The 144,179-nt window shown below is 40.8% G+C and overlaps 1 protein-coding gene across 1 annotated transcript; it reads right to left on the reverse strand.

Annotated features, from left to right (window-relative positions):
- Positions 1-2,490: 2,490 nt before the first annotated feature.
- GRM3 (glutamate metabotropic receptor 3) lies at positions 2,491-101,844 on the reverse strand. Its single transcript, XM_045865147.1, has 5 exons — positions 101,377-101,844; positions 80,243-81,098; positions 27,641-28,707; positions 15,949-16,123; positions 2,491-2,564 (listed from the first exon to the last, which is right to left on the reverse strand). The coding sequence occupies exons 1-5, from the start codon at positions 101,842-101,844 to the stop codon at positions 2,491-2,493; spliced, it is 2,640 nt and encodes an 879-aa protein (XP_045721103.1).
- Positions 101,845-144,179: the final 42,335 nt, after the last annotated feature.

Below are 144,179 nucleotides of genomic sequence, written 5' to 3' on the forward strand. Positions count from 1 at the left end.
CATCAATGGATTATGTTTATTCTCCCTCCCATCAGCCTTGCCTCAGTCTTTATCTTGAACAGATTCTCATTTGGGTCATACTTACCTAGCACTCCCACCACTGTCCACCACAGCAGGACACTCTTCTACCATCTCAGGTCTTGAATCTATATCCCAGTCCTCTCCACCCACTCCCCCAAATCCAGGTTCTTCTTTGAATATGAGTTCGGGGACTGGTTTGCACTGTTGTGCATTCTGGATGGATTGGTTAGGTTGCTGATCCAAATGCATTCAGAAGGGAGGAGAGAATTTCAAACATCTGACTCCTCACTGTATGTCCTTCAAGCCCAGGCCTGTTGGCTGTGTGTACCTGCTCACAGTTTCTAGATGTTTTAAAAATAGCATTGGGGCGCCTGGGTGGCTCGGTTGGTTGAGCGACTGCCTTCAGCTCAGGTCATGATCCTGGAGTCCCAGGATCGAGTCCCACGTCAGGCTCCCTGCTCAGCGGGGAGTCAGCTTCTCCCTCTGACCCTCTTCCCTCTCATGCTCTCTTTCTCTCATTCTCTCTTTCTCAAATAAATAAACAAAATCTTAAAAAAAAAAATAGCATTGGTACATCCCAATGAACCAGGCCCTGGTTATTGAGCCCATGGGCCCTTCCTATCCTCCAGTCTCCTCCTCCTTCCTCTCACTATTTTCCTCAGTCACACTTCTTCCATTAGAATAATTTCCTGCCTTTATGTTCCTTAAAGCCAGGAACTACATTGAATGATCCCTCTTTCATGGGCTGAAGAGTGCCCCTCCCCGCAAAGGGTATGTCTATATCCTAACCCCTGGAACCTGGGAATGTTACTTTATTTGGAGAAAGGGCCTTTGCAGATGTGATTAATATAAGGCTCTTGCTATGAGATTATCCTGGACTATCCAGGTGGGCCCTAAATCCAATTACAAGTATTGTCATCAGAAATGCACAGAGGGGAAGCTAGACACACAGAAGGTGATGTGAAGATGGAGCCAGAGACTGGAGTGATGGGTCCACAAGCCAAGGAAGCTGACAACCCCAGAAGCTACAAGAGGCATGGGATGGATTCTCCCCTAGAACTTCTGGTGGGGGACAGTGCTGCCAACACTCTGATTTCGGACTTCTGGTCTCCAGAACTGTAAGAGAATAATTTTTCTGTTGCTTTAAGTGATCCTGTTTGTGGTAAGTTGTTAACTCAGCCCCAGGAAATGAATATGTTCTCTAGTCATGGTACCTGGAATACGACCTGGCAGGAAGATGAGTTCTTAGTGAATTTTCCTACACTGATAAACGATTTGTGACCGAAGGGTTTACAAGGGGAAGTAGGAAAGTGTGGGTACAAATAAGCTGGTTTTACTTTATCCACGCTTTGCCTGTTCACTCCTGTATTGAGCTTAGTAAAATATTTAAGTTTAATGACAAACCTGTGTGCCTGAGTATTGTTACTGAGACTTTGGAAATGCACTGGAACATAACATATCCTGCATTTTATTGCCCCATTTAGCTCTCAGTGGTGAGAGTGATTTTCCAATGGATTGACAGGATGCTTTCCCAGCCTCCTTCCTAGTAACTTCCTGGTTAGTTTAGAATAGTTCTATTAGAATAGTTTCCCGTCTTTATGCTTTTGAAAATGAGAGCTATCCAGCCTTCCCCGGCAGGCCACAGTGTCTGCATGCCAAGAACCCTCTACTTACTGCATCAGAGGCCCATTTGGGCAAATTCTGGGCTGCCCTACAGATGTGGCTTAAAGAAACCTGTATGTGTATTGTCACCTGGCCACTGACACAGCCGGATAGTTGTGGCGTCGTCCAATTCTGATCTTTGTAATCTGCGAAGTCCAGATATGCTCAGAACTCTCTAGCAGGGTAACAACTTGTATTCAGAGCGTATGTAGGTGTAAAGAGAAGCACAGTAGACAATTACATCCAACATTAAAAATAGAAATAATCTAAAATCAACATATTCAGATTACTTGGAGTGATTAAAAAAGAATAAGCCATTATCCACCATGCTGGAAAACCTTGAAGGTTTTATTCTCAATATTTTTACATTAATACAGATGCTTTTTATTTTGTGCTGAGAAAAACAATCTGTTACACATAATGTAACTTTAATATACAACATAGAAACTCATCCTAAATTAGTTACAACAAGGACCTACAAAAAACTTCATAGGAAAAAAAGTTACCTAATATTGCCACCATATTTTTGTTTAGACTGACCCTGTCAGACCCTGTCACCAATGCTCAGCTCTTGTAAACAATGGTTATTTCCATGTTCCAGGGAATCGTTAATAATAGGGGCGCTAAAATCAGCCTAAAAAGTTCTAGCACATCACTATATACTGTACAGTCCTCAAAAATAATTTATCGTACTGTTTCTAAAAAAAGGTACTAGGGTTCTTTTGCTCAGTTTCCATATTCTGGAGCTGCACGCGAGCACTTTTGTCTAACAGTCTAAAAACACAAGAACTGAACTGGAATTCACAATCACAGAGATGAGGTGGTGGAGTCGAGAACTTCCCGCCCATTGCACACCGTTGGGACATAGGTGCTTGCAGAAGCTGGAAAACAAAGCAGGTCAGAAAATTCAGTTCAGTCAAATAAGCCACATAGGTAATGGAATGGATAATCCCAGACACTAGGTAAAATTAAGTTCAAAAACCCATTTTTAATTTAGCTTTGGAAAAGGCTAAGTGACTTAAGGCTGTAGTAGGTCAGCTTTCTAAATGTGTTCTGATCAAAATTAGCTTGGTATCCTGGTGCATACTTCCACTAATGTCCCTCTTGGAGAGAGAATTTGTGAGCATCATCATTGTTGAAAGGAGTCGCTCGTGGATTTAAAATTAGCTTTGGTAAACTATAAACTGGTTAAGATAGAATGTGCAAAGTTGAAAGCTCACTGCAATTTTCTTAAAGATTGTTAAATTAATTACGGTTTATAGTACCTCAATTACTTTTGCTCTCTCTGGGCAGGGATGCCTCTTACGTAGTCTCACGAGTCACCTGTGAACTCCACTGCCTTACAGAATGGTTTGATGCATTTTCATTGCTCAAGTGGATAACCTCTGTGAACACTCTAGCAAGGGCTGGGGTGCTGAGAACTCAGTTTCTTAACGATTTTCAGAAGGGGAGACATTCCAAAGGGATGAGGCTCTTGTTAATGACAACAGTGACGACACTGTCAGGGTGTGAGTATAACATGGGTATGTATATTCGTTCTTTTTACGGCATTTAGTTTTCCTCGATGCAATTCATATCTCTTGTTAATTTAAAGGTTTTGTTTTTATGAGAAATCTACATACGGCTTTGTCATTTTACTGAATGAGGACAAAAAAAGCAAGGAGCCCCTGTTTCCATGGGCTGCACAACTATGTAGCCAAGAGAATCAGAGATGGCCTTTCATTTCCTTTTAGAGCTGTTTATGTTGCATCCCTTGGCCTGTCCATGATGATATGCTTTGCCGAGAAGGAACTGATCCTCTTGGCTACCTGGCCAAAGCCCAGATCAAGCTGACGTCAGCTTTCCCATTCTTTAAGTGCATATCTCTTGGTTAATAATCATATAAGCTCATTTTCTGCTGAAGTATTTATGCCTGATAGTGGAAATATTCTTGCCCCATAAAATGGCATTTTCCATAGGGTTTTCTTTAAACACAAAGGAGAAACTAATTATAAACTTTGAGATGATGTGCTCAATCACCATATTTGGGGCACTGAAGTCTTTCAGCAGGCTCACCACTAGGGAACCGACAACTTCTCGATTTTGCATTGATTGCTCAGCTAGGTGTGTAAGAAAAGCCGTAAAGACAAGTCTCTGTGATTGAGGTTAAGCAGAGTCCTGTGACATGCTAACTCTTGGAGATATTTTTCCTTTGATCATTTGCAGGATCAGGTTCAATTTTCTTTACAACCTGATCCCACTAAAAGGCACAACTTTGGGAGAAAACATGGCATAATCTATCTCTCTGTAGTGAAGAACACAGCGGGTGCGAGATAAATACTGGATGGAAAGGGATAATGATAATAATTTCAAATGTGAGGGTTTTACTTTATTCCTTGTAAAGCTTCTTCCTACTTCATGTAACCCTAGCTTCATGAAAGCTAGGTAAGGCAAGAGAAAGAACAAGGTGAGGTGACGTTCGACCACCATTGGGTGGAAACGTAGGAGGCATGCCAGGCTCTTCAGTATGTGTGCTCTGCTGGCATTCTCGAAATCAAGTGGCAAAGGGTAACTCTTGATCCCCTAACCTGTCCCCATTTAGTCTTCCTTTCTTCAGTCAACGGCCTCACTCTCCAGCCAGTGACCCGAGCCAGAAGTCTAAGGGTGACACTTCCTTCCTTCTCTGTCCTTCCTCCCACGTCAGACCAGTTGCGTGGCCCAGTCAACTCACTCTCCGCATCCGCCTACCCATCTGTGCGTCCACCACCTTGGGCCGAGCCACCATCATGTGGCTGTTGGCCACCGGGACAATTGTGCTGCTGGTGTCTGTTTCCACTCTTGCTGCCTTGCCACACATTCTCCGTAGAGCAGTGACAGTATGTTGAAATGTCCGTCACCTCCCTGTGCTCCCCTAATGGCCTCCTTTGTGCTCTTCTTCCTCCGGATTACACATCCCCGGGTGATTGAGACCATGCCTATCTCTCTGTAATCATTTCATTCCATGGTTCTTTCCCCCACTTTTTCTGCATTTGTCCTCAAGTGCAGCACATCCCAGCGATGGCAGGCCTTGGCAGTAGCTGCCATCTCTGCCAGGAATGTTCTTCCCTCTCTCCATCACGTGCCGGCTTTCTTCTTGTCATCTGCATCTGAAATATCACCTCCTGGAAAAGGCTATCATCAGGACACCTAATTTAAATAGCTGGCCAGTAATTCTCTGTCATATTACCTAATTTTAAAACTGATTTTTTTCTTGCCTCTTTGTTGTTGTTGTTGTTAGTGTCTTATGTCTATTAATATTCTTGACTAGAAAATATGCTGGGCTCTGTCTTTTTCATTATTTTATCCCAAATGCTGGTCATGGAATAGAACCTCTATAAATATTCTCTGAATGACTGTATAAATGGTTGCATTTCAAAGAACTGGGAGAACCAATGGAAGTTTCTAGAAGGAAATAATATTTTCACCTGAAGAAATGACCAGGAGAGAGAAGGCATAGGGGCAGTCTTGTCTTGGGACAGGTAGGGCTTTTTGCTTCTCCAGCCACACTGTGACAATGACTTTCCACCACCCCTGCGGAGAGAACTGGCCCAGGCTGTGTACATCCTGTGGCAGGCATGGTGCCTTTGACATTCTGACTAATCTCTTCATCTTTTCCGGATCAAGTTTTATTATTTCTGTGCAGATTTTTCATTTTCAGAGCTTGAAGAGGAATGATAGGTTATGGGGGTAAGTCTAGGAGAACCAGGGACTGGTATGCTCATGCCCCTCTGTGTCCATCTTGGATAAGTCTAATACCCTCTTCCCTTCAGCACTTTTGAAGATTGTATCAGAAACCTACTGTGATAGTCCCCATACTGTTTTGGAGCTCGGTTCTTCAGTGTGATCTTATGATTTTTCTTGCTCACTGCATTCTAAATTTCTAAAAACTCGAGTGGATCTTGACTAGGTGGGTAAGAAGGACGGGGGCTACAAAGGTGGCTGCATGGAAAATCCTAAGTTATAGTTTCAAATCGTGTTCCCCTGGGCCCCTGTGGATACCATTATGGAAATCTGCAGAAGAACTTGGACTCACCTACCTGCATCACAGGGACATTAAAGGTAACGCCCTATGTTAGAGCGTTGAAACTCTTTGAGAGGAAGATACAAATTCACAGCAGTGACAGGCCTTGATAATACACGTCCTACAAATTCAAGGTTTTTCTTAACAGGAATAACAGCAGCAAACTCCCTCCCCACCAGACTCTTTCTGTAGTTATTTCTTCCCTACTTTTAAGTGTATTGAAGCGGGTGGTAACTTGTGTTTTTCTGCTTCTCTTTTAATGTTCGTCTGTAGCTTCTGCCAGCACATTTTATTTTATTATGTAAAAAATATCCTCATTTTTGTCCATGCTGCTGAATATAGTAGAGGAAATTGCTGTTTTATGAGTTTACTATCTCAATTACTTTGCCTTTCATAAATATTTTACATACGCCTCCCGTCTTAGCCCATCTGTTATTCCCCAAGGTAGTGAAATCTGGGGGAGAGCAAAGTACTATCATTTCCATGCGTGTGTTTGTGATGAGCTTTTGCTATTATTCTAATGAAATTCTCCTGAGGTTTTTAATGGTGTAAGTTTAGCCCATTTTCTTAAGTGCAGTTAAGCAGATTTCTATAATCATACTTTCTGTCAGAAATAAGAGGTATGCTGGCTTATTTTTGGCTTTGTTGAGGGGGAGGGTGGGAGGTGAGCAGCAGGTGTTAGTCACTCCAGGCTAAGGTGGTGTGATGCAATGTAAAAACTGAAGATAGTGGAAAAGGACCGAATAAGTTCCACCATTGATCACAAAAGGGCCATTCACACCCATCAAAACGCAGATTTTACTTCACACACTTAGGGGCAGCATTGGAAATCAATGCAGCCAAGAGGCTGCTTTGTCTCACACTGTGAAATCCATTTCTCTTCCACCCGTAATGCACAGGCTGGCCAGGCTGTGGGGAAAATGACCCCATTTTTTTCAGGTACTTGGGCCCTCAATCAATGCTAAACATATTTAATAGATTCTTACGGATGCCAAGTCTCTTAGTCAATTTAGTGGCTGAGACTTGGTTCCTGAGAATCAGTGTGTTACTATAACTGTGTAATATAGCAGACTCGGGGTAAAAAGTAAAACATTTAAACAGAACAGACATTCCAGTTTGTTCCCATCTGTTCTGTTTCCTTGCTCCTGGTAACCCCAAGTAATTTTTCCCAGCATGTCTGCTTGTTTAGATATTTTAATGCTATGGTCATGGAATTCAGTTTCTACCAGCTGTCTGTTGCTTTGTCTTCCTGCTTTGTTATTGAACCTGTTTTCTTACTCATCACCTTGATGTTACTTGGGCCCCGAGGGCGCATTCCAGATGTTCATCTGCTGATTAATACCAGTTGTCCGTGCAGATGATGACACGACTGCCACCATTTTGGTGGCCTTGCTATGTCAGACTTCACAGTGGCAGTTATTAAGGAATGAGGCTAGATTCTTTGAGTCATGGTCTTAAATTTAACAGTAGATTTAAGAAGAAATCATATTCATGATGATGTGGGATAAAAATCTACAGACCCAAGATTTAATTTCCAAATGTGGAGTTAGAGATTATGAATGCAAAGCCTTCTTCATTCAGTGACTTATTTTTTGTGAGACAAGATTCATGGAAAGAGAAAATACGGCATGTACTGTTTTATGACCCAGAATACAGCTTAATTACCTTATCAACAGAAATTCCACTTGGTCTCTGACTAAACACCCCAGTTCACTGTTGCCACGATAAGCTGTCATGCTTGCTTTCCTTTTTTCAAAAAAAAAAAAATATATATATATATATTTATTTATCTATCTATCTATCTATCTATTTATTTATTTTTTTTTAAGTAGGCTCCACACCCAACATGGGGCTTGAACTCATGACCCCAAGATCAAGAGTCAAGTGCTCTACTGACTGAACCAGGCGCCCCATCATGCTTTCTTTCTAATCATGTTCTGTTACTCTCTCCTCCCCCCACCCCGCAAGGCATATGAAAGTGGATGTGCGATAAATAATGTGAAAATGGAAGGATAGTAATTTATTGTGCTATTCTAGTTTGTATCCTTTTTGCTTCCTCTTAGTTGCCCAACGTCTCTGGTTTTTCCTCTTTCTTACCCAAATGTGTTTTCAGGCAAGGATCAGAAGCTCCTTTACCTTGAGGCTCAAACAGCTACTAAGAGCTGTATGTGTTACTTTGTCTAGGGATCAAAATCAGGCCACAAGTGTTAAACTCTAATAAAATAATGTCAAGCATTCGTCCTCTCTTCTCGTGCAGCTCATCTTGTCAGCTTCACCTTCAAATTACATACAGCGTCTGAACGCTTCACTCGCTTCCATCGCTGCCACCCTCTGGCGTGAACCACGGACATCTGGACTCAGCCATAGCTTCCTAAATTATGTCTCTGCCTGCTGTCCATCTCCTGTCCTGCCCACACAGCCAAAGTGATGAAGGCAATGCTTTTAAAGTCAGGTCATTCCACACCCTTGGTGCGTGTTTCCCAGTTCTTTCAGGAAAAAAAGGAAATGTCTTGACAGTGATTTCCACGGTCCTCCTGCTCTGACCCCTCTCTGTCCTCATCTCCTCCTACTTTCATCCTTAGTCATTTTCCTCTCGGCCTTTCTGCTGTTCTTCCAGCTGTGGACCTTTGCATTTCCCCAGATACAGACAGGGCTCCCTTGTTCCCTTTCCTTCATGCTCTTGGTCAAATGGCGCTGTATCAGAGAGGCTTTCCTTGGCCACTGTATAAAAAACAGGAACCCTGTGTCCCCATGCAGCCGTATTTGTCCTTGCCCACATTATTTTCTCCACGTCGCTTATCAACACCTGATTTATTATGTATTCTTGGTTTGGCTGTTTTGTTCATTACCACATCCCCAGTGCCTAGAGCTGAGCCTCAGCCCAAAAGCTTCTTGAATGAAGGAGTAAATTATCCATCAAATTGATCACAATTACCTACTAAGGAGTCCCTATCCCAAAGCCTCTGACATTACTCTCGGTAGGGAAGACATTAAAAAAAAATTTCCATATATAAGCATTTTCCCATTCTAGGGATACAGATATTTCCATGTATGGATGTTCTCCAGTGAATTTCACTTAAACAAAATGAAAAGGAACTTGGAAGGAGAAATAGTACAGAATAAATTGATGTTAGACTCTTTGCTTGCTTTAAGGAATTGACCATCTGAAGTCAAAGTACGGGCAGTATTTGATTATATACATATTTCCTTTTTAAATTAACATATCTGCATAGTTGTGAGCATTGTACCACGTCCCTAAAGGCGTTAATAAATTTGGAGTTACATGGAAATGCATATGACTGTTGGCATCGCTGGTTGAAGGGCTCTCTTTCAGTTACTGAGTTTACATTGTATTCAATGATAGAGGACAAAAGGGAACTGTAAAATGTCATTTAATGCAAGACAGGCTTAAAAAAAACAAACGATGCTTACTTTTAAACTACTATTTAAATGAGAGAAATTTTATCGTGGACATAAACATTTAGCCAGTCACCATTAACAGTATTGTTTTGTCCTCACCAGAGCACGTTTTCTGGGCAGCTTTGTGGGTAGCCCCTCGGGAATAGCACACCTTCCCTGTGTGCAGCCCGGGTGTGGGGTCCCCGGGGTCTCCGATGGACATGGTTTATGCCATTGAACTTCTCAGAATGGGCTTTTGGGAAGAATACACGTTCGCCCCTATGCCCATAGAACAAGATGCTGCCATGTGTGGCACTGAAGAGAAGGCTTCTAATTTAAAAAAGAAATCACTGAATTTGCAGATGCTAAGATTCTCGCTGTCAGAATAATCTCTGACGTGCATTTGGTAATTGAGCTGAGGCAGAAAATCCAGAGAGGCCAGAAGAGGCACATAGCCGCTTTTGAGAGTTTTATCTGTGACTTCACTTATCGAATTCCTTAAAGTGTCTAACAGACAGGGCTCCGGTTTTCCCGTCCCGAAATATGGTTATTAGAATAAATGATCCTTAGCATTCTCTTCCAGCTCGAGTTCCTTTGGTCACTGTTATTAAAGAAGGTAGGCTATGTTTGCTTAGGGGAAAACCTAGTGATGTATTAGAGGTAAAGAGATTTAGGGGTTAAAAAAGGCAGTTGTGAGACAAATACAATGGAAATGTTATATAGAAGAAAGGGGAAGTGTGAACATCCGTTCCCCGATACATGTAGGGTCATCTGTGAGAGCCAGGGCCTCTCTCTTCTCCCACCCTCAAGGAGGAAGGGGTGCAAGAGGATGGAATGAGGTTCTCAGGCATCCTGTGACTTTCCCCTCCAAAGGGAAAATGGATTGACATCTGTCTGATGTGGATGCACTAGGTCTATTCTGCCTGGACGCAGCAGATGGCTTAGCTTGCTGAATACTCTCAGCTCCTCCCGGATTGGCCAGCCAGGATTTATGTTTATAATATACTTATGCCTGTGGCAGAGAAGACCATCAATTCAGTGTGCATTGCCAAATAACGTGCTAATTTGCCTGGCCGGTCTAGTACATAGTGTCATTATGGGACTCCCTCGACTGTCAAGTGCAGGCCTATTATGCTGATTTTCTGGACCTGCACTGTCGAGAAGAAACTTGGGCATTATATGCCTTTTTTTTCTTTTATAAAGTCATACTCGGACTTGAGCAATGGTTTGCCCCCTTTTAACTGGGGTACTTCAAAGCCTTGGCCATCGACAAATGCAAAGTCTGGTCCTCAGATGCTTGCTTTCAGTTGCTGTAGCCCTGTGGAAAATGATAGCATGACTCTGAAAGACTGTTCACTTGATCTTTTTATACCACTGCTCCTTATAACGTGAAAATCCTTTGTGATAAAGGATAATTCTATTAATGAAGCCATTCGCACTTCACCACCTAGACAAGTGACTTTCTGAATAAGGTTTTGGCAGAAGAAATCTATCTCATTATACCTGCAGCTCCTCTGGGACCCAAATCTGAGCATCATTAGTCAGCAGAAGCCTCTTGACTGTTCTTAATGATAATGGCATACGTACATCTGAATGATCACCATGAGCAAGAGAAACACACATCCCCAAAGGACCAGGTCTGGATACATAATGGCTCTGACAATGATTGGGCACACCCCATTTCTCACCTCTCTCTCCCCACTCCGGGCTGATACGAGCTCATAGTAGGGTCAACAACATTCTGACCTGCATGGGGCCCCTAGGGTTTTCTGCTGCATAACCTCACGTGTACATCCAGCTTGTCTCCTTCAAGATTATGCAGCTCTACTTACACTTGCAGCTTATGTTCTTGATTGCCTGTCTTTGGCAAAGTGGGCCACGTGATCCATTTCTGTGCCAGAAATGCCTTCTCTGGAGGGTTCCAGAGAGAGCTGGGGAAATGGCAGCTGCACGGGGTTGTGGCTGTTGGCATCACGAGGCAGAGGATGGGAGTTCAGAACACCTCTCGCCCTCTGATCCCACTGCCTGCTTCCTCCTTGAGGGCCCTCTCAGAGGCTCTCCCTGTCCTGCACTGATCACAGCAGATGAAGCAGGCAGCATGGTTTAGGCCGAGGCTCTCAAAATATTTCCCTTGGGCCGCTTCCATTGAACCAGCTGGAGTATCTGTTACAAACCAGATTGCTTTTGACCCAGACCATATGACTCAGCATATCTCTGGGTGAGGCCTAGGAACTCCATTTCAAAGAGGGGTTTTTTTTTTTGGTTGTCTGTATGGTCCACAAATACTGGAAGCCATTGGCCTATGGGTGTACTTAATAGAGAAAAATTAATGTTCCCTTCATTTGTATTATTTTGACTCCCACTGCGTATAGCTAATCAGATATAACTAAAATTGTTCTCTTTTGCACTTAGCAGGATGTAAACATTTTGCAGAACACGAGTTTTCCGAGATGTCCCTAACCACGTCCTTTCTTCCATGCCTGTTTCTAAGTTTGGTCATGTTTTTCAACTTCTTGGAGCAACGGCTCAGCTTTTAAAATCCAATCCTATTACTTTGTCTGCTCTCAGCCCCCTTAGCTGCCGTCAGGTGGCTCACCCAGGCTCCTAAGTGATGTGGTATTTCTGCTACTGTTGCCTGAGAATTAAGTGGGAATGAATTTGGCTGCACCTCCCAGCCTGGGTAACTTCTTGGCATTACACAAGATTGCGTGTGTCCCGTCTTTGTGATTCCTGATAAAACTGCACTATTGGAGGAAGAATTGGGTGAAAGTGGCATAATAAAAATGGCCACAAATTATTTCAGAGGTGAGGGGGTCTATGGACCTTCCCTCGAATCTCGACAGGCTTTGTCATCCTCTTTACGATTCCGTGGCAAGGCATCCTGCCAAGCTGCCAAGTGTGAGTAGAACCACTGTAGTCTCTGGATCAGCTCGGTCTCAGCTGAAACCACAGGAGGACCCAGTCCAGGCCTCATAAGAGCAGATGAACTGCTCAGCCAAGCCCTGCCTGAATTCCGGGCCCACCGAATCGTGAGATGATAAAAGAGTTACTGTGTTTTGTTTTTAATTTTTTAAAAGGGTTATTGTTTTGAAGGCACAAAATTTGGGGGAAGTTTGCCATGTGGGAATAGCTAACTAGATATATGTGTGTGTTGGGGGGGTAACCCTGTTGCTACACTAACTTATTCTCATCAACACATGGAGTTGTTATTTTTACATCTGGAGGGATTAAATTAGAAAAGCAGCAATATTGGTAACAATAACTCAAAACAATAAAATGCCTGAATAATGCTTACCAGAACATAAATTATGTGCCAACTAAGTAAAACATATGCTTTAGCTAATGAACTCAGAGCAATTTAAGGATATTTCTTGATTTATAAAACCATGTACTTCCTGGTATTTAGGAGGGAAATGAATATAAATTGAGCTGAATATTTAATGGAGGAAACAGGCACTGAGAAATTAAACTGGTTGCTTAAATGGTTACAACAGTAGGTCAATAACTGTTCATCTGTAAACTAGATACCATAGGCCAGTGTCTTTCAAACTTCTTTGGTTGCAATTCACAGTAGTAAACATTTTACTTGGACCTTGTATATATACGTCACCTCTGCAGCAAACTTAATGAAATACTACTTACCCTTATTACATATAATGATTCTAATATATATTTTTTTCTTCTGAAAAATGCTGGCCAAACATACTGCATAAATTTCATGACCTATTAATGGGTTACACATTACAGTGTGGACAAAACTGGTCCAGACACCGAGTTTCATGGGACCAGGGTGTCTGTCCTTTTCACCATTATGTACACAGGTGCTTAGAAATTTCTGTTGTATAGAGGGTACTCAAGCATTTAATGAATGAGTGAAATCAATGACTGTAGTTCTAATTTATTAAAATGGGTAAGATATTAATCACAAGTCAGGAAGCCCAGTGTCGATTCTTGAATCATTGTATATCTTTGAGAAATATGAGCCCACAAGTAAAACTATTTTGAATAAAAGATAAAGAATTACAAATAATGGGTTAATGTATTTAGTTATACACTTTGAAATGCTCAGAGGTATCACATGACTTCTTCACCTTATTATTTTGATACCACTTCATTAATATAGATTAGAGAAAAACTATTTAAAAAATGAAGTCTTTTTTGAAGAAAAAAAATTTACCTAAAATTTCACTGAGTAACAAAATTGTTCTAAAATGTTGGGCTGGGTAGATGCTGACTTTGAATTATTAATTGGGCCACTAGCAGATTAGCATTCTGAGTGAAAGCTTTATGCAGGTCCCTTGTGGTCAAAATACATTATTTTTGTGTAAATGGATATTTTTAAAATTCTGAAGAGAGACTTGGTTGGGTCAAGTGCCCTTGTTATCCCTTGAGGAATTTATTAATTCCTAGCATATATATCAGGAAATGCTGCCATTTCAAAATTACTGAGGTTTGCATGTATCCATGTGTGTGGAAGATTTAGGGCCCTTGTTCAGTTGTTTGAATAACAACCAGGAACTCTGAGCTCTGAGAACAAGATGACTTTTGCTCGGAAGTAAATCTTGCTGCGAGCCTAGGGTAACTTTCCTGTTGTTCTCCCAGTAAAGCCTACCTTGGACCTAACTTCCCCAGCTTGCACGAGTCAAGTGGCTTGTTGGAGTTTGATAAAGTAGTTTGATACACTGCCTTTGAAATCAGAGAAACTGACTCTAAATTCCAGTTGGGCCATTTTCAGCATGTGGGATGCTGGTTTCTGGATGTCTGGGCATTGTGTGCATTAAATAACCTACAACACACGTGCACACGTGTGTGTAACCTTGAGCACCATGCACAGCAGATAGAGAACACTCAGTTAATGATAGTTCCTGCTCTTATTGTTGTTGTTTTGTTTTGTTATTGCCAGTTCTTTCTTGTCTGGACTCGCCAGCTGTTATAGTTGGGCTCTAGAAAAGAGATTTGTTTGCTCAAGAAATAAGCAGTTTTCTCTAAGGTCCAGGGAAAATTATTTTACAAGTTTTACCTTGTCCTGGGACTCAGCCATGGGGACACCCAGCACTTGCGGCTGGAAAGACAGTCACATTCCTATCTCCCTATCTGCACCCTATCCCTGTCTCCACAACCCTAACTCCACGTGGAGTTGTGCCGGGAACACCTGCTTTCAGCCCGAAGCCTTGCCTTTGTTTGCTGGGGGAAGGGCAGCCCTGTTACGTAGCATACTTTTTTGCAGAAACTGGGGCACTAATGTGATTGCTTGGTCTGTGATGCGGAGCTATTTTGAAGCATTCTTTCCCATCGACTCGAGGCCAAATGGTGAAGTAGTCATTTGTCTCTGTCACTCCAGTCTTCCTTCCCCCTCCTGTGGCTTCACCCCTCCTCCCTCACCCCCCCCCCACACCCTTGTCACAGTGAATTTCTCTTGCTTCATACCACAGAGAAGCTGAAAATGGCTTAAAACGCTGTCCCCTTTAGGTACCTTGTGCCTAATAATTAAATGAGTGACTCGCTAAGGGTAGTGTTTCAGATATTTGCAGGCCAGCAGGAGAGACCGCGTGGACTAGAGCATTCCTCTGCTGTCCTGCCCGTGACACTGCTTCTCAGCTGGCTCGCAGCGGAAAAGCATCGTGTCAGGGAAGCCCGAGGAAGATGTACTCCAGCATTTTTCAAGGGTGTTCCATGGGAACACATTAGCTGGTTTAACTGTGGTCGAATACATTTAAGAAACAGTAAATAGAGGTTAAACAGGCTGCCTTGCTGTAGGGTTTCTTAAGACTAACACGCTCACTTCTTAATCGCAGGAAACAAACTGAGTGTTGCTGGAGTGGGGGGTGGGGTGGGAGGGATGGGGGGACTGGGTGATAGACACTGGGGAGGGTATGTGCTCTGGTAAGCGCTGTGAATTGTGCAAGACTGTTGAATCTCAGATCTGTACCTCTGAAACAAATAATGCAATATATCTTAAGAAAAAAAAAAAGAAGAAGAAGAAGGTAGCGGGAGGGGAAGAATGAAGCGGGGGAAATCGGAGGGGTAGACGAACCATGAGAGACAATGGACTCTGAAAAACAAACGGGGTTCTAGAGGGGAGGGGGGTGGGAGGATGGGTTAGCCAGGTGATGGGTATTAAAGAGGGCATGTTCTGCATGGAGCACTGGGTGTTATGCACAAACAATGAATCATGGAACACTCCATCTAAAACTAATGATGTAATGTATGGGGATTAACATAAGAATAAAAAGAAAAAGAAAAAAAAAAAAAAAAGACTAACACGCTCACGTCCAGGGAGGTGCTTTGAACTTCCAAGGGGGTATTTAGGATGTACCATTTTCCATCTTACTCAGTCATCTTCCCTTTTAAATTTTTCATGAAGCGCCTTCATCATCTCTGTGACATAGAACATCCTTTACAGAGCACCAGTCTGGTCCAACCCTCTAGGCTAATGAGTAAAGTAAGGCTGCGAATAGTAGAGTGAGGTGCTCAGGGTTACCCCCTGAACTGATTGCAGAGTCAGGACTAGGGAGTAGGTTCTCTGACTCCACAACGTGGCCAGACATCCTAACTGCTGCTGCGAATTTAATGTTTGTCTTCCCTGCTAGACTGCATGCACTACCAAAACGGGAGCTTTGATTTGTCTACTCACCTCTGTATCCCTCGCATCTAGCACGGTACCTGACACATGTGGTTGAACCAGGACTTACTAAAATCAAATTGAGATTGTTCACGGGGATGGACGTTTGTTATCCTTGCCTGACTATGTCCTTGGCTTCCCCTCTGAGTGTGCTCCCTATTCCGGTGCCGTTCACGGACGGGTCAGCGCCGAGTTCTGTACTTACACTGAGAATACGTGGTCCCAGTTCCGCTGACACTGAACCTATTGAGGTGCAGTCTGTGTGTGACCACATTCTTCTGGGGTTGGAACAGGATGATGTGCACCTTGGGTGCAAACAGACAGCCCAGGACCACAAAGCCACTTAGGCTAACGGAGATGCACATGGTTGTGGTCTGCACCTACAAGAAAAGGTGGCCTAGTTAAATGCCCGGCTGTAAATTCAATCATGTGGCCTACTGAAAAGAACACTGAAAAAAGACCAAAGTAAGAAAAAAAAAAAACAAACAAAACCCAAATCATTCACAGTTCTATTGTTAGTATAACCAAACCAAAATAATAACTAAATGGGATCTTCTGAGCTTGGGATGTTTATGGAAACATCACTGAAGATTTGTAAACAAATTCATTTGTGTCGGGTGCTCCTGAAAGCTTGCCAAGACTTTACATGGATTTTCTTGTTCTGTTTGTTTTCTTCTTTATATTTGTGGAAAGATGTTTCTGCAGAACCACCTAAGTCAGAATCCTAAAGAGTAAAATATCAATATTCAGTGATGAAGTGACCAGATTGCTGATGGTTTCAGTCAATCAACTTGGCTTGTTTAAGGTTTACTATAATCATGAACAAATTGGGACCTTTTACATTTTTCTCCATCTCTCTTTTTTTTTTTTGCTAGGAGTTCTACCTATCAGCCATTGGTTCTCCTACTCAAAATCAGGGAACACTGTCAACTTTCTTCTGGGGTACCCATCTTTAATTATTTCATTGGCACCTCTCTGGAATTTTGATACATCAGGTACTCACTGTTCAGTCATTTTGTTCTCTAGGCTTCCATACACCTGTTCTTGACAGAGGAATTTCACTTGCTTCCTCTTTGCCTCCCCTGAAAGTACACCTCAAAACTAGGTTTTAGCATGTCTTTAATTCATTCATTTGCTTTCACTCTTCATCTTCACTGATCTCATCAACTGTCCTAACTTCAGCTCCCATACATTTTCGGGAAAATCCTAAATTAGCTTCTACATATTTTATTGCTTTCGGTACTGAAAAATGGAAATTAATTATTTCTTCTATCAGTTTCTACTCAGAGTAGCTATGGTAAATCCTAAGGTGATTTTAGATTTCTTTGTCCTTTTTCTCCAGGCAATGCTGTTACCAGATAGCATAATCTCTTATGCCCTAAAGTGCCTGACCTTCTTCTCTAATCAAAGAAACCTGAAGACTGAACAATTAACTGGAGAAGCCACATAACATTAGGAGGCTGCATTCTGTTTTTGACTAAAAAAAAAAAATTCAGGTTATACTTATAGCATAATTCTTCAGACTCTGGGTTTACTTTATATGCTAAAAGCACAATCTGTCCTCTCTATTTTAAACCTCTTTTCCCTTTTAACTGTTCAACTTGGCCCCCGCATTGCAGGCTCCTTTCCCTTCTGCTAACTGCTCAGAAAAGAGTCCACTATCTCATTCCACGATGTAAAAGCCTTGATAAATCATAACTGTGTTATTTATAGCAAGCCCAATTTCTGGTGTAATTTGTTTTTATTTTTACATAGATAATATCAGAACTGTCTTCTTCCTTTAGAACTCTACTTCTCCATCCTCAGCTTTGACTGTGGAGCCAAGAGGAGAGATATCAGATATCACTGTGAGGGTGAGGCAAGTTCAAATGTGCCAGTTTTCAAGGAAACCTTTTCTAAAAACATGTCTATAACGTGGAAGCTGCCCACACTCGAACACACTAAAAGGAGAGGAGAGGCTTTTATGAGGAGGCTATATCGGGAAGAGCCGTGCTATGAGTTGTAGACCCTTCCTCTCTGAAGGAAGGTTGTGCTCATCTCCTCACCTCAGGCCTAGAGAGGAGAGCTTCTCTATGACTATTCACAGAAGGTTTGAGGTTTTCCTGCAGGGGGAAGATGCCCTGGTTTGGAGCCTGATTCCTGTCTTGGAAATCTAGAAGGTGAGAAAAGACTAATTACTTTCTTGGCGGAGCTTGCTACTATACTAAGACTGTCCTTTACTGTAAGAATTTATCAAAACAAAGGATATGTGAGTGTCATGTATGGACAAGCTGGGCCAACTAGACAGAGCCATCAAGGGTAGTCTTGGGCCCATGTGGAGGAGCTTGGAGTCCTTCCTAGAAAGAGGCCAGTGGCAGGGTATACCTGGGTGCCCTGGGACTGAGGATGGAGCCACAAGGGACAACTTAGAATAGGATTTTCCAGCCGACTCACTCAAGGACCAGCAGGAGAAAAGAAAGCAGCTGGAAATTTCTGAAGATTGCATGAAAACAACCCTTAATCACCTTCCAGGTATCCTAAGGATGTGTGTTTAACAAATACTGTGGAGATCATAAAACCATCCAGTTATGTGAGAACTGTCCTGCTTCTTCCTTATTACGTTTTAATCAGGGCTGAGAGGGAAATAGCAACTGGTGGACTGGGGAGTGTGAACAAAGGGAAAAGAAAAGTCAGGCACTGCAGGCTCTCAGCCTGAGGCAGGCCGGACTTTGGGAGAAAATGAGGATTGATGTTAAGTCAAGGTATGGCTTTGAGAATTACCCAGGACTAGACATTTTAATTTCCTAATAGAGACTATTTTTCATTGAAAATGATTGTAGGACCATATTACCTAAGAGCGCACATTCATGGGCCTACAAAGTTTGTGAGCATTTTCATTCATTGCTCTATCCCCAGCACCAGAATGGGGCCTCACATATGGTGAACACTCAGGATTTGAATGTGCCCACTGGGATTTTCATCCAGGGGTGGGGGATTATTATGCTCATAGAATACTAAAGGGGCAAGCGGCGGCAGAACTAAAGATGCATGTTGGTCATAGTTTATGCAGCATATTATTTAATATAATTGTTTTAATTTGACAACTTTTAGTCTTCTTACAAGCCCAAGTAGTAGCCTCATAAATTCAATTGTCCAGTTCCTTTAATAAGTCACACTACTGAGTCTGTATTTATCTGTAATTCTTTGTTCTGCCTCTTTGAAGTCCTTGCTGCTTTGATCTTCCTCAAACTCCTAGCACTATTTGACGTGGTTAATTACTTCCTTCTTTTTGGCTTCCTAGACATCCTTCCTTCCCTCACTGAAAGTTCCTTGTCTTAGTTTTCTTTGTTGGCTTTTTTGCTTCTCCCTGAACTTTAAGTGTTGGCGCGTCCCAGACCTCAGTTTGGATTCTCTTTTCTTCATCACCTCATCAAGTTCCTTGGCTTAAATAGGTCCTATGTTGATGTTGTTCAAGTATTTATTACTAGTTCCAACCTGTCTTCTGGGCTTCCAGACATATATTCAGTTGCTATCTTGGCATATTGTCTTGGATATGTACTAGGCATATTGGGATTAATTTGTGAGCAAAACGGATCCCTTCCCCCAAATGTTTCCACTTGAGTAAGTGACATCAAACCCCACCCGATTGTGCAAGCCCAAAACCTGGGAGTCATCCTTGATTTTGCCTTTTCTCTTACACCCACACATCCAGTCCCATAGCAAGTTCTGTTTGTTCTTTTGGAAGATAATTCTCTATGGTGTCTTGTGCTTCTAAAATGTCTTTCAAGCACAAGCCCTAACTGCCTTTGTTCTGGACTTTCTTTTCAGGCATATGAGTAGAGCAAAGAGACTTAGAAGTCGGAGACAGTGCCTATTTGTGGAGCAAAGAGCCAGCATATCATCCATTATGGAAGGTTCGGGTTCCTGAAGCTCCCGGTCCCTGCCCTGTGCTGCCACCACTGTCTGCGTGGTGGTCACGTGGCCCACTTTGCACAGCTTATGGGGAGTGGAGCCCAAGGGACCAGAGCCAATGCCAACCCTCCAAAAAAGCCAAAAAAGGCTTTTCTGTCAGCCTCAACAAAACCCTGGCAAGCTAACGTGTTACCTTACAAGTAGAGTCAGGTCTCAGATGATGCAGTCTTCGACAGTTTTGGCAATGAGATCGGAATGGCTTTCTCAAAGAGGGCCGTAGGGGCTGAATTAACAAAATTTGAGAGAAGTCCATGGGAATCAGTAGCAAACATGTTGCCCAAATTCTCTGGCCAACCAGGCAGTAATAGTGCTCACATTATTCCCTACTAATGAATGAGGTGGATCTGGGGAGGGGCTAAGGGCTGAGTAACTGGGACTAGGTTCAGATAGAGCTGCTAGATCAGTACTGTAATTGTTGCTAACTCTCCTCTAGGGGGTGGGGTGGATTTCCTCCCTAATCTTTTTTTTTTTTTTTTAAAGATTTTATTTATTTATTTGTCAGAGAGAGAGAGAGCGCACAAGCAGGGGGAGTGGGAGAGGGAGAAGCAGGCTCCCCACCGAGCAAGGAGCCCGATGCGGGGCTCGATCCCAGGGTGCTGGGATCATGACCTGAGCTGAAGGCAGATGCTTAACCAACTGAGCCACCCAGGTATCCTGATTTCCTTCCAATCTGATCCAGGTCCTGAGTGGGCAGAAAGTTTGACTCCCTATCACATCCAACTTGCAGAGACATACACCTATACTGAGCATGAAAGGAGGGACCTTCAGAGAAGGCAGACACCGGGTGAATCACCTGCACTTCGGCTGATTCTCCTGGGAGCTGAGGGCCGGGTGCATAAACCCTTGCTAAAGAAGAATGGCAGCAGCTGGGCCCTGCTAGGGCTCATGCCCCGCTGTGGTCTCTCATACCAAATTTAGATCCATTCCAAGATGACAAAGGTCTCTCCGTTTTTTGCAGCAGAAGCTGGCAGCAAAAAAAGGAACCTTGGCTGTCTCTGCAGGATTTCCCTGAGACAGAAAAATGCTCTGGAAAACCATAGATGAGGCACTGATTAGTATTTGGGCTCTTATTGACTTGGATTGGGTTTAAAATGCTGACAAAGGGGCTGTACTCAAGAATGAAAGAGTGAAAGAGACACAAGGAAATCTAAATTCTTGCAATTGGCAAGCACTGGACAACTTCCCCAGTCCTTATGTTAAAACCAGGCAAGATGCTAAGAGATGTCACAATGAGACAGCAAAGGCCCTGGATTAAGATGGACTTCTTTAAAAAAGTCCCTGCCGTGTGAGTCAAGGCTGAGTTAGCCTAAGTGCACAAACCATGTGCCCCAGGCAGAAAGCTAGCTGGCTCTGGCTTCTGAGTCAGGGAGTTCCCAAAGTTGAAGTGACAGTAATTTTGATCTTACCATGCAGTTTAGGGTTTGGGGGGCTCAGAAACACTGGACCTTTGTTCAGTTGAGCCAAGTAGCTGCTGCATGCTTAAAACTGAAAGCTAATGTGCCTTACTTAATGGCATGGAGTTACTCTCTCCCTCTGTGCTGCCTGATTCCTCCTTTACCCTCCACCCTGATTTTAGCTGCTTTGAGGAGAACGATACTTATGGATAGGACCAAAATCTTCCCATCCCCAAGGGTGACTGAAGTCCCATACACACCAGACCCAATACACTGGGAAATTTCGGGGAGGGAAAACCTCCAATTTTTATGCTCTGCTGGTTATAGACAACCAACTCACCATCCTACACTGACCCGCTAGGGGGAAGGCAGGGCTGGGCCTACGAGGAGGCAAGTGAGGCACTTGCTTGAGATGCAGATTTAAGGGGGCATCAAAAACTCAGTAATTAAGAGAAATAATGTTTTATCGCAGTATGTTTTAAAAATAAAAATGAATGCAAAAAACCTATGATGGGGATGCCTGGGTGACTCAGTCGGTTAAGTATCCGACTGTTGATTTTGGTTCAGGTCATGATCTCAGGGTACTGAGATTGAGCCCTGTGTCGGGCTCCATGCTCCGCGGGGAGTCTGCTTAAGACTCTGTTCCTCTCCCTCTACCCCTCCCCCCTGCTCACATGCACTCTCTCTCTCTCTAAAATAAATAAATAAATCGTTAAAAAAAAAAACCTATGATGAACACACTACCAATATTTTAAATAAGGATAGACTCAGTAACAGTGCTGTGGTAGGACAAAATCAGTCTTAAGGCAGATACTGATCCTGTATTGAGAACTGCTTATGCAAGGGTCAGTTAGCCCACTTTGCACTGCTTAGTGAAAACTGGGGCCTGGGGCACTTCCATAAATGCTGCACTCTGGCTACAGTGGTGGCTGTGGGTAATAAAGTCCTTTGTCTCTGAATCGGGAGTCTCATGTCTTCTGCCAGCATCCCTAAAACCACGGCAGTCTAACCTGTCGGATTGCAAGATGGGTAAAAACCCTTGACAGTTCTTGACAGGTTCCATCTCCATTGTTAATATTCTACCATGTGACTGGAACACCCACCACAGCCACCTAACCAGTCTCCCCACTTCTGCCCTTACCTTTAAGTCTGTGTCTTCAGCAACTTGAGATATATAGATATAGATATATAGATATATATTTTTTTGTCCAGAATGTGAGATCATAAAATGTGAGATTAAACTCCTCCACTTAAAATCTTTCAATAGTTTCTTTTTCCATATAGACTGAGATCTAAACTTTTTGCAATGGCCTATAAAGTCCTACATGATTTAGCTTCCCTGCCCACCTTGCATATAAAATCACTCTTCCATCTACTCATTAAACTACAGCCATATATACCTTTCTTTTCCAAGACTTTTTTTTTTTGCCTTGGGGTGTTCATTGTTGCTGTTTCTTTTGACTAGCACATAGAATTCCCATGGCTAGCGCCTTCCCATCCTTCAACAGAGTGTTATGAAATAGACACTAGCGAGGGTGGCAGACATGTTTTGAAAGAATTTGAGATTTGATATATTTTTTTTAAATCTTCAAAATAGTCAACAGGGGAAAATTGGAATTTCTTTGTAAGTATTTGAACCTTGTCAACATTCCAGTCACCTCCAAAGGCTCTGCCTGCTGTGAGCGAAGTGCTTCATCTGTGCCACACCCTATAAAATCCGTCGGCTTGGTACTCAGAGTACGGTCCTTTGTCTAGCAGCATCTCTACTACCTGAGAGCTTGCCAGAAACCCAGAATCTGGGGCTGCCTCTTTTCTTACTGGACCAGAATCTTTATTTTAGCCAGGCACCCGGGTGAGCTGTCTGCACACTAAAGATTGAGGAGCAGTGTAATAGCATCAGCCCCTTTTCCTTCCATCACAGCCCTTGAACCACTGCATGAATTACCCTGAATTTTCGTCAGTTCATTATTTCCTCTTCACCCCTATCCTCCCCTCGCTCCCCACTAGCCTGTAAGTTATACACATTATAAGAGGTGTGTCTGTGTTGACAGCTGTATCTGCAAGGCCCATAATAAGTGCTCGAATATTTTTGGAAGACACGAATGAACAAAACACTCAGTAATTACTATTAAATCCTTTATGGCTAACTTTCCCTGCAAACATGACCTAGTTTTTATTTGTACCGCTAAAACTATGATTGGATCCCTGATGACTCAGTGTTTGATTCTTACAATATCTTGTGATACAGAAGGAGATGGCCTGGATATTTCTCAAAGATCTTTGAATTTTTGGATTCTTACTCAAGTTCTTGCTTGCTGGGTCTTGGATGCTTGTAATAGCTTCAATTAGTTCTGCTTGTTCTAGGCTCCATTCTTTCAAACCCATCCACCATATTAAGGATAGATAAGCTTGTGGTGTAATATGAAAGGCATGGATTTGCGTCGGAAAAACTTGTCCTACTATTTCTTAACTGTGCCACCTGGGAAGTTAATTATCCCCTGAGTTTGTTTACTCATAGGGATACTAACATTTGCCTTTCAGGGTGCTAATGAGGATAAGTGAACTCCCGTATGCAAAGTATCTAGCATAAGTTTGAGAGTTGATCAGTAAGAGTTAGTTCCTATTTTTCCCTCTTACTTTTCATCATGTCACTTTTTGCCTGTGCCAACAACCAACCAAAAGAAAATAAAAATTTAAAAATAGCAGGACCTCAGAGCTTTTACTCATTATTTAAATTCATTATTTAAATGAATTCCTCTGCCTGTTAAAATCTGACCAAGTGGCCAATTCCCATTAGTTTCTCACTAGACTCCTCCCCCCAGCCCATTTTCTACTTGAGTAAGACCAGTATTCCTGTGTTCTGCTTGGTTCATTCCTGTCTTGCCTCAAGAATATTCCCAGGTGCCTGGGTGGCTCAGATGGTTAAGCGTCTTGCCTTTGGCTCAGGTCACGATCCCAGGGTCCTGGGATCGAATTCCGCGTCAGGCTCCCTGCTCAGCGGGGAGCCTGCTTCTCCCTCTGCTTCTCTCTCTCTCTCTCTGTCTCTCTCTGTCTCTCATGAATAAATAAAATCTTAAAAAAAGAGATTTATAAAAAAAAAAGAATATTCCCTATATGCCTTATATTCTCTAAGCTCTGTAACTGCACTTTCCTACCAAGGTACAGTGTGAACTCCCCCCTCTTGAAGGAGTATTCCTGGAAAGACCATTCTTACTGATCCAACTCTTTTTTTTCAAACCAGTAGGCATTTAAGAGCTTGTATCACCAATTTAATTATAAACTCTTCTGTGTTAATCTTCAATTCTTTCATGCTTGTTAATTTTTTTCCCATCTGGGATATGAGCTTTTTGAAGACAAGAATAGTGCTTTATATTTATTTATAATTCACAATGGGTGGCAAAGTACTGAGTCATATACCTTGTTGACTATTTGATGGCCAAACTCCTACTAGCTGCCTGTAGATGGCTGGGTACTTTTCTAATGCTGCTCATTCTATCTGAACCACCTGCTCTCTCTCTGGGAAATTTTAAATCTCATTCTTGTTCTGGAACTTCTAGAACAGTGGTCCCAAGTTCAAATGCTTATAGGTTCATGCATATGCATAAGTGAAGGGAGCCAATTGTAAGCATTCAGGGATTGGTAGTTGTGTGCTCTGTCTAGAGGCTTAAACACTAAGGTCCAGCTCAGTGGACATGCATGAATTTGAGTCCACATGTTTTACTTTGTTAAGAGAAACCAGGAATCTGGATATTTGTATAAAATTCCTCAATTTTCTAATTTTGACAAATATTTCAAAGAATTTCAAAACAGCACATGCCAAACTAAAACCATCTGTGAGAGAGTAAGCACGTGATTCATTAGAGCAGGGGTTTTTAGTCTTGGCTGCAAATTAGTCACTTGGGGAGCTTTGAAAAATCCAGATGTCCAGGCCACAGCCCAGGCCAATTAAATGAGAATCTTTGGGGCTGTGCTTCAGGGACAGCCCCAAATACATATTTTTCAAAGCTACCCAGTTGATTCACTGAACAGTCGAATTTGAAAACCAATGTGTTGGAGGCTCCATTCTACCTTCTCATTTCTTTTGCAAATTTAGAATTGGCATTATTTGCAAGGAGTGAGGGCTCAGATGATTTCAGTGTGATTGGATGCCTTAATTAGCCTGGATCTGAGATTGCTCTGCCACCTCTGCCCCTTTTGCCTTATGCCGTGTGGTGAGACTTCTGGTATCGTTCGCTAATCCCACTGAGTCAGCTGAGCTCCTATATTGCTATCATGTGAGGGGAAAAAGCATTTTTGGTCTTCTAGAAATAAATGTTAATACACTCAATAAAATTAAATTTTCGTAATGCTATTTGTTTACTCTTAGTATTTTCTGCTCTATTTTCTTGGTAGCTTTTTGGAGAATGAGTAGTTTCAAATCATATATCCAGGGTTAAATAATTAATATTGTAATCAGTTCACAGTCCCCATACCCTAAATCATGTCTGCTGAAGATAGCTTCCTAAGAACTTAAGTCCTTCCAGATCTGTAGGAGTGGATGTGTGCATACAGACAAAGGATGGAGATGGCAGCACTAAAATACATTAGCCCTAGTTGTCCATCTTAATCCCTACACTCTTCGGTTCTAACTCCCTTGTGACTCATATGATATGACCTTTGATTTTGCTGATTCAGTTCCGATGTTTTCTCTACTGACACGTTTTCAAAATTTTTTACAGGTGGTCGTAGCATGCCTGACCATTACCCCGACCCTGAACTTAAGTTCTTTATTTTCCTTGTTCTTCCTTTAGTCTGTAGTTTGAGTCACATGGTTGCAAATCATTTAAAAGTTGAGAAACAGGGGCGCCTGGGTGGCTCAGTTGTTAAGCGTCTGCCTTTGGCTCAGGTCATGATCCCAGGGTCCTGGGATCGAGCCCCGCATCGGGCTCCCTGCTCGGTGGGAAGCCTGCTTCTCCCTCTGCCTCTCTCTTTCTCTGTCTCTCATGAATAAATAAATAAAATCTTTAAAAAAATAAAAAAATAAAATCTATGCCAGGGGCGCCTGGGTGGTTCAGTCGTTAAGCGTCTGTCTTCGGCTCAGGTCATGATCCCAGGGTCCTGGGATCGAGCCCCGCATCGGGCTCCCTGCTCGGCGGGAAGCCTGCTTCTCCCTCTCTCACTCCCCCTGCTTGTGTTCCCTTTCTCGCTCTGTCTCTCTCTGTCAAATAAATAAATAAAATCTTTTAAAAATAAATAAATAAAAGATGAGAAACATTGAGCTTTGCTAGTCTCTTGAGACCACATTTTAAATAGCTTTGCCTTCTTTTTGAGCTGCAATATTAAAGATTTTGGTAATATAGGAATTGCTGTTAAACAAGATATGGGGACTGTTACAGCCTACAGAAGCACTTTACTTTGTGAAATTATGGTGTAACAAGGAAACATTTTGCCTCTGGAAAAGTTTCTGACAACTTAAGAAATATGGAGAATAAAATCAGTTGCCTCAAGAGAAAAAAAATTCTCATCCTCAGTCCATGGAAGACACTAAAATCAGAAATATAAATGCAGAAATAACTGATGGATGGTTTCAACAATTTGAGAAATAATGATAGAATGATGAACTGTTTCTTTCAGAAGAGAAGGTAATTATATTGATGCCCAGAAATTTGAACTATGCATTACTAAAAACCTTATGAATAATGACTTAGATTACTTGGATATATACAGTAATATTTTTAACTAATTCAAGGGTTTATATATATATGTGTGTATATATATATATATATATATATAGCTAGCATGTATCTACAGGAACTAAAATTGTAGAACAAGTATAACAAATTAACATTATGTTTTAATCTATTTTTTTCTAAAGATTTTATTTATTTATTTGAGAGAGAGAGAGACAGAGACAGCAAGAGAGAACACAGGCAGGGAGGAGAGGGAGTAGCAGGCTCTCCGCAGAGCAGAGAGCCCGATGCCGCGACTCGATCCCAGGACCCGGGGATCATGACCCGAGCCGAAGGCAGACACCCAACGACTGAGCCACCCAGGCACCCCTATTTTAATCTATTTTAGAGAAGTAATGATGCTTATTTGAAGCTTGAGTGAAAGTGTTTAGATCTGATATTGGCTTAATGTTGAAAGTTTCTTTTAATTTACAGATTAATCTGTGGCAGCCAGGTCCTCTTTTGTTTTATTTGAAGTATTCTCACCTGGTTCTTAGTGGGTTTAAGTGTTACCCTCTGGGGAATCACTTTCTAAATGTAATTAAAAGTTTTAGGTGGGTGCGTGTGTTACATTTTTCTCCTACTAGATTATAGATTGCTTGAATGACCATGTCATTTACGTTTATTTTACTTTCAGTTCCTAGTACGATGCTTTGTGCATAGTATTCACTAATTAAGTGCTTTTAAAACATTGGATTACTTTCCATATATAATAGGATGTTTCATCATGGCGTTTACAATTAACCTAATAACTGAGATGAAATAAGTCTATTTTAAATCCTACATAACAGAACATTGGCAGGATAAGGGAAGAAGGAAAAGAAGAAACCATTCAAAGACTTACTCTGTAATCACTTGATGTCACATAAAATATAGGGAGGAAGGCCAGCCAGATGATGCATGTGGTATACATGGTAAAACCAATGAACTTGGCTTCGTTGAAATTTTCTGGGCACTTCCGAGTTTTGAAGGCGTATACAGTGCATAAGATCACCAGGACCACATCATAGGTAAGTGAGATCAACATGCTGGAATCTCTGACATTGCATTTTAAGATGACTGTTTCCCGCTTCTCCGGGAGGGTGTACCGCCTGGTGCCTGGAGCCTCCAGGATCAGCCACACAGACACCACCACGATTTGCACCAGTATCAGACCCAGGCAGATGAAAACCTGAGAACTCGGGCTGATGAATTTTGGCCTCTGAGCGCCATTCTTTACCCCATCAAAGATGCGGGCGATGCAGTTTGTCTTGGTCAGCAGGGCTGAGTAACAGACAGCGAAGGAGGTCCCCAGCCCTAGTCGGCGCAGTGCACAGATGACTGGCGATGGCTTTGCAATGAAGAAGAATGTCATGCAGTAGGACAGACTGACCCCAAACAACAAGATGTAACACAGCTCCCGGCCTGATGCTTTGACCAAGGGCGTGTTGTTGTGCTTGATAAAAACAGTCACAACTATGCAGGTACACATAAAACCCAGGCAGGCGATGGTCACTGGCCCAATGGCCCAGGCGTCTTCCCACTTGATGTAGTCCTCGGGAAGATTATAGCAGCCAGACAGGTCTGCAGTAGGCCACTGCCCAAGGCCACAGTCCATACAGGTAAACTCGTCAGCCAGGTATTCGTAGGGCTCACAGGGGATACAGATCCAGCAGCAGACATCCCCCGGTTGCATGTTCTTCATTTCATTGGGGGCACAGGGATCACTGCACTGGGATGTGGGGACTGAGTTCCGGGACCAGTGGATCGAGTCAACATCCAGTGATAAGGTTTCCGACCAGTGACCAACCTTCAAGTAGGAGTACCTGCCACCCACGTACTGGAAATTGAACACGTTGTATCGTCCCATTCCGTCTCCAAAAGTGTCAAACTTGACAATGCTATCCACACCTTTATTTGGGTTGAATGGAGCTGTGACACGTGAAGTGAAAGGGGAAAAAAAAAGAACACTGTTTAGGTATCTTAGGTGAGATCAATTAATTTATGTCCCACTCCTAGCAAAACTGAAAAAACAGCGAACAGGGATTCCAAGGCTGAAATAATTGACTACCATTGAGTTTACACATGAAAAGCTACTAGACTACTCGTGTATTTATGAATTCATTCACTTAACATTTCTGAGTACCTCCTGTGTGCCAAGTGCTAGGGAAAATCATGAGCACACTACAGCGCCTGCCTTCAAAGGAGCTGATTATGTAACAGGGCAACTGGCAAACATAGTCATAGTCTCTGTGGTGTGTGAATATTCATTCCCTCAAAGATTTCACAGTAGGAATCAGGCAAAACTTGTGTCTCATCCTTATTACATATTTATGGTGTATAGACCCCAAAATGTTAAATGTTTTCATGAAAATATAGAATTAATAGGAAGAATTTTTCTCTTTCAAAATGAAGAAAAAGTTTTTCATTACAAATGTACGGTATGCTGCTTTTTTAAACCACTTTTAAACACTGAAGTATAATTGACATTTAATGTTATATTAGTTTCAGGTGTACAGCATGATGCTGCTGCAGTTCTATATATTACTCAGTGCTCACCACGGTAAGTGTAGTTATCATCTGTTACCATACAATGTCATTATAATATTATTGACTGAATTCCCTATGCTATACTTTACATCTCCATGAATTAGTCACTTTACAATGGAAGTTTGTACTTCTTAATCCCATTCTGTACCTTTAATCCCCATCCCCTCACTCACCTCCCCTCTGCAACCACCATTTTGTTCTCTGTATTTAAGAGTCTGATTTTTGCTTTTTAGAGTCCACAGACCAGTGAAATCATACGGTATTTGTCTTTTTCTGACTTATTTCACTTAGCATAATGCCTTTGAGGTCATCCATGTTGTCACAAATGGCAAAATCTCATTTCTTTTTTTTATGGCTGAGTAATATTCCATTGTGGTATACGTGGTAAAACCAATGAACCCCACACCCCACATCTTTCTTATCCATTCATCTATCAATGAGTGCTTGGGTTGCTTCCATATCCTGGCTACTGTAAATAATGCCGCAGTAAACATAGGAGTTCATATATCTTTTCGAATTAGTGTTTTTGTTTTCTCTGGGTAAATACCCAAGTAGTGGAATTAATGGATCATATAGTATTTCTATTTGTAATTTTTTAAGGAAGCTCCATGATGTTTTCTACAGTGGCTGCACATGGTATGCTTTTAAACAGTTCAGATAATTCAGAGGGAAAAGAATGGAAACCCACCCATAATCCTTTAACCCTAATATTTTCATGTTTTGGGATATATTCATGCTCTATGTAGCTTGCTTCTATTCGCATAAACACATGTGGCCTGGATATCTTAAAGACACCAACAGTATATAGGAGCTAGGTGACAGTGCATTAAAGTTGGTTCCTGACTATACAGAGTCAGGAACCCTCTCCCTGTCTCACAGCTTGCTGCAAGGATTCAAGAGGAGCAGATCTCCGAGCATCTAGGTTTCCTGTCTTCCAGCTGTTCATCTTGTTTCTCTTGCCAATGTTTGCTGCCACTCTGATCACCCATTTTTATGCTCCCTGCTTTGGTCTGTGTGCTTAATATCTCACACTGTCCGTCTTTAAGCTTTCATTGGATGTAGAAGAAGAATGTTGCTGATATCTACTGATGCACAGACAGACTCTACTAGTTAGGATAGGCTTGCCTGTGTCAGTAAATAGACCCAAAATTGTTCAATGGCTCAAACACAATGGACGTTTACTTCTCCCTCATGAGGCCATCTGAGGTCTGGTTTGTGGGCGTCTCTCCTCCACATGGTGATTTGGGAACCCGGGTTCCTTCCGCCTTGAGGCTGTGCCAATTTGTAGGGTCTCCTCCCCATCGGTAGCCATCCAGTGGAAGGAGAAAACATGAGGCAGGTGTCCTTACTTCTTAAAAGGGTAAACCTAGAAGTGGCATATATCTCCACTCACATCTCATTCAGAGGAAATGAATTTTCCAGGGGCATACCCAGTGTCAAGAGGGGCCGAGAAATGTAGCTTAGCTAATGTGTGCAGCTACAACCCTACTGGGGAATGAGAAAATGGAATTTGGAGGACACTGCGTTCATACTCCGCAGGGATTTTTGTCTTTGTTGTCTTCTCCCTGAACTCCCTTCCACCTTCTCTGGGGCTCACGTTGTTCCAGCCAGTGGGGAAACATCTTACCCTTCTTGGGTGAGATGCTTTATGAAGGAGAAGGGTCCCTCATTGAGTCACTTGGGTCCTTGGTGAAAGAAAACTTGACAATTTACCAAGTAGCCCTCTCCTGCTTAGGGCTCATAGGTGCCCCTGGAGGCCTGTGTTGGGTGGTTTACCGTAATGTTTCACACCACATATCAAGGCTGTTAGCAAGTGTGGCCCAGTATGCTAAATTTATTCCTCATTTATGATTTTTCTTCTCTTAATGATTTTGTTATCTCACTTGCAATTCAACTGTTTTGTTTTCTCGGTTTTTGGATTTTTATTTTTCCCTTCAGCTTTACTAACTAAGCTTTACCTAGCTTTCTGCCACATTCCACGATCCCATCACATACGTCTGTGTGTGTCTGTATTCTAGCTGTGAAGTGGCTTCGAGCTCATAGTGAGGCAGAGGGATGTGGTAGATGAAGGCACAGTTTGGGATTTAGATGGTTTATATGTGATTTTCATCTCTGTCCCTTAATAGTTAGCCAAATTAACCTTTCTGACTCTGTTCCTTAATCTGTAAATTATAAACAAAAATTATAAATAAAGTAATATAAAAATATAAAATGATCATTTTCCACTTATTTTTAGCACTTGCCAGATATGAAACTGTATGATAATTAACTCTATGTTACTTGTTTTTTCTCTTGATCTCTTTCCACAGTGGTACAGTCTTTTTGCCATTGATACAGCTTTTGACTATGCTTTAATATCTGTTGGGACAAGTAAAAACAGGAGTTGAAACACTTATTACTATATTTTTTAGGAGTAGGAATTAGTATCAGAACTCTTATGTTACATAAAACTAACCTTGTTTGGTCTATGCTTATAAAAATTCACTAAAGTTTTAGGAACTCCTTTTATATGTTACTCCATTCATGTTACAAATCAGTAAAATGTTGAATATTTTAACACATTTTACATCAAGTATAACAACCTCAGATGTGTTACTAATTTGTTTACTCTCAACTATGCAATCAATCTCTACCAATGTTCTATTGATGTTAGATTATTCTGTAAAAGATCTGTAAAAGGAATATGTTTTACAGTCTTAAGTTCTTCATTATTTTCACAAATATTTTTAAGTTTCTTAAAAGTAATATATTTGATGATAAAAATGATTGTTTTGTGTGTTCTGAGCTGGAAAGGTTTACCGAAAGGACTGTTGGCCTGTGAGCCAACAGTATAAACACTAGAGATAGAAAACATTCCTCTTACAAATCTTTTCTGGAAATGATCTAATATCATCAACTGAATATTGGGGGAGACTCTTTGCCTAGTTGAGGTTAACAGAATTAATAACACATCTGAGATTCTTGCATTTGATGTAAAACATGTTAAAATATTCAAGGTTTCACTTATTTGTGATATATGAAAGGAGTCTCTAAAATTTTTAATGATCTGTTAAGCATAGAATAAAGAAACTGAGTTTGATGTTAACATAATTCTGATAGTGATTCCTGTTCCTGAGTCTATAGTAATAACATTTCAATTCCCATGTTTTTTCTTAATTGTTGGAAAATGTTGACCGTTAATACATTTTTAAAGGATCATAAATAAGGACTTTAGCTCCTGCTTTTACAGAATGTTGCCATTATTTTCATGAGGCTATTTTAAAGCAGAGAGACAGAATATATTTAGACTTTCATCAGTTTTTTCTTCCCTGCCTTTATATTTTGAAAAATTTCAAACCTACCGAAATGGTAAAAGAACAGTGGACACCACAGTAATTGGGCTCACCTAGAACTAACTAATTGTTAACATTTTGTCATATTTGTTTTATCTGTCTCTATTTATTTTTTGGTAATACGTTTGCTATTAAAATTATTAAAAAATGAAATACCTATACTGAAGTATTTATACAGCAGGAGTTGGCAAGCTATAGCCCAAGGGCTACATTCTGCCTCTTACCTATTTTGTAAATAAAGTTTTATTAAAACATACCCATGCTCATCTGTTAACATATTATGTGTGGCTGCTTCCCTACTACACCAGTAGAGATGAATAGTTGCACTAGAGATTGTATGGACCCCAAAATTTACTATATGGTACATTTCATTAAAAACACATAAACTTTTATCCCATAAAAACTTGGCACATTCTACATCAAAATACAGAGAGCAAAAGGAACCCATACACAGCAATTTGGAGCAAACAATTTGGTAGTAAAGTTAAATACTTGTGTATCTGTTATTGCTTGGAAATCACATTCTTACACACGTACCCTAGAGAAATTCTTGCACATGTGTGCCAGGAACATGTGGATGAATGGTATTAGTACTGCGTATAAGGGAAACACAAGTAGGAACAACTTCAATTTCCAAAAAATTGGCACCAAAAAATATTTTGTGTACTATTCGCGATATCATATTTTTGTGAAATAAAACTAACAACAGCTCTGGGAAAGAAGATGGATGTATTTTAGAAACAGTATCATGTGAGAAGACTATGATTCTACTTTTATAAACTTCTGAGATGAACAAAACTAAGCATACCATTTGGAGATACATACAGAAGTGATAAACTTTTAAGGAAAAGCAAATGAATGATAAAGAGAGGATTCAAGATAATGCGTATTGGGTGAGAAGGAGGTATGTAGAAGGATGGGTCAGGGAAGAGCGCAGAGGGGGTTACCAATTTGGTATCTTCTGTTTCTTGTTCAGATGAAGTGTTTCCTATGATTATGTTATTGTTGTACTTCATAAACTGAACTAAGTATATTCTTTGTATGATTTAGCTATTTCATAATAAAAATATTTAAAAATTAAAATGTGAGAATATGCTCTTCCAGACACAGTAAGATGTATTAATTAATCTTGTCATTCAAGGGGAGTAATGTCGCAAATGTTTATTTCTTCTGATTGTCACATTTGGGGACTGAGCATGTAATTAAAATCAATTGCTCCTGTCAGTGTAATGAATTACTAGGAGATTTGCTAAGATATATTGGAAAATATAAATAACTTATATATACAAATTATAATCAGGGAAAGAACCACTCCATTTAAATGACATCAAACACAATAAAAAACTCAGGATACATTTAACAAAATATGTGAAGGTGCAATTCACTTTAGATCCATTTTGGATCTAGCCCCAACAACTGTTAGCTAATAAGTCTATGTTGCTTTAAGTGACTAAATTTGTGATAATTTGTTCCAAAGGCAATAGAAAACTAATACACACATTAAAACTATTTTGCATAAGTACACTTATTCTATTAGTGAGGCTCTAGAGAAGCCTTATTACACGCTGGTAGGTAGGTAAATTGGTGTACCTCCAACAGAGGGTAACTTGACATAGTTTTTCAAAATTACAAAAGCATGTAACTTTTCACCCAGCATCTCCAGTTTGTGGAATGTGTCCTACAGACATATTTGCATATGTGTCAAATGATGTTTCCAATGTTATTTATTTCAAAACTTTGTAATAGAAGAATATTGGAAGTGATCAATAATTTGAAAACTGACACCATTAGAAGTAAAAAAAAAAGCAGTACACATACTATAACATTTAATATGCTATCTTTTATGTAGATGGAAAAAATAGAAGAATCTGTTCTTTTATTATGTGCATAAAGGAACTCCGGAAGGATGCTCAAGAAAGTGGTTACCAATGGGCAATCAGAAAAGAGCAGTTGCATGACAAAGATGGGAGGGAAAATTTTATTCAATTGGTTCATAGACTTTTTGCATTTCGAGGCATGCGAATATGTTACTGATTCGAAACATAATAAAAAAAGGAAAACAGAAATTGACAATCAATTTTACATTTGAGTAAACTTCTAACCTGAGAGCGACTGAGACAGGCAGAACAAAGAAACGTGAAGTCCACAGAGGCAGCACAAGGAACAAGAGGCTAATGCTTTAAAGCACCAATGTGCTCTGAGAGACCAGAGAAAATGCCGCATCTATGAGGTGGGTGCAGTATCTTCTTAAAAAGGAACAATCAGAGAACAAGGCATGAGCTTCTGGAAATGAAACAGCAGAACTAGAAATTCATTGTAAGGATGGAAAGGTATACTTGAGAAAACTCTCAAAGTTTGACAACAATGCTGAGAAGGAAAGTAGAAAAAAACAGGAAAATTAGAGATTACTCCGTGGAATTTCAACATTCAATCAAGGAGAGTTCCAGAAAGAGAGAGAGAAAATGGAGGACATCAAAAGAGTCAAAGTGAATATCTATGGAGAATGGATGTGGCTGGAAAAAGAGAGAAGCAAGAGACAGTTATTCTTTCTCATAAGCTAGTTGAATTCATGTAAAAATTATGTGCATGTATTATTTTGATAAAAATAAACTATAAAGTTAAATGAAGAATAATTGAGCAAGGTCAGACACAACAGCTTGCAAAGTAACTTACAGAAATGATATTTTGCAAATATTGTAACAAGGGCTTGATAAGAGGACGGTGAACAAAGAGCGCTTTTGGTGAAATTTTGTTTTTTAATACCAATTTACCTGGCACTAAATTTGTTTTGTTCAACAGTCAGCAAAGTATGGTCTAGTGTCTAAGTCATTTGAATACATAAAATACATGCAAGTACTTCAAATAAATGCATTACGAATTCTAAACAAAGATCCACTGTCAGCAGACGCGTCAGTTTGGGATGAAGGGTTGCTGTGTCTGTACTCCAATGACAAAGACTGAAAGGAGAACCTAGAAGAAAAAGATGAACCGTGCCTGTCAAATATTCCACAAGAGAGAATAATCCTGATTCTGAGGTTATTCCAAACATGCCCAGCCTGGGTAGTGCGGGGGCAGGGAGGAAAACCAGGCTCTTTCTCAGGTGCTGCTGGAGTCATTTCAACGACAAAGCAGCTGGAAGCTCTAGGGTATTGATCTCATTGCCTTCCCGATGCATTTAGAGTCGCCTCTAAGTCAAATGGCTCACCTGGGAAATAAGGTCCAGTGAACCAGAATTGTGGAGATCAGTTGTATGGTTCTTTGGAGTGAGGAGACTCTGGGGAGTTGCCTATTTCTAAAGTTGAATCTCACCAAAGGAGCAAACATCATTAGAAACCCATTTGTTGTTGCAACAGCATGAAAGAACCCAAATGAGAGGAGGGAAAAGGAACTGGAAGGATGGCAGAATTCTTTTGCAGGAAGATTTATAACCTCCAAAATCTAATTTCAAGTCCTTTCACTATCTGGCTCTTCAAAATCAGGTCCCAACTTTTCAGAAGGAGCCTGATGTGGCCTGAAGTCGGGAGAATGACTTCTCAGTTCAGCTCATTATCCAATTAGTTTTGACCCCAGTTTTTAATGGATTCATCTGAGAAGTTTAGGGCCAATGTGACCAGCTCTCCTAAAGCCCATTTGGTAGAGATGAGGCGAGCCCGTGTCTTAAAAATATCATAGGTCAATGGCAGGAGACAATTAAATCAGTTCTTTATTTTTTCCTCTCAGACAGAAGTCCAATTAAGGTAAGACAATAATGTGGCTCTTAACAGGCTTTCAGTAATGGGAATATTACTGCCACAGCCTGGGTTCACATTCATAAATACTAACGAAGATTGCAAAAGCTACTAACGACAACATGGCTCCAATTTACAACATTTTCCAGCCAGGCAATCACTGAGGTTTCGGTGAACTAATTTGATGAATTGGAATAAAGACATAAATGAAAAGACAGAAAATGGCATCTCCCTTGAAAGACCTTGTTGGAGGTCAAGAGGTAAAGAAATCAAAATCCTTTGGCTAGAGCAAACAATCATTTACAAACATCATGCAGCGGGGACATAGGAAATAGGAAATACTAAGAATGAATCCTTGGTATCAGTAATTAATTTCCCTACTGATTAGGAACAAAATTGCGGATGCATGTCTCATGGTTATTTATCAACAGAACCTAGCTGCTGGGGCAAAGCACCATCTAGATGTCTAAGGTGGTCAGTCTCACATAGGAGAAATGCTTAGTAAGTACCTATAGTCCAGTGGAAGTGAGTGTTCGAGAAAAGCTATTGAAAGAACATGGGTTTTTTTTAGGTATTATGACTTTTGAAAAGGATTCTCTTAAGTTCTCCTGAAAAGTTATTGCGGCTAATGCTTTTCTAATGCTTTATTACATATTATCCTGGGTCCCCTATCTCTATTCTATATATTACTGCTGAAGTTTTCAGCCCTCAAGACAGCTCAGCAAGGACGAATGTACTCTTAGACTAAGAATGAAGAGTGGGGAGGGAAGGCACAATGAGTGAAAATAGTGAGATGCCAGTCCCTTTCTCTCCCAATTCACAGATCAGGCTCAGTGTTAGCCTTTGCTTACTTGGTTTATTTCAGCTGGAAGTCTCATGGTAGCCGCTGAATCTTTGGTTAGGGATCCTCTTTAGTGCGAGCTATGGCTATTATCCCATTGTTTTCTACGCCCCTCTCCTCTCCCGCCCTCCCTGTTACATAATCTGCTTTTCTCACAGATCCTATGATGAATGTTTAGACTTTCTAAAACTTTTAAGTGGACTGTATATATAGAAAAATTGCAAAAATAAGTGAATTATCGCAATATGAACATATACATGTAATATCACAGCTGTTAAGAAATAGAGTATTACCGGTCCCCTTATTCCTATTCTTTCTCCCCAAAGGGAGCCACCACCATACCTTTTAGTACAAGGAACTAGTTTTGCCTGATGTTAAACTTTATACTAATGTCATCATAAAGTATATATTGTTTTGTAACATTTTTTGCTCAAAGTTGAGTTTGGTGAGATTCAAGTAGTGGTGAGAAGCTACAGTATTTTCTTATATGGATGTGCTACAATTTCTTTAGCCATGCTTCTGTGGAGGGGCATTTCTTTTTTTTTTTTTTTCTTTTCATTGCATCTTTAGCTTATATAAATAATGCTGTGTCTTTACCTGGGTTGTCCCAGAAGCAAACCCCCAGACTAGATTTGAGTTCAAATAGCTAATGTGGGAGTTTGCAGGGGAATAGAGAAGTAAGGTATAGACTGGACAAAATCTAACAGAGAGTGCATCGCTGAGTGCCAGTGGGTCTTGTTCTCACTGGGGTCCTTTGGGAAACAGCATGGATCGGGGGTAGGGACCCAGTATCCCAGCTTACTCACTGGCTTGGGCGGGACAACTCTTGTTTGTCGTTGGTTGAGAGCTGCTCGGGGGGTGGTGGCTTCATGGCACTTGCGACCTGCTCTTGGCACAGGCAGAACATGCTCCCGTGACCAGAAAAGCTCCTGGCAGAGTCACAGATGCTTCTACCGAGAAGCCACTGGCATGTTTGAGAACGGTGAGTGCAAAGGTGATGTGGGCAAGTCACTGAGCGCATCTCCCATGGCTGCGATGACTAGTTCTGTACACGCGGCATTTCTGTCATATGTATGTGGGAACAAGTGTATGTATGTACGTACATGTACACAGAAGTGAAGAATGTGGGGGTACGAAGTACATGTGTGTATGCGTATACAGTGGTGACAAGTGCCTGTATGTTTAGCTTTATGGGAATCGAGTACAACAAAATAGAGGAGTGGCTGCCCTCGATCCTAAGCCCGTCTGGGCCAACGACAATGTGTCGTTCGTCTCTGTCCCCTCGTCACCTGCGGCAATGCTGGGCACATAGTAGGCCTTCACTGATTGTTTCCGAAACTGATGAGTACACTTTTTAGACCGAAGAGCATCATCTTAGGAACTTAAAAGACACATCGAACTCTGAGCCATATCAGAGACCGATGAAATGCCAGTCTTAGGGAAATGGGCCTTTGCACATTTGTTTTGATGGTTTACTCTATCACTTTGCCACCAAGGTAAAAAACCATGGGTCTCGGCTGTAGGTTCCCAGTCAGGGGTGATTTTGCCCCCAGAAAATATTTGACAACATCTGGAGACATTTTTGGTTGTCAGGACTCAGGGCTGGTGTTGCTGCCGGCCCCAGTGAGTAGAGGCCTCACTGGGGGGTAAGGGGAGAGCTAACTAGTCTAGTGCACAAAAGACATCCCCACCACCAATGTTATCCAGCCATAAATGTCAACGCTACCAAGATCGAGAAATCCTCATCAAGGGTAATACATGTTTGGATTTCTAGAGATTATTTGATAATTTTTATGGTGTTATGATACTGAGTTTCCTATTACCTGTTTTTTTTTTTTTCTCTCTGCAGACAGTTCCAATTATATGCTCCCTTCAATTCTCCTTCAAAGTCCTCTCCTTTCCACATACAATGATAGCTGTACTGAGCGTTATCCCCACCTCTACCACAGAACCCATTTCATACGGATCTCCATGGTTTTCCTTTCATCCCCTTTTGAAAAACTAGTCACCTCAGCTGGATGTCTCCTTGCTGTCAATCCCCTCCTAGGAGAGAAGCCAGCTCTTGCACGGAGCTGGGGTAGAGTCCCACACTCTTTTGGAGCAGACTCACAGCATAGAGACTAGGTGTTAGTGGGGAGAACTAAGTAGGGTCTCTGTCGGACTTTTCTCCGATTTAATGGGCTGTCCCTAACACAAACCAAAGCACCCAAGAACGCTGGGACTTTGCAACCTTCACCAAAGGTTTTCAATTTGGAGAAAAGACCCTGTGAATTATGAGGACAAATTTAATCTGTCCTCATGTTTTTTAATGTGACTACATCAAGTGGGAGAGCATAGATTAAAAAAAAAAAAAGAAGAAGAAAACGGGAAAAAAAGGCTTTCCCCCCAAGTAGGATGGAAGTACATATCCATCCATGACTTTTAAAAGGAGAAGACCTATGTTCCCCGTTGTTTTGCCCCGCATCACTCCTCCCCTGCAATGCCACAGATCGGATGCGGCAGAATTCCGTGCAATGTGATAGGGACAGAAGGTGAAAATGGCTGAGAAAATCCCATTCAGAGAAGTTCTAGAAAGTCAGCAGTACCAACTGAAAAAAAAAAGCCCACTTGAAAAATGGGAGCAGAGCTAATATTCTGAAGAACATAGTCCTAGTAAGCATGCTTAATAAAACCAACTTTCCATTTTTAAGCAAACAACATACTACTTTATATGAAAAACGGAATAGTGGAAATTTTATTCTTCAAGGATGAACTTTCCAAAGATAAGCCCAGCAGCTTAGCACAAGGTAACTGAAATTTTCTGTGGGGGAAGCAAATTAATTTTTCTTATGCCTTATGCATGCACAGACTTGCGTGTGGCTCTCTGTGTGGTATCATGTGAAGAGAATACACGGGAAAGTAAGTGACTTCTCCCAGCATGCAGGTCTATTGTTGGCCTGTCATGTTCTTCCTAAGCTGCTGTAGCATTCAGAGCCTGTCTTCTGTCTGCACAGAGAGGGGCTGCATTTTTGAACTACAAGATTTCAAGTGACCTTGTCAGGTCATCAAGCACATCCCTACATTGTTGAAAAAAATTCCAAACTCACATCTTCCTGAAAGCGTTTCTGTTCCACTGGAAATAATTAAGGTGGCAAATTTAAAGATAGTAACTTAACATTTTTCTCTTCAATTTGTGCCATAATTTCTATTTTGAATTATTGTAAAAATAAGGATGCTAATGGTATCATAAATCTGGTTATTTTGTTCCTTCTGAGAAAATATTCCTAGAAAGTGATCATCCTCAGAAATCATTTTAGCTCTTACAGATCTCATTGCCATAAGGTAGATAAAATGGCTGATAGATAAACATAAGGTAGATAAAATGGCTGATAGATAAACATATTCCTTTAAAGAGAACAATTACATGTATCAGATAAAAACCATAATATATATTTATATATTATATAACACAGATATATTTATAATATATATCTTAATATATATTACATATACTATATAATTGTTATGCTTAAGGGATATATTAGTATTTTATCACCAAATTGACTTTATCTTTCATAAAATCATATATATACTTTTCTTTCTTTTTTTTAAAGATTTTATTTATTTATTCATGAGAGACAGAGAGAGAGAGAGAGAGGCAGAGGGAGAAGCAGGCTCCCAAGGAGCAAGGAGCCCGATGCGGGACTCGATCCCAGGACCCTGGGATTATGACCTGAGCTGAAGGCAGACGCTTAACCATCTGAGCCACCCAGGCGCCCCCATATATATACTTTCCTTGTTTATATTCTCACATTTCCTGTACAGTGTTTTTACTGAAAAACCAGGGGAGAGGGCATTGTTCACATCCAGGACTTGACCCAAAGTCATCCTTAAAATCACTGGAGACAATTAGGGTATTTTCCTATCAGCATCCAAGCAGGTATGCAACATGAAGTAGACAAAAGAACCTTGGGGGTCTTCTACTTCCTTTTTCTCTTCCTCTTTTTTTCCAGCATACCTTTTTGTTCCCAATACATACACTTCCCATGTAGCCCTAAGCAAAACTAATTCCCATGGAAGTTCTAGATTCTATTGATGTTAAGCCTTTCAGGGATGTTCATATTGAAAGAGATTGTCAAAGGACAATGTGAAAGGCCACCATGGGGTAATTATGGATAATGGAATCTACTCTCTCGGGGGAAAAGGAAGTTTGGCCAGAAGGTTTGTCCAGCTTTCCTAAAGTAATACCATTTGGGGGAAGGGGAACACTTTTGTTCTTGGCATCAGCCCTAAGAAAAGGGAATTTCTCCTCCTTAATTTCCATTCTTTCCCATAGTAGTTTTCTCCTCCACGGAGAGCAATGACAGTATCGCCATAATTAAAGGGACAGGCAGATGTTCTTCTACCTCCAGTAACCTACCGACAGAGGGGCCAACCTCACTGCCATGTTCATGCCCACCGCGCACAGCCGGTCTCCAGGCTGCACGGCGGGGGTGGCACTTGACTGGTGGTGCTGACCCTCCCCCGGCTCTCTGTGCCACCTGGGACAGGCTGGGAGGAAGACTTGCCATTTGCTATTCATACAAATGGATATTTGGGTTAGTAGGCTTGGAATCTGCTCTAAGGATCCAGCCACTTGGACAGGGCTTGTAGGAAATCAGAACCTTTTTGCCCTCTGGCTTTTGCCCTGTATTCCAGCCATAATATCAGAAAAGTCTTCTATGAAGGAAGATAGAGGGAGGGGAGATCAGGTACTTACTTAGTTATTAACAAAAACTGAAACTAGTTTCCTCTTAGCGATCCATTGTTATGTGTTTAGAGCCCAGGAGAAGAAAAGGAGAAAGTAGGATTTGGCACTAAATCCCATCCTAAAGCCCTGAACTACCCGCACCCCTCCTACCACCACAATGCTAACCACCTGCTTTCTCTATTAGTTCTAACTTATAATATGTCTTAAAGAAAAGGGCAGAGAGCAGTAAAGAAGGAAAGGAAAATGAATCTCAGTCAAAAAATAATCTAATGGCAGCATTCAAATATCAAACGTTTGTTTTCTTTCAAACTGGAGTTACAGGGCGTATGTACCAGAGCTGGGGGAGAAAAGGCAGGAGCAGAGCAGAAAAAGAGAGAGAGAGAGATAAAGAGGAAACTGAGAGGATGGGAAGGGTGATGTGATGTGAGTTCTGGCTGATCCATCTTCGCCCTGAAACTGGATAATGACCGTTGCTTTCATCCCAATTCTTGTTCTCATGACCGTATGCACAATATGAACAACCACCCCAGGGATGTCTGGCGTATACGGAGAGCTGTATCAGAGGAGGCCATTAGTATTCCTGCAGACTGTTGTGATGTGCTCCTAGCTGATTTTCTGTACCCAATCTCTCCCCTTTGTTTTTCTGGTTCATCTTAAAATGTCTTTAAGGCGTCACAACCCCCAGTATCCCATCACCCCATTGCATGAGGGCCTAAGTGGCTTTCCGGTTGCATCTAGGAAAACTGACTGAATTTTTTGTTTGTTTGTTCTTTTTAGGAGAAAAATAAGTGTTCAAAGAAAAAAAGTTCTGGATTAAAAAAGTAAAAGTAATTTTAATTAAAATAAATTATTTAAATTATTCATTTAAATTAATCTAAAAAATTAATTAAAATTAAAATTAATTTAAAAATTAAAAAAATAAACTGGATTAACAAAGTTAAACAGGTTTCATTCCTGAATGTAGTGTTCAGGTCTTTGAGCATCTAATCTGTGAGTCTGCTTTGAAAGTCATCCGGAAATCGATAGGATGTGTAGCCTTTCCCTAAGTTTTGGGCTACCGAATTTTATTTTAATGTGTTCACTTTACTAAAGGAGCCTGTCATCTTGTGCACCACTGCGTCTTGGAACCACACCCCACAGGATCAAGCATGGCCGTGAATTCCTGGGTCCTGCACCGTCACCCTACCCCCTGTCCCTCTTGTGCTGTCCCTTCAGGATCCACAAGGAAACCTCATTGCCCGCTTCCTCTTTGCCTATATGCGCCCTGCACTTTTCCACCTGCAGAGCTTCACTCAAATCATTCCCTGTGCTTCCTATGCTTTTTCTTCCCTGGAATGCCCTGGAATGCCTTGCATCTCCCTGCCGAAAGCATCATTCCTCTCTGTCATCCCGTGTATCACGCTCCTTTTCCTTGGCGCTCACCACCTGTCTCTCACATTATAATTATTTTTTTCCTGTGTCTCGCTTCCATTTTTCTATTTTATTATCACCAAGTTGTGAGCCCCTCAAAGGCAGAAGCCAAACTTGACTGCCTTTCACATAGGAATGGTAAGCTGACACCCATAGGCTAATTCCAGCCTGAGAAATGTGCCTTACTTGTCCTCCGATGATTTCCCAAGTATCTGAAGTAGTGTCTTTTCTTAAGACATTGAGATAAAAAATTTAGATTTATTTCTTGAAACACAGGCAGACGTGGTGACCCTGGGCCTTTGTGGAGCAAGAGATGCGGCTGACAGGAATTCCAAGCTGTCTGCTTGCTCCCGGCGCTGACCAGCCCGCTGATGATGTACTTGTCTTTCCGCCCCAGCGACCGTGGCTAATACAGAATAAGTTCTTGAAAAACAGGTGTTTTAAGCCAAGTGTAATTACCTCACAAATCTCAAGGGACAGGGGGGAAAATATCCCACTAGTTAGAAAAAAAATTAGATTTTTAAATTTGATTTTCTTTTCAAAACGAGCAGGGGGAGAATGAATTAAGGAGGCGGGCTAATGGAAAACGCAAATACACAAGAGATGCTTGGCCATAAGCGAACGCTCTTTCTGGGGTCCCAGAGCCCGTGTGTACGGCCCCAGCTGAGTATGCTTCACCCTCGCTAAGCTGCTTCCTTGCTCCGCCGGAGAGCTTCATCGGGGCTGGGCTGTGCCATGCATCACTTTTCCCCGCAGTCTGACTGACTGCTTGTGTTGGAATCTGTCTCATCACTTACTGGTCAAGTCACTGGGGTGTGTTTTGGCAACCCGTAGGATTCCTGGGAGCACTAAGTGGAGAGTGCTCAGCCCAGTGTCCAGCGCACAGAGAGTGCCCCATGACTCCTGGCTTGATTAAGAGAGAGAGCCCTCTGGTAGGCAGTCGATAAGTGTTTGTTGAATGAATACATGAGCAAGTGCACCAGTGTGCCCCATTGTGTAGTCACTGTGTGGTCAGCCGGCTGGCTTTTAGCCTCCGTTAAATGGCTTAGGTCTGGTGTTCAAAGAATTATCATCGGAACCTCAGCACACACACACCCATGTAGAAAGCTAGAGGTAGTGAAAAAATGTCGGACTTTTTCTGTAGGACGTAACGTTGGCTATGCAAATGAGGAAGAAAGAACCCCTGACTTTGTCCCTCTGCACAATTAGGGATGTTTTTGCTGGAGGGCAGGCACTGGGGGATGTTGAGGGGGCGAGATACTGGAAGGCTGGAAGCGTTTGCTTTGGAGAGTCTGTTCCGGTCTGTAGAAGTAAGGGCCTGCTTTCCTTCCTGGTTCTTTTCTCTCAGAGTGCCTATACAATTTTTGATGATGGGGATTTTGTCTTACTAATTGTTATCACCTTAGTGCCTAGCACTTACCAAATGTGTGCTGGGGCGACGGATAAAGGAATCAGAAAAAGAATGACTAATATAAAGCAGAAAGCAAGGAACCTCCCCAAACATCAGCTGATACGGATAAACACGTCCGGCAATAGTATTTTATTGCACGGTGCAGTGGGTATGGTCTTGCCACTCTGAAGGGCCCTGATATATTTGGGGCTAATTCTTCAAGGCTTTCGTGTGAAAACTGAAAATTGACCATCTGCTTGTGGAAGGTACTCAAACGCATACTACCTGCTGACTTTCCTTGGGAAAACCCAATTTGAGGTATTCTTTCCCGTTATCTATCTTAAAATAATGACTTTGAAACAAGGTAACACCTTCTCACCTCTCGGCGCGAGCCGGGAGGCGGAGATCCTGCTGGAAGCCCCAGCGGCCAGTCCTGCTGCGCGCCCAGGTCTGTTCTTGGCAGCCGGGACGAGCCCGGCTCACAGCTCCCTCTCGGCAAAATCGCCACACGCTCGAGTTTTAACCTCTCAGCCTTCCCATCCACAACAGTCACGCCCTTTCCATTTGTTATGAGCCAGGCTCCTTCTCGGCAACAAAACTTACCCACAGAAAGGGGTGTGGGTATTGGGTATGGAGACCGGGGTATAAATTTAAATCACCGTGAGAATCTGCTCAGGGGTTTATTAACTCTGCAATCATATTGTGGAAAACTGAAGCTTTGTTCTGGTTCATGGACTTGAATACGGCCCTCTGGGACCGGATGATTGTTGGAAGGGCGAGAAGAATGCATTCAAGGGCGGCAGAGAGGCATTGTCACCTCCAGGGTCACCTGGAGTCGGGCCGAGGTCATCCTTACATCTCCACCTTCTATTCCCATTTTATTTGGATTTCAGGGTACGTTCTGTGGATGGAGTGTGGAATGGGCAGGTTTTTCTTTCTTTCCTTTCCTTCGGCCTTTGTTTTGTTTTTGACTGTTTTCGCCGTAGCGAGAGCTTTCCACTTGAGAACTAAGGACAGACAACTCTGGAAGGAGGCGGAGACGGAGTGTGATTCGGGCATTCCCGGGTTAGAACATTACGCATCTTGGGTCAAAGGCCTCTGAGGAACCGCACGGCTGAAATCGCGCTTTGGAGGTGAGCGCGTTCCTCGTCGCTGATCACAGCCTAGCCCCTGGGCCTGCGGGGCAGCGCGGCATGAGCTTCGGCTCCGCCTCTCCAGCCCTGATTGTTGACGCCACAATGGTCAGTGTTCCATACTTTTCTTCAAACCGTTGCAAAACTGTCCCTGGAGCATTTCCTTTGTTGGCTCTAGGGTGTGCGATTGTCCTTCTTGAATATGCTATGTGGTAACTCCTTTGAAACACAATCAATAACACTTTTAAGGTAGCAACTGGAATGAGTATAAAGCCCTTCTTTTCAAAGCTTCTCTTGATAATGTATGATTAGAGAAGGAAGAAATCTGCAAAAACTTCGTTGCAAGAATAAAGAGGAAAGGTGAAAAACTGATTTCCCCCCCCTTAGAGTTGCTGCTTCCCACACATGCATAAAGACATACAAACAATGACAGCTATTACTTTCTTTTTTATTTTCATCCTGTGAATTCAGGAACCGGCACAGGCATCTCTGGCTGTGATAATTGCGTGTAAAGGGAACTGTTCTTTCTTGTGGAGGAGTCAGAGCTGTGGGAGCGGGCTCCGCAGGCATCCGTTTCCGGAGTGGACACGTCTTACAGCGGCGAGGAGGTCCGGGACGGGTGCTTCGGGTCCCCGTGTGATGGCGGGGGGTGGGGTGGGGGGTGGGGGGTGGGGGACTTTGCCCAGGCTTCTTTGCCCAGTGCCCATCAGAGATCTGATCAATGAGCTAGGGATTCGGTGGCTGGAAGAGAAGCTTTCAGTTCACAGTGTACATCTGCCTGCCTAGGAAGTTGACCCACATTATACAGCTCTGCTGGATCAGAACTTCCTCTTTTATTGCTAATCGTAGTAATTAGTTTCTGGACTTTTAGGTGCTGCTGGGAAGTGACTAAGGCTGCAGGCATCTGCTGGGTATTGAGCCATTTGGCATGTATGCACCTTCTTTTGCTGAATAATAAATACCCTTGCTCTACTCTACTGGATACCTTCTCAACTTATAATCATATAAGGAAGGAATCCTAAACTATACTTACGATTACTGCTGCACACAAATCTATTTGAGCAGTGCTTTGTATCCAGCTTTGTGCTTTACATATATCAACTCATTTAATTTAACCTGATAAAGTGGGTCCTCAGTGACGTTTGGAAGATGTGGGGACAGAGGTTGCCGTCATGCAACTACTAAGTGAGAAGTCTCTGAAGCAAAGCCAGGTGTGCATGAGTTCAGCGCTTGTGTTTCTAACTATGACCGATCCTATCCTACTCTGAGTCCTGGATTCCCAGTCTGATTTACATATCTGTTCATGGTGCTTCCATAAGCACTGAGTGTATCTGCCATGGTCAGTAAGAGGCACATAATAAGCATTTCAGGGATTGCTCCCCGAATGATGATGAGGAATGACACCTGGGGCTGGTCTTTGAGGCTAAATAAATGAACACGTTCACAGTATGATTTGAGGATTTCTATAAATGGGTCATTTGAGGAAGAATTCTTTTTTTTTTTTTTTTTTTTTTTTTGCTGTCTCCATAGAAAGCAGTGATCCAGACTGGAAGGAATGCCCTGGTCAGCAATAGAGATAACGCCCTAAGGAGACAGGCCTAGGGGACGTGTATGGGAATGACGTGTATGGTCTACTTCAGCACATCCAAACTCCTTGTCTGGTTCTAGGCCATATATCAGATAGTTCCTTTTGTGGTATCAGTGTCTTGGATAAATTGAGTGTTATTGATGTGAGCATCTCATTTATTGATAACTTTTGAGACCATGTTTGTGAGTTCTAATTATGATTAATTTAAAAATTGCCATCTTTTTAATTAGGGTGAAGGAAGAGGTTGAGAAACTTTAGAAGACCTCAGATTCTCTTCATATTCCCAGATTCAGACATATGAATTCTCTTACTTTCAATAGCAGCTCCACGAGGTGAGTTCTCTTACTATTCCATTTTCTAAAGCAGCTCAGAAAGTCTGTGTTGTACTTCCAGAGATTTTTCAGCCTGGGAAATGATTTCCCAGACCTTAGCTGAGAAACATCCTCTGCGCCACAATTCCTTCTCCACAATGCAGCAGGAACAGTCTTCCTAAAATCACATTTGCTAGGTCTAAACCTTTCAGGGCTTTTGCCTTCATGAAAAATAGTTCAAACACTTTAGCTGGAGACATGATGCTTTTGATAATGTGATTCTTTTACCTCCCTAACACATGCTTAACTACTACTCCCTTGTACCCCTTCCTTCTCCCCAACACTTGTCCCCACCACTCCTTTCCCCAGACCATCCTCTTAAGCTCTATGCTCCATGAGTACCGAACAATTTTCCATTCCCTGAAAGTTCCATCATATTTGCCTATGTTCCTTTGCATCTGCCATACCCTTTGCCAGGGTCCCTCTTTACTAATTCTTATTTATGGCTCAAGGCATGTATAATGTTTAGTTGACCTCCTAAAATTAGGATAAGTGACACTCCTTTGTATCCTTTTGGTATTTGATTCTAACCTCAACTCATTCATTTATCTAGCAGGTAGGCTAAAAGCATCAACAACATGCCCATGGTCCTTGTCTCCATGGAGGTTATTCTAGTGGGCTACAAACAAACAAATAAAGTAACTTCAAATAGTGCTAAGTGCCATGATGAAAACTAAAAGAAGGTAATGGTATAGAGAACCATGAGTTATGGAGGTTGGGAAGATTCTTCAGATTGAGTGACCGAGGCAGACTTTTTTAAGAAAGTACTATTTCAGCGGAGCTTTAAGATAAGAAGGAGCCAGGCTTCTAAGGCTCTGGAGGAAAAATATTCTACACTGAAGGAGCAGAATAGAGAGTATCTAAGGAATGTGCTTGGGAGTGATGGATGGACAGAGAGAGAGTCAGTACACTTCATGCCTAGAGAATAAGGGAAAAGTGGTGCAAGATATAAAGTTGGAGCAGGCAAGTAGGGGACCAGATCCTAGGCGGGTCACAGGGTCTCTGGTAATGTGTTTAGATTTTATTCTGTCATCAATGAAAAGTGTTCAGAGAATATTATGATTAGATTTACACTTTTAACAGCTCACTCTGATGACTATGTGGAAAAGGAACTCCAAAGGCCTAAGAATGAAGACAAGGAAAACCATTAATTTGGTGTTTCAGGGAAAGAAGCAAGAGATGAAGATGAATGGCTTGGAAGAGGAGTACAGATGGTAAGAAGTGGTCAGTTAAGATTTATCTTTTTTTTTTTTTTTTTAAGATTTTATTTATTTGACAGAGAGATAGCGAGAGCAGGAACACAAGCAGGGAGAGTGGGAGAGGGAGAAGCAGGCTTCCCGCTGAGGAGGGAGCCCGACGTGGGACTGGATCCCAGGACTCTGGGATCATGACCTGAGCCGAAGGCAGACACTTCACGACTGAGCCACCCAGGTGCCCAAGATTTATCTTTTGAAGTGTTGCTCATGCACTGAACATTGGGAATGAGAAAAAGAGAACCCATCTTTGATCGGCTCTAGATTTTTATTTAATGGATGGATAATGATGCCATTAACTGAGAACAATAGGTAGAGGAACAGGTGTGTGTTTTCTGGGGATCAGGGAGAGAGAGGAGAAGTGAAAATAAAGAGCTTTGAAATGGATAGGTGAAACTTGAGATTATTTTAGATATCCAAGATGAGATGTCAATGAAGTCATTAAATATATAAATCTAGATACCAGCAGAAAGATCAGGAATGGAGAAAAGACATTTGTGAATCACCATTACATGGCTGATGTTTCATATTAGGGACTTGATCAGATGACTACAAAGAGAGGATTGATAGGATGGGGCCCCAGGGGTACCCCAGCATTTAGAGTTTGGACACAGGAGGCGGAGAAGAAAGCATACCAAGGAACCTGAGAAAGAAGGGCTGGTGAGCAAGGAGAAAGAGGGTATAGGATCATGGAAGTCATAGAATAGTGTTGTGAATGGGAATAGAAGTCACAGAAGCCTAAAGAGGAATGGATAACAAAGTGAATGGTCCATTGTGTCCAAAGTGGATTCGCTTTGTCACACTGCATTATAATCACCTCTGTATTCCTTTGTATTCTCCAAGAGATTCTAAGTACCTAAAGGTAGAGATTGACACCTTTCTTGCTGTGGCATGTAGGCCCAGGACCTAACACATAGTAGGTGCTTCATAAGTATGTTCTGAATGGATAAATGAATACCAAAGCCTAACAGGCTAACAGCTGAACTCTGACGAGGCTTAGCAAATCCAGGAAATATCTGCTGTTCTTTGCACTGACCTCCAGCCTAAGGCATATTTTAAATTTTCTGTAATAGTTAACATAGAAAGTGACTGGAAACAGGACCCAAACAGTGTATTGAATAATATTCATTAAAAAATGATGGACAGCATGATAGAGTACACTATCCAGGAGGGAGCCGAGAAGAATGAGCTATATTTAGAGTTAATTTTATATTCATAAATAAGATTGGAATCGTAGCTCTGCTTTGATTCACCTCATTGAAAGTGAAAGGAGAGAACAGAATATTTCCCCACAGGAAATCTAAAACGGAATATAGCATAGATGGTAATGGCCTTATTGCTTCACTTTCAATAATGTATCATTTTATAATTTAACAATCCTAGGGAGATACATTAGAAGGGACACATAAAGCATTTAGGGTTCCTTGGAGAAAGCTATTCATAATTTTGAAATTATTATGATAATTGTTGGATAATGAGGAAGCTTAAAGCCATATCTTATCTACAGCTTGACAAGCTTCATTTCCTCTGAGCTCTACCTATGTTCTTAAATTGGAGAAAAGAAGATTTTTTTTTCCTTTGTTTTAGTGTTCTTAGAACACCTGTTTTTCCCTCTGAGGACTTCTTCATCCCGTTTCTAAATATTGGAATAATTCAGGATTCTGTTCTGTGTCTTTTTCACTTTCTCTCTACATCTTTTCCCTAAGTGATTTTTACCTTTTTCCTGTCAGTTTAAATATGCCAACGATTCCCAGATTTATCTCTAATTAGGAAAAGGGCTCTGAAAAACAGATGATCGAATCCTATCGCTTCCCAGGCTGTATATTCTTGAAAGTAAGAAGAGATGTCTATTTTATCCATCAGTGTGTCAAAAAGCGTTTGACACTTGGTAAGCTTCAGGAAAATTTGTTGAAAAGCCATAGTAAGGATGTGATGGGGCAGCATACTGTTCTTGGTTTGCCCAGTTAATTACTGGCAGCTTCTACTTTTGCTAGAATACCCACCCACCAAATCCAGCTTCTCGAAGAGCCATCCGCCAAATCCAGCTTCTCGTTCAGTGCTCAATTCAAATGCTGCCTTCTGCATAAAACGGTGTATCTTCTCACCTAGACCTGACTTACCTTCCTTCTAGACCCTCCTGAAACTTTACCGGGCCTTTTATTTTTAAGTTGAGGTCTAACTGACATAACATTATACTAGTTCCAGGTGTACAGCGTCATGATTCCATATTTGGATGATCACCACAGTAAATCCAGTTAGCACCCGTATCTGACCTTTCTTCTGGTACTTAGCCATGGATGAATTAACGCATGAATAAAAAAATGGAATCATGTCTACATTGAATATATTTGTGATGCAAACCTGAGTCTCTCTCCTCCCTGCCCCCATCTGGGATCTTTACACTACACTGGATCATTTCAACCTTTTCCTTTTGTTCTTCTCTAACATGAGTTGGCAGGTGGTACAGACTTAAAGGGGGTTTCTGTTTGTGAGGAGACTTGACTACCTATGACTAGAGAGACATTTTATCCTGATTCGCCCAGAACAATCCTGGTCTATGCTGTGTTGTTCTGATGTAGTTATTTATAGTGCTCGCTTTGAGCACCCTGAGCAGTGCCCATGGTGAACGATAAGTTGATGTTCAACTTATAAGGGCGTAGGAAAGTGCAGCTCTTGACAAATTTCAAAGTACTTTGCGTTTCAGGAAAAAAAGAGAGAGAGAGAGAGAGAGGGAATAATAATATGGAATTGTGTAATACTTTCCCCAGAATCTTCATTTGCCTATGATAGTGGAAACTTGGCTGTCCTTATTTCCTTTTACATCAGGGTTGGGGGGGGAGCTGTTTATTTTCTTGGGATCGAGTTTGCTTACTCTAAACTGTAATCTTACACTTGGATGGGGAACATAGCTCAAAATCAAACATAACAACCAAAGGTTATCTCTATCGGGTGTTAAAGAAGTCATCACGGGAAGCCATTGGCATTTGGAGACAGCTTAGAGATGTTACACAGCTGAGTTCCCATATCCATCTCAGCTCTCTAATTGGTTTTGTCCTCATGAGATTTCTAAAGTATTTTCCTAATATGAGGGCCAGCTCCTAAAAGTATATACATGTTCTGTCCAGCAGATGGTGTGTTTGCAGCAAATTGCTCTTTTCTTCATCCTCCCCCGCCTCCACCCCTGAGAACTTAACCACCAGGTTTCTGCCAGAACCTGCCATATTCAGGGTGACATATGATGCTGTTAAAATAAAATATAAAGGTTAGAGAAAGATCAGTAATAAGTCCTAAATTGAACATAGATTTCAAAAAACCACCTCGAAAAGAGTCTAGAAATTAATAGTCCATAATATGATGAAAAACCCCAGCTGACATCAAAGGAACCTCTTGCCTTCTTTTTAAAGAATTCTGTTTAATGCATAATTCACTGAGCCCATGAAACATTCTGGGAAACTTTTGGATGGATATCAGCCTTTTAATTCAAAATTATGCACTCTGGGAAATGGCTGGCGCTGAAGGTGGCAAGCCTACTAGGTAATTTACACCAGCAATCAAATTGCAATTACAAAGGAGATTAAAACGTGACTTTAAACAGCTTAACTCCGCACTAGTATCTGTTTGGTAAACATTGCAAGGGAGCCTGTAATTAAAAATTCTGACCCTCGTCAAGCTTTCTTTAGGGTGCCACCACGAAATCTGAAGGGAAAGGGGAGAAATGAAAATTTCATTGTAAGCAGTCTTGGGAGGGTGGCTTACATCTTCCAGAGGGTGCATTTCTTCGGATAATGTCTCTCCCATCCGCTACTAGTTGTTTTTTGAAGTTGATGTTACCCTTGTTTTTTAAAAATAACTTGAAAGTTTTTCAGATCTAGAGACTGAGTATAGAGGGGGTGAGAACATTCAGAGGGCAATGACACAGCCATATACTTTGAAGTGCTGACTCCAAGGCATGGGCTTTATAAAAAATGGTGTCATCTGTAAATGTCTTTTGATTATGCTTATATGGTTTATAGTCTGTTTTCCCCTAAGGAGCTTTAAAAAGCCATCTGGTCTGGATGTGTGGGGAAGCCCAAGGTGGAGGGCCAGGCAAAATGATGTAGTACGGAAGATGCTCTTAGGCTTTCTCCTCCCTCCCGGTTGCCTATTCCTGCAGACCCCATCTCCAAGCGCATTTCTTTAGGATCTTGCCCTCAGCCGTGCGCATGCTCATCCAGGGTTCTAGCTGAGAAAATGTCACGTCTCTAGGAAGGTCGTGAATTGGCGAGGCATTTTCCTCCTTAGAGGGATGAAGTTAACACCGTGGGATGGCTGGCCACTAGGACGTGTCCATATACATCTTACCTGACATCTGAAACTCTAACAGGGACCAAGGTGTGTCCTGTTCACCAACAACACATCTGTGTGGCATTATACATTTTCAGGCTTAACTGATGCTTTGCTAATATCTTTGATTTCAACCAAGCCAACATGCTACATGGACCCCAAACGAATGGTCACTCCAATGTTAACAATGTTTTAAAAATGAGGTTGATTAGAATTCAATTAGTGTTATCTGAACCCTGAGGTGAGTAACTGATTAAATGAGTAGGATATATAGGCCTCATTTTAAAGACATTTAACTCTGCTTCCGTGTAGGAACTTGACTCTAAGGAGATTGAAAGATTAAGATATTTTGGATGATGCCCAAGGACCCATGAAGCTGGAAAAGCGTTCAGAGACTCTCAGAAACATAATTAATTACCGAGTTAGGTCCTTAGAGACAGGAACAGCATGCTTCAAGCCCGATATGGACCTTTTATCTAGTTAATTAGCTTTATGGGGAGAGTTTGCACATTTAGCAGATGAGTATAGATTTTGTTATTTGAGACAAAATACAATTTACTTTTATGTTGTACTTTTAAATTAGGGGGAAAAGAGGAAAACAATCTTGGAACTCTGAAACAACTTAAGAGGTTCTGATAATAATGGGGCTCACTATGATTAGGCTTCATACTCTCAATCAAATCGTATCTCCAAAGGAAAATAAAACTTTAAGTATAATGTCCTCTAAGTAGACCAATTTATTCAAGATAAGGGGTTTTGTTGTTACTCAGTTTAGTTGTTCATTATGTAGAGCAAACTGGTTCTCTATATATGAATGAGCGAGACTCCACAAAGGTGTTCATAAATCCCTTTGGTCCTAAATCCGAAGTGCCCAAGGGAAGTTTATACACAATCCCATCATTTTCACTAAACACATGACGTGGTAAAATGGACATATTATTCTCTTTCCAAGTGGATCAGTTTTTACATATGAAAAATATGCAGGGAGGCAATTGCCCTGGAGATGTCCTACAAATGCTGTGAGGGATTTCTCAGCAGCTATATTCCCCTTTACAACTGTGAGGCCCACTGTGATTCTGTTTAGAATTCAAACAGGCTTTAAAACCCCCCTGAATCATCTGTGGTTGGCAACAAAAGTTCCAACATTAACGCTTTCAAGGTGAGTCAGTTTCAAGTTCTTGATTGTAATTCTAACAGAGTTTGGAATTAACACAAAGCGGACAGGCATCAGAGGTAAATACCAATTCTGCGGCCACCCACTCCAACGTCGACCATCTTTTCTCAGTTGCTTTTTGTTCACCTGATGCACAAATGTATCAGCATGAGTGCATAAGCTTGTGCCGAGTTTTGAGTCACACTCTGTCACTGAGAATCCGTGGGACTCTCCCAAGCTTAACCTCATGTGTGCATTGCAAACTTGGTCACTTTTCTACACTGAAAAAAATTATTTCAGCCTCTTTTCTTTTATAATCAAATATATCTTCTTATTAGGCCTTGACCCATTCTCACTAATTTTTAATCTTTCAAAATAGGGTAATTTCCATACAAACAGTTCAAATGAAGAAGCTGCACTGGTTATGGACGCTGACCACAGCAGATTGCTCACACCCTCATTTGGCTGGGGCAGAGTGAGTACAATTTTTTGTTCTAGACCATAAATTTGCTAGTCAAAATAAAAATTAGTAAGTTTAAAGTCAGTAAGTAGGGGGCACCTGGGTAGCTCAGTCAGTTAAGCGTCTGCCTTAGGTCATGATTCCAGGGTCCTGGGATCGAGTCCCGCATCGGGCTCCTTGCCCAGCGGGGAGTCTGCTTCTCCCTTTCCCTCTGCCTCTCCCCCTTCTTGTGCTCTCTCTCTTTCTGACAAATAATAAAACTTAAAAAAAAAATAAAGTCAGTAAGTAGAGAAGCTTGTATTATATAACACCTATTATATATATATATATGTATAAATGATATATCAGTAGATAATTATATACCTATTATATAAACTTTCTATTACATAGATAGAAATATGCCTCTGATCTCTTCATCCAGCAATGAGTAGAAGGGACGGAAGAGGAGGAAGGGAAGGAAAGCAGGCTATCGGATGGATATCAGGGTTCACAACACCTCCTGAGTTCAACCACAGCGACTCCAATTTTATCTGTTTTAAGTATTATATTTCTTAATAGAGTTTAAGAAATAATTATACTAATTTTTCAAAAAAAGCTCAAAAACTTTGGCTAAGTAATCTTGAAGGTTCCTTCCCATTTTGCCCAAATGATCCGCTTCGTGAGCTCTTTGGAAACCTCTGTGTATGGGGTCAGACGGATGTGAGGTAGCCTCAAGGACATAGTTCAAGGTTTAAGGTGATTTGCCATGGAGGCACTGGATTGGTAAAAGAGTGTCATCCAAACCGCTGAATCTCTACTCATCTACCTTCGCTAGTCCCTGGAGGTGACACTTCCTGGAGAGTGAGTGGGAACATTGCAAGAAGGAAAAATCAAATACCAAGGACAGAGAAACAAAACAGTTCATGGAGTAATTTAATTCCTTTTATTGGTTCTTTTAGAACTAGGCTAAAAATGGCTTAAAGTTTGAAAGTTAGTTCTTTATATTAGCAATCTGAAAAAAAAATTGAAAAGACATAAAGCTAAATGGTTTTTCCTGGCCCTTCAGCAAATTTACTGTTGTCCCTCATCATGAACTTCTCCTCTAATGATGGCTTATGAAGCAACTGCATGGCACCTCATGTGCTATAAACAAAAATTTATGGTTGAAATCAGTTATTGTCAGTTCCTGCCCTCCTTTCCCTACTTCTTACCTGATGTTCCCCTTATGGTGAAATTCACACGAAAATAGATGTTCTGGGCAATTTTATTATGAGGTCCAAACAAACAGGAACAATGACCCACTGGCCAGTGTCGATTAAAGATGCTCCCACAGGGCAAGAAACAGAATCGACTACACGAAATTTTGATGAAGTGGGAAAATTGGCCCATTGTTTTAGTGGTACTAAAAATTAAAAAAAAAAAAACAACTATTCTGTGGTGATTTTATGAAAACAGATCGGAACTTATTCCAATGCGTGTATTTGTATGTGATGTGGGGTGTGTGTGTGTGTGAGAGAGAGAGAAAGAGAGAGAGAGAGAGAGAGATTAGGGTTTTAATTAAATTTCTCTAAAAAAAAAAAGGTTCCTTCAAGGAAGATTCTATTCTTTGATCTATGACATAACTGAGGCCCAGAGAGCTTGGGTAACTTGCTCAAGGCTTCTGGGCTATTAATGTCACAACTTGGGGCAAACCCTACATCCCTGATTCTTTGTTCAGTGTATTTCATATATATCACAATACTTGGTTTTATGCAAGTTACCTTCAATTAGCGTTACTTTCTTTTTTTTTTTTAATTTTATTATGTTATGTTAGTCACCATATAATACATCATTGGTTTTTGATGTGGTGATCCACGATCCATTGTTTTCGTATAACACCCAGTGCTCCATGCAGTACGTGCCCTCCTTAATACCCATCACCGGGCTAACCAATTCCCCCTTCCCCCTCCCCTCTAAAACCCTGTTTGTTTCTCAGAGTCCATAGTCTCTCATGGTTGATCTCTCCCTCCAATTCCATGCCCACTCATTTTTCCCTTCCTTCTCCTAATATCCTCCATGCTATTCCTTATGTTCCACATATAAGTGAAACCATATGATAATTGACTTTCTCTGCTTGACTTATTTCACTTAGCATAATCTCCTCCAGTCCCATCCATGTTGATGTAAAAGTTGGGTATTCATCCTTTCTGATGGCTGAGTAATATTCCATTGTATATTTGGACCACATCTTCTTTATCCATTCATCTGTTGAAGGGCATGTCAGCTCTTTCCACAGTTTGGCTATTGTGGACATTGCTGTTATGAACATGCTGTTATGCATATGGCCCTTCTTTTCACTACATCTGTGTCTTTGGGGGTAAATACCCAGTAGTACAATTGCTGGGTCGTAGGGTAGCTCTATTTTTAAATTTTTGAGGAACCTCCACACTGTATTCCAAAGTGGCTGTACCAACTTGCATTCCCACCAACAGTGTAAGAGGGCTCCCCTTTCTCCACAACCTCTCCAACTTTTGTTGTTTCTTTCTCTGTCCATTTTTGCCATTCTAACTGGTATAAGGTGGTATCTCAATGTGGTTTTGATTTGGATTTCCCTGATGGCTGATGATGATGAATATTTTTTCATGTGTCTGTTAGCCATTTGTATGTCTTCTTCAGAGAACTGTCTTTTCATATCTTCTGCCCACTTTTTGACTTGATTATTTGTTTTTACAGTGTTGAGTTTGAGAAGTTCTTTATAGATCTTGGATACCAGCCCTTTATCTGTAGTGTCATTTGCAAATATCTTCTCCCATTCTGTGGGTTGCCTCTTTGTTTTGTTGACTGTTTCCTTTGCTGTGCAGAAGCTTTTTATCTTGATGAAGTCCCAAAAATTCATTTTTGCTTTTGTTTCACTAGCTTTTGGAGATGTATCTTGAAAGAAGTTGCTGTGGATGATGTCAAAGAGGTTACTGCCTATGTTCTCCTCTAGGATTTTGATGGATTCCCATCTCACACTGAGGTCTTTCATCCACTTTGAGTTTATCTTTGTGAATGGTGTTAGAGAATGGTCGAGTTTCATTCTTCTGCATGTGGCTGTCTAATTTTCCCAGCACCATTTATTGAAGAGACTGTCTTTTTTCCATTGCATGTTTTTTCCTGGTTTGTCAAAGATTATTTGACCATAGAGTTGAGGGTCCATATCTGGGTTCTCTATTCTGTTCCATTGGTCTATATGTCTGTTTTTGTGTCAGTACCATGCTGTCTTGGTGATCACAGCTTTGTAATACAACTTGAAATTGGGCAACGTGATGCCCCCAGCTTTGTTTTTCTTTTTCAACATCTCCTTGGTGATTCGGGGTCTTTTCTGATTCCATACAAATTTTAGGATTGTTTGTTCCAGCACTTTGAAAAATGCCTTTGGAATTTTGATCGGGATGGCATTGAAGTTATAGATTGCTCTGGGTAGCATAGACATTTTAACAATGTTTATTCTTCCGATCCATGAGCATGGAATATTTTTCCATCTTTTTGTGTCTTCTTCAATTTCTTTCATGAGTGTTTTGTAGTTCCTAGAGTATAGATCCTTTACCTCTTTGGTTAGGTTTATTCCGAGGTATCTTATGGTTTTTGGTGCTATTGTAAATGGAATTGTTTCTCTAATTTCTCTTTCTACAGTTGTGTTGTTAGTGTATAAGAAAGCAACTGATTTCTGTGCATTGATTTTGTATCCTGCCACATTACTGAATTGCTGTATGAGTTCTAGTAATTTGGGGGTGGAGTCTTTTGGGTTTTCCACATAAAGTATCATGTCGTCTGCAAAAAGAGAGAGTTTGACTTCTTCTTTGCCAATTTGAATACCTTTTATTTCTTTTTGTTCTCTGATTGCTGTTGCCAGGACTTCTAGTACTATGTTGAACAATAGTGGCAAGAGTGGGCATCCTTGACATGTTCCTGATCTTAAGGGAAAGGTTCTCAGCTTTTCCCCATTGAAGATGATATTCACTGTGGGTTTTTCATAGATGGATTTTATGAACTTGAGGAATGTTCCCTCTATCCCTATACTCTGAAGAGTTTTAATCAGGAAAGGATGTTGTATTTTGTCAAATGCTTTTTCTGCATCAATTGAGAGGACCATATGGTTCTTCTCCCTCCTCTTATTAATGTGTTCTATCACATTGATTGATTTGTGAATGTTGAACCACCCTTGCATGCTGGGGATACATCCCACTTGGTTGTGGTGGATGATCCTTTTAATGTATTGTTGGATCCTATTAGCTAGGATTTTGTTGAGGATTTTGGAATCCATATTCATCAGGGATATTGGTCTGAAATTCTCCTTTTTGATGGGGTCTTTGCCTGGTTTGGGGATTAAGGTAATACTGGCCTCATAGAATGAGTTTGGAAGCTTTCCTTCTGTTTCTATTTTCTGAAACAGCTTCAGTAGAATAGGTATTATTTCTTCTTTGAATGTTTGTTAGAATTCCCCAGGGAATCCATCAGGCCCTGGACTCTTGTTTTTTGGGAGGTTTTTGATCACTGCTTCAGTCTCGTTAGTGGTTATTGGCCTATTCAGGTTGTCAATTTCTTTCTGTTTCAGTCTTGGCAGCTTATAGGTTTCCAGAAAGGCCTCCATTTCATCCAGATTGCTCAGTTTATTGGCATATATTTGTTGATAATAATTTCTAGTAATTGTTTCTATTTCCTTGGTGTTAGTCATGATCTCTCCCCTTTCATTCATAATTTTATTAATTTGGGTCCTTTCTCTTTTCTTTTGGATAAGTCTGGCCAGTGGTTTATCGATCTTATTAATTCTTTCAAAGAACCAACTTCTAGTTTCATTGATCTGATCTACTATGTTTCTGGTTTCTAATTCATTGATTTCTGCTCTAATTTTAATTATTTCTCTTCTAATGCATGGCTTAGGCATCGTTTGTTGCTTTTTCTCTAGTTCTTTAAGGTGTAGAGTTAGTTGGTGAATCGGGTTTTTTCTATTTTTTTGAGTGAGGATTGGATGGCTATGTATTTCCCCCTTAGGACCGCCTTTGCAGTATCCCATAGGTTTTGGACCAATGTGTTTTCATTCTCATTGATTTCCATGAATTGTTTAAGTTCTTCTTTGATTTCCTGGTTGACCCAAACATTCTTGAGCAGAGTGGTCTTTAGCTTCCAAGGGTTTGAATTTCTGCCAAATTTTTTTCTTGTGATTGAGTTCCAGTTTTAAAGCATTATGGTCTGAGAATAGGCAGGGAATAATCTCAATCTTTTGGTATCAGTTGAGACCTGATTTGTGACCCAGTATGTGGTCTATTCTGGCGAAAGTTCCATGTGCGCTCGAGAAGAATGAGTATTCTGTTGTTTTAGGGTGGAATGTTCTGTAAATATCTATGAGGTCCATCTGAACCAGTGTATCATTCAAAGCTCTTGTTTCCTTGTTGATTTTCTGCTTAGATGATCTGTCCAATGCTGAGAGTGGAGTATTGAGGTCTCCTATAATTAACGTATTGTTATCCATATGGCTCTTTATTTTGGTTAACAGTTGGCTTATGTAGATGGCTGCTCCCAAGTTGGGGGCATAGATATTTACAACTGTTAGATCTTCTTGTTGGATAGACCCTTTAAGAATGATATAGTGTCCTGTGTCTCTTATTACAGACTTTAGTTTAAAATCTAATTTGTCTGATATAAGAATTGCTACCCCAGCTTTCTTTTGAGGTCCGCTGGCATGGAAGTTGGATCTCCATCCCTTCACTTTCAGTCTGGATGTATCTTTAGGTTCAAAATGAGTCTCTTGTAGGCAGCATATGGATGGGTCCTGTCTTTTTATCCAATCCGCAACCCTCTGCTGTTTTATGGGAGCATTTAGGCCATTCATGTTGAGAGTGATGATTGAAAGATATGAATTAATTGTCATCATGTTGCCTGTGAAGATGTTGTTTTTATAGATTGTCCCTGTAAATTTCTGTTGTAGATCACTCTTGGGGTCTTTCTCCTTTTATAGAACCCCCCTTAATATTTCTTGCAGGGCCGGCTTAGTGGTCACATATTCTTTTAGTTTCTGCCCGTCGTGGAAGCTCTGCATCTCTCCATCCATTCTAAATGAAAGCCTTGCCAGATAAAGTATTCTTGGCTGCATGTTCTTCTCATTTAGTACCCTGAATATGTCTTGCCAGGCCTTTCTGGCTTGCCAGGTCTCTGTGGATAGGTCTGACGTTATTCTGATGTTCCTCCCTCTGTACGTAAGGAATCACTTCCCCCTAACTGCCCTTAAGATGGTTTCCTTGGTTCTAAGGTTTGCAAGTTTTACTATTACATGCTGGGGTGTTGGCCTGTTTTCCTTGATCTTAGGAGGGGTCCTCTCTGCCTCTAGGACTCGAATGTTTGTTTCATTCCCCAGATTAGGGAAGTTCTCAGCTATGATTTGCTCAAATACATCTTCTAGCCCTCTCTCTCTCTCCACTCCCTCCGGGATTCCAATTATTCTGACATTGGAACGCCTCATGGTGTCACTTATTTCTCTGATTCTATTTTCATGGATTCTGAGTTGTTTTTCCCTGGCCTCCTCTTTTCCCTTTTTATCTATTATACTGTCTTCCAGATCACTTATTCTCTCTTCTGTCTCAGTTACCCTAGCTGTTAGATTATCTAGATTGGATTGGATCTCATTGATAGCATTTTTAAGTTCTGCCAATTCACCTTTTATTTCTGCCCTTAGAGACTCTATGTTGCCATTAATTGATTTCTCCATTCTAGCCATTGTCTTCACAATTGCTAGCCTGAATTCCATCTCCAACATCTTGGTTATATCTGCATCCCTTTGTAAATCTGCAGCATAAGTCATAATCTCTGAGTCTTTTCTGTTTTGGGGGCTCCTCCTCCTAGTCATTCTGTTGATGGGTGTTTGAGGGAATGTATAGAGTCCAAATTATTGACCAGAATCCAAGCACCTGTTTTCTTGGGACCTTAGGGTTGCTGGCCTCTTGTTTTCCCAGCCTGTCTTCTGGGGGAGGGACCTGCAGTTCTGTGACTCAGGCAACCCTGTTGGGGTGGAGTTGCCCTGCACCCCTGTGGAGGGGGATGGGCTCAGCGGGAATCAGTCTTTGCAGCTTTTGTTCTCTGGCGCCTTTCCCTGGCGCCTTTCCATGTCTCTTCCCTGAGTCAGAGCAGAAGAGACCGTTTCCAATCCTCTGCCTCAGAGCAGAGAGACCGCAGACTGTTCTTCAGTGAGCTCTCCAGGCTACACTGTCTCTGTTTCTGTCTGTGGTGCTATAAACTGCAGCATCCTGGGTTATGCACCCCTCTGCAGGGCCCTCAGTCCTGCCTCCAGGTCGGGGCACGTCTCTGCCCTTTGTGCTTCTAAAACTGCTGGCCGTTCCCAGGTCGCAGGCGTGCGCGACCCAGCCGCTCCCGGTTTCCGCCCCGGGGCGGGGGGGCTGTCCTAAAGTCCGCTGCTACCGGTCTGCGAGTCTGTGCCCTGTCCACAGTGCGCGAGGCTGTCGCTCACCAGTGGTGTAGGATCCCAATGGCCAGGCTCCCTCCTGCTGCCATTTATCCTCCAATATCTGCCCGCAGAATCCTGGCTCTCCACTTCGCACCTCAAAACCAACCGCCTGCGATATTCTATTTGTAGAGATCCAGATCTTCTTACATCTCAGGCTGGTTTCGTGGGTGCTCAGAGTGGTCTGGCAGATATCCAGCTCAATTCCGGGGACCAGTTGAAATAGGGTCCCCTACTCCTCCGCCATCTTTCCCCCTGCCCCTTCCTAGAGTTACTTTCTATGACAAAGTCATTAAGCTAAGATTGGCTTCAGGAAAGAAGACATTTCCAAATTTATAGAGGGAATATTTTCAGACCATACATTATATGAATGGTTTCCGATTTGCAAGAACCAGGTAAGATCACCTTGTCATTCTTGGTGAAGTAGAACCAGAATATGAAACTGCTGAGGAAACAGAATACATCAACATTGTTTTTCTTCATAATAAAACCAGTAACTATTCATGAATTTCTAGCAGAATGTCATTTTTTTTCTCATTTCACTTTATACCCATGTTATTCTCGAGAACAAAATTTGTGCTTGCTGCGTTATCAAACAGTTAATGATGATGGGTCTCAATGCTTTCTTTCTTAAGCACTATTGAGCAGAAGTTTCTAGCCTCTTGACCTTTTGACAAGCGATGAGACTGAGTAAGCCACTACAGGCCAGAATCTATGCAATTTTCCCTAAAACAGAAAATCCAAGGTCATCACAAACCAAAGAACAGGAGCTCCCACCGTCTGATGAGAAAGCACTGGCTCTAGTTTTTTGTTTTTTTTTTTTTTTTAGATTTTATTTATTTGGAAGAGACAGATATAGTGAGATAGAGAGCACAAGTGGGGAGGAGAGGGAGAAGCAGGCTCCCCACAGAGCAGGGAGCCCGATGCGGGACTCGATCCCAGGACCCTGGGATCATGACCTGAGCCGAAGGCAGACGCTTAACCGACTGAGCCACCCAGGCACCCAACATGCCTTGCATATTAAACTTACACAAATATTCACCTGATTTTAAAATGATTTATTTTTTAAGGTCCTCTCAAGAGGCCTTTCTTGAGCTACTCCTTCCCTCCTCTCACTCCCTAGGTGGAAACTGCATTACTTTCAACAATGATTAATAAGCACAGTTTGTTTGCAAATGATCTAAAAATCAAATGAGATGCTGTATGTACGTGTATATTTTTATTTTAATTTTATTTATTTTTTTAAAGATTTTATTTATTTATTTGAGAGAGAGAGAATGAGAGACGGAGAGCATGAGAGGGGGGAGGGTCAGAGGGAGAAGCAGACCCCCTGCTGAGCAGGGAGCCCGATGCGGGACTCGATCCCGGGACTCCAGGATCATGACCTGAGCCGAAGGCAGTCGCTTAACCAACTGAGCCACCCAGGCGCCCTGTACGTGTATATTTTTAAATGTGAAGTGCCAAACAAGTGATTTTATTGCCCTAATACTTCTATTACAGCTCTTTGGGCATCCTGCCTCATGTTATTCTTTCAAGATTTTTGCTTGTCTCTCTCAGAAGATTAGCAGTGAGGGTAGTGAGCACATCTTTTTCTTTGTCTTCTTTCCAGTCTCTAACATAAGAAAGATGCTTCAATAATTGTTGCAGAAATGACCTAATACTTTGATCAATGAAGTCCATACATGATGGCCCTATCATTAATAATAAATATTATGGGGATAGAAGTAGGCCACTTTGCATCACTAATATGCACAGGAAATGCAAGAGGCCCAAACAACTTGTGGATTGCTTGACGTTGCACAATTAGATTAGGGGTTCTGTGCTGTGGGGAAGACAGGTGTACAGAGAGAAGAATATCCTATTATCACCCCGACATTCGGGGCAAAGCAAACATCACTCAGTGATTTTTTTTTTCTTTTCCTTTGTGTATGTAGGATCAACAATGGTATGGTAGGAAGCCTGGATGGAGAGTGTACAAATTTCTGCAGAATCACACGGTGATTTTGGTAAGTTCTTTTGTCTGGTCTTGAGGCAGAATATAAAAATTACAGCTGGATATGAAAAGTAAATTCATCGGTGCCTAGCTGCTAACGTACAATAGACAGAACTGATTTGGGTTTGGTTGAATACCTTGGAAATTTTAACAAAAGGCTTACTCTTCAGAAATTAAAATGTCTTAGATTCCTCAGTATTTATGGAAGATATGTATTAGGATGTCAACATTGACAGGCTTTCTTGATTAGCTTTTTCAGTATGTAACCATAATTTTAAAAGGTGCCCTATTCTAAATCTTTGCTATTACTCCTGTCATTTCTTTTGTGGGGATTCCTATGGCTTCTAACCTAATCCAGGTAAAAGCTGAAGTCCTTACAAGGTCCTCCAGGCTCTGGACTCTACCACCTCCCTGACCTCACTTCCTCCACCTCATAGATGCTAAGTCCTTCTGGCCACCCTTTTTGCTTCCCCTCAAACACATCAAGTAGGCTCTCACCTCAGGCCTCCTTATTTCCTTCCTGGGGCTGTTCTTTCTCATATTTCCCCATGGCCTGTACTCTTACTTCTTTTAGGTCTCTGGTCATACATCAAATTGTCAGTGAAGTTTTCCTAACCACCTTATATAAGATGGTAACACCCTACCTGCCCCCTATTCCTCCAACACACCTACACGGGACTCCCTAGTTTACTTGCCTTGCTTTATATTTCCCTGTGACATGCTATGGATTTACTAGCTTATTTATGGAACAGAAGCTCTGAGAGGGTAAGGGACTTTGTTAAGTTTCACTGCTTAACTCCTAGGGTCTGGGCTGGGACTGATGTAGATAAGGTCAGCAATAAACACTGAACGACTACAGGAAATTTACCTGGTTCTTCAAAGTCCACTTCTAATCCTATTTCTTTTAGGAAGTCTTCCCAGCATGAGTGGAATGTGGATTACCATCCTCTTTAACTATACCCAGAAATTTTAATCTTCCCAGAAGTAAGAACACTTTAGTCATATGAAAGATAAGGGCAAAAATACCGTGTCTGCTAGTTCTTTTTGGCAGGCAACAGACCTGTCATGTTTCTAAAATATTAACAGACGAGTCTTGGAGGGGCTATGTGATTTGCCCCCAAGCAACAGAGCCATGCAATGGCAAATCTAGAGTGAAGATGAATTTTGCTGACTCAGTGTCTCTTGCTCTGCTTGGTGTCAATATTCTGTTAAGGCTCCAACAACAAATATAATCAGACCGGTTTTGCCTCCAGTAACAGTTTTCTGCTTTATGAGACAGGTATCATTACTTGCCTATTACCCTGGAAGTTGAAGGGTCATATCACTGGATAATGATCAAAGGACATGAATTCTAATTCAGGAGGGTTCTTTTCCTTTGACCTTGGGCAAGTGAACACCTGTCCTATCATCCATTTTCTCATCAATAAAGTAATAAACAGTAACATCTACTCATTTGAGTACAGAGGGTTGTGGCAAGGGTCTAGTCATAGTGCATTTAAAAGTGTTTTTAAAATGATAAAGGCTAGTTGATCTACATCTTCACAATTGTTATTAAGATTCTAAAATTCTGATTTTGGGGCAGCGTCTTCATTTTAGCTTCTTGACTGTGTGAGCTCTTGGGATAGCCCATCAAACCTGAGAGACAAGAAAATAAACTCCCTGCCACATTGTGGCTTGAGATATGGTAAAAAGGGATGAGCTTGCACACTCAGGGAATTATATTAATTACTTCAATCCCTGGTCTAGTAGTTTAGATGGCTAAATTTATTTTTTAATTAATTAATTATTTATTTTTTAAAAGATTTTATTTGTTTATTTGACAGAGAGAGACACAGTGAGAGAGGGAACACAAGCAGGGGAGTGGGGGAGTGAGAAGCAGGCTTCCCACCGAGCAGGGAGCCCGATGTGGGGCTTGATCCCAGGACCCTGGGATCATGACCTGAGCCGAAGGCAGATGCTTAACGACTGAGCCGTCCAGGTGTCCCTAGATGGCTAAATTTAAACTGTAGATGTCAGCAAAGTGGAATGGAAAGCTCTTGCTTTCTTACTTCTGTTGCCAATTAATTGATCTTACTTCACTTCTCAAGGTGTCTGCCATAATATTTTAAAGGAAACTGTGATATAATGTTCTGAAGAAAAATAAAACAAAGTATATCTTTTTTTGCATTGTTTAGCTAGTGCATTAATTCAGCAGCAAAAGACCCTTGCCAGGCAGAAGACAGAAAAAGAACTTAATAAATTTCCATACTGAAAAGGGAGGAATTAGGTGGAAGGGGAGTCATCCGCAGGATAAATTCGTAGGGAGAATTTAGGTAGGCAAAAGCAGTGAAACAACCCATCTCTGGAAATTGGCACTCTGGCTTTTCTTTTAGAAACATTTTATTTATATTTTTTCTCTTTAAAATATTTCTGGAGCTGACACAGAGTTCTTGATAAATAAAAATGAAGGGGATATAAATAACTGCATTATCCAAAGATTTGCTTTTGATTATTAAGAAATGTTAAATTTTCTTTGTTTTCTACTTTTATTAAAATTGAGATAATCAGGGGCACCTGGGTGGCTCAGTTGTTAATCATCTGCCTTCGGCTCAGGTCATGACCACAGGGTCCTGAGATCGAGCCCCGCATCCGGCTCCCTGCTCAGTGGGGAGCCTGCTTCTCCCTCTCCCACTTTCCCTGCTTGTGTTCCCTCTCTCTCACTGTGTCTCTCTCTGTCAAATAAATAAATAAAATCTTAAAAAAAATTGAGATAATCAAGGTTTAGGGTTTTATTAGACCAGGAGCCTTTTAAGGACAGAGAAAAATTTTTTAAGTACCCCAAGAAGCTGGTACAGTGCTACCATGTGATTATTGGTGACCGGATAGCCTACAAACAAAACTTTGTGGTAAAAAAATTCTTAAGAAGTGCTAATTTATTGAAGTATCAATGGTATTTTTAATTTTTTTTCAAAGAAAACTTGATTTGTGATGGGCAGTATAAAACAAATTATGAGCACGACCCAACAACATGAACACAATGAGAAAAACTTACCAACACACCAAACAAACCATCAAAATTATTAGGGTCTTGGATGGAAATTCTGGAAGAATTTCAGACCCACTATTTTTCCCCTTTCTTTTATTATTTTATTTTTAATTAAGTATGGAGGTGTGTAATTAGAATGAGAGAATAAGATGATGGAAAAAATGTAGTCTTAACATTTAAGACACAGTGACCTGTAGCCTGATAACTTTTCTTTTATTTTCAATTTGGTTCTTGGAAATAACAGTATGATACTGCAAATATTGATCTACTACAATTTGATGTTCTCAAAGGAAGGAGTGAATGATATAATTGGAGGCCTTTGCTATGAGTCATTCTTTATTGAAGATACCATTATGGCAGTTAATGAAAGAGTTAACAAATTCCTTTTTGAATAATGAACATTTTGGGGCAACTGCTTATTACTATTGTAACTGCACATAGTAAGTTGAGCCAAATGATGATGGGGCTATACTCTTGTTCTAGCTACAAACTTATTTTTTCTCCTTAGGAAGCAACAGTGGAAAACAATGCATGATTAGGAAACAGAGAGCTTTCAGTTGTCTTTGGAGGCTACTTAGCTTTGCAAACTTGAGAAAGTCATTAAAGTCCTTTGAGCCTCAATTAAATCTATAAAATAGAGGTAATAATATCTACTTACCTGACAGGACTTTTGTAAGAATTAATGAATGAAGTATATAAAATGGTTATTGTCAGTCATGTAGTAATCAATAAATGCTACTTTCTTTTTCTTTTTTCCCCTTCCTCATCTTAGAACTTTCTTCATTGGTTTTAGCTGAAGTTCAGGGTAAAGATGATAGGCTAGTGACCATAAACAATATGATTATGGAAAATTTATACATTTTTATACAAGAGGACTGGAAATGTACATTTTTAGATTTAATCTAAAAAATTAGATCAACACTTTACTGTTTCAATTCAATTTTAGTTTCCAAAGAGCTCTGAACATTAATACAGGTTAAACAGAAATACAACATTTGAAAATTTATGAACATGCCTGTGTGGCATGATCCCTTCCCTGGAAAATCTTTTTCTCCCTTCCTCCTTCTTGACAAATCTTACTTATATCCTCTGTTACATCATTTTGGAAGTCTTTCCTGACTCTCTGCTCACTGCTGATCCCTCTTCTGTATGTACATACTACTAGATCCTTTCAAGATGCCCAAGATGAACTGCTGGAGTAAGCTATCTTCTTGCATTGCTTGTACTACTCTGCAGCTACTTGAGGGCAGAAAGAACTTATTTACTCATTTTTTTCTCATCCTTTGTAGGATCTGACATTAACTCACACTGAATACTAAAGATTCTTGGAAGAGTGCACAAATCCTCTCCATATTTAAAAAAACCAGCAGCACTAGGAATTCCCAGTTTTGTTTGTGCTTTACCATGAAGAACGAATTATGTAAGGAGTTTGCAATGGTCAAGTATGAAACTTGTAAGTAGCCAACTGCGTTACTGTATGGATAGAATGTACAGTCTTGTCTCAAAAATGAATCTATGTAACCTAGACTAATGGCTCTCAAACTAATCTTCTTGACTTGGGTTCTATACATGATAAATTCATTCTACAACTAAAACAGAAATAATGATCTTTTCTGAATTGGTTGACTACTTAAAGTCACATTCAATTGCCTTAATTTTTTCCACGATATTTTAAAAACTTTTGTTAATTCGCTGCATATCTGCTAGGAGGAATGAATGAATGGACAAGTAGTCAGTTAATATTAATGGCCAGTAGGAGACAAACATTCATAAAGGAATTACACTATATTCATCAGGATTCTCTGTTGTAAGAATGAAACCAGAGGGCAGTTTTTAAAGAAAGTGACACAGGAAGCTCCTGAACTCCCCTCCTCCCATGGATGCACTAAATTTACAGCTACACATGTAGCATTTCCCTCTAAAGAAATCCAGAAATCAGCTGAGCAACATCTATACATGGGGCAAATAAAAAAATACCCACATCGAAATGGATTGGAAAGGCTGAGACATACTCTTGCCATAAACCCCACCCCTAGCAGAGCACCCCACAGTCAGGAGGGAATGCCCAACTCCCAGCTTCTCCCAGAGGAGTATAGGGTTTGGACCCAACATATAGCATCCCAACTTTTAAGACTCCCACCTGAGGGAAGGGCCCCCCCAAACACCTACCTCTGAAAACCAACAGCAGTTATTAATGGACAGCACTCACTGTAGCTATTACTCCAGGGTTTGGGGCAGAGGGAGCAGACTGAAAACATCCATCACCCACTTACTCCCTGGAAGGGGACTAACTGCATACAATAAATAAATAAAATCAGAAATAAAAGAGGAAAAAACTGATACCACATAAACACAGAGGACCATAAGAGACTACTGTGAACAGTCTGCCAACAAACTGAACAACCTAGAAGAATTACATAAATTCCTAGAAACATACAACTTACCCAGACGGAATCATGAAGAAATAGAAAATCTGAATAGACCCATTATTAGTAAGGAGATTGAGTCAGTAATCAGAAACCTCCCAACAAATAAAAGTCCATGACCAGACAGCTTCACTGGTGAATTTTACCAAACATTAAAAAAGAGTTAATACCATTATTCTTAAATTCTTCCAAAATAGAAGAGGGAACACTTCCAAACTCATTTTATGAAGCCAGAATTACCTTGATATCAAAATCAGGCAAGAACACACAAGAAAAGAAAATTGCAGACCAATATCCCTGATGAGCACAGATGCAAAAATCTTCAACAAGATATTAGCAAACCAAACTCAATAGTACATTAAAAGGATCATACATCACAATCAAGAGGGATTTATTCCAGGCATGCAAGGATGCTTCAACATCTGCAAATCAATCAATGTGATATACCACATTAACACAATAAAGGGTAAAAATCATAGGATCATCTTAATAGATGCAGAAAAAAAAGCATTTGACAAAATTCAACATTGTTTCATAATAAAAACTCTCAATAAACTGGGTATAGAGGCAAATGCCTCAACATAATAAAGGCCATATGTAACAAGTCCATAGCTAACATTATACTCAATGGTGAAAAGCTAAAAGTTTTTCCTTTGAAATTAGGAACAAGAGAATGATGGCTACTTTTTCTACTTCTATTCAACATAGTACTAGAAGTCCTAGTCAGAGTAATTAGGAAAGAAAAGGAAATAAAAGGGATCTAAATTGGAAAGGAAGATGTAAAACTGTCTCGATATGCAGGTGACATATTATATATATAGAAAATTCTAAAAGCTCCCCCCAAGAACTTAAAACTAATAAAAAAATTCAGTAAAGTTACAGGATACAAAATCAATACACAAAATCCGCTGTGTTTCTATGCACTAACAATGATCTATTAGAGAAGTTAAGAAAACAGTCTCATTTACAACAGCATCAAAAAGAATAGATGTATAGAAATAAATTTAACCAAGGAGGTGAAGAATCCGTACACTAAAAGTTATAAGATGTTCATGAAGGAAACCAAAGAAGACACAAGTAAATGGAAAGATATTCTGTGCTCATGGACTAAAATAATTAATATTGTTAAAATGTCCATACTACCTGAAGTGATCTATAGATATAGTGCAATCCCTTTTAAAAGTCCAATGGCATTTTTCACAGAAATAGAAAAAAGAATTAAATTTCTACAGAATCACACAAGACTCCAAGTAGCCAAAGCAATGTTGAGAAAGAGGAACCAAGCTGGAGGTATCACACTCTAATTTCAAATTATATTACAAAGCTACAGTAATTAGAACAGTATGGCACGGGCACAAAATCAGACACATGATCAGTGGAACAGAATAGAGAGCCCAGAAATAACCCATGCATATATGGTTAATTACTTTATGGCAAAGGAAACAAGAATATACAATGGGGAAAGGATAATCTCTTCAATGAATGGAGTTTGGAAAACTGGACAGCCTCATGCAAAAGAATGAACCTGGATCCTTATTTTACACCATACATAAAAATAAAATTGAAATAAATGAAAGACTTGAATATAAGACCTGATACCATAAAACTCCTAGAACAAAACATAGGGAGTAAGGTCCTTGGTCTCAGTCATGGTAATGATTTTTTTGAATTTGACACCAAAAGCAAAAGCAACCAAAAGCAAAAATAAACAAGTGAAACTACATCAAGTGAAAAAGCTTTTGCGCAGCAAAGAAAACCATCAACAAAATGAAAAGGCAACCCATGGAATGGGAGAAAATATTTGCCAACTATCTATGTGATAAAGGGCTAATATCTAAAATACATTAAGAGCTCACACAACTCAATGGCAACAAACAGATAATCCAATTAAAAATGGGCAAAGTAACTGAATAAATATTTTTCCAAAGAAGATATTAAGATAGCCAACCGGTACATGAAAAGATGCTCAGCATCACTAATCATGAGGGAGAAGCAAATCAAAACCACAAGGAGATACAACCATACACCTGCTAGAATGACTGTCTTCAAACAGACAAGAGGTAATAAGTGTCAGCAAGGATATGGAGAAAAGGTAACTCTTGTATGCTTTTGCTAGGAATGTAAACTGGTACAGCTACTATGACAAACAATATGGAGGTTTCTCACAAAATTAAAAAAAAAATACTACCATATTATCCAGCCATCCCACTTCTGGGTATATTTCCAAGGGAAATGAAAACAGGATATTGAGGAGATATCTACACACCCATGTTCATTACAGCATTATTTACAATAGCCAAGATATGTAAACAACCAAATTATCAACAGATGAAGGGATAAATAAGATGTAGTCTATATTATTCAGCCATGAGAAAGAAGGAAAACTTGCCATTTGTGACAATATGAGTGACCTTGGAGACATTATGCTAAATGAAGTCAGACAGAGAAAGACAAATACTGTATGATATCACTTATATGTGAACTCTAAAAAAGCTGAACTCAGAAACAGGTTAGAATGGTTGTTTACCAGGGGCTAGGGGATTGGGGGAGATATTGATCAAAGAATACAAACTTGTAGTTAGTTGTCAGATGAATAAGTTCTGGGGACCTAATGTGCAGCATGGTAATTATAGTTAATAAATATTGTATTATATGCTTGAAAGTTGCTAAGAGAGTAGTTTTTAAATGTTCTCACCACACAAAAGTAATGGTAATTATGTGATGGGATGGAGGTGTTAGCTAATGCTGTGGTGGTTATCATTCTTCAATGAATAAATATCAAATCAACATGTTGTACACCTTATACTTACAACATGTTATATGTTGATTTTATCTCAATAAAGCTGGAAGAAAATTTTTTAAAAATTAAAGAATAATATATTAATGGTCAGTCATAGAACATCTAATCATATTTGGTTCAGCAGTTTAGTGTGTGTATGAACATAATTTTGTATTGGAGATATTATTTTGGAAATGTAATATATGGTCAACTCTGTGCTAGGGAAATTGTTTATAATTTTTTTATGGAATTAAGTTTCTGAATATTCTGAAATGTTACTTAGTACTGTAACTTCTGGGGACTCAGCCACCTTATCAGATTCTAAATTATCCCAGACAGTGGGATGTATCCTTTAACCGTCATAGTTTTGGAATGAACTAGATACAAATGAGGGCTTATACTACCCCAGGTATAATGCTAGGGGTCGGGAGAAAAAATGTGAAGGATGACTATGTAATCTTTCCTGGAGATCTCACATAGAGTGACTAACAATACTGTGGACACCTGTTGAACGTTTAAAGTAAGAGGGAGGTGAGAATATTGACCAGGCACTGAGTGTTTAGCTTTCCTCCTCAGTGCCTGCTCCTCAGGATTTGACCTCACATCCTTAATCTTGAGAAACTGTGCTCACTGCTCAGGTATTAGGACAATTCCGCTAGGTTCCTAGGAAGGTTTACCAAACACAACTCTGGGAGGGATCGCCCATAATCTCCTGCTTCATTAGATGACAATTTAATCTTTTAAAATCTGCAGAGAAAAGTCCTCTATTTCAGTATTTGACTGCCACCATGGACAGAATTTTTTTCTGAATCCACTGGAAGCACTTCCTTTATCTATTTTGGCTCTCCAGTATGCTGTCGAAGATGAGTAGTACCACAAAGGTAGATGCAGTAGAAAAACACGTGTTTCCAATTCAACTGAAATTAGAAACCTTGAAAGACCAGGTTATTGTGGGATAACACCAGGTGTCCCGAAGGTCAGGAACATAGGCTAAACTTCTTTTTAAATGACACGTTAGCTATAGTGTTAGAAAATGCTCAGAATATTTTCCTCAATCTCCAGACACCTTTGTACGTGATATTCCTATAAATATACCACAGTGTCCAAAAAGCCTGGAAACATCTAGAGGATAGCATATTTATTGTACTTTTTTCCTGAATAGCAAAGTGGTAGAATTCGTTTCTTTCCTACTTCATGAGGGATGATTACTGTTTTCTGCTTCATAGACAGGATGGCTCTTTAAATGAATCATAAGGATTATGAAATAATAACAACTATATGATGAGAATAATAAGCAGCAGCAGCAGCAGAAAGCTCAGGCCAAAGTGAAAAATGAGGTTTTCTAGAGACTCCTGTTCTCCACTGTGTGACCTTAAAATGGGAATCATTTCACAAGCTTCTAAGACACCAAAGCACAATGCATGGTGCATAAACAAATAAGTAACCACATTAGTGGTGTCCCTTGGGGGTTTAAATCTTATTCCTGTGACCCCAGGAAGCTGACCAGAGAGAAAAGGGAAGAAAGAAATACAGGATATTTATCTTTACATTTTGGATATGCTTTTGATCAGCAGAGCTGGAACAAGTTTCTGTGCTTTTGTGGGAACTACAAATGTTCCAGGGGAGGAAGCAAGATCAAGAGCAGTTTGCTCTTTCAGGGACTTCAAAGCCCATTCATCTAAAGATGTGGCCATTACCATTTTGGCTTCCTCGCTGTGCCTTGGATGGCCCTGTACTTTCCAAGAGGAGAGCCTTGCTGGGTTGGGGCCAGCTCAAACATATTCCTTGGAGTGCAGTGTTCCAGAAAATCTGCCCTTCCTGGCCTGTGCTCTGTGATTACAGTCTCAACCAGGAGTAATCCTTGGACCTAGTGGATGAGTCAGATGGAGAGGTGAGTGGGACAGTGAGGCTGGACTCCTCATTTTCTACCTCTGCTTCTCTTCCAGGTATGGAGAATCGTAGACATAAGAACAAGGCTGCAAGTCTCTGATCTCAGCAGTCTGTCTCCTTGCTGAGACCAAGAGAGGAGTGTGCCTCACCTCCCCACCCCCCACCTGCCAAAAAAGGAAAAAAGGAAAAAACAAGCAACCAACCAAATGAGCAACAACAACAAAAACTGTCATCGTTGTGTGTCCTATTATCCAGTCCTATTAGGACCACAAGTCCAGCATAACAGTTGTCCTCTTCACTTGCAAGTCAAACCCTGGGAGTGAGATTTGTTCAGTGAGTTGGAGATTTCTTCTGGGCCTCACTTAAGATACATAATAATTTTCCAACTCAAAACCAAAACCAAAATCAAAACAGAACGCAAAGACTAGGGCAAGACCCTAATACTGCAGGCCCCCATCATCCTGCTTCTGTACTTGAGTGGCTCCAGAAAGCAGGGACTGCATTGCTCCTGTTCACTGTTGTGTCCCCAGGCCCCAGCATGAAGTCTAATCACATCTGTGGAATGCATGACTACATCAGGACCTTGGTGTCACCTATTTCATTATGTGATCTTGGATACATTTCCTATTGTGTCAAGTTCTCAATTTCTCCCTTCTCAAACATTCTAGCCCACCGGCCCCTGCAAATCCCACAGAGCAATGCTGTGAGGGTTATTTCCAAGAGAATGCCTCCCCAGTTGTGGATGAGTCTTGGAGCTCCCCTGGCAGTATGTTCGGTAAGTGGGAGCTCTTCCTTTTCTCTTTTGAATTGGGTGTAGTCCGGTTACCACATCACTCTGACAGTTGAGTTCACTTTTATGTGCTTCAGTAAGTGAAGATAATAATGCTGACATCCTGAATTTCCACCCCTGTCAAGTGAGGAGTAGGGGCAAGTTCATCTTTGAGGAAGGCCTTTTGTCACTCTATGATTTTATTCTCCTCCACTTTCTGGAATTGGTCTCAGAATAAAAAGTGAGAGAGACTGCACTCTACTGTGAACACACAGCAGACAGTGATATTGCATTTCTGTGGATGTTTAATGGCCCTCTCTATTTCTTCTCTTTCTAACTCGGTAGTTCAAGCTTTCCTTTTACATGATAAGCACAAGGAATTTCACTCAGTCATTTTGAAAAGTCAAATGACAATAAACATAATTCGCATTTAAATATTTCTTTCAGAATTCTGGATGACATGGCTCTTTCAGATGGAAATCATTTTACTAACAACAAAAAAAGCTTTGAAAAAAATTTTTTTTAATATCCTAAGGTTTAGATTCTAAGGCTCAGCTTCCAAAGTGTGGGTGTTTTATGAAACACCTCAGCTCCAACTAATTGGGAAAGTGGCCCAGGAGCATTAAAAGAATCATAAGAAGGAGCCCAGAAAGAAACATATTTCAAACTTACTGACTGATTGTCTTTCATTCCTTCAATCAACATCCCATTGAAATCTAACATATGTCAGAATGATGTTAGGTATTTGGGATCAAAGACCTCAACATCCCAAGGTCCTTGGTGATACCCAAAAGCAGCCCCAGACCTGGTGACTGGATTTCAGTCTCTGCTCCTGCCACTAACCAGATGATGACCTTGGACAAATCGCTGTGAGTTTTGGGGCTTCATCTATAAAACAGGGATGGATAAGAGATCCAGAGCTAATGCTGTTAGGTTTTAAATGTATCTCAAATACAATGATAGAACATAACTAAAGGACAGTGCTTAGGTAAAAGCAAGCCATTCTAGAAGTCATATACTTTTCTTTGTTGAAACTCATTTGTTAGTGAACACAGTATATATATTAAATTTTCATAAAAAGAATATTATAAATCTATTGATTCTTTTCCTCATTCCTTATTCCTTCAGTAAATATTCATGTAATGCCCACTCTGTACTAGAAACTGTGTTGGGTATTTGAGATCAGAGATGAAACATATATTCTCTGCCTTGAAAAAGCTCACAATGTAGTAATGGAGACAGAGAAGGAAATATGAGTTTGGGTGTCAAGTGATATTCATAACCAACAAATATTTATTGAGTGGCCATTATGCTTGAGCTGTGTCAGTGAAAAAATTGATAACGATTTCTGTTTTCATGGTGTTTATATTCAAGTGTGAAGATCAAACAATGGAGAATAAACTTGAAAATAAATGAGGTGGTATGAAAGAAAAGGGAAAAAATCACTGTGTATAAAAGAAATAGAGCAGCTTAGAGAGACATGAGGATGCCTGTTGTGGGGTGGGCGCCGTGAATTACAACTTCCAGAAGGATTGCCTGGTGGGCCTCAGGAAAGCTAACATTGAAGTAAAGGCTTGAAGGAAGTAAGGGAATTGACTAGCCCCAGGAATATATGGGGATAGGGCATTAGAGACACAGAGAACTACCAGCAGAAAAAGCCCTGAATTTGGTAATGAGGGTGGCTGGAGTGAAGGGAGAAAGAGGGGGAGTGAAAGTAATGACAGGAGAGCAAGAAGGACAGTGAGGGGGTGGATCGGGGAAGACATCTATAGGGCATTGCAAGGATTTTTTGACTTTTACTGTTGGGTGAAATGGGGAAACTCCCTAAGAGGTTGTGAGTAGAGGAGTGACTTGCTCTGATTTAAGTTTTAAAAGGGCATCCTGGCTGCCGTGGAGAGAATGGGTTGTGGAGGCTGGGATGGAGGTGGGCAAGAGTGAGTCAATTAGGAGGCTGTTGTAGAAATGTAGCCCAGAGATGTTGGTGGCTTGGACCAGGATGGTAGCAGTGGAGACCGAGTAAGTGAAGGTACTAGATAGGGTAGATGGAGGTTGGGTGAGAGGTCCTAGGTGGAGGAAACAGACATGCACATTACATGTACATCTCATGTACACAGGATACAAAGACAAAAGTAAAGGTATGATGTGCTTGGGGAACTGCAAGTAGTCTTTATGGAAGGAAGGGTCAATGTGGGGTACATAGCAAGAGGTAGATAGTGGTTAGATCCTATGCCAGGAGAGCTCACTCTTCTGATGAATCTTGAACAAACTGTAGTTCTGCAAAATCACTTTTGTAAAAGGAATATCAAACTGGGTTAACTCCAAGGATACTTATGTTGGCCGATGCTGGAACTAGCTAGTAGGAATATACTGAGGAACCAAAGAGTATTTTAACTTATGTAGTTAAAATTCTCAGGAGGCTTAGCTTTTCTATCCTGTAATGACTAGAGCCCTTAGGAGGCTGGCTGCAACTATCTATCCCTTGTCAGAAAAATCTTGGAGTAAATGCACTGAGTACAAGCAGATGGCTGGAAGAGGACTTTTTCAACCCACTTGAGCAAAGATGGTTTGCTGTTTACTTTTGTGCTTAGTCCCTTGGGTCATTATTCAAGTTATAAAAACAAAGATACTATTTCAGAGAAAAATGTAAAACAAAATCTGCTTTTCAATAGGTAACCAGGTTAGCCTTATTTTTAAAATGTACATATTTAGCTCCTTTAGCATCTCAGTGTCCTCCCATAGTATGGCACTTTTTGCTCCAATTCCCACATTACTAAGCATTGTGGCACTGGTGGCTGGTCTAAGTTCCCTGTCTTCTCTGTAGTTTCCACCTGTTTTTCACCCTTCTACTCTCTTCAGAGGTGGAGAAGGATTGGTAATGTCGAACAAGTTGAGAAGGCTAAAATAGCACTTTGCGGTCAAGTTTACAACGCTGAACCAAATTGTAGAATCAAAGCCAGTAATTGAACAAGACAGACAAAAAGAAGATACTTTTGTTTTATTTACCAAATAATGGCCTTATTTCTTCCCTTTTCTTCACCATTTAAGACTCAGTCTGGGAAATGAAGAAAAATATTTTGGTTACCTAAAACACCTTGCAAGGGCTCACTGAAATCAAAGAGCTCCCTTTATAGTAGCTGCTGATGAGCAGATAGATTTGTGTATTTGTATACTGAAGAATGAGGAATGGACTAGATTAATAAGATTAATGAATACATGTAGCGAATAAAGATAAATAATAACCCCAAGGGTAATGAGAAGGGGGTAGGGATGGTGCTTATCTTATTTATCTTTAGGTGCATTGTAGATGCTATTTACAGATACCTGTGAAATTCATTTTATTTAGAGCAAAGCTATTCTTTTTTACTGATTTCTGTGGTCCATTCTTATTTTCTGGAGATGTCAGTGGAAATCGATCTGGGATTTTGAGATAAATGGTGATTTGATATTATATATAAAATATATATTTGTTATTTCTATATGGAATGCACCTGTGGGAATACAGGGCACAGAGTTTAATCTTTACCACTTATAAACAGTCATTCCAATGGGAAGAGGTATCTAGTAGGTGAATAGGAGAAAATACTGACATAACTGATTTCTACTACTTTCGGCTCCCTCTGGGTAGAATGAGGAAAAGATGTGCAAAATGCAGGCTGGTAATTTTTGTGCTTATTTTCAAGACTGATTTGGGAATTAGAATTTTGGAATAGGAACCAATGGTCGTAAGTCCTACCAGTGATTTTTCAGGTCATTTTGACTTCCAAATGATCATCTATAGAGGAGATGTGAGAACTGCCACTTATTCTAATAACAATATGATTTGAGCATACGAACTTTCATGTCTTTGGGGAGAAACCCATTGAAACAGACTGTGTAGATTAGAATGATGCCCTAATGGCATGGGGCGATTATTATTAGCGATTTAGGCAAATGGAAGCACTTTATCATTGTAATATTTCTGGCATCGAGTTTTTTTGTGCCATATAATATTACTTACTGTTTATGATTTGGGTAAAGCTAAAGTCCTCAGAACCAATACCTTAATGCACTGGTTTATCACATGTACCGTTGTAGAGATTGCAAACTTAAAAATTTTGTGCCTTTTATGCTAGTAATGCATTGAAATGCAATGCTATCTTTAGAAATACTTTACCATATTTAGAATCAAATGAAGAGGAAACAAAAGCCATTTCAAACACACCTTTGCCTATTCACTACTATACTGTAATGACTTCCATAAGCCTTCAATTTGTTTATACTCAGGCTCCCAGAAAAAGTTTCATTTCATAACATCCTTTGAGAAAATCTACGACTCTTAATGCTGACATGGAAATGTTTCTGTATAGCAGAAGAAATCAACTCAAATGCCTGGAAATCACCACGGTCTGAGTATTTTTCCCTTTTGCCCCTAATTAAGCTCTGGGAAAACAGCGACTTTTTTCTCTCACCCACTGTGAAAGTTATGAGATTCTTTTGCTCAAATCACCCCAAAGGAAGGCTTGGAAGTTCATGTTCCTTAGAGAGTTTCCAATTCTGCTAAAGAAGATTAAATGCCCGTATCAGACGTGTCATACCCCACAGCTAACAAAAAAGAGAGCAAATGTAGCGTAGCCCACATGTAGACAGCTACCACAGATCAGCCTAGCCTAGGGAGCCTTTCAATTTCATGTAGTGCATCAACCAAGTCATCCACTCAAAAATAAGTTAGAACACCACGGCCATCATCTTGCATCTCGGAATATTTGTTTAACAGTCTGAACCCTTTTTATGGCTCTGAAATGAAGATTTCTAGGTCAGGGACAGAGGTATCTGAATCCTGTTTGATTCTACCTGTTTACCCCGCAGAAGATGAGTAAAGGCTCCTCGCTTACCTGTGAAGTTGATTTTCAGCAAATAGTCCTTGTACAACTTCTTCCCGTCCAGGATCTTCATAGCATCGCAAAGCTTGGTGGTGTTGGGACAGAGGGTGCGCTGCATTTTGTGCAGGGCGTGAGCCATGGCATACACGGCGTTCACCACAAACATGATCTTGGATTCTTGCTCGTAGTTGCTGCTGTCGATGGCCAGGTGCTTGTCGCACGTGCGCCGGTGGTTCCGCTTGTTCTGGAGGCTGCACTGGAACTTCTGTTCCCAGAAGTCCCGGAACCAGGGGTTCCGGTGGTTGTTGTAGGGGTTGAGGCTCTGGAAGTAGCGGTCGAACTGGCGGACGGGGTGCGAGGCCAGCTCCAGTGTGATGGCGCCGTAGGCCACATGCTCGCTGCCCTTGACGATGCTCTCCTGCGCGCCCCAGCCGTCGCTGGCCACCCAGGTGAACGAGGCGTTGGCGCGGCCGGCGGCGGCGATGAGCTCGCGCGAGTCGTCGCTGCGCATGAAGAGCACGACCACGCGCGCGTTGGGCTTCTGCAGCAGCTCGCGGATCACGCTGTCGTAGGACTTGCGGATGTTGGAGCGACCCACCTTCTCCGCGGTGGCGATGCAGATGTTGCGCTGGCGGGCTTCCTGCTCGAAGGCCTCGATCCCCGTCTCCCCGTAGTCACCCTCCGAGGCCACGGTGGACACGTAGGTCCAGTTGAAGAAACGCAAGATCTCGGCCATGGCTTTGGCCTGGTAGAAGTCGGGGGGCACCGTCCTGGCAAAGTAATCATAGCGCGACTTGTCGCTGAGTTTGGCGCTGGTGGACGCGTAGCTTATCTGAGGGATCTGGAAGAGCCTTAGCAGGTTTGCCACCTAGCGGGGAGGAGGAAGGGAGAAGACCTTGTTTTAGAAACCTGGAGGTAAATGGACATGAAAAATGAACAACACCAGACTGTTTACCCAGCTCCCTTTCCACCTCTGGATGTCACCAGACCCTTCCCTGGACACTGTGTTTTGGATATGACGGAGCAGGTTTCGAGCAGGTGGTTTATGCTTTGGCAAAGGGCATTAGTAGGAAAATGAGAGGGCAGTCCTCTCTGTCTCCCAGACTTTATGCTAGTCCCTGGGCTATGATCAGTCCTGTTCAGGTGTCTTACCTGTGGTTGTTTTAAGTTTCTGGAGTCTTGATATAGCTCAGTCAGGCAATGAACTACAGGGAATTGGCCAAACTGGTTTTTAGACAACTTGGCTACAGTGTATAGAGAGAGCCTGGGTGTTGTCTGATTCTCACTTCCCCCTCTTTTGCTAAAAATGGCAATCTCTGAAAGAGTTTAATTTGGGAACCTTATGCCACATGGACAGTCCAAATTAGACATTTATTATCTAGGTTAAGAAAAAAAAAATCAATTCTTTTTGGTCCACACCAAATTTTAGGCATATGCTTTTCTAAACTTCTGAAAAGCTTGACCAATATTTTCTTTGCTTTCTTTTTCCTTTTAAAATGTTGTTTCTGTTTGGGCTGTGTGAAAAGAAAGCATACAAATGTGATTCTTAGGGCATTTTTGATTAAAGAGCAAATAAGGAAGTATTAAAGACCTTATCAAGAAAAAACCATCTACTTCAAAATTTTAAAGCTTGAATAAAGAATTTAAATTTGTTATAATTCACCCACTGGTAATATTTCACTGTTTTTATTTATTGCAGAATAAAAAAGGAAAGTGACACTAGCATATCAAGGAGCGTTTTATGCATTGAGTATTTGCATAAATATATATCTTAAAACATCTACACACATGGTATGTATACCTAATAATAAGTTTGTTTTAATTTTTCCGGAATATTTCACGTATTCTGAACCCTTCTATCTCTATACTGACTTCGGCTAAGTCACATAATATACTAATTGTACTTTAATCAGAAACAACACTGAATATTCTGATATACTCTATGAGTACTTTGAAATTTTCCTTCTGGAACTTGTGGTTTCAGGTTTACATTTGACATGTAGGAAGCACAGCTTGAAATAGGCAGCTGTTAGCAAAGAGCACGAGTAACATAAAACAACTGACATCTGAGTCCCGATTAATCATCATTTCATCTGGCAAAGGAAACCAACAGCCAAATTCATACACAGCCACACAGCATGTTCTTGGAGATCTGGCCTGCTATTAAAACCAACACTTGATATAGCCCAGAGCTATCAAAAATGTTTTCTATATCTTTTCAAATCCTGGTACCTCTCCCATAACTACAAATGGAACAGCTAGAAAATTAGACACTTGCCATGCAAAACAAAGCAAATTTAAGACCCAAATCTTTCTTGCACTTGGTAAAAACTTTTAAATCTTTCTTGCACTTGGTAAAAACTTTTTTTGTTTTTTAATATCCTAGGATATGGAGGAATTGCGGGAAACGGAGGTAAGTGGCTGGGTGGCTGAAAGCTAGTATGCCATTTATTTCTTCTTTCAAGACCAGGAGACCCTGAGCACAATGGCCTACACTGATTCATTTGAACATGGGAGTATCGCTTGTTTACTCAGCCTGATAGGTGTGGGAATGAGCAAGTACTGTCATTACTTCTAGACTGATTATCTGGCTGCCCTCGGATTTGTGTACCATGGTGGCAGACTGGCAATAAGAGAGAGCCCTGTCCATGCATAGGCTTGGCTTGGTATTGGTGTTTCTGGGTAGCACTGGAAAACTGTCTCTTCTTGATGCTACAGTTTATTCTCATCTTCAAGGTACATTCCTCAAGACCTTAACCCCTCAGGGAGGCAGGGAATGAGAGGACCTGAAAAATGCCCAGAGATATTACTTTCTGGCAGCGAGGAGCCAAGTGAAAGGATTCTAAGCTGCCAAAACTTTCTTCTCTCAGAGGGGTACAAGTAATGAGAAGCTGCTTAAGAAAAGAGTTCTTGTCTGTTGACTGATAGGATCCTGTGGCTGCGTGTCTACCTCTCCAGGATGTCTGAAATCAATTTTTCAGACAAGGCAGGTTGTACAATAGAAGGAACTATGCGTAGAATAATGGATGTGGAAAAATCCCCTGCACTGGGAAGGGCCATGATGAGCTGTAGCACTTGGGCAGGGTGGTGGGCTAGAATAAAACTGCGATTATCACAATTATTATAATTATTCGTAGTGTGTGACTATGAATCTGAAGGGTGAAGCACAGAAAGACATCTGGGTAGGAAGAATAGGGGAGAAGAACAGAAGCGATGCTGCGGCATCTGCCATGGATTGTCTAGCTGTTGTTAGTAGGAGCTTTCTTACTAACATAAAACTTGAGACTAGGGTTGGGGGATATCCAGATAGTTGTCAGCTGGATGTTTCCTATCTCGTTTGTCTCAAAACTGGGCATCTGAGGCATTCCTGACTTGCTTTACAGGCCATATGGTTTCTCTGAGAAAGCATGAAGGAATAAGGGGAACTCCTACACTGGACATCATTTTGAAAGTAAAAGAAGAACCATTGTAGGATGGGGAAGTAATGTGAAATTTTGGGAGAAAGTTCTCCAGTTATATTGTTAGCAGGAGTGGAGGAAGGAAAACCAGGATCAAGTTATATATGCTTTAGCAAAAAATGGCTTAAAAATAGAGGTACACTTCTCATGGAAAGAGACTCTAAAAGGGTACATAGGTTAAGAGAAATAGAAAGACTTAAAAAACTCTGACCATATAAAATCTTTTCAACAAAACAGAAAAGACAAGATCTCCAAAGAACCCACCGGTTGCTAGCCTGCATGGGGACATTTGAGGGATAACAGTACCAGTGGCAAGGGATGGGTGCTAGATGTGTGCTGGGTCCTTGGGCATCCCCACGGACAGCATAGAAGATGGGAATGAACCCGTGAGAAGTAGCGAGACTAAAGCACAGAATGTGAAAATGGAGCAAAGGGATTGTTTTTGCTGTTTTGTGTTTAAATTATGTTTCAGCAGAAGACTTGGTGAGAAGGGAGAATCATTGGCTGGGGAAGGTGGTTCTAGATGGTGAAAGAAAAGACCTTGTCCAGTCCCTCTGGCTTCTTCCATCTCTCCAGTGAGAATGTGTTTTTTTAAATTTTTTTATTCTTATGTTAATCCCCATACATTACATCATTAGTTTTAGATGTAGTGTTCCATGATTCATTGTTTGTGCATAACACCCAGTGCTCCATGCAGAATGTGCCCTCCTCAATACCCATCACCAGGCTAACCCATCCTCCCACCCCCTCCCCTCTAGAACCCTCAGTTTGTTTTTCAGAGTCCATCGTCTCTCATGGTTTGTCTCCCCCTCCGATTTCCCCCGCTTCATTCTTCCCCTCCCGCTACCTTCTTCTTCTTCTTTTTTTTTTCTTAACATATATTGCATTATTTGTTTCAGAGGTACAGATCTGAGATTCAACAGTCTTGCACAATTCACAGCGCCTACCAGAGCACATACCCTCCCCAGTGTCTATCACCCAGTCACCCCTTCCCTCCCACCCCACCCCCCACTCCAGCAACCCTCAGTTTGTTTCCTGCGATTAAGAATTCCTCATATCAGTGAGGTCATATGATACATGTCTTGTGAGAATGTGTTCTAACCTGGAGATGGTAATACAATTATATGAAAACGTTATCTCACATCAATGTGGGAGAGAAGTCCAAACACAAACCCATAAAATCATGTTATTTGAGTTTGCTCCCAGTTCTGAGTTCTGGAGGAAATAGCAGATGAATCTATGGAATCACCATCAGTAATCTTTGAGAAATCAATAACGGGAGGACTGTCAGAGGGTTGAAAAGGAAGGAAGAAGGGCAAATTCAGGAAATATAAATTAAGAGTGAATAAATCAGTAAGAAGGATGTATTTCGGTAACTCTTCTAGAATAGAGTTTTTTATTAGAGAGCATGCAAGTGCTTAGAAAGTCACAGTGCTGATTCACTAACAATGAATTTCACTAGAGAACATGTCAGCATTAGTTGAACAATTTAGGGAAGAATTGTAGCCCTGGAGGACCATGACTTCCACAAGGCATCAGTGACATTACTTGGACTCTTGTGGAAAAGGGAAGTGGTAGGAATTGGATGAGAAAGTTGAATATATTCTAAGAGAACAGTTTGAAACAAAGTCTGTATGAGGTGGTCAAGTAAGGTTAAATTTTTATCAGTGACTTTGGAAAAAAAATGTAAATGAGCTATAAGATCTTTACATTTTAGAACTGGAAGGAACCATGAAGATGATCTAAGCATTTTGTTTTATAGGTGAGGAAGCTGAAGCTCAAAGGGTGAAGTGTCTTTCCAGAATTTACACAACCAATAAACAGAAAAAGCTAAGATGAGAGCCCAATTTCTTGATTTCCCCCAAAGGACTAAACTTTCTCTCTGGCAATAAGGTGATAGGAACATAGGGAGAGATGTAAATTTCTGGATTCAAGTTAAAATGACAAAAGTGAACAAAGAAGAAGAAAACTAGGGGGAAAATGACGTTACAAATGCAAAGTTGAGTGTTGCAATTCAGCGCCAGAAATCCAAGGGGAGCTAAAATCAAAGATGGATTATTGAGGGGTTTACTCCCTTTAGAGACCAGCCCACAATTCCTCAAGAGTGAACAGGGATGAATTAGCCCACAGTCCCTATTCTCTGAGTTACTGTTTGCAGACTACCCTCTTTGGGAAGCCTTTTAAAGATCCCTCGTATTTTTAATAGTCCTAATATTTTTGTGCCAGCTAGGGTTCTAGCTGTTGTAGATGTATTATCTGCCTTAATTCTCGTAACAATCTATGCAGTAGACATTACCTTTAGCCTGTTGTATAGATTGAGAAACTGAGGCACAGAGTGCCTTCAGATCTTGCTAAAGAGCCCAAAAGTGATAGGATTTGGCACTGAGCTCACCTTCCCAGACTCAATCCATTCTGCAATCCAAGCTCTGAACCTCTGCCATATGTGATTCTTCTCACTACACTATGGCAATGATATATTTCAAGTTATAACATGTTTGTCTTTTTTTAAATTTCTGACAGCATAAACTCCTTGGTTTGAGGGCCATGAACAATCACTCCTTGTTATCAAATATATATATATATATATATTTTTTTTTTTTTTTTCATTTTTCAGTCTGTATTTTGCCGTGGCTCCATGAGCATTTGTTTTCTGATTGACCATCTTCAGAGATAACAGCAGTTGTCTGAGAATCCACTGGGAAATTTGAACTATGAGTTGAAAGCTTCAAGCTATAAATATCATGATCATGTTCAGCCTCATGATTTATGTGAGAAACATAATGACCTTATGGCAGAGCCTGTTATTTCCTAGGGCTGGGGAGGCTGCACACAGATTTAACGGAACCCTTTCCCCCATGTAGTATGTATTATAGTTTGATATTCAGTGTTCACACACCATTTTCTGGGTGGTTTGAGTTTTTGCAGGACTAGCCATTACCAGGTTTTCATTGTAACCTGTCAAGTCATAAATATATTATTGACCCTGTTGGCTTGAGGAGAAACATTTAGGATGCTGGGCTTGGCCAGGTACTATTATGCACTTTAGCAGATGACATGGTCTAAAATTAAGATTTCTTGTATTATTCTCATTTTCGTAGTTGCAAGCTGGAGTTATTTAGGATGGGCATTGTCTGCAATAGTTGTCCAACAAACCAACGTTACATGTTGTTGAACATCTGCCACCATTTTCTGGTTCTTGTCCCCTCCAGAGGAGCTCAGTTCCATGTAGTTTCCCCAGTGTGTTATGTTCTGGGTGTATGCAGAAAGTTTACTGCATACGATGTTCTCAAATCTACATGCCTTTGCACACATTGTTCCTTCTGCTTAAAATGACCTTTACCACTTGTCTGCTCAGTGAATCCACTCAAGGGCCCCTTCTCTGGGAAACCTTTCTTGATGCCTTGCATCAAGCTGAGTTGTGCCCATTATCTGTGCTCCTTTATGTATTTTCCTCATGGTACTAATCAAAGTATAGTAGCGATTTTTATTCACTAATTCCTCTACTGGAATGAGAACTCTTAAGGACAGGGGATGTGTGTTGTTAATTTCTGATTCCTCAGTGCCTTGCAGAGGGTAGAGATGCCCCATAATGTTTGTTAAATGAATGAATTGATGAATGAGTGGGTAGTTTGCTGTTCTCCCATGTAATCTTTTCTATTACAAGGATAGATTTCTATGGGGAAAAAAATGGCCACCAGCAGACAATGTAAAGATACTCTCAAACACTATTGATAAACAATTTGCTGTGCAATGTGGATCTTTCACTAATTATATTCAATTTTCCACTAAAATGAGATGACACCATAAGACATGGAATTGGCTTAGACATTTAAGAATCTGAAGCAAAGGATTTTGAATTGTTAAAACTGATTTCTTCAAATTATCTGTGTCACTAACTAGGAGTATACAAAAGGAAGTCGATATGATATCAGCTGGATCTGGCCACTGAACCAATTCCTTTTGGGCTAGAAAACTATCTTTTCATTCTAAGGAAAACAAACTAAGGGCCTTATCCATGAAACCTTAGTTCTCGCACAACATACACCTAAAGTAGGAGTCATAAAAGTAGTAAGGTCTGATGGTAAGGTAAGGTTTTTCTGGAGACAAATGCATCCTGTGCAAGATACATAAGCAGCCATTATTGGCTCACTTATCCTTTCTTGGGAATGTCTACAACTTTACCTTTCCAATAGACAGTAGCTGATTGTGGATGGATGTTACTGTAGGCATCAAAACCATCCTTATGCACTGCTGGGAATTTTGAGGTAAAGACCAATTTATTTGGAAGTTTTACTTCTCCTGGCATTTTTTTTCCTTTTTTCCTTTTTAGCAAGTCAGGGGGACTCTTCTTTGTAGGATTCCAGGTGTCATGCTTCATTTCAATGATGTTCTGATCATGAGAGTGAAAGAGTATGAACTATGGGAAAGAGCTCAGGTAGTTTGTTCTTTGCTGTTGTGAAAAGGGAATATGAATTGGAAATTTCAGGCCCCCGTGAGCCTGCACATCTGTCCTGTGGTCACTCTTCCCAGGATATCCACGATGTACCCATTCCAAACACAAGCTTTGTGCCTTCTGTGGTGGCACAATGCCAAATACTTTTTTTCAACAGAAGACAAAAAGGGGTGTACAAATTTAGAGTCTAGTAGAAATAGATTCCCCACTCAAGTGATTGTCCATTCACAAGGATGCTTTTCAGCACTTTCATTGTCATCAGCTTCTGAGGCTGTGCTAATAAGTTAAAGGGAACGACAATGACTGATTTTTATGTGGACTTGTATTTACCTACAAGAGTTCCAGATGGTAAGAGGCATCAAATGCTTACTTTCCCAGAGAAGTACTATCTACAGCACTGAAATACATACATTTGAAAAATAACTCCTGTGGCTGTCCTGGGAGTTAGGAGACTTGATAATAGACTCCATGGGTTTGCCTTTGCCTTCTTTGCTGTTCACCTATCTCTTTGGGGTTGTTTTCTAAGAATAAGTCTATAACTTTAATTGTTTTATCACACATGCAATGGCCAAAAGCTTTGTTTCATTCTTTTAATTACATGATTATATATAAGCCTGGAAGAGAAACAGTGAGTGCTGCACTTTGAACCATCTGCTGCCTCATAACACATGTTATTACGTAAAGCAGGTTCTAAAAGTTGTGATGGTAAGAGACCTCAGTGACCCTTCTATTCCAAATGATAAAGTTGCACTGTTAGCTGTACAAAATCCCGGATTGGCTTGTATTTTAAACTGCAACTGGAGGTGGTATAGAGCTGAGAAACTGCCTGAGGAATTCAAGCTGTTCACATCACACGAGTTATCTGCCCATAAAGGTTGCCAATCATATTGTTATTGTGGAAAGGATTAGTCATTTTTTTTTTTTTTGGACCACACTACCTGCAGCACATCTGGGAACATTTTGCATGAAAACAGTTGACTGCAGCCCATGTATGAAGGCCAGAGATTAATCTGGATTTAGGAAATCACATAATAGAGTGTACCAAAAGCCAGTTTACTCAGTATAATCTGTAAAAGTCACTAACTCTTACATGCTGTGGCCCCAAAACACACTAGTCAAAGATTCATATTGCCTTTCCCATTCAACAGCATGACTCAGTCCCCATGATTCTGTATAGACAGTCCAGACAAAGGATTCCTTATTCATGGCGAAAACTTACAAAAATGGCTTGAAGTTAACCTGCTTTCTATCCCAACCTCTCCGGAAATCGTTGCACTCAACACCTGTGGTTTGCAACCCAGACGGTAATACACTTTCCTGTTCTTCATTTGTGACAAAGGGATTTATGAATAGAAAGGTTATCCATTTTGGCATTCTCATAGCTGAAGTGATATGCAGACCTCATAGGATCCCTTGAATCACATTTGCTTCAGGAGACCAGCATTATAAGACATGTCAGGTTTCTCATCATGACAGTGCCACTCTGCATTGGGCAAGTGTCTGTCTTGCTCCCTTACTAACAAGGCACTATCTCGGGAATAACTTTGTTTCCACTCTGACTTGGCAAGTACTTAGGAGAAGAACCAGAAGGTATTTGCCCATGGAATCAGTCTGCATCTGATTTTTGCTCCCTTTTTCCTCCATGAGTTTATGTTCAAGAGAAATCATGGAACCAAATTCATTTGGGTTCCAGTCATTGACAGTGGGATCAAAAGGTCTATGTCAGATCTGGCCCAGGGTATATTAATGTTGGCCAGCCACACCTGCAAAGGCATGGTTCCCAGCAAGACCTGACACCAACAGACCTGCTAGAAGCATGTCCTTTAGTACCTGGGGTATTGATTTTTGACAATGTCTGTTGAGGATCTAACAGAGCCACAAGTTGTACTAAAGCATATTTTCTGTGACCCTGAAGTCACTTGTATAACAATGATATGACAAATATAGCTTTACCAACAAGAAAGGCATTTCTACCCTTGTTGGCTGTTAACCAAAGGCCAAAAGTTGTTGGTATGCTTGGGGGGAGCTGAGGGCTATAGCTTATAGGTTAATATTTAGTTCTGAGGTCCTGGGGCAAAAATTTAGGGCAGAAGGTTCTACACCATGTTATGTGTAGCAAATAGGACTGTGTTATCCATGGTTCCCCTATTAACTGTTCATTCCTTCAACAGAGCTGTCAGGGATGAAAGCAAATAGTGCACAGGGTTGGAATCAAACAGGCCAATATTTGGAACCCAGCTCCTTCCCTCACTAGTTGCATGACCTTAGGCAAGTTATTTTAACTATTGAGCCTCAGTTTCCTCATCTGTAGAAAGGAAATAATAGTAGTCCCTCACTTGAAAAGTTATGTGAGGATGTAGTGATAACACCTGTAAAGTACTTAACTCACTGGCTGGCACTTAGGAAAGGTGATAGAGTTGCTGATAATGTCTCACCCCACAGTCATTCATCCAGCAAACTTTGATCAATGCCAATGGTACCAGGCAGTATTCTAAAATTTAGGTCTTTCTGTGATGAGTAATGTATCCTACTATCTTCCACGAAATTATAGTCTGGTATAAGACAAAGAAATATAACCAAGGATTAAAGTTTTGAGGTACATGTATACAAACTTATACAAAACACAGGTGAAAGAGCAATTCATGACACTCAGGTGAGTCATGGCGGGCTCCCTTGGAGAGAAAACGTTTAGTCTTGATCTTGAAGGATCAGTGCAACTTTGCCAGGCAGAGAAAGAGAAAAGAAAGTTTTGAGGCAGATGGAAGAATATGAAGACAGAGAAGGGTATTTGTTTTAATAGTGTAATAATACAGTTTAGTATTGTTGGGGCAACCAGTGCTCTGCAAGATTTAGTAGAAGGTAAAGAAGAATAGAGGGACTGTGGCTAGACTGCTAAATGTTTTATATGCCTTGCTAATGATTTTGGACTTTATTCTTTAAAAGAGAAAAAGCTATTACAATTTTTAATTAAGGGAATGGCATGATCAAAGTTGTGTTTTAAAAAGGCCATAGTGGATGATATCCAACTTGAAAAGAAAGAAGCAGGGAAGGAAGATAAAATGGACAAAACACTCATTCCAACCTTGGCTGTGAGTTCATGTAATCCCAGTAACAATGAATAAATTCGTACTAGAAATATCAAGAGTGGAGGTGTAAAGAAATGTTTGAGTTCACTTAAAACTGTTTTATTTGGTTGGTAGTAATTACTCAAATACTTATGTCCCCTTTGTTATCCTGTTCATGTTGTTACGGGTCACTTGAATCCTTCTTGGAAGGAAGCAGGTCATAAATAATATTGGTTGTTGGACAGTATAGAAAGGCCGAAGAACATTTAAATCCCTAGAAGCATCTCAGAAAAGTGAACATAAAGACTTTCTTGAATGTGGAAATAAAAACCGAGAGTCAGTTAAATAGCCATCAGTAGCAGTTGGCATTTGCTGGTTGGCATCAACCTGTGTTTATTGTTGCATTTCTTTAAATCTGGTTCTCAGTGATATTCCTCACAACTACTGTGTAAGCATAGGTAATCTGTGCTTAATACAAACATACAGTTTTCACTTCTGTGGAAAGTTACTTTGCTGTAGAAAAATTCGGAACACATTGTAGATGATGTGTTCAGTCACATCTGCCTTCCACATTGGGAAAGCTTAATTGCTTGGTTTGTGTTCTGTGAGGCCTCACTGTGAACCTGATGGCAGCTACCCAAGCTGGAGGCTCGGTGCCTAGGAGAAAGCAACTCGTCCCTGGGATGCATGCCCTGCACATTCAACCCTATTAAGTGATGGCAAATGTTTCAAGACGCTTTGCCATTCTGACCACTTGGCAAGGAAATCTGGTCTATATTTGGAATATAATTTTTGAAAGTGTGGCTTCTATTGTATTCTCCCCTGTGTTGCCAGTTCCCTCTGTTGGAAGGTAAAATCAGAGCTGGCAAGAATCAAGACTTTGTCACTAGTAACAGAGGGATTTCCATAATGTACCAGGTGGTGATGACAAAAATAGCAACACCACAGTTTTAGTGTCCCAAGCCCCACTGATACACTGCCTGGAGTATCAGTGTTTGCTTAGAGTTTAGCTGCAAGTGTTTCTGGAACACTGTTCTTAGATTGCCACAGTCCATTGATTAGAAACATGCTCTGTAAGTTTTCAACTGCATTTTTCATAGACCAGTAAAAGCACTTCTACTACATTAAATCAATGAAATTTCATTATTATAAACTGCTAAGTGTTGGCTCCTTCCATATCAAGATACTGAGCCTTATGTATATATTGACCCATTTAAAAGGTACATGTTTAATGGTATTTGAAAAGAGAACTTTGTGTTGTTAAAGCAAAATCATACCTCGGGCTTAGCTAAAGGAGTCCTATATCAATTAGCTTAGCTACTCATCTATCTCATAGTATAAAACACTTGCTGATACGTCAGGAATGTCTGCATTCCTTGCTTGTCATCCTATGACCTCCATCATAGACACGTGGCCGCAATAGAAGCTGGTTCTCAGCCATGGGCCATTCTATTGCCCAGTGGACGGTGGTCCTGATGGGGCTTGTTTCTCACAAGAGTAGTTTCCAAATAAACACATGACAGAAGGGGAATTAATTAGTGAGTAAATTAACCCTAAAGCAAACAGAAAAACAAACCAGTGCATCTTAGATAATTACCTCTGGTGAGAAATTTCTATGATGTCACAATGTTAACAAAAGCATTTTAAAACTGCTGTTGCCTCCTTCCCTATGATAAAGTCCTTGAACAGCATTGTCCTTTTCTTGGAGGAGGGGAAGCAGGAGCAATGAGGGAAGTTTCAAAACAATCAGCTCTGTGAGATTGCTTTAGAATAAAAGGTCTGGAAAGGAAATAAGTAAAAAGATTCTATCTGAGATGACATTTGAGTTGGAGTTTTCTGAAACTTAGGCTATGTGTGAGGATGATCAGGATAGCAGTGTGGGAGGCAGGCTGTGGTGATCCTAATGTTGATTCTGCTACTTGCAAAGTGGTAGAGACTTAAACTTGGTACCAGACCTTTATGACCCTCGGTTCCCCCCCAAGAATTGTTTCTCTTGGACTGGAGATATTAAAAGTTAAAAAAAAAAAAAAAAAGCTAACATAATTATAATATCAACAATAATATGTACTAAAATCTAAAATTTTAAATGCTCATTATGTGTGAAACACTATTTTTTGTGGGTTTTATGTATTTTCTCATTCATTTAATTCCTATACTAAGCTGGTAAGAGAATATTACTAGTATCTCCATCTTAGACATGAGGAAAGAGGCAATGAAGGCTTAAATAAATCCTCATCAGTCCACATGCAGAGTTTTTTTTGTTTTGTTTTGTTTTTGTTTTTAAAGATTTTTAAAATGTATTTATTAGAGAGAGAGAGAGCATGAGAGGGGGGACGGTCAGAGGGAGAAGCAGGCTCCTCGCCAAGCAGGGAGCCCGATGTCGGACTCGATCCCGGGACTCCAGGATCATGACCTGAGCCAAGGGCAGTCGCTTAACCAGCTGAGCCACCTAGGCACTCCACATGCAGCGTTTTAAATCAGTGAGCTGAAATTTTTCAAGAAAGGCATGCTAAAAATGTATAGTTGTAGCATATCTGTGCTATGATCACTGTAGCTGCAATATTAAGCTTACTACATGCAACTCTCATCTTTACTTTTGTGATGAAAGACACACTAAAAATGGATTCACAAATGGATCTCTAAAGCTGTCACTCTGCTTTTTTTTGAGGACAGGATGATATTTCCTTCTCTTTTGCATAAGCTATGCACACAGTATGTGACATGCTTCGTACTCTGATGACTCTGTGTGGAGAGACTGTGTAGAGCTAGATTGGACCAGGGACGTGGTCCTGACCGTATCTGGAATGGCCCTGAGTGCCCAGCTTCTAAAGGCAAATGAAGTAGAACCCCCAGAGCTGCTCTCAAATCAAGGCATCCTTCGTGGCACAGGTATGGGCAGTGGAGGAGGGGAGAGTGGGGGGAGACCTTTGTCCCACATGCTCACTTCGCTGCTTCGTCTTTCTTTTGCATCAAACCCAGGTTTTCCACTACTGGAAAATACTTATTTTGAACTTACAAACATCTAGACTGATCTAGAATAGGTGGGTCATAGCTGTGACCCAATCCAAGATTTGTTTAGGGATTTTTAATCTTCTGGGTATGTAGTAGGTTATCATCCTGTTAATTCTTTCAATTCATTAAAAAAAAAAAGTTTATTCTTAGCCTGGTAGAGGCATTATATTAAGTGCCCTTGGTACAAAGGCAAAAGGATATGTTTCCTAAACTCAGGTGGCTTATAGTTTGGTGGAAGAAAAGATATGCAAATAAATAATTATACCTAATAAGATAGTAGCAGGGGTATGTGTTTATGTAGTGGGAACTTGGGAAAGGTTACTCAAGGAGGGTAGGGTTGGAACTGGGAACTGAAGGTAGGTAGGGTTTGGCAAGGTCTGCAGACAGCTAAAGAACATTACATTCCAGGTGGAAGAAACACTGTGCTCTCTCTTTCATGAAAGAATGTGCAGATGGTAACTGGGAGACTATGAGAAAGTGACTTTCCAGGGAGACTTCAGAGGCAGGCTTTCTGTTTACACTGATGTGAATGTCTTTTTCCTGTTCACGTCCATTCCTTCCTGCTCATTCTGTTATTCTCTCTAGTCTCCTAGGGCTTATGATGTCAAGTGATACTCTGGTTCTTTTCTTGTCCCTGTTTTATGTATGGATTTGATATTTCCTAATTTGCTCATCCAAGCCTCAGGGGCTCATGAGTGTCTATTTTTAAATTTTATTTTATATTCTCTCTGCTCCACATTACCCCGACTCCACACAACTGTGTTCTTGATGTTCCTGAAATATAAATGCTTAATAGATGCTTATTTTCTGTTGAAAAATGATTTTATGAGAGTCCTAGTTGTAATATATAGGTAATTGAGATGCTCGATTCACCAAATTCCTAAAAATACTACCATAATCAAGTGAAATAACAACTGGCTGGGCTTCTTCAAAGTGAGCCTGACAGAAAAGAGATGTTATTTATTTTGCTTCATGTTTTAGATACTACTTCCCTTGTAATCCTTTATATCCCAATAGTAGAGTATTTTGCTTGTGCAACATATAATTATAAAATTAAGAAATGTCCTTAAATGCCATATGTTGCTTCATTCTCCTCAAAACTGGGCCAGTTTTGCTTGAATAACTCCAGTGACAGAGGACTGACTTCCTCATACCCCCTGCTCTTTCATTTCTAGGACATGTCCCTTACGTTGGCCCTAAGTGCGCCTTGTTCTAGGTCAGTGACTGCCAGTGGGGAAGGGCCATAATTCTGTGATTTGGCAAGGCATGGACACATTTTTGGATGTCACAACTTTACAACTTGACGTGTTGCTGGCATCCAGTCCAGTGGGTGGGGGCCAGTGATGCTGCTAATCCTCCTACAAAGCACAGGGGCAGCCTCAGCCCAATAGTGCTAAAGCCGAGAAATGCTGCTCTAGATGCACCTTATTTATCCACAGAAAAATTATAAATTTTTCCATCCAGCAGTCTGTCTGATACTTGGACACAGCTAACTGCACGAAGGCTCTTGTCCCTCCAAGCCCTTTGACTATTTTTCTAATGCTGTTACAATAAGACCAGCAATTCATGTGTGACTCTTCCCAAAGCATTTAAAAGAAAAGGAGGGAAGCATTGAGGAGGGCAGTGCTTCATACAGATTGACCCGTGGTGGACCACGTTTGCACTGTGCACTTGGGTGGAGGAATCATAGAATGGTGTCTTGATGTGCTGTTTGTTCCCCTTGCCCTGTTTAGATAAAATCTGTGAAACTCACTGCAAGGGATTTAGTCAAGGGAGTTATTCTCGTCAGGGAGATGATGTGAGTAATGCGTGGCATGTCCAAATCCATGTCATGATAAACAAGAATGTTATAATGACCCTCTCCCAGGGTAAGAGAGGTCCCAGGATGTGGATATTGCTAAAAATTCTGTTAAAGCATCTGACTGTCCCAGGCATGAGAAAGAGGTAGTGAGATCCTCTCAAGGCTCAAGGGTCTCTTCTGCCCTTTCTATGAGTTCACCTTGTAGACGCCATCTAACCCGTGTCCTCATTTGTTGTGAGGTCACTTTAACACTCAGGGACACAACTGGGTCAACTTATACCTGTCATTTCAGTTAAAATGTGCTCCAGGTTGGCAAGAAAGACCGGAAAAATGATACAGCCTCTGAAAAGGAGTGAGGAACATTTTTTTGGAAGGATTCAATGGACATTTTTGAGTGGACAATTGAGCTCTAACTACAGTTTGTTTAAAAAGGTGCAAGCATAAACAATGCTTCAAAGTAAGTATCATGTAGACAGTCGCCCAGCTAAAGGCAACCAACCTGATCCTCTTGAATAAATACTGTTTTCCCTCAAAGTGGGTGGATTGCAGGCTTATAGAGAAGAGCAGAGTCATCTTAAAAGTGCTTTGAAAAGAAACTGATTCACCAGAGGGGGCGAATAGACCCTGTGTATGTTTGCTAATAAAGAAGGATTTTTGATGCTAGCTTTCATTGATTATCCAGTTAAGAAATCAATACTGTTGTTTTATAAAAAGGACAACCACAGACTAGTTTGCACTGCTTAATAAGAACGTTGGGAAAATAATTATTAAGGTCTTCATCCATGGTGATACAGCTTAACTCAGCAAATCATTAAGAATTTCCCCTTTCAGGCAGTTTTCACTCTCTGCAAACAATAGCTATTGTATGAGCTAGCCCAGCAGGGGGCATCTCTGCTGACTTCCGGAGAGTTCTTTTCTGTTAGTGAGGAGATAATGAAAGCAGAGGAAGCTGGAGAGAAAACATCTCCTGGAGCAATCCCACCAATAAAGCAATCTAGGCTCACACGGGGAGATTCTTTTCTTTTCTTTTTTTTTTTTTAAAGATTTTATTTATTTATTTGAGACAGAGAGAATGAGATACAGAGAGCATGAGAGGGAGGAGGGTCAGAGGGAGAAGCAGACTCCATGCTGAGCAGGGAGCCCGACGCGGGACTCGATCCCGGGACTCCAGGATCATGACCTGAGCCGAAGGCAGTCGCTTAACCAACTGAGCCACCCAGGTGCCCCGAGATTATTTTCATTCTCTAAAATTCTCTCACCAGACAATTTTGTGACAGAAAACTCTGTGCTCTGGTTTGGGACTGGGCACTACAATTAGATGATAGGAGTTTTTAACAGTGGTGGATTCGTGATAGTACATTTCTTCTACAGCTTCACCCTCTTTTTTCCCTCTGCTCAGTTCAAGCAAAGATACTTTCCAATAAATATTCAGGGAGTCTGAAGTAGTTAAAAATGGATTGCAGTGTTGACTGACATGAATGAATCTTTGTGGCCACCAGCTACACGCTGTCACCACAGTTACCAGAGACTGGGGTCTGTGATGAGATTCAGTCCAGGAGCAGTAGGTGAGTGCAAGAGATACCCTGAAAAAGCCACTCTCCTAAAATGTGTTCTTCCTTAGTGTACAAGAGTGCTTTCAGTTCACCGTTAGAAATGTATCGCTTTGGATTGCCTTTGACTATTGGTTTTAAAATTCTTTTTTTTTTTTTTTAAAGATTTTATTTATTTATTTGAGAGAGAGAGAATGAGAGAGAGCATATGAGAGGGGTTAGGGTCAGAGGGAGAAGCAGACTCCCTGCCGAGCAGGGAGCCCGATGCGGGACTCGATCCAGGGACTCCAGGATCATGACCTGAGCCGAAGGCAGCCGCTTAACCAACTGAGCCACCCAGGCGCCCCGGTTTTAAAATTCTTATTAAAAGGTTTGTTTCAAATATATAACACACTTTAATTCCTAGCTCTGTCTCTAAGAGCTCCCTAGGACCTCTCTTCATTCTTGATGCCTAGCTGAAAGCAAGGCCCTGTGGGGAAGGGTCCCTTGGAAAGCTGTCTGGAGTCCAGTGTGTAGACACATCACTCCACCTCCTAGCTTACCTGGGACGGGACCAGTGTGGGGTCTAGTCAGAGCCTGAGCACTCAGGACACCAGGAGGTGTCCTTTTAGGAGGGAGTGAAGCCCTCTTTGTACTTCCTCTCCAGCTCACCCCGTTACTTGTGTCAAGGCCTTTTCCTCTGGCACCCGGACATTTACCACCATATTCTAATTGGCCTCCAGCATCTCATTCATACCGTGGCCCACCTAGCCTTTCTCCAGTGCAACTGTCATTCTATCAGTCTTCCTCAAAACCTTTCAAAAAGTCGTTTCTGACCTTGCGAGCCACATAAACATATTCTGAATTGTAGCTACTGTTATTTCACAAGAGTACTGTACCTGGAGCCAGATTTTAAGTTCCTTGACGCCACGCCTGTGTTCTCTCTTACTTTAGTGGTCTTTCTACCCTTGTGACGGTGCAGGATGCAAAGAAGGGGATATATACAGATTGACTTGCTGTTGAAGTACATGGGGCTCCCACAGTGGTTTGGCCCCTGGGAGGGCCGTGGAGTTGGTTTGAGGTATGACTCTTCCCCTGACTTTTCCTATCATTGTGGGGGACAAAATAGTTACCGTTTATTGAGTCTGTTAGTGTTTTGGTGAGGCATTTCCCACAGATACTCTTAATTTATCCTCTCAACAACTTGTCAAGATCGATGCTATTTTGCTTATTTTACAGGTAGGCCAGTAAATGATGGAGTTGAAATTAAGACCCCAGTCTTTCTGGTGCCAAAATTGATATCCTTTTCATTATAGCATGATCCTTTTGGTTTCCTTAGTTATACTATGGAGACAGAAACCATATCAGCATTTGTGACTTTATGGTGATATTGGCCAGAGGAATGAAATAATAAGCCAGGTCCTTTGATGATTAAGAAGTGGCTTCTTCCCTTGTGAACTTGTACAGGATTTTAATAGCCCAGACTTTTTTTTTTCTAAAACAATTTGCCCTTTTTTGAGGAGTACATAGGTAGTGAATGAGTAAAATTAGATTAAAAAAAATCTGTGTGCCTGGCACAGTTTGTTAATTACTTTGGATAAATAGGTATTTACACATCTGTTGCAGAATGTTGTTTACTGCACTGGGAGAAACTAAGGTCAGAAAAGCATATATGTAATCCCTTACCAGTGGTAATATCAGGTATAACATAAATATTTATAAAATGATTGACACTCATCTGGTGAAATTATTATTGAAAGATAACAGATACATATTTTTAATTCTCTCTGCTCAAATAGCAAATCCCATCTCTCCTGATCCAAATATAGAAATAGTGGCAAAATTAAGATAACATGCTTTGAGATGTGCAATATTTTCTATCCACCTAATGAAGTCAAAGGGTGTTTATGAAAAACAAATTATCCTAATTACTCATAATATGAGGGTGTGTTCTGAAGAAGGAAAGAAATTTGAAGTACCTCATTTAGAACAGCACAGAATTTTAAATGCAAGGAATCTGGGAGATAGAAATAAGGTTATTCCAATGCAAATAGAGCCAATTTCAGTGGTTTGTGACATATAAAGACAACACGAATGTAATCTGACTTCCTTTAGTGCTTGTGGCTTTGACTGTAGTTATTTAGTAGGAGGCAAAGTACATGACTTAGAATCATGGACTTTTATTACTGTGACAAAAAATATTGAACTACAGCTAACATATAGAAATCATACGGGATGGTTGAAAGAGCACAAAAGTATGCAAGATCTGAGTTCTAGTTCTTGAGCTACCTACCAATGGGTGTTTTCATGAAGCCAGTCTTTCTGGGGCTTGGGAAAGTGACAAGATTGAGTTAGACAATTTCTCAGCTCTTTTCTGTCTCTAAAATTCCGTGACCCTGTAAGTGAGCGTTGCTAGACTTTGAATAATATGTTCCTTCTTTTCCCAACAAAATTATGAGAGCCAATTATCAGCTTTCTTTCTAATTTAAGTTGCATGCTTAATTGTTCCCTTTTTTTCTTTATGGTAGTAATTCAGTGGTTTTTCTGTGTGCATTTTTCAGATTTACACCATGAGAAATTGTTGACGATTAATCTCTGAACAAAATGATGCCTTAGTAAAAATTAGTGTAAAAAAATAGAGTTTAGATGTTATTTCTTCTCATGGCTGATGCATCGATGGCTTCAAATCATCATGCCACCTTATCCCCACCCCCTTGGTGACATAACTTTGCAGCACTTGTCCTGTGGGTAGGACACATTTCTCTGCTCCTTGACTCTGGACTGAGTCCTGTCTGTTGCTTTGGCTAATGGGCTGCTAGCAGATGCGACACAAGCAGAAGCCTGGAAGGGGCATGTGCAGTGAAGTTTGCATGCCCTCGCACGTCTACCACGTCTCCGAGAAGAACTTGTTTGGGCTAGCCCACTGATTCCAGGTGGAGAATAAGGGACAACCTAGAGTAGAGCCACCCACAGCTGAACCCAGCCTCGATCGGCTCACTCCAGCTGATCTTCAGAATTAAAAACTATAATAATAAATAATTGTTTTTTTAAAATTTTTTATTGTTATGTTAATCCCCATACATTACATCATTAGTTTTAGATGAAGTGTTCCATGATTCATTGTTTGTGCACAACACCCAGTGCTCCATGCAGAACGTGCCCTCTTTAATACCCATCACCTGGCTAACCCATCCCCCCAGCCCCCCTCCCCTCTAGAACCCTCAGTTTGTTTCTCAGAGTCCATAGTCTCTCATGGTTTGTCTCCCCCTCTGATTCCCCCCCTTCATTTTTCCCTTCCTGCTATCTTTTTTTTCCCCTAGAATTAGCATTTTTAATTTTTTAAAATTTTTATTGTTATGTTAATCACCATACATTACATCATTAGTTTTAGATGAAGTGTTCCATGATTCATTGTTTGTGCATAACACCCAGTGCTCCATGCAGAATGTGCCCTCCTCAATACCCACCACCAGGCTAACCCATCCTCCCACCCCCCTCCCCTCTAGAACCCTGTTTGTTTTTCAGAGTCTATCGTCTCTCATGGTTCGTCTCCCCCTCTGATTTCCCCCAAATAACTGTTGTTTTAAGTCATTAAATTTTGGGGTAGTTTGCTATGCCACAGTAGGTACCCGATACACTTCTAAACAATTTTCATTGCTAGAGAAATGTTCCTTCTGCAAACCTGTCTTATCAAATACCTATAGAAGTCATCAATTATATTGTTAATATCATCCATTAATGAAATCATTAGAATATTTTCTTTTTGTTTCCCCGGGACATAAAACCAAAGAGACATGACATTTTAGCAATAGCACTGGCCAATCTTACCTGTATGGAAACACTGCTGTATGAGCCGCCAATGACCCCTGCAATGAGCAGTGGGATATTTTCTTGAATGGCATAGGATCCATCAGGACACATATACTCAGCTTCATCCACTTTAGTCAAAGATGCCCTGACAAATTCCAGCGATTGCTCTAATGCATAGGTATCCCTTGAACATGTATCCAAAATGTGTACACCCAACTTCACTCCTGGCAGCAAGTAATTGTCTTTGTTGATTTCATCAATAGCAAACAACATGGCTTCCAGGCGTTGGATCCCTCGGTCTTCATTGATTCGCCCACATTCTTCAGTTCCAGTGCCTTTTTCATTAATAGGAAACAGACCCCCTAAAACAAGGTCACCTTCTATTTTAATCTCCCTCCTCAGAAAGTTATGGTCTCCTAAAGAGAGTAAAAATCCCTTTGAAAACAAAGCTAACATGAGAACTTGTAGTCTTGTCAACATCTTCATGAATCCCGTTTCTGTACCTCTTGGGAGATATCAATGGATGAAGCCAATGTTGCCCGCTAGTCTTCCTCTCTCATTTCCAAACTGGATCTTTGGCCTGTCCTTCAGATAAGGGAGGAACAGACTAACAGAGCCTGTCACCAAATTCCTAAAGAGATAAAAAATATATGTACAAAAATGGTAAAGAAAACAACAGTGATTGCATGGATGGCCCCCAATCAGATCTTTGAAGGGATCATGACTCAAGTTAGCATTTAGCAAACACATACTGCATCACTGCACCAGACACTCTCCCACAGACACCCTCACCCAGTCCTTACAACACGTGGTGACACAGAGCTCAATCGTTCCATCTCCCAGAAAGGGATCCTGAGGACTAAAGAGGTAAAGTGACTTGAAAAAATGTACCTAGAATGGAGGTAGTGTTTAGACTCTGGTTTTCCTAATGCCAAGTTCAGTACTCCATCTACTCAGTCATTGATTTTGCTATTGGTAGGGCAGTAACTTGGATATGAGTCTTGATCCCTTCTCTTTCAGCTCCATTTATAGACGACCACTTTTTATTCACTCTTTTCTTTCCATTTGGGGACAAAACAAAGCACAACGAGAACTCTTTCAGTGTTTCTGCATTTCTACAACCACATTCCTGCCCTCCCTTCATTTCAGATACTCTCAGCCCACTGCGATCAAGATTCTGCCTTCACTGATTTAAAAAAAAAAAAAAAAAAGAGCTCTGGAAAAAGCTACTACTGATCTACTAGCTTCCAAATCCACTGACCCCATTGTAGTCCTCATTTTACTTGACCTTAATTGAAATTCTGACTCCTTTCTATCTGTTCTAACTTCCTAGGTTTCTGTTCTCTTGCTTCTACATCTCAGATTCCATTGTTGAAGCCCTCCTCCTCACCCCCACTTCTGTAGGTCATCCAGTTTCATGGTTTCACTATCACTGAAATGACTCCTACGTTAGCTGCCTCCTAAACAGCTCTGCCTACACATTCCTCTGACATCTCAAGGCCTCTGGGTTGTAACTTCTCCTTATCTCTGAATGGATCTTCTCTGTACCCAGGTTTTCAAGCCAGAAACCTGCAAACTGGAGCCCTTCCCATTTAACTCCTTCCCACACTTAATTAGCCACTAAGTCCTGTAAAGTCCACCTGTTTAACATCTCTCAAAGCCACCGCCTTGTTTATAACCCCACTGTGGTAGGCTCTTGTTATTGCTAACAGGACCATAGCAGATTTCTGTAGAGCTGCTGCAGGCCCTAAAAGCATGTTTTTATGAGTTAGGAAAAGATAACCTTCCTCAAGTACAAAATTTTCAGATTTATTATTGTATAACTTGTACTACAGATGCTGAGTAAAGTCCATTTGCTGATCTCTGCCTCCTCCAACCAGTGGCAGGCAACTCCTGATGTGGCCCTCACATTGAGAGGAATATAGTGATTACTAGTATGGGGGTTTGCATAACAAGTTGTAATTTAGGACAGTTCCATAAATCAAGCTTCTTTTTACAAAAAGGCGAGAACATATGCACCTTCTAGGAATCAGACAAAGCCTAGCTATGAGGAATCAGACAAAGCCTAGCTATGTCATGTTTTGACAATAGGTTAGGGTCTTCTCAGGGAGCTTTTCAGAATCCTGGTGTGGAGTGGCCCAGTTGCATGCACACGAACCCAATGGACCTACTGTTGTACTCCTTGCCACTCAGCTCCCGAGCGCTAGAGCAAACACTGGCCAACGCCGTCGCTCTGCCTGTTCACTGCCCTTCTCCCCAGATGATGCAAGCTTACTATTTTTAGAATTGGGTGGGAGAGGCAATAGCAGAGATTCCTGGCGCATTCTCCTGACAGGTACAGGTGCCTGTCCCTGTGTGTGGTTTGGTGTGCCTGTCCACTCTCCTGCTTCTGTGCATGATTATGTGGGGTTTTATGAAGGAGGGGGCTCTCCTGGCTGCATCTCAACTTAGGATGTCTGAAAGCCACACCACCTGTGTGCTGTCGGAGAGGTTAGCAAATGTTAATCATCTGAATGGCGTCCCATTAGAGAAGGTACTTGAATAATGCATAATCTTAATTGCTGTTCAGAATGGCCCATCTCCTGTCAATCTGTACTGACTTCCTTTTGCCTCTAGGTTGAAGAATTGACTTTGTCATGCTCTATGATCTTGTCCCTGGCTGGCTGTCAAGTCTCACTGCTCACCAGGCCCGTCAGTTCCATCCTACCTCTTATGTCCCAGCTGTTACCGAACCATGTTTATCTGAGAGGACATCTAGAATGTTGATGGCCCCTTGGTTCTGCTCATGTTTTTCCCTTTGCCACAAATGCCCTTCAATATCCATTTGTCTGGTAAACACCCACTTATCATTTAAACCTCAGTAGTCACCACCAGGAAAGGCCAAGAATTTTTTCCTATCTTCCTTGCTCAGTCAAATCGTTTACTTCCTGCTTCATATTCCTACTGTAGCTAGTTCCAGAAATGTTTGCTGTTGCTATTATAATTCTTACTTGTTTCCTTGTCTGCTCATTGGGAATAAGGAAAATAGCACAACATTGAGGATTTTTAAGGTATGAAGAAAAAAAATCAAATCTCAACAACAACAAAAAAACTAGAGACAGGAACTAGTCCAGTACGTGCTTCAACATTTTTGACATTTCTCCTTTCTCACGTTAGCAGTGCCCTTTAAAGCCTGGCTTTCCACGTGCTTTCTGTTCCTTTCGCGTGGAGCAAGTGATGGGTTGTTTTCTTGAGACACACGAGTCATCTGGGTTTTGTTTTGTTTATTTAGGTGTGAGCCTCAGCAATGACAACTGCAGTCATTGGAATGCTCAGTGTTAGCCTAGAGCCTCTCTGGGAGATCTGCCACAGGGCACCAGAAAGTCTAATAATAATAATTTTTTAAAAAGTTGATACTGTGGTAGGTTTCTATGTTTGTTTGTTTCATATCAATTTCTAGTCTCTCTTTGATCTTTATGTGCAGTTCCCTTTGAAGCAAAACAGTCACAGAAGGCAAAACTCACTGCGATCATTATCATTAATGATCAGCAGAAATGGCTCTATAAAATAATTGTTTTATGGACCTAATAAAAGAGAATAGCTAATTAAAAGAAGGTCATCAACACAGTCTTACCATATACCTATGAAAAAAAGTGTAGATATATTTTGAATCGGAAGAAAGTTTGACTGCTCAAATAATAAAGATGACCTTATATAAGTTTATGGAAAACTTAATTTTCTCTTAAGAAAATGCTCTTCGCCAAAGCAGACTTGAAAGGGAACATCACATTCCACTGAAAGTCCTAATACATATCAGTCTACCCGTTTCACAGGTAGGGGCTGTGTTTTATTTATCGTTGTGTATCCAGGGCCTGGCTTAGTGTCTGCCTGCAATCCAGAAGGTATTCAACAAGTACTTCCTGAAGGCCATCCATGGCTCTTATGCTTGCAGATGACTCTTTACTATTTTACTTGTGGCACAGTAAAAGGGAACTAAAGTAGAGAAAGGAGTTATTTTATTTCATCACCCAAGGGCTCTTATCCTATTATACTCTTTGATGGTAGGACCGCTAACAGGTAGAACTAGAGGAATTATTCTGTAAAGATGCTGGGGTGTAATGCTGCCTTTGTATTTGGCAGTTGCTGCTGAGGTGGGTCCCTATGAAGCTGGGAGGGACGTGGCCTCAGATTGACCTACATTTACTCAAGCGAAAACTTCAGTCAGGAGAATACTAACTTGGGAACATGCGTATCATCCTATTTCAAAGCATCAGAGATGCATCCACTCATCAAATATTTATTGAACACCTACTATGTGTGTGCTAGGCTGTGAGCTGGCCATGTAGAATATAAACTTTAATTGCAAACAAATGGACATTATCTCTGCTGTCAAATGGCATTCTAAATGCTTAGGTATTTTGATTTAGAAAGTGATGGAAAACTACTCATCTCTGTTTCTACCAACTATCGCTGTCATTGATGAAATCTTTTTTTAATAATTTTTATTTTTTTAAAGATTTTATTTATTCATTTGAGAGAGAGAGAGACAGAGCGAGCACAAGCAGAGGGAGAGGGAGAAGCAGACTCCCAGCTGAGCAGGGAGCCCAATGCGGGGTTTGATCCCAGGACCTGGAGATCATGACCTGAGCCAAAGGCAGACACTTAACCGACTGAGCCACCCAGGAGCCCCTATTCATGAAAATCTTAAAAATAAATTTACCCATGGGTTTCCTTTAAGGTGGTAATTGTTATTAAGTGCTTGACTCAAAAAGCAATCCATTACATATTACATATATTATATATGTTTAAAAATTAGATATACAGATCTTAAAAACAAGTTGACTGACAATGTTATGTAAATTATTTTTCCTTTAAGCCCTCTGACAAGGCATCTTGGAGTAACATTTAATGTAGTCTTAGAGAATTACAAATTAAAAATCAATTAGAGTAATGTTTAAATACACGGTCTTAATATTTTCTTATTTACCTTTTCCTTAAAGCAAAATTTAAAATGATTATGACCGTAGGGCCATGAATAATTTAAAAACACTTAGCATTATTTAAAATGAAGCCCTAAGAGCTAAAAGCACAGGAAATTAAAATTTAACATGGGAAAATAGACAAAATGCTTAATTTAATGCAACTGTTTATCTCTGAGTAACAGCTTATCGGATTGTGGCAAAGGGCACCAACCACTTCTTTTCAGGTTCCTTTCATTATAAATCAGTCAGCAGCACATTCCCCAGATAAACAGGCTCCCTACTGTAGCCACATTCATATGCAGCTGGAGAACAGTGGCTCTGCAGTCAGAGTTCTCCGTTCAGGGATGATGAGTGATGTGTCAACTATAAACAAGCATGTATAGCCCTCTCTGTAGGCAACCTGCTCACCAATGTTTTATTAATCGGTGCATTAATAGTATCTCAGAGGTTTGCTGTGAATATAACCCCTGGAATATGTGGGCAAGAAGCATCCGCATGCTCTGCATATGCTAGTATGTATTTTCCTTCCTCTCTTGACTTTGCCCAGGGACAGTGTCGAAAATGAAATCCAGTTTGACTCAGTGAATAAGTAGTTTATTCAGGGGAGATATAAGGTCAGCCCCCATGCCCACTCCCTCCTAAAAAGAAACCCTTAAGTTGCTGAAAGGCTTTGAGTGTTCAAAGCCTTCCTTGCACATCCAACTGATTTGGAGAAAATTTAGGGTTAGGGATATTTTATGAAATTCGGTTGCACATTTGGTTATAAAATATTCAGCTGCCAGAATTACAGGCAATAAAAGACATGGCTTTTGTCCTTGAACTGCCATTTTTCAATTGGGTAAACAGAGCCTGTAGCTTACTGACATTTTTAATAGCAGGACGTATCATGCACAATTCTAATTCCTTTACTCTTCCTAGGCAACAAAAGTATTTTTTTTCTAGAAGTCCTTAAGAAATCATTATAAGTAGCTGACTACTTAAAACCCAATCATTTTTAACAAATCTAGCTTAAAACATCTGGCTTAAATTACTCCAACTGTAAGGTGGTCTAATTCCATTTGCTGAATTCCCATATAGTTTGTGCTATGTTTATCATAATGATCATATTTTGTTTTATATTTATTTGTTTAGGTTTTTTTTTAATTGAAATTTAGCAATTGGAAATTGTTCTTTCTTTCTTCCTCCTTAGATTGTAAGCTATTGGATATTAAGGACAATGCCTTAGACATTTCTCTACTTCCCATAGTGCCTCACGTATATAGTTGTCACATACTGGTTAAATGATAAATTCCAAGTGGCATGTAAATTTTTGAGAGATTGGTCAGAGGATCGGGAAAATAACTTGGAAATTCCCTGCAGAGAATGAAGAAGTTAGCTGAAAAGGCCATTTTCCTTTTTTTTCCCCCCAAAGTGCCCTTATTATAGATCAAGATTCAACTTTGGTGCTTAGAGAAACTTGACCCAAATAACTCTCAATCTTCCTTTGACTTTGAATTGCTGATTTTTAAGGAAAAAGATATAGAATAAAACTAGAAAAGTTGAGAGCACTTGGAGAAATTAGAAAGGTTAGGACATACACGGGTGTGAAAAATGAAGAATGAAAAACAACACAGGACCTACAGGTCAGGTTCCATGATGCATGAATGACAAGGTGGCAGAGTGGAGACAAGGCCCATATATTTAGATTTGAAGTTACAGAGGAAAGTTTTGCTTTCTCTCAAATTTTTCTAGTTTGAGGAAGTTTGAGATACCACAATATATATAAAATTTCACATAACCAAAAACGTAAGTCAAGTAGTGGAAATGAATTGACCAGGCTCTTTCCTGTGATCCTGTTTTATTCACAGTGAAGATAGAGGAAGGCCCCAAACTCTAGGTGGCTATCTGGAGGAGGGAGATGCTGCCAGTTAGGATGATGGAGCCAGAAAGAGATGTTGATGATTAGAAAAGGAGAAACCCCCACTTCACTATTTGAACTTTGACCCTCTGCCCCCTGCAAAAAATCACATATATTATTTCCTTTATCCTCTGAACTTAGAAAAGAGCGTTTTTATGAGGTAGGCAAACAGATTTACAGTTGTGCTAAACTTTAGTCCTTAGGGTAATTGCTGGTAATTTACTTCCAATCAATAATATTAACTTGGTTCATTCAATATAGAGTATATGAAAGATTTATTCACTTTCACCAAAGTAAATCTTTACTGTTCTAAACACCAAACTGCACGGTATTTTCCTATGTGTGTGTGTGGGTGTGTTTTGCCGTTTCAGCTGTTTTTTCATCCTTAAGTTTCCTAACCTCCTTACAAAGCCTTGGAATTGGAGCCTCCCCCAATTCCCTGCAGTCCACCTTTGTCCTTTTCCTCTTAGAAGCTGCCAACTCTAATAGAAGTTATAGGTTTGTCAGCATGAACAGAGAATACAGAACCTGGGTTTTCAAAAGCTTTCCCTCTAGCTCTGGACAAAATGGTAAAGGAGAAAAAATGGAGAAATATTTTTCATAGGAGAACATTTTTACCTGTTGGTCATGGGATCTATCAACTGGCTGTTATTTATAATGTTCTATGTGCATATAGTTCTTTCTCTTGAATAATGTCAAAGTATTTTACACAATGAAATAACTTTTACTTCTTCCTGGTGAGAAAGAATTACATCATCTATTGCTGAGGAGAGATTGTGGCAGGAAGAAATTTGTAATGCAAATTGTTCAAGGTAATAGTGAGAAGTAAATACATAATTAGGACCTAAGGAAGTTTTTTTAAAAATCATTATTGCCCAATAAAGTCTTACAAAAAGAGAACACATGTCAACACATATCATCCTATTTCCCCCAAAATATCACATCCATCTCTCAAATTTTCCTCAGTAGGTAAATGGTAAAATGTCTGAAATACCACCATCTTTGCCTACTGTCAAAGAATTTGTTAGAATACTTGTAGCTTGGGCGCCTGGATGGCTCAGTTGGTTAAGCGACTGCCTTCGGCTCAGGTCATGATCCTGGAGTCCCAGGATCAAGTCCCACATCGGGCTCCCTGCTCGGCGGGGAGTCTGCTTCTCCCTCTGACCGCCCCCCCTCATGTGCTTGCTCTCTCTCATTCTCTCTCTCTCAAATAAATAAATAAAATCTTTAAAAAAAAAAAAAGAATACTTGTAGCTGGCTTCTGCTTCTGGCCAGTCATAGCAATTGGTATTTAATCTGCCCTCCAGCTGAAAGTAGCTATAAAACTGGACAAAACATATAAGAATATAAGGCAAGCTATGACCCTTGAGAGAAAGAAACACATGAGGGAAACTCCATGATTACTCTATGAATTTCCCAACATTCTACGTGGGAGCACATTTCTGCCCTGAGGCAGTGACAGTATTGTTGACCTCAAGAGGCAGAGATTAGAGTTCTTGGTTTCTGAAGTGGTTGCAATTTGTAGGGTAGAAAGCTACACAGAGATGGTGAGCATAAGAACTAGGTGGTGCAAAGGCTGGTTGTGTGATATACAGAGTAAATTCAGTGAGGTCTGGCGGAGATCACCTGCCTGCAAGAAGTTTGAGAGATAAATGTCAATATCAGAGGTCATGCATATCAGAAAATTAATGAAGTTCTATCCCAGCTCCAGTGGAGAGACCACACCAGGCATTATTGTACTTTCAATTAAATTCTCAGAAAGGCTACCCTCTATAAGTAAGGGCCAAGCTCAGGAATGAGGGGCATGTTACAGGACTACATCTAAAATAGACCTGCCCTAATGAGACTAAAACTAAGTCTAACGAAACTAAAATTATCCACCAGTTATTTAATTGCCTGCTAAGCCAAAACTCAAAACTCTTAAAGGAAGATGATATAATTTAGACTGCCTTCAGTATAATTCCACAATAACTAGTATACAATTAAAAATTGTTTGATATATAAGAAAACAGGAAAATGAGACCCAGAGTACAGAGAGAAAGCATTAAATAGAAATAGGCCCTGAAATGACTCCTATTTTGAAATTAGCAGACAAGAACTTTAAGTAAACTATTATAAATATGTTCAAAGATTTAAATATATGAATGAATAGATGAGAAATCTCATGAGAGAATGGAAAGTTTAAAAAAAACACAAATACTAGAACTCAAAAGTACAATATTTGAATATGAAATGTGTGTGAGGGGACACAACGAATTGGAGATGGTAAAATAATAAAAACCAAAAAAACAAAATGAAACAAAAAACAAAACAAACTTGAAGACAGATGAAAAGAAATAATCCAATCTGACTAGAGAGAGAAAACATTGAAAAAATTTGACCAAAGCTTCAGTGTTCACTTGGACGATATTAAGTGGTCTAATACACATGCAATTTGAGTTTACAAAACCAAGGAACTCAGCAAACTCTAAGCAGGATAAATACAAATAAAACTATACTCTAGGCAAATCATAGTCAATTTGTTAAAACCAAAGACAAAGGGAAAACTTTGAAAACAGAGTAAAAGAGCACATATGTGCAGGGTAACAATATGAATGAGGGCTCACTTTTCATCAGAATCACTGATAGCCATAACCCAGTGGAATGTGACATCTTTAAAGTTCTGGGGTGGGGGGAGGGGAACTGGCCAAGCATCCCCAAATTCTTTTTCCAGTTAAAATATGCTTCAAGAAGGAAGGTGAATTACAGATTTTTCAGGCAACTAAAAGTGAGGGATTTCATTGCCAGCAGACTTAAAATATGAGAAATGTTAAAGGAATTACTTCAAAGAGGAAATGACACCAGATGGAAATTCAAATGTATAGGAGGGAATGAAGGGCACCAGATATGGTAAATGTATGGGTTAATGTAGAAGAATATCCATTAAGTCTAGCTACCAGGTATTGTTAGAATGAGTTCATGAAAACTATATTTGTCACAAATAAAAAATGGTAAGAAAATATGGGTTCCACTACCATTTTGTCTATTATAGTTTGATTTTATTTCTCTCTGTGTATATGTTTGCATTTTTCTTAGATCCTGTTAGCTGAAAACCTTTTTGCACCTTCTAGAGTCCTCCTGCTAATAGAACAATCTCATAATTCAAAGGCCATTCTTCCAAAAGTAAGATAGGTAATACCCAATAACATATTCTTCTTTATGATAAAGCTGCTAATAGATTCAATGAAGGATGAAACCCAACTGGTATACACTGGTACAGTTGTACTAGTTGTTAAAGTATTAAAATACTTCCATTTGGTTGGTGAACAGTAAATCCACTAAGCCCTCTGAATATTCCTCCACTTTCCTGGTTGCTCTGGTTCCTCCTCTGGCATATCTCCATCACTTTTCCCAATTTCCTCATGACCCAGCAACAAAAGTGTTAAATTCTGGTACAGGAGGATCTTTAGTTTCCAGTGCCAAAGGTATGGTTGTTGTCCATTTTCATAACATGATGCTAGTTGTTAAACATTTTGAATATCATTCCTGAATTGACTAGCTGAATAAAATGTTGGGAAATTTGAGGAAAGTTTCAGTTTTAAGCAACATTCTCATTCCTAGGACAAAACTGGATTTTCCCTTGTAGTTTGACTGGTTAGTGTCCATTTCTAATCTTTTTTGTAGAAACTGTACCACATTTTTTCTTGGGGAACCAATGCATATGTTCATAAGGTAGGGTTAATCCATTCCTGGCTTGATAGGTGGCTTGTGATACATATGATGAACCAGAATGTGCTATGTGTCCCTGGCCACAGCAATTGGTTCTGGGATGAGTCTGTGACCAAATCATTGCCAACCAGGGTTAATCTGAGAACACTTTTTAGAACCAGGAGGAGAAAAGAATCCTCTTTCTGTTAGAGTGACTTAGAGAAATGGATATAAGCCCAGAGCTGTTGGCAGCCATCTTACCACCATGAGTCAAGAGACTGAGGTGCAAAGCCAAGAGACAGAGAAATAGAGAAACCTGACAATATTATCTATACTATTTAATCCAGCTAGGATTTCCCAGTTATGTGAGAGAGCAAATTCCTCTTTTTGCTTAAGTCAGTTTGAAATCTGTTTTGTCACTTGTCACTAAATGATTCCTGAGTAGAACCTCTCCTTTTCCCATTTCCTTCCCATTAAAGATACTAAAATTTATTGAGACCCATGCTCTGCCAGGAACTGTGATTAATGTTTTATGTAGATCATTTTATTTAATCCTGCAATTTTCTCCTACCCAGGTATGCCCTTCCATAGATGCCTGATTCTGTCCAGAATCTCAGATGGACCCAGGGTTCATGATGGTTCCCATTGTGTTACCCCATCTATGAATGGGTTTTCTTAGAAATGCAACTACCCTAGTCATCCCTTCTTTCATGCTTTTATCAGGATTCCCATTTTCTCAAAACTTACTGATAACAAGTGAAGTCATCTGTTATATTAAGCTGTCAGTTTTCAGTACATTAATGTAAGTTAGCTTGTTAACCATTTAGGGATGGTCAAATTTTCAGTGGGCCAAAGCACTGGCTTAAGGAAAGAGAAACATTTTAAATCGTGGAATTTTAGATACCTCAATGTATGTATAATGCAGTATGAGGGCCTAATTGGTGTTCTTCAAGTTATAGCACTTGTGAACTCCATACTCAAATAGAAACAACTTGTACATACCAGCCACTGTGAAATCGTGGGCATAGAATAATGCTTCCCTCATCAAATAGACAATTCAATGCCAGGCAATGAAATGCCATTGACAAATTATCTACAGTGTGATGGAGTTCTCTGGTCACAGATGTGTCTTTAAAAGACATTTTTCCAGTTCTTCTTTGTTGAAAAATTTTAGAGAAAATTATTAGTGGGCTTTAGTCAGCTGGTGTGAGCTCTCAAGGGCCAATTATATGTATTTCTTCCCAATTCTGTGTGTCAGTGGTATCACATTGGTAGCTTCAAATTAGCATGATGGGAGTATTTACATTGCAGAAATCAGCAAACATTAACAATCAGTTTCTCCTCATAGATCCTACAGATCAGGTACTTAAACATTTACCAGCACACCGCTAGTGGTATATTTAACAATATGGTCTTAAAATCTATTCCTAGAGAATCAAATAGGAAAAGCCTGGGAAAGCAATAATGCATACTGCCTTCTTCAATCAGGGTTTTTCTATCTGCAGATCACAAGCTATTCTTGTGTCATGAAATACATTAGTGACTTGCAATGAGCATTTTAAAAGGAAATGGAAGAATTTAAAATAGAATAGAAAATACCAAAACACTGATCCAAGGCTTGTAGTAAGGCTGAGTATTAGTTCTAAAACTTTTTTTGGTGTGTCTGAGTGTGTGTCTTGGGTTACAATGTAAAATAATTTCTTACTGGCTCATGGCCAAAAAAAAGTTGAAAGACACTGTTAAACAATGTGGGCTGTATAGTCAAACACGTTTGAATCTATAATGTCGGCATATGACCACCTTCCTGTTCCTTGTTTTACATATGTGTCAAATGGAGTCAATGGTGGTATCTATCTCATGGGCTTGTTTATAGGATTAAATGAAATAATACAAAACATTAGCTCAGTACCTCTTAGCTACTATTAAAATTTTGGGGAGTGAGGATAATTTGCTATTGGCTCCAGTGTAGTTGGGGGGTATTCTGGACTCTCCATGTAACCACCTGGAGTCCAAAGCCAGTGTTGTTTCAGGACTGGATCACTTTAACTGCCCAGTCTTTATTTCCTCAATCAATGACCAGAACCACCTGGTGGTCATCCTCTATTATGCTGACTTTCACTTGGCTGAAGTTTAGGAGTGATCTTGGGAGAATCCCTGGTTGGCTGAATGATGCCAGGTGGGACCTAAAAGCTCCTCGATGTCGGGTAAATTCTGGATTGTTTGGCGTTTATGGGTGCTAGAGACCATAAAATGCCAGGAGAAAGTGGAAAGTGATCACCTAAGAAAAAGATGCAAGGTGCTCATAGCGAATTGATTTATTCCCTTTCTCCTGAAAACATGTTTTTGTCCCTTAATCCTTTCCTGTCAGACTGAATTTTATTGAGAGAGGGCTGGACACCTCTCGTTCTAAGTCCATCTGGACTAGGACGTTCACTGACTTGTACACTAAGAACAGAATGTTTACAATTCTGCCCACAAAGGGTCTTAATTTTCATTATCACAAAACATCAGAGCCTCAGGTGCAAAGGTTTTGGGCCCTCATGGCTGGAATGCTTATTAGTCTTTAAATTCCATGGCAACTGCTCGTGCCTGTGCCAACAAGTCCGGGCTGCCTTGTGCCATCTTCTTTTTCTTCCCTGCGTGCTTTCCAGGGAGAACCGATCCCTCTGGCTCAGGACACGGTGAAATGTGGGGAGCTGCTAACACAAAGCTGTAACTGGAGGCATAGAGATTTGCAACCAGCAGGACTAACGTGTCTCTTGTAGAGCTTGAACTTTTAAACTGGTTCTGACTTTATCTGTATTTAAAAAAAAAAGACCAAGTAGAACACAAAACCCTCCTCGAACACAGCCTCAAGGCGGGCCTTCCTTTTCTTGTGTTACACCCAAGTTACCAGAGTGGAATTATGGCACTCAGCTATTACACAAAAGCCCGTTTCCCCAGGCAAGGAAGGGGCGGCCTGAGACACAAAGGAGCTCACGCAGTCTCAATCTGCTTGTACAAAAGCCAAAACCAAGGAAAAGTAATCTCTGGTGTTGGAAGTCAGGATGGATTTCACTCTTGGGGATCTGGGAAGTTAGTGCCTGGAAGGAAGCGTGGGGGCCCTTCTTGTGTGCTGGTAACTTCCTATTATTGATCTGGGCTCTTGTTTCATGGGGGGTGTTGTGTGTGAAAAGTCATCAAGCTACACCATTACGATGGATGCATGTTTCTGTCTGTATATTACACTTCAGTGAAAATTTTAAAATGAAAAAGCAAGGCTAAAGTGAAGAAGAATGCCTAGAGTAACTGTGTGTGTGTGTGTTTTAATGGTTTCGTAGCACAAATTGGCCACAAGGGTAATGACATAAACTTGCAACTGTGGGCGTATTGACGATGCTCGGCCTCAGGAGAGAATCCCTTACTGCCTGGGGAGAGGCCCTGGTGTACGATGAGGGGCCTTACCTCTTAGTGAGTGAGTGTTGGCCATGCAGGGGCCTCCTTCTCTTTATAGCTGGAAGCTAGCCACTGTGTTCTCCTTCTTGTATGTCAGCAGAAATCAAGAATCAGCATGCCATCGGCCAGTACACCAGTCACGTGCAGCCTGATGATGATGTGATTTACCCGCTCAGGCTGATAAGGTGATAAGCTCCAATCAGAGGAGCCCATTCTGAGGTGGGGCAACCGCTGCTTTTACTGTGTGTGTTCTGAAAAGTGAATGGAATTAATCCTGGACTTTATCATGTTCCAGTGTTCAAGAAATTAAGCTCAATAATTTCTTAAAAATCACTTACTGAATCTATGACACGTCAGGCCCTCTGGTAGGTTCTAAGGATGTAAGGATGAGTGGGACAGAATCCCTGCTACATTCAAGAAAATATGGTTTCTGGGGACTATGATAGCCATTAAAAGCTAAACGTGCAATGTCACCCAAACTAATGTTGGTAGAGCACTCCAGGGTGCCAAACCTGGTAAGGACGAAAAGATGCCTCTTCTTACTGCCATAACTGTTTGTCTCTACCACACAGATTAGGCTAGATGATCATGTCAAGGTAGGATGACAAACTGTCAGGGCAGAGGATACTACTGTCCTTTCCAGATACGGTTAATTTTTTAATGTGTCCATCCTGCCCTCTGTGGGGCTTGGTGCCATTTCAGACAACTGGGACACATGCTCACCATCAGGTATTATGTGAGAGTGCATAAGCAGGCATCTGCTTCTAGTATCTTTCTGATGCTCCATATCTCTGCTCGCACTGGACTCTCATTTAAAAAGGTCACAAATAATTGTATAGAAAGCTGATTTTAATTATTCTTCCTATCCTAATCTTTTAGGTACACATTATTTTCTTGGAAACTCAAGCTTTCCTCCTATCCCGGTTGCTGTTTTGATCACAGTAACTGCAAGTTTGGCTTTCCGTTCCCTGCAACCACTGTTGGATAGCGTCCATCTCCTCTAGGTTTGGTTCTGCCCACTGTAGCCCTCGTGTGCTGAATTTCACACACCTGTCTTCTCTCCAACCAGCTGTTCCAGATACTGCTCTAAATTCGTATGCCTTACCTGTGGCCACTTGAACAGATTCAAATATCACTTGTCTCACTCAATTTAGTCTTAGCATCACCAGTGTCTAGCCCTTTACCCGTTCACTTCTTTCTCTTTTATGGCCCATTTTCTTTAGCCCCCAGAAAACATGAAGATAATATTTTATGCTTTTCCTTTGCAATCTTAACTCAACCTATTTTTCCAAATCTGGACAAATTAATTCAGTGTTTTAGCTCACAGGACTCATAGAGTTGACATCACTTGATCTGTCCAGGTTGCATTCTTCTATAAAATACTTATATTACATGTGTGGTCATAGTCCATTATTTCAAAAGTGAGTCATGGGTCATAAACTGTGGTACACGCTACCTGGCAAATTTTGTCTGGTTATCACAGCTATGCTCGTGAGTACCAGCAGATCTGTGTCAGTTACCTATCATCCTGCCTTGCGATGGATGTGTTGCCAGATAATACATAGCAGGTATGCAAAAAAATATTTGTTAACTAAGTAAATGAATATTTTTCTCCTTTGTGTCACACTTTACAAGACCTCCTGGTTTTCTTTTTCACTAGACACTTCCTTCCTGGATGGAAAAAGTCATTAATATTTTTTGAACTCATCCTCATTTACATATACATACTCATTTACTTCTCCCAGATCTTCTGTTGTAAGGGGATGAGTAAAATTGGCTTAGGGGCAAATTTAACTACTACTTGCTCAGGATTCCTGTCACTCAGAACAGATCTATCTGATACCCAGTTCTTTGACCCTCCTATTATAATCCCCTGCTCTTGAGGATCGTGTCCTAACATCCCAGGAGATTCTTTCTGAAAGGCAGATGAGAAGAACATGATGTGGACATCACTTGCAGTAGCTTTCTGGGCTTTCGCTTTCCTTGTACACATGTGTGTTTGCTAACATTAAATTCCTACAGTATTATGGTCTCAAAAGTATCTTGTCTCAAGTCTATACACGGTCCAGTTTAGTTTCAGGAGACCCTCTCCTCTAGGCCATGACATTTTGAAATGATCCTAACCATGGAGGGGAACTTTGGACATGAATTTGTTTCCACACCTGGCATCTATTAGTCGTCTCATCGGGGCCATCTTCAGAGCCAACTCCATTCACCGTCCAGATGTTTCTTTAACTTGTGGCTTAGCACAAGACATTTACACCCTGCTGTTTAGCATACATATGGAGTAATAACCTTGGGGAATTTTGAAAGCCCTGAACTGCAATTGCTGTGAAACTGTAGGCAAAATGGTCCCAGTGGTATGGATGTGAAACTAGCCAAGCATCTCCCTCCACATCCGACCAGTGACCCATTTCACAATGGGAGGGCTGCTGCTTGATGGGATCTGTGGTGGGACACACACATGTCGCCCAAAGGATGACACCCAGAGGAAAACGGAGTACCCAGGGGAAAGCAGATTTTGTTTGAAAACGTTATTTCTTCAGTAGGTGGAAAACTTGTAGCGGTAATAAGAATTAGAAAATGAGCTTTTTTTTTTGATGAGAATATCAAATTTTAGTTATATATATTAGTGAAAACTGCCCAAAGAATGGGCATATGGATTTCCTTCAATATTACTGATGTTGCATAGATTTTTACCTGAAATCCCTTGAATGTTGGCATCTGAGTACGTTAAAAGTGTTTGCATGTTGACCGAAACAAATTCTTAAACATTTGCCCTCTCATGCTCTTCTGGAATGCGTATTAGAGCTGTGGAGACTTGGCATATGGATAGCAAGAACAATGCCACCATCTTTGTCATGGGTGAGACAAAAGGACAAGATTACGGTTCTTTTTAGGGTTTTGAGCTGATTTTATGACAACTAGCGAACAACGGGACAGCGGTCTAATTCAATGAGAAATTTCACAGTATAGTTCTTCTTTCACTAGTTCCACTGCCTCTTTCTCCAAATGGTCACTATTCTCTGCATCACAATGAGATGTGTATACTTGTTTTTAAAATCTGAGTATTAGTGGGTTATAAGATATTTTAGTAGGAAAGCCTTAGAAATCACTGAGCCTGACCCTTGATCTTCTCAATTTTCATATGAAGAATCTGAGTTCTATGATGTAAGGAGATCCCTCTTTTAGAGTCTGGCTTTTGTTGTTGTTGTTGTTTAAGATTTGTTTATTTATTTTTAGAGAGAGCACAGGGTGGGGGGCAGAGGGGTAGAGGGAGAAGACGAGATAGTCTCAAGCAGACTCTGTGCTAAGCAGGGAGCCTGATGTGGGGCTCATTCTCACGACCCTGAGATCGTGACCTGAGCCAAAACCAAGAGTCGGTCACTTAACTGACTGTGCTACCCAGGCGCCCCTGAAGTGTGGCTTTAAAACTTAGGTAAGGGGGAGCCTGGGTGGCTCAGTCGTTGGGCATCTGCCTTCGGCTCAGGACATGATCCCAGGATCCTGGGATTGAGCCCCGCATTGGGCTCCCTGCTCCGCGGGAAGCCTGCTTCTCCCTCTCTCACTCCCCTTGCTTGTGTTCCCTCTCTCGCTGTCTCTCTCTCTGTCAAATAAATAAATAAAATCTTAAAAAATAAATAAATAAAACTTAGGCTAGGACCCCAGCCATGGATAAAATCTCGTCTGTATGTAGTACGCATTTGGGAACATCTGTGGATGTAACATACTGTGCAAGTTTCTTCGAATATGTTCTTCTAGATAGAGACCTGTTACTTTTCCCCGAAATGATTTGGAATTCCTGCTGATAGATTTCTTCCATTAGAAAATCATGTCCTTTCCCGAGGGGACAGTTAGGTTAAAAGAAAAGGGGGGGGGGGCAAGATATTGGTGTGGGTGAGCCAAGGCAGAGAAGGAGGTATTCTAGTGTTCAATTCCAGGGATCAAGGGCAGCCAGCTGTAGAAAGAAAGCACACATTGGCCACATGCTTCTGCCCTGAGGACAATGGTGAAAAAGTGAAAGGTTAAAACAAAAGCCAAAAGCAAAATGACAGGTGTATCCACAGGCTGGCTCCTAACAGGTGAAGAACAAAGAAAAGGCTGCTGCTACTTCACTCTGCTGGGCTTTTGAAAAAGGACAAGTCAACCGCAGGGGCGGCAGGAAAAACAACAGCGGAGAGGGGCGCGCCCCAGAGCGCAGAACGCTAAGTGCTCCTGCCACAAGCGCTCGCTAGGGCCGGCGCTGTTCAGCGGGCCGTGAAATCACAATGAACAGAGCGAGGGTTTTGAAAGTGAGCCCGAGCTACTCCAAATGACATCCTGCTATTAGCTGCTTTTGGAAGCACCACCCTGAACAACTCCTTGTTTATTGGACTGTGACGGGATCTTGAAGAAATCATTAATAAAAACAGCGGATGATACTTCCCCTCACTGTGTTGGTATTTGAGATCGTTACCACTTAGGATGTGACCGTGGTGGGACGCAGGAGCGAGAAACGGGTAGAGCTGAGCTGGCAGCCAGAGCTGATGATACCGAGATATTCCAACAGAGTCTTCCTGGGTTTTTATTGATCTCTTTAGGTCCTTGTGTTGAGGTTATACTTGGACTCTGTGGAATGTGCTTGAGGCTGAAACTCTTCGGTACCTAATGATGTGGACAAATGAGGGTGTCCAGAGAACACACCTATAAGGAGAAAAGAGGCTTTGATTTATGTAGAAGACTGAGGATATTAAATATCACGATTGCCCATGGAAAAGCCATTTTATGAGATAAGATGGGCTCCCAGAAAATAGGCCTGAAATAGAGAAAAATAAATCTGTCGATTTTCTTTTAAAATAATAGCTTTGAAATCCCACTTACCCCCTAGATATTAGAAGGTGCATTATCATTTCTGTTTTGATACATGTTAGGGAGGGTTTAGAAGCTGTAACAGAGACCATGTTTTATGGATGAGACACAGTTTGGTGGAGTGTACTGAAACTTAGTGAAGCTGGTGTGGGTGCTAACTTTTCACTGCCTGGCTCAAGGCTGACCTGCTTAAATTTTTCTTGGGATAATTGGATGCATAATGGAATCGTGGACACTTCTATGTGGAAGCAAACTTCTAAAATGTCTCTTCCAGCTCCTCTGAGGGCTGGGAACAGTGAGTGGTCTTGTTCATGTTATTAAATCACTTGAAATTGGAGCCAGAACTGGAACTGAGTTTATGACTCCCAAGTCCTCTTTGAGCGTGTTGTCCCCATTGAAAGGTGTCGGTGGTCTTTGCTGTGCTCTTTCTGCAAGATCAGCACAGAGTCGACATTAGAATTGGAAGCTATTATGGGGCGCTTGGCTCTTTTTAATTTTTGTCAGGCCAAAGTTGCATGATGTCTGCCAAGACTTATTCAAAGAAGCTGACTCCAAGTGTTCTACTTCATCTAAGAATCACTAAAAGTACCACTGGATCTTTGTCCCCGTATTCTCTTTGAGGACAGTGATAGGAGCCCCATGCAATCAGCTTTCCTGATTTCAGCTTTAGCAAATCCATCAGGTGAGGCATTCATCCTGGCCTAGAAGGAGAAACAAAGGTGAGGAAGGCCATGGCCGGCTGCTGATGAACTATGTGACCTTGGACAGTCTCTTGAGCTTTCGTTTTCCAATCTGTAGAGCAAAGGGGTTGGACTGAATGATTTCTAAGGTATACTTTGACTCGCACATTTTTTTTTCCATCCTCAATTTAATGTTGACAATTATTTCTGGAATTTTAGCAGTCTATTTCTTTAACTTCATTCTCCTCCCCAATCCAGCATAAATTTCCACTGAAGGCATTCCAAAAATACACTTTTTTCTATCCATGGCTGACCCTCTACCAGTCATATATTTGATGGGTTTCCCAAGGGTGGGGTTACAGTAAGCCCAGCCCACCATTCTCTTGTTTGTCTGCCCCCCTCCCTCCATGGATGGAACACAAATGAATTGGTCATAAAATAAAGGCTAGAGAACAAAATGAGAATATTAGAAAAATGTGCTCAGGAACTCAATACTACTGAAAAATATTTAACATTTGATGCATACCTGGAAGAAGCTTTGTATTGTTGGCAAAGAGAAGAAAAGAAAGAGAGGGGAGGAAAGGAAAAAGAAAAATACTTATTGAGGGCTTATTTTGCTTTAAGTATGGGTAGACACACCCATCTAGTTCTCATTTGGCCCTCTCCGTCATTTATTCATTTAAGTAATATTACTCAGCACACTTGTGGGTTGGGCACTCAAGATACAGAGGTGAGTGGGACAGATGGAGTCTTTGTTCTCAGGAGCTCACTTAATCAGGTAGATACTTTATCTTCAACTTTACGCAAAAGAAGTTCCTCTCCTTTTGTAAAACTAGAGATTTCTTTCAGAAACTTTGGGAATGGGGCCCTTCTTTTAAAAAATTCCTCCTAGCCATGGGTGTCCAAAAATTGGGTAGGCATCCATTTTACTGTAATGATGAGATAGCAGATTTTGTCCACAAACTTTTCACTCCAGTGGTTCAATTTCTTAGTTTCCTAAGTTCTCCGTGGGCAGCTCTGCAGGAAGGCATTCCTGTTGTGCTGGAATTGAAGGTGTAGCAAGGCTGTGTGACTTCTCCAAGGTCACAGAGTGAGGTGGCTGTAAGCCCTGGATCCACGGTGGCTGCAGGTGTCTGGGAAAGATTTCTGGTTAATATTGTTTTCACCTTCCTGACTGTTTCGTCAGATTTTCTGGTGTCCAAGTTTCCCAGTTTGGAGGGTGATGTTCGACATCCAGGTCTGCCTTCTCCAAGGTAGGCCAGGGCTAAAATGAGAGCGGCCTTTTCCTATCCTTGGGCCAATGCCCCATTCTGCCCCAGCAGCAGGGCTGTGAATAATGAGATAACACATACATCCCACTGCCCTCGGGGGCTTTGGGCACACCTGCCAAGTCAAATACACTTTATCTCAGTCAAGCATTTCCTGCCCCTCTGCTGTGGCCAAACGCCCAGACATTTTGCGGCTGTTTAACAAATCCAACTGGAGAAGAAAATGACCCAAATGCCAGCACTGGGAGAGTTATGAGATGGAAGGGAAATTTCCATAAGGTAAAATATGCAAATGAGAGAGCCTGGCCTTCCTTCTCATCATAAATCAGCTACTTATCACCCTGGGCCATGAAATGCCAAGACAGGCAGGGCACCCAGATTTGGCCACAGCAAAGGGAACCCACAGGAGACCCAGGGCCTGGGCAGGAGGAATAAAGCAGAGCCCATTTCTGCTTCTGTGGGACTCCAATCCATACATTTCCAAGAGCGCTCTCCTTGTATCTTTTGTAAGGCATAGCATATTCAGTGACATAGAAAATCTATCTCTGCTCTTGTTTTGGTCACCAGACTGGAGTTCCTAGTAAGTCCCTTAGGAGCATATTCAGCCCCTTATTCAGTTGTTCCTGCACCAGAATATTGACATAGAGTAGGAGTTAGCGCCTCACCTCTGAGAGGCTGGTGCCCATCGACACCCTTGGGGTGCAGATATGGGAACAGGAGGTTGGGAACTTCCCTGGCTCCTCTCTCGTTGGAACCTTTGGCAAGTAGTTTGTGGGGGAACCATCGCTACTCCTGCTTCTGAACCTCATACTCGTTCCTCTTGTTGGGGCCTAGCAGTGGGAAATTCTTCATGATCTCCACCACAGATTAGCGTTAACAACATAGCCCCCTGCAATTTTTTCAAGGCCCCACAACACCTGGGACACAATATGACATGAGGCTGTTACAGAGGGCAAGAGTTTCGGGACTGCCTTTCTGCTACTAGACTCCTCCAAGAAAAGCTTTAGCATTTCCTAATGTGGTGCTTGGGTCCCTCTAAGCCACAAACATCCTCTTAGTGGTGTGTGTGTGTGTGTGTGTGTGTGTGTGTGTGTGTGAGTTGTGCTCCTGGGGAGGCAGGGGGGTGCAGTGCCCATAACGGGGATGGGGGGGAGCTTTTTGTCATGGACTCAAGGGAAAGGGGCTAAACTGGGGCACTAACATTGCCAAGTAGCTGTAAGATCTTAAACTCCTCTTTGCGTCTCAGTTTTCTCATCTGTAAGATAATGCTAATAGCGCCTACCTCGAAATGTTGTTTGTGAATTTAAGTGAGATATTGCTCATGGATACAGATATTGCTCTGTAATTATTAAAAAAAAAGTTACTGTGGAATATCTTATTACCATTTTCTCAGCCAGCTCTCTTTTCGAGGAACTACATATGGAAGTGGTTTGGGTCAGACTTGAAATATGTTCGTGCTTTAGTGTATATATGATAAATTTGGAGGGGGTGCTACCACTCCCTTCCAGCCCATGGAAAACCTGGTTCCCAGCCCCATATTAGGTCTGCAATCCTATTGCTAGATTTATTCTTTTTGTTTGTTTGTTTTTAAGATTTTATTTATTTATTTGACACACAGAGAGAGACAGCTAGAGAGGGAACACAAGCAGGGGGAATGGGAGAGGGAGAAGCAGGCTTCCCGCAGAGCAGGGAGCCCGATGTGGGGCTCGATTCCAGGACCCTGGGATCATGACCTGAGCCGAAGGCAGATGCTTAACGACTGAGCCACCCAGGCGCCCCTAGATTTATTCTTTATACCCACAAATCTCTTATTAGAATATAAATTCTACTGGCAAGAGTAATATCACAAACTTTTTTTTTCAATAAATAGAGGACATTTTAGATGCCTAGGAGTGAACAGTTGCTATAGAAGTTCAAAAAACTAGCATTATCAGCCTTCTGATTTGTCCCTGGACACAGGATGAGGTGGGGTCAAGGTTGCAGATTGAATTTCAGAATAAGAACACTATATGCAGGGCGCCTGGGTGGCTCAGTTGGTTGGGCAACTGCCTTCGGCTCAGGTCATGATCCTGGAGTCCCGGGATCGAGTCCCGCATCGGGCTCCCTGCTCGGCAGGGAGTCTGCTTCTCCCTCTGACCCTCCTCCCTCTCATGCTCTCTGTCTCTCATTCTCTCTCTCACAAAAAAAAAACAAAAAAAAAAACAAACAAAAAAAACACTATATGCAGCTTCAAGGGAGAAGTAATATGAGGTATGAACACTCTTTGATAGAAAGGGAATAATGAAGGACCATAAAGTCTCTACAAATTCTCCCCTACTTTATTGTGGTTTTGTTTGGGTTCTTCAGAGAATATATTTTCCTGAGTCACTTAGGGGTGTCTCTGTGTGTGGATGGGGGAAGGCCATATTACAGATAGTGGATCATGGGATATAGCTTCTGCCTTGCCAGTATCTCTCAGAAAGGTCCTTATTCTAAGCCCAAAGCAGAGAATTTTATTTGAAATTTTCTGTTGCTTTCATTTTCCATTACCTGACATTAAAGCAGATGGAGGGAGGGACTACTACATTATTTATCATGTTGCATAAAACGTCATTTTTGTCTTTAGAATGATGGAGCCATCACTGACATGACCTGACATGGTCATGAGTATGACATAGTGAGAGAAATCTTTGCTCGGTAGGCAGACAGACTTGGGCTTTAATCATGGCTCGGTGAACTACAGCTATTTGACTTTGGTCCAGTTTAATGTTGCTGTGCTTGGGTCTCCTCCTCTGTCAAGGGGGGAGAGTAATACTGGCCTGTGATTGTTCTTGTGCTGTTCATGTAAGATAATACATTCAAAATGTCTGGCATATAATAGATACACCAAAGTGCTTCCGTTTTCCTCCTTTTGAAATGTACAGCTGAAGAGATGGTAAGAAGTCACAGAGAAGAACTAGAACTGAGTTCTCCAGGCCTATAAAACACGTCCCCTAAAGCGCTTTACAAAGCTCACCTTTCTTCACAATGTACCTCTCCCGCTGGGGTGGAATTCAGTATGTCCTTTGCTCAAAGAAATCTTTACTCAAAACCCTTCAAAGGCTCAATTTCCTACTTAGGATATCTAAACTCTTCAATTTCTTTTATAATCTCCTATATGGCTCCTCTCCAGCCATAATCGGAGATTATTCTCCATCATAATCTTCTGTGTCACTCATTGGGATGGCAGATTTTATTTTCCAAAAAGATTTCTGGTCCCCCATGCTCTTCCAGAACTGGGCCACTCTATCCTCAAGAGTTGGGGTCTGCTGTCCCTCCCCTTGAACCTTGGCAGGATTTTGTGACTTCCTCATGAAGAGAATGAGGCAGAAACTGCCGTGTGACCTAGTTGACGCTAGGCTGTGAGAAGTGATGGGGCTTCTTGCTACTTCCTCTTTCTAGGGATGCTCAGCGTTAGAGCCCAGACACCCTGCTGTGAAGCAGCTACACAGCCACATGCAGAGGTCATGTGGCAGAATTCCAGCTGGTAGCACTTAGTCCAGGTCCCAGCAGACATCCTGTAGCAACCACCAGACATGGGTGAACAAATCTTTAGGTGATTCCAGCCCCCAGTCTTGAGCTGCCCCAGATGTAATTTATGGAGAAAATGAGTTGTCTCCACCAAGCTCTGCAGAAATTGCAGATTCATGGGAAAAAATGAACGTAATTTTCAACCATTCAGTTTTGAGGTGGCTTGGTACTCAGTAAGAGATAACCAGAAAAACGAAGGAGTACTGCTTCTTCTTTACATTTAAAGTTTTTTGGGGAAATAAAAGTCATATCTTCTCTATCCTTTATTTAGAGGACAAACCAACCCTGGGCATATAACATATATGATAAAAATGGTCTTGAGCGATCATCTAATCTGGTAATTTACAAACCACTACAGAGCTGAATTTTTTTTGAAAATAGCTATCCCAGGCCCTATTTCTTGTGATTCTTTTGAAAAAGATCTGGGGTGGCACCCAAAAATATCATTGAAAGACTTCTATAAGTCTCTGGATTTGGAATCCACAGATACAACTTACTCTTCTAACTTTAAAGATGCAGAAATAGGTCCAGAGGCAGGAATGAATTTATCTTAGGTAGCAAAGCATGAGCAGAGCTGAAACTGGAACTTAATTCTACCATCTCTCCCACTGGCTCATCTTCTGAAACACCTTTCTTCAAAGATAACTCAACATACCGGGGTGGGAACATTCACTTACTACCTATTCTACCTGCCCTACACGGTTACTCGAGAGCACATTTATCTCTGCTCCATAATGCAGGCTCTTTTTTCAAATGAATGAAATTTTTCCATGCTTTCACAAGGTCTGGGTGGAAAGGGCTCTGGAAAACCCCGCAGGAGGGGGAAACGGTGGGCCAGAGAGGACTGTTTTCTCTTTGCCTGACTGCCAAGGTCAATCCACACATATACATATGTTACCTCCTTCATGTACCTGCAAAGGTTGAATTAGACATGGACTGTACAGTTGATCTGTACATTTCCAGCCGACATGCTCACAATGTGCTAAAGAATAGAGCGCCACAGGGAAAAATGGATGAGGTGAAAATCATTTCCGTCGCTTTGGGAGGAACATGACAGATCAGTCAAGGCAGGTTCTGGATGAATGAAGTCAGTGAGTTGGAAGTCCTTGCAAAAGACTTCTTTCTGCTTTTCCAAGTCTTCAGTCAGTTATAAGATTGATTTTTGAAATGACCCAAGTATTTTTAAGAGTGGCTTTCTTGCGGGCGCCTGGGTGGCTCAGTTGGTTAAGCGATTGCCTTCGGCTCAGGTCATGATCCTGGAGTCCAGGGATCGAGTTCCACATCGGGCTCCCTGCTCAGCAGGGAGTCTGCTTCTCCCTCTGACCCTCCTCCCTCTCATGCTCTCTCTCATTCTCTCGCAAATAAATAAAATCTTAAAAAAAAAAAAAATTAAAAAGAAAACAAAAAACTTAAAAAAAAAAAAGAGTGGCTTTCTTGCTTCCCCAAAATCACCTCTCAGCCTATTTCTGCCATGATTTCAGTTTTAAATCTTGAATTATTTCTTGATATTTCCTTACAATCTTTTTTAAAAATTCAGCTGATTTTGGGTTACAAACTTTCTTCTGAAACTTGATTTTGAATAAGCAGAGATCTATCTTTTTATTTTTGTTGGGTCTTATTTTATATTTTTTACTGGCAACAGAACTTGCTGCTTGAAAAATTTTATCAAAAAGATCTTGCTTTTTAAATGGACTTGGTTGCCATTTTTGTTTTTTTTTTTTTTAGAGAGAGCGCACATGGGCCTGCAGGAGTGGGGGTGGCAGAGGGAAAGGGAGGGAGAGAATCCTAAGTGGCTCCGCCCTGAGCTCAGAGCCCGAGGTGGGGCATGAGCTCCTGACCTGAGCCAAAATCAGGAGTCCGATGCTTAACCAACTGAGCCATCCAGGTGCCCCTTGGTTGCCATTTTTGAACCAAGAGAATATGGCCATGGGATATTTTATCTTATCTTCTGCTCCCCAGTTTTGATTTTCCAGGTTCCTTGAGATTTTCCTTCATTCCTTGAGAGAGCATGAGTTATTCCCAGAATTAGTTACCCTAAAGGCAGTTTACAATGACTTGTTCCTCCTCAAAATGGAAGCTGGATGGATGGAATGGTCATTAGACCTCATTAACCACCCCTCCTGTTACTCCCTTCATAGTTGGGATATTTTCATGCGCGTCACCATGTGCAATTCCCTAGTTTGTAAAGTTTCTTTTTTATATTGGTATGTTATTTTTCCTAATTTATATTTGGTTGCTTTTTCTCCTAATTTGTAAATTTTCTCATTTACATTTGGTTTGCTTAAATCTGATTACACCTGTGGGAATTTCCTTGAGGTTTGGATGTTTTGTTTTTGGTGTTAATTTGAACTTTTAATAAAAACAGCTAATATTTTTGAATGCTTACAACTGTGTCGCTTACATTTCATGACTACAAGCATTATTTTGCTTAATCCTCATACTATTCTAGTGGACTAGATGATATTTCTATTCCCATTTTAGAGATGAGGAAGCCAGAGAAAGGAATGAGGATCTGTACCTTGTCAAACAACACAAACTGGTAGAAAGGGCTTTTAACCATTTACAGTTTTGTCCTAGGTAATAAACTGACCTATTCTGTCTTCTGTTTGTGCTTTTGGCCCTGATTTTACTTTAGTTAAGGTTTAAAAGGGGTATTCAGCTTGTCTTAATTCAGTAGTTACCAAACTTGAGCATGATCAGAATCACCTGGGGGACTCCTTAGGCCACAAATTGCAGGCTCCACCCACAGAGTTTCTATTTGAGGAGGTCTGGCGGGAGCTTTGGAGTTCATGGTGTTTTCAACAAGTTTCCAGTTAGTGGCGTGTGTGCTGCTCGTTCTGGACGGCTCTCTGCAGGTAAAGTTAAGACCCTTCCTGTCTCATTCCATCCAAATGTGGCAAGTTAAAATCTATTCTCAAAATTAGGCAATTTTTTTCACTTCTTTTTTTTTTTTGCCCCCTAGAAAAAGAATTATACATGATTTCTGATTTTTCTTTTACCTTTTTTTTTTTTTTTTAGAGAGTTTATTTATTTACTCATTTACTTGACACACACAGAGAGAGAGAGCACAAGCAGGGGAAGAGGGAGAAGCAGGCTTGATCCCAGGACTCCGGGGTCATGACCTGAGGGCAGACGTTTAACCGACTGAGCCACCCAGGTGCCCCTCTTTTAATTTTCTAAAGACTGTTTTGGTGTCAGCTTCTGACTAAAACTGCTCCCTCAAGTTTCAGTGACGCCTTTGACTGAATGGTAGCACACGTTCATTGGCCTGGAAGTACTGATCCTTCCTTGCCTTGTGGTTGGGCACAACAATTGGCAGGTCATCACTTTAAGGGACCTATCTAATCCTCATGGTTCAGGAACTCCAGGTGGCTGCTCTGTAGGCTGGGCTATTTTCTTGCTCATTCATTATGGCCCTTAATTATGGTGGACATTTATGGGTAGTGTGGGTCTGATTTCAGTAGGAAGTGATAATTGACCAAAGCCTTTCTATTCATTGTATTCATAGAATACACCTACTGTTGTATGTTGACTCTTCCTTGACTGTTCTCACTGTTGGCAGTTTTTATGAGGTTTTTTTTTTTTTTCATTTTTGGCTGATTTCGTCTGTTGGTAGGACCTTGAATTACTGTAGGTTAAATGATTTATTATGTGAAATGCTCCAGAAAGATCTAAGAGGAGCAGGGTGATGAAAGGCTCCGGGGAGTTCCGACTACATGGTGTATGGGTGGGAAGAGCAACATTGGTCTAAGAGGTGGGCAAAGATGCCCAAATGACGTCTCAGGATGGAAAGGCCCAGATATACCTCCCTGAGGAACATGATTGCCCTTCACCTACAACTCTGCCATCTGATAAAGGTGGGGTCAGGAAATGGTGATAGGATTTAAACTGTTGGCACATTCTGTAAATCTGTGGAAATGCATGGTATTCTAGGCTACACTTTGACCATGGATCATGGAATCAGAAGGCATTTGAGTTGGCAAGTTCAAAAACCTTCTATTGTACCTCAGTGCCTACCGCTTTGGGAGAGTGGATTCAGAGGAAAAATGACTTGTTTTTTTGACGCGTATAAAATATGTCCTCTTGGGCGAGTCATTTAACTTCTGAGTGTCGGTTTCCTCATCTGTAAAATGTGGAAAAGAACATCTGCTTCACAGGCAAGGTGGGGAGATGAAATATGTTGAGATTATGTATTAAAGAGCAGAAGGTTTGGCTTTATATCTGAATTTCAAATTCTGTCATTATGTGAGACTCAGAATTAATTCGGCTTTCTATCTCACATCCTAAAAAGTAACCTCTGCCCCCGTCAGACTGGTTTCCTCACATGAACATGGCCCTCTGTTCTCCTTGACTTTGCTCGAAAACATCCATGCATTGTACTTAGCCTAAATGTGTGGCTTTGGCATCTCCCAGTATAGTTCTACTATGTGTTCTTTCTGGGAGCAGCCGAGTCAGATGAGGAAGGATAATGCTTAAGGATAGAGAGTGAGTGTGAAATCACTCAATCCCTGCTTCCTGACCCTCTGCTCTCTTGGCACTGAGCCTCGCAAAGAAAGAAATATGTGGCTCCTTCCTGCCCTTAGCTCCTTGCCATTCAACCAGGGAGGCTAAATGCACTGCCACGCTGTTGCCTACAGAATGTTCCCGGCGGAGCGAAACTTTGAAATCTGGGAAATGTTCTTGTGTCAAATCTGACAAAGGAGCATCTAAGTGGTGCAGAATATGTGCACCACAGATTTCATATAGAACTAAGTGGGGCATGCTGAATTCATAATGAGAGTATTTATTCTTCTCATCTGCCAGCTTAGAGATTGATAGATCAGACACTGCTGACTGTTTGATTATAGATTTGCCATTATATTTCATCTTCTTTGCTTCTATAGCTGCTTTAAAGATCCTATTTATTTTGTACTATGGCCTGTCCCTGCAGGGCTGTTGGAACCCTTATCAACTACAAACAAAGCTGCCCCTTGGTAAATTTCTGCAGCTCGCCATGTCTCAAGTGGATGTGTCATAAATTTATTAAATTTTTCTCAGATAAATTTTTTGAAGGTGAACAAAGGAAGCTATAGGAGATGGAAGCTCCTCTTGAGAAAGTAGCTGTTTCCTGTGCTTACGAATTGTAACAAATGGAGCCCTTCATTATGTGCCTGGCAATGTGTTACATACATGCTCATTTGCTTACTGTTTGCAACAAATCTCTGAGGTAGGTTTTATTAGTGAAGTAGCCAGTGTTCAGAGAGGTTCAGTAAATGCCAGAAAAGCACAGAATTGGAATCTCAGACTTCAGGTCTGAGCCTCATTCTGTATCCTGTTGTGTCCTTGGGCAAGTGACTCAGGCTCTAATGCCATCCATGAAATCTGCTCTCCAAGTGTTGCTGTGAAGGTTAACTATGATAACGCATGGGAAGTGCTAAGCACTGGCTTGGTTCTTAGAAAGCACTTATTAAACATGAGCTATCACCAGTAAAAGGCACGGTCAGGATTCAGATCTGGGGCTTTCCCTCTCCTGAGTCCATCCTCTCAAGCCCAAGGCTTTGCTTTTTTCTGTTTTCATGCTAAATGAAAATCTTACTAGCAGGTGAGTTTGGCCATTTATTTATGAACCACAGCAATTACCATTTTTGAAATGGAATCAAACGGTTGGTATTCTTGTTGGGCCGTAGTAACAGTGTTTAGGACTTCTGTTAAAATAGTAAAGATAAGTACTATTTCTCTGAGCCTATCAAGAGGATTTCATGAGATACGGATTCAATTTTAAAGAAACTCTCATATGCAGATTTTGGTTTACAAAAGAAGAGAATATGGTACAGTAGAGTAGTGGGAGAGTTCACCATATTCCTCCTCTTCTTGAGTGCACAACAACAAGAGCTATCTCAGCTTCCTGTGACTCAATTCAGGCGATGGAAAATGAGTGGAATATGGCTTATGTAAACCTCCCCATGGGATATACTCTATGCTCTTTTCCCTTTCTGACTGAACTGAAAACAAACATGGGATCTTGGAAGCCACATGCAAAGATGGAGAGCCATATAGGAAAAGTACCTGGGTCTCTTTTGACCCTAAGCATGAGATGCCACCTGTCCAACAAAAATTCCCAGGTGGAATTTACTTGAGCAAAATAGAACTTTGTTGTGTGTTGGGACATGATCCCTTTTGGGATTTGTTTGTTACATCATACTAATAAATGTTTCACAGACTGGCAGCTATGACAGTCAGATTGACCTTTAGTTGAAGAAGAACTCCTTGCCTTCTTCCCCTTCTGATGAGTTAAGATTCACCTCCTGCCTGCAGGTAGAATGAACCAGCACATGGCCCCTGGAGATAACCTTGAAAATCTCTTCCTCCTTTGCCTACCTGCTAGCCCACGAGGATCTTCATGTACTTCCCATAAGTTTCTATCAGCCTTTGCCCCCGACCCTTAGCCTCTTCATTACCATGTAAGTGTTTTTCTGTATCATATAGCCTATCCTATATCTCTTAGTACAATTCAGACAGAATTTGAAACTTAATTTAGCTCACAGCACTTTCAGACATGGTGGGAAAAGTAAGCGGGGAAGAGCTGGGGTTAGTTCTGTTTCACTGCTTAATGACCATATAGCTCTGGGCAAGCCTACATTTCTCTAAAACTCTGTTCCTCCTCTGTAAATATGGTTAATCCCCGTGCTGCTTTTCTTGTTGAGGTGCTTTAAGGATGAACATGTGGTTTATGAGAGTGTTATTAAGAAATTTTAAGGTCTTCTGCAAGGCATTATAACTATCTGTATAAAATAAGAATGTGTACATCAAGAGTCTTTAATAGTAAAATGGTAACTAGTGCTGTTACAAGAGGTTCTTTTTCTTTGTAAAAGACGGTGTGGTGTCTTAAACAGATAAGCTGTTTTATTTGAATCTCACATTCCGTTGCTTACTAGTTGGATGAACTAGTAATTCATGGAGCTGGCTGCTCTAGGACTCGGTTTCCTTTTCTGAACATTTTGGGTATAATGCCTACTTTGCCGGGTGTTATGAGACCAAATGAGGGCCTGCCAAATAGGCACTGAAAAATATAAAAATCTGTGTATCTGGAAGATTTGCTACAGGTCAGATCTTTCTAGCATTAATAACTATTTGCATGTGTATTAGCAAATATTTAACCATGGAGGTAAAGGAGAAGACCAACTTGATACTGAAAAATTAGAAGTCACCATCAATTAGAGGTCAGAGGGAAGCATCTTTGAAAGTACAATGCCAACTGGTGGGGTATTTTTTGTCTGACTTAGGCAATTTCTAATTATATGGGATATCTGTAAGGATAACTGTTTTGCATAGAGACTTTCCTTGTACTGAGGAATGCAGCCCCCACCGCCAGGTATATTTACTGTTGAAGGAATATTGAAGCCTAAAGGAGGCAGGATAACCACAGGGGTGGCTGGTTGCTCTTTTCCATTCCAGTTATTTTAACATCATTTCTTTCCGAACTTCTGTGGTCCCTTGCAGATTAAATTGACTATCACGCAGAAACTTTTATCTAGTTTCATATGCAAATAAAGAAAGACTGTTCTTCCTGCTCCATTGACTCAATCCCCTCCAACCATTTGAACAAAACGTGGGGGGCCATTACTGATGATAACTGATAAACTTTCACACATTTTAAGTTGGAGAAAAGAGTTTATGGTATTCACATAGTATTTTCTCCACTAGGGATGGTGGGAAAAAACAAATCTGAGTGTGTGTATATGAGAATGGGTGGCTCCGTGTCAGCCGGTGTGTGCGCGCACGTGTGTGTATGTGCGTGTGTGTGCATGTGTGTGCGTGCGTGTGCGTGCATGCGTGTGTGTGTGTGTGTGTATGGGGCAAAGCGGGTAGGGGGCTGTGGGAGTAGAAATACTGAGAAGAGTGGTAGGTGAGGAGAAGATAGAAAACAAAGAGAGAATGATGAGAATTTTACCAGGTATCCCAACCAAGCTAGAAGGGAATGGAAATACATCTGTTTGTGTGTCTGTGAAGGACGTTGGTGTTGTCAGAGGGCTTTGTTCTGGAATGAAGCTGCCTGCAGAGAGATTTCCTGTGACGTTTATGGGAATATGAAGTTCTTTTTCTTGACAAGTAAATATTTGAGTTATCTAACCCTAAAATGTCTGTGAAGAGATTTATGGCTTATGACTAATTCCATGTTATTGATGGGCAGAAATAGAAGAGAGAAATAGAATCCAAAAGTAATCTCCAAATTTCATTTTAACCCATAGTTTCAAATGGCAGAATTGTTAACAAGCAGCAGAACTGATGGTTTTAGTGTTGCCTCCTACCTGTCTGGCACACCTCCTGGAAAAGGAACCAATTCAGTAATGAAAAGACCCAAATCAGTAAGCAATAGGGACGGTGGAGGGATCAAAGGCCTTAGCAATATGCATGCTCTACAATTCATGCTGAACTGATTTTTAACTCCTCTTTGTGTCCTTCTTGGACAATCGGTAGTTAGTGACAAGGCATTTTCTTCTACTTGCTATCTCAGGAGCAGATATGGCCACATTTATCCTACCAAATACTATATGGAGTCCCCAGTCTGGAATCCTTTTCCACTTTGTTCAGCTACTTTCCTAAATACTTGGCCTCAGCAAACTTGGATTACTCTATTTCCCTGCTACATCTTTGCTTAATTAGAAATCTTTCTTTTTTCCAGTCGTTAGAAGTCCTTCTATTTCTTGAATATCCAAGTCAACTCCTTCCTTCACCATGAGGCCCTCTTATAATCCAATGTCTGTCAACTCCTAAATTTTAGATGTTGAGTGTTCTCTTTAATTCCAGAAGGGATGGGCCAACAGTAGGTTCAGTCCTGCCTGGTCCTTCCAGGAAGGAGGAAGGACAAGAACCTCAAAGCCATCATTTTCTGGATGTAAGGTCCCTTGTCTTTTTTCCATAGGCTGAAAATCCAAAGTTCTTGGGAATGAGCTCCCGAGTCTCAGGAAACAGCCTGTGCTGTTTCCCTATCAGTCCTACCCCCAGGTACTACATACTCTGTGTCCCCCTTTTACTGCCTAACATTGCCATTTCGTTCTAAATTCGGATCCCAAAGCTATTGTTGGAGTCCACAGAACTTCTGTAAATCATGCTAAGCCCCCTGCTTCTGCAAGGGGTAGTGCTAAATGTTACTTCAGTGGTTTTTCCTTGGAAATGAATGATCACCCAGGATGGTCTTCTGTCTTTCTTCAAGTGGCACTTAATTCTTGATAACCACCTGCCATCTATTCCTCCCACTACCTGTGTGACCACTGAAAATTTACTGAGTTTATTTAAGCTTTACTTTATGCTTGTGGAAATTGGCAGCATAGTTAATACCTCCTTCACAGAACTATTGTGAGGATGAAATGAGTTAATTCTTGGGACTTTGCCTTTCACACAGTAATGCTCAAAAATATTAGTTATTATTCTTTATGTTCTTAATGTCATTATTGATACTCCATATCTGTTGAACTATAGTGTCTGAATTAAAATCCTCTGCTTGATTCACACCTGAACTTACCGTCATGCTCTTTGGACATTAAAAAATGACTCTTTAGCCAGATTCTTTTTCCTAGACCTGATTCCAATATGCCTTGGAGTTTTCCTCTCCTCTGTCTTAGATCTGCCTCCTACTTCAGTGTGCTTGAGTCCTGACATAACAGGACTTGGATATATCTGTTCTTTAGGCACTTAGTACACATGGCCCTAAAGCTTACTTCCTCATTTTTTTTTTCCACTTCTCTGCTAACTTGTAGGCTCCTTATGGTCAATTACATTCTTGTGTCTCCTAATACACCTAGTATGTGGAAGACCCTTGGTATCTATATTTTGTATAATTGAAAGATTGTCCCTACAGAATATAATACACATCCTAAAATTTAACCCCTCAGTACTTGGAGTCAGTGTAGCTATTAGAAGCAAGGGTTTATGTTTCTAATTCCAGGTTCATTGAGTATTTATAAATTGCCAATTCTCAGTACTTCAGGAAAATGCAGTTAAACTAAATTCAACAAATATATATTGTTGACCTACTATAGGCTAATCATTGTATTAGACTTTGGTGATAACAAATAAAAAACAGACTCAGTCACTGTCCTTGGCCATATAAGATAAAAAGGAATAAACCTATGGATTCTAACTCTTAGATGTATCCACTCAGTTGGTAAGTCAGTCATTTAATAGGCTATTTGAATACTTAGTATGTTCCTAATGGGGGAATTGAATAATTCCTGGAACAAGACACAGAAATTCACCTTCAAGGTACTGATATTCTAGTATACATGATATTGTTACCCCTACGGTGTTCAAACCTATTTTCTGTAAATTCAAAGATCCTATGAAATAGGTATAGCAAGCCCAACTAAACTATGTTTTCAGATGAGGAAATTAAGAATTTAGAGGGACTGAGTGACTTGTTCAAAATTTTACAGTTAGTAAATAGCACAGTTAGTATTTAGAAGACAGATCTCTATTACAACAAATAATCAGACAGCATATCAAGTTAAATCCTGTAAAACTGGCATTTTTGTTCATCAAAACTGGTTGAAAATTATTGCATATAGTTCCAATATAAACACGGTCTATAGTTAGACAAGGAAAGAATCATGGAGAAAGTAGAACTTAACATGCACATTAAAAACTGATAAAACTTGCTTGGAAGAAAAAGAATGAATAAGGTGTTTGGCAGAAATTGTCAAAGCTTACTGGAAGGAAATTAGAATGGACTCCTTGCTAGATGAGGGGTAAAAATGTGGGAATACCGGGTCCAGATTGTAGAGAGTTGTGAAAAGAAAGCCTAACAAAAGTCTGCATTGTGTTTGGTAGCTTCTGGAGAGACTTTCTTGTATCGGAATAATGACATGAAAGCCACAAGGCAGGAAGAATGTTGAAGTGAATGCACACACATGAGAACATCCATATGCAAACATATCAGATAGATCAGATAGGAGTGGGGAGCTTTTCAGGAAACAAGTTCTGCATTTCCAGGAAGAGTTAATGTTGGAGAGGAAATGATGGAAGGCAAGGATATAATTGAGAGTCATTTCATGGCAGGAATTGAAAGAATTTGGTAATTGATTTTGTGTAGTGAGTAGGGAGCGAGAAGAATCAAAGATGATGGCTGGGATTCAAACCCAGGTGACTAAAAGAATGGTAGAGTTATCAATAGAAAGTGGAAAGTTAGGAGGAAGAGCTTGTTTGGGGAAGGAAAGATGACATGATGAGTTTAGTTTTGGGATTTGAGTACCTGGTACTTAATGAGAGAGGTAAGCAGTAGGTAGCTGGGACTATTGCTTATGGTTCTACAGAGGTTAATTTTAGTGGTAATGATCAAAACCATGGCATGAGATGAGTTCATTGAGAAAGATGACATGGTATGGGATAGCAGTCAAGGATAGAAAGTAAAGAAGGCCAAGACGTGAAGAAAGCACACCTGGGCTAGGAGACGAGCAGGAATGCTCAGAAAAGTGTCATCCTAGAAGTACGTTTGTAAGTTCTAGTAATGACCAACCCCGTCAAATTGTCTTAGCAGATTCAGTGATGATAAGGGCAGAGAAAAGGCCATTTTGTAAGTATTTGACAATTAGGATGCCATATGTGACTCTGAAAGGTTTTTTTTTTTTTTTAATAGTAGTTCCGGTGAAAGACAGAATGCTAAGATTTAGAGAATAAAAGACAAAAAAGTCAACATACGGAGTGTAGGTTGTTATGCTAGGTGTCTGTTTTTAAGATCTAGGAATCAAACTTTTGGAGAACGTTGGTCTGACCAATACTTGTTATTTAATTATTTTGAAAGTTATTTTTGTAGTGTGTTTCTTCATATGCACATCTGAAAGTTCAAGAAACATCTGTTCTTCCTGTCAAATCTGGCAGCAATTATATAGGTTTGTAAAGTTTTTAAGGGAAGAGCTACAGGTAGTGTGATTTCCAAAATACTACCTTTGCTTATGAAAGTGTATAAAATAAATGAACTGGAGTAAAAAGTGTGATGCTAGAAAAATGAGCTCTTAGGGGAGAGGAATATTGGCCCATTCCTTTCCAGTGAAGCCCAGTATAGTTTTCAATAGCCTTCCACTATGGCAACCAGTTACATTATTTTTCTTGACACTGATATGGGCATGTTAGGTTGTAGAAAGAATGCAGTTGTTCTTATATGATCAAAGCGATGAGAGAACTATATTGAGACAGGTATTTTTCCCCATGTGGCTTGTGGGGTTATTTCTGTTGTCTGACAGTATCCTATAACAAGTAACTTGATCAGATTCTGTTAGAAAAGTTTTATGCATGTATTTTGAAATTAGAGTTTTGAAGTTTTACACATGTATATATGAAATTACAGTTTTCCTTTACAACCAAGAGAAGAGCCCTAAGTGGATTGCTCCTTTGCTAATAAGAATAAAGTTAACAATTTAGAAATCTTAGCTTTTCTCCATGTTAGAGAAGAATGTGTTTAGAAGCAGAAGCATAAAGCAACATTTTCTTCAAAACCATTTCTTTTTTTTGCCATTAATAGGATAGGGTCGTTTCTGTGCTGAACAGTATGTAACACAAGGATACTCTCTAGAAAAATGTAGATGAATCTAGAGTGAAAAAATAATACCATTGACACACATTTTATGCCAAGCACTATTCTAAGAATGTTAGATTAGATTGATTAACTCACTTCATCCTTCTGACATCTATGGGCAGTAAAATCTATAATCATCATTGCGTAGATGAAGAAGCTGAGGTATTGCAATGGGAAGAGATTGCTTTGTTAGAAGTCAGTGGAGTTGGGATTTGAACCCAGGCAATCTAGTTGAGGAATAGAAGCTCTTAATCATGACACTATGCCACTTGTAAAGGACATCCGCATTCTTCAACTAAGAAGAATGATCTCATAACAGGAAGCTAACCAGAAGTAATTTTGGGTGACTGCATCTCGATTCACTCTTAGGAAGGTGAAATCAGAGCAGATAAAAGAATGCTACTTTCTTTAGGACTAAATTGACTGTGGCAGCTGCAAACCCCTTATCTTGGAAGGTATTTTTTTTTAATACTAGGAAAAGATAACATAACAAAAACTCCTTTGGAAATGAAAGAGTTGTGTCTCTTTGGACTCTGTGTATCCCTACAACCCCTATAATTGTGTATCTCCACCCCTGCATTGCACTGTGGGAAGCTCAGACTTAATTGCACTTAGTTGGCCAGTTTCATTGTCTACTCATTAGCTAAATGATAAAATCCCCACCAATAGGACAGATGTGGGCATGGATGCCTTGCTTCGTGGTGGCAAATGAAGGGCAGTCAACATGTGGGGCAAGTCAAACCTGAGCACTTACAAGTGACCAGACAAGTGAAAGCCTACTGAGAGGGGGAAGAAGAGGGTGTGAAGAATTACCAGCCCAGGGGTTGGCAGAGTGTCTGAGGCAGGACTTGGAAGACTTTATCCTGCTTACGACTTGCCTAGTTTAACCCCTTGATTACTCCACTGCCCCACTGACAGGGGAAGAAGGGGGTGAGTCTCAGAATGCTAGTGTGCAAGTTCGCAAGACAGTCAAGCTTGTTCAAACTCTCTGGAAGTCGTTTGAAAAGATGTTGGGGCAAAACTGTGAATAGTCCAAATATGTTTGACTTTTGTGAATGTTTTTATCCATGATCCATGGGAACTGCCTCTCTGTCATGTACACTCCATCCTTGATAGTCCATGGGGTTTGCAGGAGGCAGAGGAACTGCTTATGCTCCTAATGGGCACATATTGTGGTCTTAATTCTAAGTTCCAAGGGGGCAGAGGAGAGGTCTTGGAGCATGCCATGGTACAGTGTCTATTGTAGGGTCTTGGTAGCAGCATGGCAATAAAAATTACTTAGAAACTACATGCAGAGGTATTCGCAGGGGGAAAATGGTCTTCAGGATATAATATGTGATTTTGAGACATGATACGTTATTCTAAATATTACACATCACAGGTTGGCATATCTTTTCCATAAAGGGCTAGATGGTATATATTCTAGGTTTTGCAGGTCATATGTTTTTTTTTTTAAGATTTTTTTACTTTACAGAGAGAGACAGGGCATGAGAGAGAGAGAGAGAGAGAGAGAGAGAGAGAAAGAAAGAGGAAGAGAGAGGGAGAGACAGGGCACGGGGGTGGGGGTGGGGTGGGGGGAGGGGCAGAGCGAGAGAAACTCAAGCAGACTGTGCTGAGCACAGAGCCCAACTCGGGGCTTGATCTCATGACCCTGAGATAATGACCTGAGTTGAAATCAAGAGTCAGACACTTAACTGACTGAGTCACCCACCTAGGTGCCCTGATCATACGGTTTCTATTGCAACAACTCAGCTCTGCAGTGGCAGTGTGAAAGCAGTCATGGATAACACAAAAACAAGTGGGTGCATCTGTGTCCCAATAAAAGTTTACGTACGTAAACAGATGGTGGGCCAGATTTGGTCTACAGGCCAAAGATTGAATACTCCTAGTTGAATTCCTGCATGCTTAAACTCAAATACAGGTATGTACAGCGTCCAAAAAAACAGTAATTTCTCATTGCATTTTTTTTCTTGATCAGACTTCTGACCTGACTATAGATTCTATATCTGTTTGGTCAGTGCTAAGGTTTCAACCATTGTGCTAAAGATAAAGGAATAAGGAGGAAAGGGTAGTTTCTTCCCTCAAGAACCTCTAGCTGTTAAGGAAGATGGGTAAATACAGGTAAATGGAAAGACACTATATTACGTGCTGTGACGGCTTTATGTATAATAGGCCGAGGGATTCACAGAGGACCGGTAACTAACTCCTCTTCCTGAGAAAGAGCTGCCTGAAAGGAGTCTTCAAGGACTGGTGGGATTTCAGAGTTGGTCAGAGAAAGAAGAGGGTGGAACATATGTGAATTGGAGGAGGGGGCAGGGGAGAATTCTGGAAGAGGAGCTATAGCTAGGACCAGACCATAACAGACTTTTATGTCTTTCCAGAGAGGCTTTCTGCTATGAGAGAGTCTTCTTGTTTGGTTAAAAAGACATGTCTTCCATTAAAACCTCCCACAAAATTTCCTGTGAATCTATCTGTGTCTTTCTTGTGCTATATCACCTTCTGCCTTGTGTTATAATTATCTTTGCACTTGTCTTCCTCATGCTTATTTTATTTAATTTTCCTGGAAAATAGGACTCTGACTTACTCAAATTTGTATTGTCTCCTATCCATAGGTCAATCTCCTGGCTGGGTCTTGAGATCTTGTTTACTACTTAAATTTAATTTCCACTCAGGTCTTTGCTCCCTGTGCCTCAATCCTGGCTGCAAATTCGAAATGAACATCTCATCCATTTCAGTTTTGTTTCTTATTCCTCCGATCTGGCCCCTGACACATAGTTATGAGTCTAGAATGATGGATATTGACCGATTCAGTTAAGAAGAATGGTACAAGAGAAAATTTCTGTATCAATATGCAGTAGATTCCGAGGTTATATGCACAGAGATTGCAAACACTTAACTGGAGCAGGAATTCTGAGATTGGGTTTGAAAGGGAGCTTAGTGCTTTCATTTTCAATTATGTGCTTGAAAAGTAACTTACTTGAGATGAGGAAGGAGAGCAGAAAGTAATACTTTTTGAATTATGCTCTATATGGTCTGGGTAGCTGGAATACACTGTGAAATGGCCAACTGGGGGAAATATGGAGGAAAGGGCGGGGAACATGGTGAATTAGATTCAGACATGAATCTGAAGAGGAGAGGAAGCTGTGTAAGAACACAAAGCATGAAGTTGAATTTGTGCAACATTATTGAGCAACAATTCTAAACCATACACTGTAAGGTAACCCCAATCTAGGAACTGGAGGGTAATCAGAAATAGGGCCCTTGTCATCAAGGAGCTTGGGTGCAGCACGCTCCCCTGCCCCATGAAGATGCCTTTAGCTCATGAGAAAGAGTGGTCTTTTGTTTTGGAAAATCTCTTCATGACCTGAAGGGTCCCTTGGCTGAAAAAGATGATAGCTGTCTGCGCTCTGGGGTGAGGACTTCTGTGAACATACTTAGTCATGCTTGTGAACTAGGAACTGCCCGAGTGTCCTTAGGTGAGGAGACAGATGAGACAATGACCTCTGGAGGAACCAGGTCTGAGTTTTTGGTAGGCAAGGGTAGAGTGGCAGATGTCACAACAGCACGACTCTTGGATAGGTTTCCAGCCCACAAGGAGAAGAGAAATAATTATTGTTTGCCTACTGAGGTAGACTTTATGTTCCAAAGATGGCTGTCTTGCATGTTTTTCTACAGTGAGACTCTGCTACTGTCTCACTGATAAGTGTAGTCTGATTCCCCTGCCCTTGAGTATGGAAGGGCTTGTTGGAATCAGTAGGATGTGGAAGAACTGATGCTGCATGATCTTTGAGGCTAGCTCATGAAAGGAGAGACACTGTCTGCCTAACTCACTGTTCAGCCTGTACTTGGAGCCCTGAGGTACCACGTCAAAGGCCTGACTGCCCTGAGGCAGCCATGCCCTTGACACATTCCTGACCCACAGAACCCATGGCATAGTGTAATAGTGGTTGTTTTATGCCACTAAAGTTGGGGTGATTTGTTACACAGCAATAGTAACTGGAATACCTGTTCTATGTCCGACAATGTGCTTACGGTTTTACATACATTATTTCACTTAATACTCAATCCAATCCTTAAAGGTGAATTCTGTTACCTCAGGTTCCTAGATGAGAAAATTAGTGTGGAGACAAGTTAGGAAACTCCCCCAAACTTGTGGCTATTAAGTGGAAGAACTAGGATTCACATCCAGGTCTAGCCAATTCTAATGCTGGAAACCTTTGGTAATGATAAGGAGTGTTTCCAGTCCAAAGATATGAATCACCTGATAAATGCTAACATCCAGACTCCATCTTAATTCCACTGAATTACTTTGAACCAATACCTCAGGAAATTGTCTTTTTTAATCAACAGAGAACTTTGGTAATACTATTACATGTCACCACATCAACTGAACTCAGTTCTCTAAATAATACTGCTGTCTTTGTGATTCCACTGTGGAAGATCACACCCAGCACAATGTTGGCTGGAGACTAAATGCTCACTGAGTGAGTGCTAAACCGCATTGGCTTTTGCAAACAATCTAACATTGGCCACTCAAGAGTGTCTTCCGTGAACAATCACCAGAGACATTAACTAGGATGGTGCAAGAAACACAGACTCTTAGGTCCCATCGTAGACCCATTGAATCAGAATCTGCATTTTTAACAATATCCCCAGGTGTTTCAAATGCACATTAGATTTGAGGAATACTGATTTAACCGATTCTGCTCCTCATTTAGGAAAACTTCCCAGCAATGGGAGAGTTGGGCTGTTTGCCACTGAGTGCTCCAGTGTGTTGCCACGAAGAAACTTTTAAAGAAATCCCAGGGAAATAATTCTGCAACATGGAGGTTCTATTTTCAAGGAAGTCTTTTGGAAATGATAGAGCTAGACGGCATGAGCTCTGAAACCTTGTGGTTACATTCTGTACTAATGAAAGCTCAGTTCTGCGATGAATGCCTTGCCTGGAAAATGATTTCCTCACCGCTTCCCAGACATTCCTACCTCCTGAGCAATTTCTCAGGAAGAGAGCAGTTTTATATATGCAGGGTTTGTAAAAGGAATCAACAACCATTCTGATTTGTTTTCAGGCAGGGTCAGAGCGATCTATTTAATCTGTTGATCTATATGTCCTCTTGATACCGTTGGATCATACAAACATGACCTACCCATTACCGTGAAGTGGTGACTGAGGCACTTCTTCAAGAAGTCTAGAACCAATTGTATTTTCTTAGATTTAACCTCATTTATAATTAAAGAGCCTGCTGTGCTGCTCTGTAATTGTAAACACCTGTGATGTAAAATCCATTTGTTGTCCCACCCCTTGCCTTTCATGTGTGAAAGTCTTGAGTCACGCATTAGCCAGGAGGGTTGGACAAACTAGTGTGGCTCCGTTTAATCTATGCCTCCCCAGGTTCACGTGCATGTGAGGGCATAGTGGGGCAACAAGGTGAAGATTACAGCTGGGGGAGGGGGAGAGAGGTCCTTAGAGTCCTCAGAATTTTCCTTGTTGAATTAAATGACATTTTGTAATCAGTTTTATCAAGTGTCTTGGATCAAGTACCCTTCAAGGAACTGCCTTTGGGGCCCAGCCACTGAAGAGCACCACAACATAGGTCTATATAACAACATGCAAATATATATATATACAAACACACATATATATAAATTTATATTATAGAAATATATATTTATATTTCTATAATATACATAAATTTATTTTTTAACTCCTTTAGTAAGAAGTCTTCCAGTAAATGACAATTCCTCCCTATTTTGGTAATAAGATCCTATGTTTAGCAACTTTTCTTAGCATCCGTTCAACTCCCTTTTAAGGTTAGCTCTAAGAAAGGAATGTGTACTTGGGCCCATGTTTTTCTTCTGTCAGTACAAATGGGGTTCAGCCAGCCACCGTTCATTGTGTAGTATTTTCTTGTGTACCTGAAGAAGATCCTCCCTCTCAGTCTTCTCTAA

This window comes from Mirounga angustirostris, unplaced genomic scaffold, assembly GCF_029215605.1.
Source record: "Mirounga angustirostris isolate CCGP_5_RB_7025 unplaced genomic scaffold, mMirAng1.0.hap1 SCAF_12, whole genome shotgun sequence".
NCBI lineage: Eukaryota > Metazoa > Chordata > Mammalia > Carnivora > Phocidae > Mirounga > Mirounga angustirostris.

What these genes read in the sequence shown, in the direction of transcription:
- GRM3 (XM_045865147.1), bottom strand. Translation starts at nt 101,844, where the DNA reads ATGAAGATGTTGACAAGACTACAAGTTCTCATGTTAGCTTTGTTTTCA. An exon ending in ACAGCAGTGTTTCCATACAG is followed by an intron (nt 81,099 to 101,376) that starts GTAAGATTGGCC and finishes CCTCCCCGCTAG; the next exon opens with GTGGCAAACCTGCTAAGGCT. An exon ending in TGGGACCACGTATTCTCAGT is followed by an intron (nt 2,565 to 15,948) that starts GTAAGTACAGAA and finishes TTTGTTTTCCAG; the next exon opens with CTTCTGCAAGCACCTATGTC.